The sequence below is a fragment of the Hibiscus syriacus genome, unplaced genomic scaffold, assembly GCF_006381635.1.
Source record: "Hibiscus syriacus cultivar Baekdansim isolate YM2019G1 unplaced genomic scaffold, ASM638163v2 tig00111522_pilon, whole genome shotgun sequence".
Classification (NCBI taxonomy): Eukaryota; Viridiplantae; Streptophyta; class Magnoliopsida; order Malvales; family Malvaceae; genus Hibiscus; species Hibiscus syriacus.
This window is the reverse complement of record NW_024063112.1, coordinates 198,896-343,074: the sequence shown is the minus strand read 5'-3', so window position 1 is coordinate 343,074 and position 144,179 is coordinate 198,896. Positions and strand designations below refer to the sequence as shown.

General features: G+C 36.2%; 4 protein-coding genes and 5 pseudogenes across 4 annotated transcripts; 3 read left to right on the top strand and 6 right to left on the bottom strand.

Annotated features, from left to right (window-relative positions):
- Positions 1 to 23,536: 23,536 nt before the first annotated feature.
- Positions 23,537 to 26,530, bottom strand: LOC120164439 (annotated as a pseudogene).
- A 6,138-nt stretch (positions 26,531 to 32,668) lies between these two features.
- LOC120164423 lies at positions 32,669 to 33,534 on the bottom strand (annotated as a pseudogene).
- Positions 33,535 to 43,886: 10,352 nt separating this feature from the next.
- Positions 43,887 to 44,715, bottom strand: LOC120164438 (agamous-like MADS-box protein AGL62). The gene is made up of 2 exons (XM_039174161.1): positions 44,375 to 44,715; positions 43,887 to 44,282 (listed from the first exon to the last, which is right to left on the bottom strand). The coding sequence occupies exons 1-2, from the start codon at positions 44,696 to 44,698 to the stop codon at positions 43,887 to 43,889; spliced, it is 720 nt and encodes a 239-aa protein (XP_039030092.1). The 5' UTR covers positions 44,699 to 44,715.
- A 1,068-nt stretch (positions 44,716 to 45,783) lies between these two features.
- LOC120164437 lies at positions 45,784 to 46,757 on the top strand (annotated as a pseudogene).
- Positions 46,758 to 47,414: 657 nt separating this feature from the next.
- Positions 47,415 to 48,175, bottom strand: LOC120164422. The gene has a single exon (XM_039174156.1). The coding sequence runs from the start codon at positions 48,135 to 48,137 to the stop codon at positions 47,475 to 47,477; it is 663 nt and encodes a 220-aa protein (XP_039030087.1). The 5' UTR covers positions 48,138 to 48,175; the 3' UTR covers positions 47,415 to 47,474.
- Positions 48,176 to 56,427: 8,252 nt separating this feature from the next.
- On the top strand, positions 56,428 to 62,803 carry LOC120164420 (annotated as a pseudogene).
- A 10,890-nt stretch (positions 62,804 to 73,693) lies between these two features.
- On the bottom strand, positions 73,694 to 75,445 carry LOC120164436. Its single transcript, XM_039174160.1, has 6 exons — positions 74,932 to 75,445; positions 74,573 to 74,805; positions 74,443 to 74,484; positions 74,071 to 74,246; positions 73,822 to 73,885; positions 73,694 to 73,735 (listed from the first exon to the last, which is right to left on the bottom strand). Exons 1-6 carry the CDS (start codon positions 75,443 to 75,445, stop codon positions 73,694 to 73,696), a joined length of 1,071 nt encoding a protein of 356 aa, XP_039030091.1.
- Positions 75,446 to 78,083: 2,638 nt separating this feature from the next.
- On the top strand, positions 78,084 to 83,884 carry LOC120164435 (annotated as a pseudogene).
- A 233-nt stretch (positions 83,885 to 84,117) lies between these two features.
- LOC120164418 lies at positions 84,118 to 86,917 on the bottom strand. Its single transcript, XM_039174155.1, has 2 exons — positions 86,886 to 86,917; positions 84,118 to 84,624 (listed from the first exon to the last, which is right to left on the bottom strand). The coding sequence occupies exons 1-2, from the start codon at positions 86,889 to 86,891 to the stop codon at positions 84,280 to 84,282; spliced, it is 351 nt and encodes a 116-aa protein (XP_039030086.1). The 5' UTR covers positions 86,892 to 86,917; the 3' UTR covers positions 84,118 to 84,279.
- Positions 86,918 to 144,179: the final 57,262 nt, after the last annotated feature.

The following is a 144,179-nucleotide window of genomic DNA, read 5'->3' as shown; positions in this document are numbered from 1 at the left end:
TATCTGCCTCAAAAACTAACTTAATGCTGCCTTATTCAGAAGCCCACCACTTATCAAATTTCTAGCAGGAAGGTACATACAGAACATTATTTAAAGCCAGAGTTTTACCAGAAGTCAGCTTGAGTAAAACCTTGCCTTTGCCTAGCACTTCAGAGCTGTTAGAGTTCCCCATGTACACACGTTCACCTTCGTTCCATCCTCGAACTCAGTGAAAAACTCATTCCTTGCGCAGAAATGCTTTGAAGCGCCAGTGTCAACAACCCATTCGAACTGTTTTCCACCAGATTAACTTCTGAGACCCCGCAGCAATGATCTCATCATCTTCTTCTACAACGTGCATCTGTGGCTTGTTGTCATTCTGGCAGTCTGAGCGGTGTTGGCATTGGTAAGCTTGTGGCCAGGTAAACCGCAGACATAACACTTGAAGCATCTTCTTCAGGTTTGGCCTTTCCTGACTTCTTGAAGTTGGGTAGCCTTTGAGGTTTCGTCTTCTTGTCTTGATTCCCACGTTCATTTTCTTAAATTTAGACTCAACCAAGTTAGCTCTAAAAGATAAATTACTCATAGAATTAGTAAGCTTATCTTTTAAAGGTTGGCTTCTTCAATCTTCATATGGCCCACAAGTTCTTCAAGCAAAATTCTCTCTTCTTATGCTTAAGAGAGCGGTAGTCGACCAGGACTTGGCAGCTTCTCAATGAGTACATTGGCTTGCAGCCTCACACATTTGCATCCCTTCAGCGATGATGTCAGCGACTAAGTTCTCATAGTCATGGACTTGATCCATTATTGGCTTGTCGTCTGTCATCTGGAATTTGAGCCATTCGCCACAACGTACTTCTTGATCCCCGCATCATCCGCACCATACTTCTTGTCGAGAGTGTCCCATTGCCTTGGCACTCCTTTCTCTAAGGAACATATCAAATAGTTTATTTGACATGTGGCTGAGTAGATGTCCTCGTACCGTCTTGTTATCCTTCTCGTATTTCTCGTAGGTAGCGAGAGCGGCGGCAGAAGTTGCTAAGGCATCATCATTGGGACCGCATCTGCATTACCGACAGCTGGGGTTGGCGGCATGGTGGTGGTGGCTTGAGCAACACGTAGTCAAGATCAAGTTGCTCGAAGAATATCAGAATTCTTTGGGACCACCTCTATAGTTCTTTCCATCAAGTGCATCGAGCTTGGAAAGATCGGGAATGAGTTTGCTCAAGGTGTCGACATGATTGCAGTTTATCGAATTCGTTTCTAAATTGTTGGATATATGAACTGCAAACTACACACCGTTAGCACTGACTGGAAAATAAACATAATTAAGAAGACAGATTCGTAAACCGTGTCGTGGTAAGAACCACTGCCTTAGAAACGAATTCGCCCGATGTGTGTAATCGCTTCAGTAGGCGGACCGTCCCCCGAGGTTAACACTGTAGCTCCGAATTCGTACACCCGAAACCGGAGTGGACTGCTGGTGGTATTGCACTTCTGATCGGAAAGCACTCAGAGAGAACTCAGAGAACTTTAGAAAACACTTTGTAAGTGAATTGTGAATGTATTTGAGAGTGAGTTGAGAAGCTGAATATAGCTCTCTATTTATAGGCTAGAAATAGGGTTAAATCGTCCATAAATTTCAGGATTAAACCTTATTTGTAACAGCTGAAACGTCTAGATGAACCTGACTCAGAAATAGTCCAGGTTCATTGTATCATTATTCAGCTGTTATAACTCCCGAAATTATATCATTCCCTGGAATTAAATCAAATAACTTCTGTAACTCCTGATATTAACAGCTTGTCTCCTCTGTACAAAGCTGTAAATCAGTCCAGGTACATCTTAACGTTTCTGATTTAATTTAGGAATAACTGTTTAATTTCTGATAAAAATAATTCAGCTGTTATTATTTGAAATTCAAACAGTCCTCAGCAGCCTATAAATATCAGTTGATATCTTTCACATTTTCCATTTGTTTCTTTCAAAGAGAAATTCCTCAAGAATTTTCTCTAAAAGATAGTATCCGGGCGGACGTGTCGAAGACACTATTCCACGACTCAACCACGACCACGACCACGACCTCGACCACGACCACGACCACGACCACGAGCCGAGCCGAGCCGTGCCGTGCGAGCCGAGACGGAAGACGGCGGCGGCGTGCGCGAGAGCCCCTCTTGTTCTCTATCACTCATTAAGGAAGTGGAATGTCAAGCCTTAAATACCATTCCCAATAGTGTTTCCAACACTATGTGGGATTTAGCATTACCAACATTCCCCCACTAATGCGAAAGAAATCTTCTGAAACTCGAAAACAAGCTTTCCAGAAGAGCAATATCGAGATTAGTTGCTTAAGCACTAGTGAACATATCTAGAACTAGTACATAGTGATGATGAGCAATCCTTCTCTTAGATAAGTGAAACTAGTCTGGAACTTTCTAAGATCAGGGTAAACTCATAACACACAACTAACCCCTTCATCCACCTGAGTCCTCGATGTGTAAGATATATATATACAAAAGTATATATTTGGCCATCTTACCTCAGGATTCTAGTAAGTATGCTAGAAAAATGGCCCAACATTTTTAATAGAAGGCGGCTAACCCTTCTCACTTACATAGGTTATTTCATCAAGTTTATCTCAACATAAACCACCCTTTAAAAAGGAATATGAAATAATTAAGAGCTTTTATAATAGCTCAACCTCACAAAGGGTATGGTGACTTTTTCAAGTTCATTATAAATGAACCACCCAAACTCTAGGCTAAGAAGTCATTAAGAATAAATATTCAACCTCATTTATCGGTAAATTCAATAAGTCCTTCTCACTAGAACCATCCAAATACTTGGATTTGAATTTATTAAGAGTTTAACAAACTCAACCTTTCTGTCGGTAAGTTCATCATTTCCTACCCACTACTCTGGGTTATGAACTTATTAAGAATATATATTCAGCCAAAATCGGTAAATTCATCAAGTCTTTCTCACTAAGACCACCCAAAGCCTGGGCTATGAATTTATTAAGAGCAATTAAGCTCATCCTGGGCATGCACATTATTCATCATAGGGATAGGCAGTAGGAATGTGCACTATGAGTCTTTCCATGGTTTCGTTTGACCACATGGAACTTAGATAACTAAGTTGGGTATCCACCATGAATTCCTCAACCAATGGGCTTTATACCCATCCCCCTCGACGAATCTAGGACCAGCTTCCGACTTAACCCTTTGGTAAGCAGGTCTGCTAGGTTCCTTTCCGACTTCACATACTCTAAAGAGAGCACTCCATTCTTTATAAGTGTCTAACTGATTCATGTCTTATGCGAATGTGTCTTTTCTTACCATTGTAAGCTTGGTTCTTAGCCACACATATCGCAGCTTGTGAATCACACAATAATGAAACCGGAGGAGTCGGTCTTCCCCACATTGGAATATCTGCTAACAAGCTTTGAGCCACTCGGCTTCTTGCCCAGCTAGATCAAGAGCTATAAACTCTGATTCCATGGTAGAACGAGCAATACAAGTCTGCTTTGATGATTTCCACGAGATTGCTGCTCCACCAAAGTAAAAACATACCCGCATAGAGCTTACCTCATCATTATCAGAAACCCAGTTGGCATCACAATATCCTTCTAGTATCGCAGGAAAGCCAACAAATTCAAGTTTCCAATCCAAAGTACCCTTAAGATATTTCAGTAAGCGTTTAAGAGCAATCCAGTGCTCACCACTCGGATTATGAGTATATCTACTCAGTCCTCACAGCATAAGCAATATCAGGCCGAGTATAGTTCATTAAGAACATTAAGCTCCCATTAATTTAGCATATTCAGTTTGGGAAACGCTACTTCCTTTATTTTAACTAGATGTATGCTAGGGTCATAAGGAGTTCGAACAGGGATGACATCAAAACTGTCAAATTTCTTTAGCACTTTCTCTATAATGTGCTTGACATAAAGAAATCCCTTCTCAGTTTGGTAACTTTGACTCCTAAGATTACATCTACTTCTCCCAAATCTGTCATCTCAAACTTAGTGGACAAGAAATTTTTAACTTTGTTAATGGACTCAATGTTAGAACTGAAAATCAACATGTCATCAACATAAAGACTTATGATAACACATTTAGTGTCAAACATCTTCGAATACACACAAGCATCCGAACCATTCACAACAAAACCAAAACTAAGAATAGTTTTATGAAATTTCTCATACCACTGTTTAGGAGCCTGCTTAAGTCCATAGAGTGACTTTTTGAGTCTACGGACTTTGCCTTCCATACCAGGTGCTTCAAAACCTAGTGCTGCTCCATGTAAATCTCCTCATCTAGATCTCCATTCAAGAAAGCAGTCTTAACATCCATTTGATGTACCTGCAACTTATGAATAGAGGCTAGTGCAAATAATGCACGAATCGTTGAGATTTTTGAACGGGAGATATGTATCAAAGTAGTCTAAACCAAACCTTTGAGTAAACCCTTTGACGACTAACCTTGCCTTGTATCGCTGAATCGAACCATCTGGCCTTAGTTTCTTCCGGAAGACCCATTTGTTGGAGATTGGTTTAAATCCCTTAGGCAAGTCAACTAATTCCCAAGTATGATTAGACATTATCGATTCTAGTTCATCATTAACAGCGCTTTTCCAAAAACTAGCATCGATAGATCTTATAGCTTCTTCAAAAGTTTTAGGATCCTCATCTAATAGAAAAATTTGAGCTATAGGATCTGAAATGGAGTCTAAATCATTTATCTCAGAAATAAAGAAGTAATAAAGTTGGTCCAAAAGAGGTTTCAACTCTTTGCCTTTTACTTCTTCTAGGCTCGAAATCAATTTGTTCAGAAAACCTACCAGGATTACTAGAAGAAGTGGATGGAATATATTCTATTTGTGTTTCAATATTCATTCTTGGTTCCTTTAAAGGAAAAGTATTTTCAAAGAAAATAGCATCCCTTGACTCACAAATAGAATAATCTTGTAAAAGCATGAATCTGTATGCAGCACTATTCGTAGCATACCCAATAAACACTGCATCAACAGTTTTAGGTCCGATGGTGGACTTCTTAAAGTCTGGCAAACCCACTTTAGCCAGACACCCCCACACTTTCAGGTATTGTAAATTAGGAGCGTATCCTTTCCACAATTCATATGGGGTAGAATCTAATTTCTTATGAGGAACTCGATTCAAGATATGAGTTGACGATAGAATGGCTTCCCCCCACATGTTATTAGATAACCCTAAACTTATTAGTAAAGAATTCATCATCTCTTTTAAAGTTCTATTTTTCCTTTCGGCTATACCATTCTGTTGAGGAAAATAGGGGGCTGAAGTTTCGTGAATTATGCCATTCTTTTCACAAATATCTTTTAAGAAATTAGATCCATATTCACCACCTCTATCAGATCTAACCCGTTTGATTCTCCTATCTAACTGATTTTCTACTTCTGCCTTATAAATAAGAAAGAAGTTTTCAGCTTCTTCTTTAGTTCTTAGGAGATAAACTTTTGTATATCTTGAATAATCATCTACAAAAGTTATGTAGTAGTGTTTTCCTCCTTTACTTTCAGTGTTTCTAAAATCTGCTAGATCAGTATGAATGAGTTCTAACAGTTCATTCTTTCTATTAGAAACAGTCTTAAAGTGAGGTCTAGTATGCTTAGCTTCTACACAAATCTCACATTTGTTAAAGCTAGTTGTGTCTAGTTTAGGCAGAACATTCAAATTCATTAATTTCTTTAAAGCATGAATATTCACATGTCCTAATCTAACATGCCACATATCAATGGATTCAACAATATAAGCAGAAGTGGTAGCTTTATTTTCATTAAATTGAGTTTCTATGACAAATAAACCATTGCTTAAAAACCCTTTCCCCACATAATCACCATTTCGGGAAAGTACAAGTTTATCTGCCTCAAAAACTAACTTAATGCCTGCCTTATTCAGAAGCCCACCACTTATCAAATTTCTACGCAAGGCAGGTACATACAGAACATTATTTAAAGCCAGAGTTTTATCAGAGGTCAGCTTGAGTAAAACTTTGCCTTTGCCTAGCACTTCAGAGCTGCTAGAGTTCCCCATGTACACATGTTCACCTTCGTTACCATCCTCGAATTCAGTGAAAAACTCCTTCCTTGCGCAGAAATGCTTTGAAGCGCCAGTGTCAACAACCCATTCCGAACTGTTTTCCACCAGATTGACTTCTGAGACCACCGCAGCAATGATCTCATCATCTTCTTCTACAACGTGCATCTGTGGCTTATTTTCATTCTGGCGGTCTGAGCGGTGTTGGCATTGGTAAGCTTTGTGGCCAGGTAAACCGCAGACATAACACTTGAGCGTCTTTCCTTCAGGTTTGGCCTTTCCTGACTTCTTGAAGTTGGTAGCCTTCTGGGTTTCGTCTTCTTGTCTTGATTCCCACGTTTCATAATTTTCTTAAATTTAGACTCAACCAAGTTAGCTCTAAAAGATAAATTACTCATAGAATTAGTAAGCTTATCTTTTAAACGGTTGGCTTCTTCAATCTTCATATGGCCCACGAGCTCTTCAAGCGAAATTTCTCTCTTCTTATGCTTAAGAGAGTTGCGGTAGTCGGACCAGGACTTGGGAAGCTTCTCAATGAGTACATTGGCTTGCAGTACTCATACATCCCTTCAGCGATGATGTCAGCGACTAAGTTCTCATAGTCATGGACTTGATCCATTATTGGCTTGTCGTCTGTCATCTGGAATTTGAGCCATTCGCCAACAACGTACTTCTTGATCCCCGCATCATCCGCACCATACTTCTTGTCGAGAGTGTCCCATATTGCCTTGGCACTCCTTTCTCTAAGGAACATATCAAATATTTTATTTGACATGTGGCTGAGCAGATGTCATCGTACCGTCTTGTTGTCCTTCTCGTATTTCTCGTAGGTAGCGAGAGCGGCGGCGGTAGTTGCTAAGACATCATCATTGAGGACCGCATCCGCATCATTACCGACAGCTGGGGTTGGCGGCATGGTAGGTAGTGGCTTGAGCAACACGTAGTCAAGATCAAGTTGCTCGAAGAATATCAGAATTCTTTGGGACCACCTTCTATAGTTCTTTCCATCAAGTGCATCGAGCTTGGAAAGATCGGGAATGAGTTTGCTCAAAGGTGTCGACATGATTGCAGTTTATCGAATTCGTTTCTAAATTATTGGAAATATGAACTGCAAAACTACACCGTTAGCACTGACTGGAAATATAAACAATAATTAAGAAGAACAGATTCGTAAACCGTGTCGTGGTAAGAACCACTGCCTTAGAAACGAATTCGCACCGATGTGTGTAATCGCTTCAGTAGGCAGACCGTCCCCCGAGGTTAACACGGTAGCTCTGAATTCCGTACACCCGAAACCGGAGTGGACTGCTGGTGGTATTGCACTTCTGATCGGAAAGCACTCAGAGAGAACTCAGAGAGAGAACTTTAGAAAACACTTTGTAAGTGAATTGTGAATGTATTTGAGAGTGAGTTGAGAAGCTGAATATAGCTCTCTATTTATAGGCTAGAAATAGGGTTAAAATCGTTCATAAAATTTTAGGATTAAACCTCTTATTTGTAACAGCTGAAACGTCTAGATGAACCTGACTCAGAAATAGTCCAGGTTCATTGTATCATTATTCAGCTGTTATAACTCCCGAAATTATATCATGTAACCCCTGGAATTAAATCAAATAACTTCTATAACTCCTGATATTAATAGCTTGTCTCCTCTGTACAAAGCTGTAAATCAGTCCAGGTACATCTTAACGTTTCTGATTTAATTTAGGAATAAACTGTTTAATTTCTGATAACAAATAATTCAGCTGTTATTATTTGAAGTTCAAACAGTCCTCAGCATCCTATAAATATCAGTTGATATCTTTCACATTTTCCATTTGTTTCTTTCAAAGAGAAATTCCTCAAGAATTTTCTCTAAAAAGATAGTATCCGCGCGGACGTGTCGAAGACACGTATTACCACGACCACGACCACGACCATGACCACGAACTCGACCACGACCACGACCTCGACCTCGACCTCGACCACGACCACGACCACGACCACGAGCCAAGCCGAGCCGTGCCGTGCCGAGCCGAGCCGAGACGAGACAGACGGACGACGGCGGTGGTGCGCGAGAGCCCCCCTTGTTCTCTATCACTCAACAAGGAAGTGGAATGTCAAGCCTTAAATACCATTCCCAATAGTGTTTCCAACACTATGTGGGATTGATCATTACCAACATTCCCCCACTAATGCGAAAGAAATCTTCTGAAACTCGAAAACAAGCTTTCCAGAAGAGCAATAGCGAGATTAGTTGCTTAAGCACTAGTGAATATATCTGGAACTAGTACATAGTGATGATGAGCAATCCTTCTCTTAGATAAGTGAAACTAGTCTGGAACTTTCTAAGATCAGGGTAAACTCATAACACACAACTAACCCCTTCATCCACCTGAGTCCTCGATGTGTAAGATATATATATACAAAAGTATATATTTGGCCCTCTTACCTCAGGATTCTAGTAAGTGTGCTAGAAAAATGGCCCAACATTTTTCATAGAAGGCGGCTAACCCTTCTCACTTACATAGGTTATTTCATCAAGTTTATCTCAACATAAACCACCCTTTAAAACGGAATATGAAATAATTAAGAGCTTTTATAATAGCTCAACCTCACAAAGGGTATGGTGACTTTTTTCAAGTTCATTATAAATGAACCACCCAAACTCTAGGCTAAGAAGTCATTAAGAATAAATATTCAACCTCATTTATCGGTAAATTCAATAAGTCCTTCTCACTAGAACCATCCAAATACTTGGATTTGAATTTATTAAGAGTTTAACAAACTCAACCTTTCTGTCGGTAAGTTCATCATTTCCTACCCACTTACTCTGGGTTATGAACTTATTAAGAATATATATTCAACCAAAATCGGTAAATTCATCAAGTCTTTCTCACTAAGACCACCCAAAGCCTGGGCTATGAATTTATTAAGAGCAATTAAGCTCATCCTGGGCATGCACATTATTCATCATAGGGATAGGCAATAGGAATGTGCACTATGAGTCTTTCCATGGTTTCGTTTGACCACATGGAACTTAGATAACTAAGTTGGGTATCCATCATGAATTCCTCAACCAATGGGCTTTAGACCCATCCCCCTCGACAAATCTAGGACCAGCTTCCGACTTAACCCTTTGGTAAGCGGGTCTTCTAGGTTCCTTTCCGACTTCACATACTCTAAAGAGAGCACTCCATTCTTTATTAAGTGTCTAACCGATTCATGTCTTATGCGAATGTGTCTTTTCTTACCATTGTAAGCTTGGTTCTTAGCCACACATATCGCAGCTTGTGAATCACACAATAATGAAACCGGAGGAGTCGGTCTTCCCACAACAGAATATCTGCTAACAAGCTTCTAAGCCACTCGGCTTCTTGCCCAGCTAGATCAAGAGCTATAAACTCTGATTCCATGGTAGAACGAGCAATACAAGTCTGCTTGGATGATTTCTACGAGATTGCTGCTCCACCCAAAGTAAAAACATACCCACTCGTAGAGCTTACCTCATTATTATCAGAAACCCAGTTGGTATCACAATATCCTTCTAGTACCGCAGGAAAGGCAACAAATTCAAGTTTCCAATCCAAAATACCCTTAAGATATTTCAGTAAGCGTTTAAGAGCAATCCAAAGCTCACCACTCGGATTATGAGTATATCTACTCAGTCTACTCAAAGCATAAGCAAGATCAGGCCGAGTATAGTTCATTAAGAACATTAAGCTCCCAATTAATTTAGCATATTCAGTTTGGGAAACGCTACTTCCTTTATTCTTAACTAGATGTATGCTAGGGTCATAAGGAGTTCGAACAGGGATGACATCAAAACTGTCAAATTTCTTTAGCACTTTCTCTATATAATGTGCTTGACATAAAGAAAATCCCTTCTTAGTTTTGGTAACTTTGACTCCTAAGATTACATCTACTTCTCCCAAATCTGTCATCTCAAACTTAGTGGACAAGAAATTTTTAACTTTGTTAATGGACTCAATGTTAGAACTGAAAATCAACATGTCATCAACATAAAGACTTATGATAACACATTCAGTGTCAAACATCTTCGAATACACACAAGCATCCGAACCATTCACAACAAAACCAAAACTAAGAATAGTTTTATGAAATTTCTCATACCACTGTTTAGGAGCCTGCTTAAGTCAAATAGAGTGACTTTTTGAGTCTATAGACTTTGTCTTCCATACCAGGTGCTTCAAAACCTAGTGGCTGCTCCATGTAAATCTCCTCATCTAGATCTCCATTCAAGAAAGCAGTCTTAACATCCATTTGATGTACCTGCAACTTATGAATAGAGGCTAGTGCAACTAATGCACGAATCGTTGAGATTTTTGTAACGGGAGAATATGTATCAAAGTAGTCTAAACCAAACCTTTGAGTAAACCCTTTGACGACTAACCTTGCCTTGTACCGCTGAATCGAACCATCTGGCCTTAGTTTCTTCCGGAAGACCCATTTTTTTGGAGATTGGTTTAAATCCCTTAGGCAAGTCAACTAATTCCCAAGTATGATTAGACATTATCGATTCTAGTTCATCATTAACAGCGCTTTTCCAAAAACTAGCATCAATAGATCTTATAGCTTCTTCAAAAGTTTTAGGATCCTCATCTAATAGAAAAATTTGAGATATAGGATCTGAAATGGAGTCTAAATCATTTATCTTAGAAATAAAGAAAGTAATAAAGTCTGGTCCAAAAGAGGTTTCAACTCTTTGCCTTTTACTTCTTCTAGGCTCAAAATCAATTTGTTCAGAAGACCTAACAGGATTACTAGAAGAAGTGGATGGAATATATTCTATTTGTGTTTCAATATTCATTCTTGGTTCCTTTAAAGGAAAAGTATTTTCAAAGAAAATAGCATCCCTTGACTCACAAATAGAATAATCTTGTAAAAGCATGAATTTGTATGCAGCTATATTCGTAGCATACCCAATAAACACTGCATCAACAGTTTTAGGTCCGATGGTGGACTTCTTAAAGTCTGGCAAACCCACTTTAGCTAGACACCCCCACACTTTCAGGTATTGTAAATTAGGAGCGTATCCTTTCCACAATTCATATGGGGTAGAATTTAATTTCTTATGAGGAACTCGATTCAAGATATTAGTTGACGATAGAATGGCTTCCTCCCATATGTTATTAGATAACCCTGAACTTATTAGTAAAGAATTCATCATCTCTTTTAAAGTTCTATTTTTCCTTTCGGTTATACCATTCTGTTGAGGAAAATAAGGGGCTGAAGTTTCGTGAATTATGCCATTCTTTTCACAAATATCTTTTAAGAAATTAGATCCATATTCACCACCTCTATCAGATCTAACCCGTTTGATTCTCCTATCTAACTGATTTTCTACTTCTGCCTTATAAATAAGAAAGAAGTTTTCAGCTTCATCTTTAGTTCTTAGGAGATAAACTTTTGTATATCTTGAATAATCATCTACAAAAGTTATGTAGTAGTGTTTTCCTCCTTTACTTTCAGTGTTTCTAAAATCTGCTAGATCAGTATGAATGAGTTCTAACAGTTCAGTCTTTCTATTAGAAACAGTCTTAAAGTGAGGTCTAGTATGCTTAGCTTCTACACAAATCTCATATTTGTTAAAGCTAGTTGTGTCTAGTTTAGGCAGAACATTCATATTCATTAATTTCTTTAAAGCATGAATATTCACATGTCCTAATCTAGCATGCCACATATCAATGGATTCAACAATATAAGCAGAAGTGGTAGCTTTATTTTCATTAAATTGAGTTTCTATGACAAATAAACCATTGCTTAAAAACTCTTTCCCCACATAATCACCATTTCGGGAAAGTACAAGTTTATCTGCCTCAAAAACTAACTTAATGCCTTCCTTATTCAGAAGCCCACCACTTATCAAATTTCTACGCAAGGAAGGTACATACAGAACATTATTTAAAGCCAGAGTTTTACCAGAGGTCAGCTTGAGTAAAACCTTGCCTTTGCCTAGCACTTCAGAGCTGCTAGAGTTCCCCATGTACACATGTTCACCTTCGTTCCCATCCTCGAATTCAGTGAAAAACTCATTCCTTGCGCAGAAATGCTTTGAAGCGCCAGTGTCAACAACCCATTCCGAACTGTTTTCCACCAGATTGACTTCTGAGACCACCGCAGCAATGATCTCATCATATTCTTCTACAACGTGCATCTGTGGCTTGTTGTCATTCTGGCGGTCTGAGCGGTGTTGGCATTGGTAAGCTTTGTGGCCAGGTAAACCGCAGACATAACACTTGAGCGTCTTTCCTTCAGGTTTGGCCTTTCCTGACTTCTTGAAGTTGGTAGCCTTCTGAGGTTTCGTCTTCTTGTCTTGATTCCCATGTTTCATAATTTTCTTAAATTTAGACTCAACCAAGTTAGCTCTAAAAGATAAATTACTCATAGAATTAGTAAGCTTATCTTTTAAACGGTTGTCTTCTTCAATCTTCATATGGCCCACGAGCTCTTCAAGCGAAATTTCTCTCTTCTTATGCTTAAGAGAGTTGCGGTAGTCGGACCATGACTTGGGAAGCTTCTCAATGAGTACATTGGCTTGCAGCACCTCACACATTTGCATCCCTTCAGCGATGATGTCAGCGACTAAGTTCTCATAGTCATGGACTTGATCCATTATTGGCTTGTCGTCTGTCATCTGGAATTTGAGCCATTCGCCAACAACGTACTTCTTGATCCCCGCATCATCCGCACCATACTTCTTGTCGAGAGTGTCCCATATTACCTTGGCACTCCTTTCTCTAAGGAACATATCAAATATTTTATTTGACATGTGGCTGAGCAGATGTCATCGTACCGTCTTGTTGTCCTTCTCGTATTTCTCGTAGGTAGCGAGAGCGGCGGCGGTAGTTGCTAAGGCATCATCATTGAGGACCGCATCCGCATCATTACCGACAGCTGGGGTTGGCGGCATGGTAGGTGGTGGCTTGAGCAACACGTAGTCAAGATCAAGTTGCTCGAAGAATATCAGAATTCTTTGGTACCACCTTCTATAGTTCTTTCCATCAAGTGCATCGAGCTTGGAAAGATCGGGAATGAGTTTGCTCAAAGGTGTCGACATGATTGCAGTTTATTGAATTCGTTTCTAAATTGTTGGAAATATGAACTGCAAAACTACACCGTTAGCACTGACTGGAAATATAAACAATAATTAAGAAGAACAGATTCGTAAACCGTGTCGTGGTAAGAACCATTGCCTTAGAAACGAATTCGCCCCGATGTGTGTAATCGCTTCAGTAGGCGGACCGTCCCCCGAGGTTAACACGGTAGCTCTGAATTCCGTACACCCGAAACCGGAGTGGACTGCTGGTGGCATTGCACTTCTGATCGGAAAGCACTCAGAGAGAACTCAGAGAGAGAACTTTAGAAAACACTTTGTAAGTGAATTGTGAATGTATTTGAGAGTGAGTTGAGAAGCTGAATATAGCTCTCTATTTATAGGCTAGAAATAGGGTTAAAATCTTTCATAAAATTTCAGGATTAAACCTCTTATTTGTAACAGCTGAAACGTCTAGATGAACCTGACTCAGAAATAGTCCAGGTTCATTGTATCATTATTCAGCTGTTATAACTCCCGAAATTATATCATGTAACCCCTGGAATTAAATCAAATAACTTCTGTAACTCCTGATATTAACAGCTTGTCTCATCTGTACAAAGCTGTAAATCAGTCAAGGTACATCTTAACGTTTCTGATTTAATTTAGGAATAAACTGTTTAATTTCTGATAACAAATAATTCAGCTGTTATTATTTGAAATTCAAACAGTCCTCAGCAGCCTATAAATATCAGTTGATATCTTTCACATTTTCCATTTGTTTCTTTCAAAGAGAAATTCCTCAAGAATTTTCTCTAAAAAGATAGTATCCGCGCGGACGTGTCGAAGACACCTATTACCACGACCACGACCATGACCACGAACTCGACCACGACCACGACCTCGACCTCGACCTCGACCACGACCTCGACCTCGACCACGACCACGACCACGAGCCAAGCCGAGCCGAGCCGTGCCGTGCCGAGCCGAGCCGAGACGAGACGGACGGACGACGGCGGTGGTGCGCGAGAGCCCCCCTTGTTCTCTATCACTCAACAAGGAAGTGGAATGTCAAGCCTTAAATACCATTCCCAATAGTGTTTCCAACACTATGTGTGATTGAGCATTACCAACATTCCCCCACTAATGCGAAAGAAATCTTCTGAAACTCGAAAACAAGCTTTCCAGAAGAGCAATAGCGAGATTAGTTGCTTAAGCACTAGTGAATATATCTGGAACTAGTACATAGTGATGATGAGCAATCCTTCTCTTAGATAAGTGAAACTAGTCTGGAACTTTCTAAGATCAGGGTAAACTTATAACACACAACTAACCCCTTCATCCACCTGAGTCCTCGATGTGTAAGATATATATACACAAAAGTATATATTTGGCCCTCTTACCTCAGGATTCTAGTAAGTGTGCTAGAAAAATGGCCCAACATTTTTCATAGAAGGCGCCTAACCCTTCTCACTTACATAGGTTATTTCATCAAGTTTATCTCAACATAAACCACCCTTTAAAACGGAATATGAAATAATTAAGAGCTTTTATAATAGCTCAACCTCACAAAGGGTATGGTGACTTTTTTCAAGTTCATTATAAATGAACCACCCAAACTCTAGGCTAAGAAGTCATTAAGAATAAATATTCAACCTCATTTATCGGTAAATTCAATAAGTCCTTCTCACTAGAACCATCCAAATACTTGGATTTGAATTTATTAAGAGTTTAACAAACTCAACCTTTCTGTCGGTAAGTTCATCATTTCCTACCCACTTACTCTTGGTTATGAACTTATTAAGAATATATATTCAGCCAAAATCGGTAAATTCATCAAGTCTTTCTCACTAAGACCACCCAAAGCCTGGGCTATGAATTTATTAAGAGCAATTAAGCTCATCCTGGGCATGCACATTATTCATCATAGGGATAGGCAATAGGAATGTGCACTATGAGTCTTTCCATGGTTTCGTTTGACCACATGGAACTTAGATAACTAAGTTGGGTATCCATCATGAATTCCTCAACCAATGGGCTTTAGACCCATCCCCCTCGACGAATCTAGGACCAGCTTCCGACTTAACCCTTTGGTAAGCGGGTCTGCTAGGTTCCTTTCCTACTTCACATACTCTAAAGAGAGCACTCCATTCTTTATTAAGTGTCTAATTGATTCATGTCTTATGCGAATGTGTCTTTTATTACCATTGTAAGCTTGGTTCTTAGCCACACATATCGCAGCTTGTGAATCACACAATAATGAAACCGGAGGAGTCGGTCTTCCCACAACGGAATATTTGCTAACAAGCTTCTAAGCCACTCGGCTTCTTGCCCAGCTAGATCAAGAGCTATAAACTCTGATTCCATGGTAGAACGAGCAATACAAGTCTGCTTTGATGATTTCCACGAGATTGATGCTCCACCCAAAGTAAAAACATACCCGCTCGTAGAGCTTACCTCATTATTATCAGAAACCCAGTTGGCATCACAATATCCTTCTAGTACCGCAGGAAAGGCAACAAATTCAAGTTTCCAATCCAAAGTACCCTTAAGATATTTCAGTAAGCGTTTAAGAGCAATCCAGTGCTCACCACTCGAATTATGAGTATATCTACACTGTCTACTCACAGCATAAGCAATATCAGGTCGAGTATAGTTCATTAAGAACATTAAGCTCCCAATTAATTTAGCATATTCAGTTTGGGAAACGCTACTTCCTTTATTCTTAACTAGATGTATTCTAGGGTCATAAGGAGTTCGAACAGGGATGACATCAAAACTGTCAAATTTCTTTAGCACTTTCTCTATATAATGTGCTTGACATAAAGAAAATCCCTTCTCAGTTTTGGTAACTTTGACTCCTAAGATTACATCTACTTCTCCCAAATCTGTCATCTCAAACTTAGTGGACAAGAAATTTTTAACTTTGTTAATGGACTCAATGTTAGAACTGAAAATCAACATGTCATCAACATAAAGACTTATGATAACACATTCAGTGTCAAACATCTTCGAATACACACAAGCATCCGAACCATTCACAACAAAACCAAAACTAAGAATAGTTTTATGAAATTTCTCATACCACTGTTTAGGAGCCTGCTTAAGTCCATAGAGTGACTTTTTGAGTCTACAGACTTTGTCTTCCATACCAGGTGCTTCAAAACCTAGTGGTTGCTCCATGTAAATCTCCTTATCTAGATCTCCATTCAAGAAAGCAGTCTTAACATCCATTTGATGTACCTGCAACTTATGAATAGAGGCTAGTGCATATAATGCACGAATCGTTGAGATTTTTGTAACGGGAGAATATGTATCAAAGTAGTCTAAACCAAACCTTTGAGTAAACCCTTTGACGACTAACCTTGCCTTGTACCGCTGAATCGAACCATCTGGCCTTAGTTTCTTCTGGAAGACCCATTTGTTGGAGATTGGTTTAAATCCCTTAGGCAAGTCAACTAATTCCCAAGTATGATTAGACATTATCGATTCTAGTTCATCATTAACAGCGCTTTTCCAAAAACTAGCATCGATAGATCTTATAGCTTCTTCAAAAGTTTTAGGATCCTCATCTAATAGAAAAGTTTGAGCTATAGGATATGAAATGGAGTCTAAATCATTTATCTCAGAAATAAAGAAAGTAATAAAGTCTGGTCCAAAAGAGGTTTCAACTCTTTGCCTTTTACTTCTTCTAGGCTCGAAATCAATTTGTTCAGAAGACCTAGCAGGATTACTAGAAGAAGTGGATGGAATATATTCTATTTGTGTTTCAATATTCATTCTCGGTTCCTTTAAAGGAAAAGTATTTTCAAAGAAAATAGCATCCCTTGACTCACAAATAGAATAATCTTCTAAAAGCATGAATCTGTATACAGCACTATTCGTAGCATACCCAATAAACACTGCATCAACAGTTTTAGGTCCGATGGTGGACTTCTTAAAGTCTGGCAAACCCACTTTAGCCAGACACCCCCATACTTTCAGGTATTGTAAATTAGGAGCGTATCCTTTCCACAATTCATATGGGGTAGAATCTAATTTCTTATGAGGAACTCGATTCAAGATATGAGTTGACGATAGAATGGCTTCCCCCCCCACATGTTATTAGATAACCCTGAACTTATTAGTAAAGAATTCATCATCTCTTTTAAAGTTCTATTTTTCCTTTCGGCTATACCATTCTGTTGAGGAAAATAGGGGGCTGAAGTTTCGTGAATTATGCCATTCTTTTCACAAATATCTTTTAAGAAATTAGATCCATATTCACCACCTCTATCAGATCTAACCCGTTTGATTCTCCTATCTAACTGATTTTCTACTTCTGCCTTATAAATAAGAAAGAAGTTTTCAGCTTCATCTTTAGTTCTTAGGAGATAAACTTTTGTATATCTTGAATAATCATCTACAAAAGTTATGTAGTAGTGTTTTCCTCCTTTACTTTCAGTGTTTCTAAAATCTGCTAGATCAGTATGAATGAGTTCTAACAGTTCAGTCTTTCTATTAGAAACAGTCTTAAAGTGAGGTCTAGTATGCTTAGCTTCTACACAAATCTCACATTTGTTAAAGCTAGTTGTGTCTAGTTTAGGCAGAACATTCATATTCATTAATTTCTTTAAAGCATGAATATTCACATGTCCTAATCTAGCATGCCACATATCAATGGATTCAACAATATAAGCAGAAGTGGTAGCTTTATTTTCATTAAATTGAGTTTCTATGACAAATAAACCATTGCTTAAAAACTCTTTCCCCACATAATCACCATTTCGGGAAAGTACAAGTTTATCTGCCTCAAAAACTAACTTAATGCCTGCCTTATTCAGAAGCCCACCACTTATCAAATTTCTACGCAATGCAGGTACATACAGAACATTATTTAAAGCCAGAGTTTTACCAGAGGTCAGCTTGAGTAAAACCTTGCCTTTGCCTAGCACTTCAGAGCTGCTAGAGTTCCCCATGTACACATGTTCACCTTCGTTACCATCCTCGAATTCAGTGAAAAAATCCTTCCTTGCGCAGAAATGCTTTGAAGCGCCAGTGTCAACAACCCATTCCGAACTGTTTTCCACCAGATTGACTTCTGAGACCACCGCAGCAATGATCTCATCATCTTCTTCAACAACGTGCATCTGTGGCTTGTTGTCATTCTGGCGGTCTGAGCGGTGTTGGCATTGGTAAGCTTTGTGGCCAGGTAAACCGCAGACATAACACTTGAGCGTCTTTTCTTCAGGTTTGGGCTTTCCTGACTTCTTGAAGTTGGTAGCCTTCTGAGGTTTCGTCTTCTTGTCTTGATTCCCACGTTTCATAATTTTCTTAAATTTAGACTCAACCAAGTTAGCTCTAAAAGATAAATTACTCATAGAATTAGTAAGCTTATCTTTTAAACGGTTGGCTTCTTCAATCTTCGTATGGCCCACGAGCTCTTCAAGCGAAATTTCTCTCTTCTTATGCTTAAGAGAGTTGCGGTAGTCGGACCAGGACTTGGGAAGCTTCTCAATGAGTACATTGGCTTGCAGCACCTCACACATTTGCATCCCTTCAGCGATGATGTCAGCGACTAAGTTCTCATAGTCATGGACTTGATCCATTATTGGCTTGTCGTCTGTCATCTGGAATTTGAGCCATTTGCCAACAACGTACTTCTTGATCCCCGCATCATCCGCACCATACTTCATGTAGAGAGTGTCCCATATTGCCTTGGCACTCCTTTCTCTAAGGAACATATCAAATATTTTATTTGACATGTGGCTGAGCAGATGTCCTCGTACCGTCTTGTTGTCCTTCTCGTATTTCTCGTAGGTAGCGAGAGCGGCGACGGTAGTTGCTAAGGCATCATCATTGAGGACCGCATCCGCATCATTACCGACAGCTGGGGTTGGCGGCATGGTAGGTGGTGGCTTGAGCAACACGTAGTCAAGATCAAGTTGCTCGAAGAATATCAGAATTCTTTGGGACCACCTTCTATAGTTCTTTCCATCAAGTGCATCGAGCTTGGAAAGATCGGGAATGAGTTTGCTCAAAGGTGTCGACATGATTGCAGTTTATCGAATTCGTTTCTAAATTGTTAGAAATATGAACTGCAAAACTACACCGTTAGCACTGACTGGAAATATAAACAGTAATTAAGAAGAACAGATTCGTAAACCATGTCGTGGTAAGAACCACTGCCTTAGAAACGAATTCGCCCCGATGTGTGTAATCGCTTCAGTAGGCAGACCGTCCCCCGAGGTTAACACGGTAGCTCCGAATTCCGTACACCCAAAACCGGAGTGGATTGCTGGTGGTATTGCACTTCTGATCGGAAAGCACTCAGAGAGAACTCACAGAGAGAACTTTAGAAAACACTTTGTAAGTGAATTGTGAATGTATTTGAGAGTGAGTTGAGAAGCTGAATATAACTCTCTATTTATAGGCTAGAAATAGGGTTAAAATTGTCCACAAAATTTCAGGATTAAACCTCTTATTTGTAACAGATGAAACGTCTAGATGAACCTGACTCAGAAATAGTCCAGGTTCATTGTATCATTATTCAGCTGTTATAACTCCCGAAATTATATCATGTAACCCCTGGAATTAAATCAAATAACTTTTGTACAAAGCTGTAAATCAGTCCAGGTACATCTTAACGTTTCTGATTTAATTTAGAAATAAACTGTTTAATTTCTGATAAAAAATAATTCAGCTGTTATTATTTGAAATTCAAACAGTCCTCAGCAGCCTATAAATATCAGTTGATATCTTTCACATTTTCCATTTGTTTCTTTCAAAGAGAAATTCCTCAAGAATTTTCTCTAAAAAGATAGTATCCGCGCGGACGTGTCGAAGACACGTATTACCACGACCACGACCACGACCACGACCACGACCACGACCACGACCTCGACCACGACCACGACCACGACCACGACCTCGACCTCGACCTCGACCTCGACCACGACCACGACCTCGACCTCGACCTCGACCACGACCACGACCTCGACCTCGACCTCGACCTCGATCTCGACCTCGACCTCGACCACGATCTCGACCTCGACCTCGACCACGAGCTCGACCTCGACCTCGACCTCGACCTCGACCTCGACCACGACCACGACCACGAGCCGAGCCGAGCCGAGCCGTGCCGTGCCGAGCCGAGACGAGACAGACGGACGGCGGCGGCGGTGCACGAGAGCCCCCTTGTTCTCTATCACTCAACAAGGAAGTGGAATGTCAAGCCTTAAATACCATTCCCAATAGTGTTTCCAGCACTATATGGGATTGAGCATTACCAACACATTCAACATTCCCATAGAGCTAAGATTGTTCACAGCTTTAGCATGGCTCTGGGAAAGTGAGCCCCCAGCAGATGGATAAGAATTGCCAAACATTGATATTACCTAAGGAGATCCTGTATCCAGAAAGGGTTATTCACGGGAACAACTACAGCCAAACTAGTAAGTCCACAATTATAGCTAAACATGTATCCAATATCAGCCAAGAATAAGAATCAAGTTAACTTTTAACAATTGGAAGTTAGAAATGAAGAGCAATGTAAGAAATAAACCAAAACAACTCTTCAAAATATATAAAAAAAAGATCGAGGAAGCGCAACACTAGTGAACCTATCTTCTTTGTGTTGAGGGCACATATAGCGGGCAACACACATAAACAGTGATATTTTTTAAGAAGACAACGACATGAAAGGGTCATTGTTCACAGTAACATACCTTGAGGAAGCACCCCACTCATCATCCTATTCTGACCTTGCATGTTTAGATTCCTAGATCCACTATTGGCACCTAAATTCAGATGAGAAGCAAGACTAGATACGGATAATCCTCCAACAGAGTTTATGCTCCTTCCAATGTTGCCCCCACCAACCATGTTCCCCAAAGAACTTGTTATCCTAGGACCTGCATTTCCCAAAATTGGGGATACTCCCAATCCTGGAACAGCATTGTGGTTACCAATTGCAGCAGAAGTTGGGAGAATCCCAGGGATAGAATCACCAACTGCATTTGTGTTACTACTAAATCCAGGGTTTCCTACAACACTAATACCTCCTCTATTGGTAACTCCAGAATATCAATGCGAAGAAAATAAATAAGAAAAAGTAAAGTAAAAACCTGAGAGAAGAAGAGATGGGAGCGAAGCATAGCGATGGCGAAAGTTCAGTTTGGTTAGAAAGTGCACGAAATGCGAGGCTTAACGTCTCTGAATCTGAGGCCAATAAAGGCTCTATTTCCTCTCCCAATAGACATGGAATTGGAACCGAGAAATTTTTTGACAGTGACGAAGGAGATCATGCGTAAGGAAAAAATGCATGAGTTTTGAAAAGAATGAGTTTTATCAAGTGAAACAAAATGATTTAAATCAGCTACAACATAATATTTAAGGTCAATTCCCAAAGACATTCATCAACAACTAAATAAAAAAAAGTATATAATTGATACAAGTATCTATCATCATAATCAAAAAATAAATTTGAGGTTGAAAAAAATAAAACCAAACGACATCATTTGGTTTAATTTAAAAAAAAAACAGAATTGGTGAATCGGTTGAACCGGCTGGTTCACACCGATTTTGCCGGTTCTTGACCGGTTCGTTGCAAAACTGGTTTTATGGGGTGACCGGACCGGATAGTCAACTGATTTCCGGTTCAACCGGTCAAACTGACTGGTCTGATCCGATTTTAATAACACTGGTTAATACACTGTAGATTTGAAAACCGGTCAATTATCAATTACTAAAATTCATAATTGGACTTAGTTGACTTAATATGCATTTTAATCATTTATAAATTATATATTTATGGATTATTATGTGATACAGGTGAAAAGAATTATTTTACCTATTATTTATAATATATATAAAACATAACAAGTCAATTAATTGCTTTAACCAATTAAAATGACATATTAAATATGTTTGATTAGGTCATTTTAAGTTATAAAAATCATTTGATTTAGTTATTATTACATTTGAATGTTTAAATTAATTATATATATAAATTTGAATGGAAACCATTAAGTTAACTATGTGTTTACCTTTTTTTTATTAACTCAACCATATGATAATAAAAACTCAATCATCATTGCAGTTATTGGTGCTCGAACATATGACGTTTAGGAATAATAACGATTCCTTTAACTACTGAGATAAATTAGTTCGTGACTACGTGTTTACTCTTAATTGATTCACCCAAATTTAACTCTATATTTGAATCGAAGTGGGAAAGAAAACGCTAATAAAAGTAAGATAATATCACTGAAGTTGGTTAAAGTGACAAATAATTTGATATTGTTTAGACAAGTCTCAAGTTCGAAGTCTTGTGTATGCAGATAGCACGAAGAGACTCTTTCACTAAAATTATATGTGCAACGTAAGTCAATCCAAATTAATCATAATAAAATCTTGGGATTGGGAGTTAAAAAAAACAAGAGAAATGACTAGTTTTTCTTCTTTGGGTAAAGATCTAAATTCATGAAAAAACAAAAGAAAATGAGCGTCCCCCGCTCTTCTCTCAAACCTTAATTTTCATTTAACCAGTCTAGGGAGAAAACTATGAAAAGAAACAGAAATAAAGTTTTATAACCTAAAATATCTATTTTTCTTCCGTAGGTACTTTTATCGGAAAGGTAAAAAATTGATTAAATGCAATCATTTTTTTTCTTCTACCAAACAAAAAATATTAAAATTATTTCCTTTATTACTTTTAAATATCCTAGGTAAATACTATTAATCATTTACTTTCGTTAACCTTCCTCTTTTCTTTTTTCTTCTTATTCTTTAAATTCAAACTGGATAAAAATTAAATAAACTCTTTTAAAGAATTGATTGAATTTAAATTCTAAAATTTTGATTAAAATATTACATTTGCCAAATAGAAGAGTAAATAAATATGCTTTGTTAAATGCCTTAATAAGCCGTGTTATGCCGACATATTTTTTTTCATTCGGTTAAGCATATTTTTAAATGACTTTTTAGGAATATAAGATCTCATTGATTTTAATCGGGTCGGGTTCGGGTATGATAAACGGAGATGAAAAAAATTGAATTTTTTAAACGGGGACGGGGACAAGTTTGGTAATCCCTACCCCGATTACCCGAATACCCAGCCCGATAATTATCTATTTGAATTGTTTTGTTTTTATATTTTGGATGCATTTGGTGGTGTTTGGCGTTTCAAGTAAGTTTAGATCCGATAATGACATTATTTTTTAAATAATTCGTGTCATCGTGTGAAATTTAAACTGTAATGGAGATTCCCGCAGTGAAAAATAATCATATAAGATAAACTGTTATTTAAATGGGTAATTTTCACCGCGGTTATCCAGATGAGGATCCCGGTTTAAATCCCCACAATTTTTTTAAGCGGGGATGAATACGAATTTTTTAAACTGGGACGGGAGACCAATCCCCGGCCCGAAACCGCCCCGTTGCCATCCCTATGAATGTAGCATTTACCACTCAAAAGCCATGCCTACCATAATGCTGCTGCTCAATATACTACACTCGGCAACTCTGTCAACTAGTAGAAACTCTGGGAAATTGCATGCTGTTTCTGTTCAGGAATTATGCAAACCTCGGAATGGAGTTTCATAACCAACGAAAACACTGCCGGTGACACCATTAAAATCGTCACTAAAACTTTAAAACAAATGTCATATACAATATTATATCTAAAGTGAGTGAGTTCATGTATTTACTTGCTGAAAAATGAGTGCAACATTTTTCCTCATCTTTGAACTCCCCTCTCATTATGCCCATGGCAAGTTCATTTTCAACATTCTATTGAATCACTCTTCTCACAGGTCTAGCACCGTAGTTAGGATCGTAACCAAGACTACCAAGAAGCTGAACAGCAGCATCCGTGACCCGAAGTTGGATTTTCCTATCTGATATCCTCTTTTGCACACGCTCCAGATGTAAAACAAGCACAGAAAATGGAGTCTCGAACTATAAGAGAAACAATGTAAGCTTGGCAACATGATTAGTGCTTAAAAATCCAATGTTATTCTAACTCCGGTGTTACTCGAACTTCAATATCTGTAGACTGCAGTTCTCTAGTTATGTATTGATGTCCTTGTCACATCTATAATGTACGTGATACGGTTGAGACTTCGGAATCATCAATTATGATAACATCCACATCATGTAAACTCACATGCAAGAAATTATGCAAAAGGTAGTCATCAAATAAACTTACCTGTAACCTCACAATGCTGCTTATTTCTTTGTGATCCAAAGGCTGGAACACTATATACTCATCAACATGATTCATGAACTCAGGTCGAAAAACCGCTCTTGCAGCCTCCATCTCCTTCTGTTTGATGGTTTCATAAGCTAGATCTTTAGGCTTCTCTTCATCCGAGTTTAGAATGTACTGTGAACCCACATTTGAAGTCATAATGATAACCGTGATGGTAAAGCTCACGGTCCGACCCTGTGAATCCGTGACTCTCCCGTCATCCAAAATTTGAAGGAAAACATTAAATACATCACCATGAGCTTTCTCTATCTCACCAAAAAGGATTACATATGGCCTACGGCGAACAGTCTCTGTCAGCTGTCCTTCATCATACCCCACTTAACCAGGTGGAGCACCTATAAGCCTTGAAACTGCATGTTTTTCCATATACTTGTTCATATCGATCCGGACAAGTGCTTCCTCAATATTAAACAAGTAGGACGCGAGGGCCTTTGCAAGTTCGGTTTTCCCTACTCCAGTTGGACCCATAAACATAAAATTGGCAATTGGACGGCGGGGGTCTGAAAGACTAGCTCGAGATTGCTGAATGGCCTCAGATACAGATCGAACCGCAGGATCTTGACCGACGACACATTTATGCAACACTTTTTCCAAATGTAATAGTTTCTCCCTCTCCGATTCTTGAAGCTTGGAAACTTGTATGCTTGTCCATTTACTAACTACTTCAGCAATATCATTTCCTATAACTTCTTTCAGCATTGATTTTCCAGATTTCATATACTCATCTAATTCCTTTTCTGTATCAGAAAGTTGACGCTGCAAAGAGTTCAAACTCCCATATTTCAGCTCAGCTGCACGATTCAGATCATACTCCCGCTAAGCCTGCTGGATCTCCACATTTACCCTGTCAATCTACATAATTAAAAAAGTTGGCGAATAAATCCTTTTCTCTTCAAATGTAGTCTACACTCTACACTCCACACTCCCGCAGATGAGAACTTCAAAATATGTATGAAAGAGGAAAAAAGCTTTCAGAGTAATTTCTAGAGAAATACGAGCATATTTATTCCTTTATTGATTGAATGCGTGTCATGACAGACTTCTCATGTTCCCATTGCTCAGTCAACGCAGCCTGTTTATCCTTTAAGAGGGACAACTCAGACTCAAGTTGACTCAGTTTATCTCTCGAAGCTTTGTCAGTATCATTTGTGAGAGACAGCCTCTCCATCTCCAGTTTCAATACCGGACGATTAATCTCTTCAAGGGCTGTGGGTTTTGAAGTGATTTCCATTTTCAATTTAGCAGCTGCTTCATCTACTAAGTCAATAGCTACGATATGAAAACAAATATTAGTAAAATTAATTTCGGGAAACAAAAGATGTAGTGTCGATATTGAAAAAACAGCTGCAAAAAAGTTGCCTGATTCAGGCGAAACTGTGTCGGTGTGAACTATGGGGGAGAGGATGCTGGTTAGAACGTACAAGAATACTCTCGTAATCTGGCTGGTAATGGAATGTTGTCGAAACTATTCACTGTGGTTTTCTGCCTGCTGCTAAGTGCAATTAATTGATTATCTATAGTTTAGTATTCTATTAACAAATTGAGGGGTTAAGCATAATAATGAATATAGGAGACTCATTCTAAAACTTAAACATGCATGTAATGCAGTCTAAGATATTTTTCTTTTAATTTATTTCTTCATCAGACCAGACAAGTCGTAAAATCAAATAAAATGTAAATCATATTTTTTAAAAGAAATTTAAGGCATGCTTTGATTTTGATTGGAATGTCCCCTACAAGAAGAAGTAAAACTCATTTGGAATAAAAACTACACAACAGTTTTAGCCTCTCTTAATTTGAAACGAACAAAACCCCTCCCCAGCTACAAAACACTTGCAAACTTGCAATTGTGTTAATAAGCGTAGGACAATAACTTGTTAATTGACATATTTTGCCTAAAGACTATGCATTTGATTGTTGATTTGTATAAAATGAACTCGAAAGAATATTAAATAATACGATTTATAATTTAACTGACCAAGTTCATCTTATCAAAAAACTAAAAATATATACTTTATTTTTTTATTTAATATTTTCGTGGGTAAATATTTCGTGGAAGAGCCATATTTGTACGAGAGAGTGATTATGATTATCTTAAATTTTAATAATATATACAGTGGGTATATTTGTCACGGAAATCAAGATTCACGTTGCATCCATTATGCTTATTTTTGCACGAAATCATTCGCACAAATGATATAATTAATCAAAGATATCCTAAACTATTGTCCAAATTTTAAACTCGTCTTAAATTTTAATATATTCTCATTACAGTCTTAAATAAATTGAGATGTGATGTGGAGAGTATTTAAAATAAATATATTAGATGGTCAAACATAAACGTGTTTAAAGAAATATATATTTTAAAAAATTAGTCAGATAATTTTTTCCTTTTAATATTCTATATTCAATAATCACATATTCCTTTTAGAAATTGTTTTACATATTTCATATATTAGGTTTTAATCAATATTTAACATCTAAGCCGATAGCTAAGCTAATTAAAGAAACTAGTTGATTCAATATTGATATTTTAGGATTTAATAAGAACATTTTAAAGTTTGTAGACCAATTTAAAATATGTGTAATAATAAAATTATTCCTAGAGAAATTAACCCCACATTAAAATAATAGTTCTGGACCGAAAGGTAAAATATTTGCGGCCAGAAGAACAGTGAGTAGTGGGTGTGAGGGGAGGTTGGTCTTGGATCTAGCAGAGGGCAGCGAGGAGAACTGTGAAAGAATTTCCCTTTCCCATCTTTGTGTCGACATACTTGACATCTTTATCCTTTACTCCCATAGTTCCTTTTTCTTTTCTCCAGGTATTTATTTGCTCTATCATCATCATCTTCCTTTTAACTCGTTTCTCCAGTTTTTGTTTGGATCATGCAAGCACCTTCCTTGTCAGCATCATTTGCATCTTTAGATTCTTTGTTTTACCTGCTAGTTTTGGCGAAACGAGTCTCTAAATTTGGCGATTTTTCATTCAAGTTTGCTGCATGCTGCTGCTTCACTGTGCTATTTTTGCTTCTTAGTCACTATGGCGGGTTTCCTTCCATTTGAGCAAAGTTACAACTATTTGTAATGCTTGTTCTGTGTATCTATCGTATATAGGTAGCTAGTAGGTAGCTTAGAAAACAACCATTTTCCAGTATCTAAGAAAAGAATATAATGTGACAGATTTCCGAAAGGTGATGAAATGTGCCTGTTCTTTTGATTTGTTCTCATGTTATGTTACTTCTTGAAGGGCATGCTTCCATTCTTAAGAAAATCATATTGAAATCTGAAACAGGACATGAGATCTTGTTTGTTTGCCCTCGCTTGTTTACGCTCTTATTTTCACAAGCAGTTCAAGACCAAGTACACTTTTCCTACAAGGAATTTAAGGTTGCCTTGTATTGGTTTCAACTAGCTATGTTACTGTGGCCTCAAAGTTTATAATTTCTTCATCATTCAGGCGTTTAGGTTTTGAAAGTTTAGACACATAATGTACGTTGCATTGCTGTTGAATTGGTATGATCTCGGTCACTTGAGCACTCAAGGAAATTACTTTTTTCCTATTTTACTTTTTAAAAACAAAGTTAACTTTTATTTACAACTATTCTGTAGTATGCAATTTGTTTTTATTGAATGGTTAATTCGCCCTTTTAATCATTTTCAGTCACGTGCTATCTATATAACAAGAGAAAGGAAATCAGTGTTTGGGATCCTTGGATTTCCATCATGTTCAAGAAGATGTCTAGTCGAAACCAAAGATCAAGGGTATCAGGATAAAAACACTTCCTGCAGATTTTGTCTGCTACTTGGGTCTGTTTTGTTGGAAGTAAAAGTCAAAAAGGGTGGCAAAATTGGTGGCACCGAATTCCACAAAAAAATTGCACCAATTTTGTCAAAAAAGACAAGCTTCAATTGTTGAAAATAAAAGGGTAAAATCTCACAATTAATTCCTGGATTTTAGGATATTTACAAGATTAAGTCTTAAACTTCAACTATAAATACCCTAGCTCATTTAGCTTTAAAATTATCCCAAATCATTTCTTTCTCCCAATACTAGAGAATTATCTTGTGAGTTGTGAGTGTTTTGTAAACACCTGTAAATTTTCTCTCTTTAGCAAAAGATATGCAGCAATCCGGAGACGTGGGCAAAATTGGATGAACTCTGTCATCAATTTTGTGTATTATTTTTTCGCTTTTATTTCGCATTCTCACTAATCTGGTTATAGAAAAATTACTCGTTTACTCATTTAATTCCCAACAACTGGTATCATGAGCTTTTGGTTGTGAATTTTGTCAATTTTTTGTGAGGTTACTATTTACGTGAATAGTGAATTTCATGAATAGTAAAATTTGGCCGACGATACGAATTTGTCGACGGAGGTGTTCTAATACACGGTGGTTTGCGAAAATTGTCAGAAACAATCCAAAGGAAGCCAGATTCGAGTGGGAGCAATGGTTTGAGAAACGAAGTTGATGAGCTCAAGAGGGAACTGCTCATATGCAAGGAGAAATGAGTGAATGGGATGCGCTCAAGACCTTCTTAGAAGGACTTAGACCAGGGGCGATGCTCGGGGGAGAGTAAAGTGATGTCCAGAGACTTTTGGAGGCCATTGCTGTAGCCGAAAAGCTGACTGAGCTTGCAGATGACAAGTCAAGTAGCGATGTGTCGTCCAGACCCATGCCCAGAGATAGTGGCAACAGTGGTGGAGACCGAGAAAGGGTGCAGCAGGGAGATGGTAGAGAAAGCTCTTTGAATGGCCAATATGAGCCATCGACTGTTCGTAGCCAAGGAAAGCCATCGGGAAAAAATGGCAAGGCTAAGTCCGGTGTAAAGAAGAAGGGGAGCAAGGAAAAATTGAAGTGCTACTTCTGTGATGGTCCTCATTTGATCAGAGGATGTCATGAGAAGCGTCATCTTACAGCCATCATGAATAAGATAGAAGAAGGAGAAGTAGCAGAAGTTGGCGCAGGCACAAGTGTTAAAGCTACCAAGCCAGGGAAAAGACATAGTCCGATTAATGGGATCAATGCGGCCAAGCAAGGAACAAGACGAGACAAGGCTGTTGATGTCGAGGCAGTCGAACTCAGAGGAACACCCGATATGATTGCGAATGTCCAAGCAATCAAGACAAGGAAAAGACTTGGTGAGGCAACGTGTTCCAAAGTAGCCGAGTCAAGAGGCAAGGATAGTGCGACTACAAGTTCTTATGTAGTCAGCCCAGGATCGAAACATGACGAGACTGCGGGTGTCAAAGCAGTCGAGCACAAGAAGGGACCCAGTACGATAGCAAGAGATAAAGTCGTCAAGTCGAAGGTGCAGAGTGAGCAAGTCCGCTCACAGTATGCCAGGATGGAAGCATGGTCCAAGTTGAGGTGTCTCAGGCATAAAGGGACACTCAAGGAGTATGTGAGCCGATTCAGAAGACTAATGCTCAAAGTCCCAAGTTTGACTAAAGAAAATAGGTTCTTCACCTTCATGTTCGGATTAAAGCCGTGGGCAAAGAAAGTATTGGACCGAAGGGAAGTCAAAGAGTTGTCTAAAGCCTTGACAACCGCTGAGTCCATCAAAGAATTTGGAGTCAAGAAGAACAAGACTTACAAAGAAAAACCGAAAGTCGAGGGTAGCGACAAGAGATTCCGTGATGAAGGCAAGTCAGAGGATGAGGAATATTGTTCCTCGAGTGGCAGAGAAAATCCACTCAATGATGAACCAGATGGTGAGTCTGGGGAAGATGTGTGCAGTCTTGGCACAAGTTCGAGTGTCAAAGATTCTAAGACAAGGGTAAGAGTTGAGCAAACGAGGGGCGCAAACTTAAGATGCCAGAAGTGTTGCAAAATTACCCGAGGGGAGTCGAGTCATCCAAGGTGATGGATGAGCCCAAGATCGAGTTGTCCAGAGAAGAGGACGAACCCAAGATTGAAGAGGCGTTGAGAGTTGGCTCAATAAGGTTCATTTCTGCCAAGGCGAGTAGAATTCAAGTGCAAGAAGACTTGTCCGCGTCCAAGGCGTTTGCCAAGCATGTTAGCGTAAAGAACATGGCCTCATAGACCATTATAAGAGAAGGGTCGAAGCAAGGGCTTGCCAAGGATGTTCAAGTGGGGAACAATCTTTCAAAGACTAGTAGACAAGAGTCGAAGGGAGCCAAGACGTTGAGGGACAAGGCAACCACGGAGAAACTGCCCAATAACAAGTGGGTTTACAGGGCAGTGACTACGGACAAACTGAAGTTGTGTTCAGCTTCAGTTGGCATACTACAGTAACGAGAGCATAAATACTGCTGCATTGATCGAGGTGTGAAGACAGATTAAAATCAGTCTTTAAGTGGGATATTATTGGAAGTAAAAGTAAAAAAGGGTGGCAAAATTGGTGGCACCAAATTCCACCGAAAAGTTACACCAATTTTGTCAAAAAAGACAAGCCTCAAGTGTTGAAAATTAAAGGGTAAAATCTCATAATTAATCCCTGGACTTTAGGGTATTTACAAGATTAAGTCCTTAAGCTTCAACTACAAATACCCTAGCTCATTTAACTTCAAAATTATCCCAAATCATTTCTTTCTCCCAATACTAGAGAGCTTTCTTGTGAGTTGTGAGTGTTTTGTAAACACCTGCAAATTTTATCTCTTTAGTAAAAGATCTGCAACAGTCCGGAGACGTAGACAAAATTGGCTGAACTCCGTTATCAATTTCGGGTATTATTTTTCCGTTTTTATTTCGCATTCTCACTAATCTGGTTATAGGGAAATTACTCGTTTCCTCGTTTAATTCCCAACATGTTTCTGGTTAATCTACCAAGTCAAGCACTCCCATGATAAAAGAAAAGAATTTGACGAGAAAGATGATAATGTCTTTGTGAACAAACAAACTGATGATTTTATCATAAAATTTGGGAGGAAAGACCTTCCTCGTGTGTAGGAAGTATCTAAGAACTACAAGCATGAGGAAGAGGAAGAATAAAGTGGGATGGAAGAAAAAAACTAAGCATGATGAAGAACAGGAAGAAACACCTAAGAGGCTTGAAGACATGGAGTATGAAGGAGCAAGCAAACATGAAGAAGAGCAGGATGAAACAAGCAAACACGAAGAGGAGGAGCAGGAAGAAGTAAGCAAACACAAAGAAGAAGATGAGGAGCTAGAAGAAGTCCGGGGAGAGGAAGACATCAAGCACGACGATGAAGAGTAATAAACAGAAGTTACGGATGAAGAAGTGGAAGATGAAGGAAAAGGTAGATTCGACCACAACAGAATCCTCGAATTCATCAACTAATGCAAAGTCTGACATTTCAGAGAATAGGCCCAGGATAAATGCAATAGCTGAAGGGCACAGTTCTGAGTCTTCCACAAGTAAGGAGAAAACTGATTCAACTCAGTATGAGAAACAAGGTGGTGACAATGAATCCAGGGGAACAAGTGAAAGCTCAGACACTTACACCTCTAATGAGATTGTGGATGGAGGTCACAATGACCGCATCGATTCTTCTCACAGTACGCTTTCCCAAGAAGAAAAAGATGCTACTGTGGATCTGAGTATATTGCCAGATATTACAACAGAAGGGATCAACAATGAAGATATTGTTGCTGAATGAAAATCTGATTGAATGACTGTTCAATTATTGTGAAGTGCTTTAAAGTTGCCATGTTTTCACGCTATTTTGATACATACACTGATTTTAGAGGACTTCTACTATTTTTAGAGAATATGGTTTCAACTTTTAAGTAAAAAATGTAGACTATATTTGATGTTGTCGGTGGATGCAATTTGTGTAATTTATGCCAAGTTCCTCTAATAGGTCAATATATATCTGAAACTTGTATTTCCTGTTACTGATATGGCTTACTGCATGATCAAAACTAGCCTAGTCTGTGATAGCAAATCAAATCACTTTGATAAAAGTGTCATTGGCTTTCATTTAAAGGAACAATTTCAAATGTTTTATCCAATGAAAGCTTGTTTAGTTATCTTCATATGATATTCTTATCTAATGAATGTGAAAACTCCACTTACAATGAAGTTGATGAACATTTGATTGCATTGCTTATAGTTGCAGGCAACAAAATATTCCAATGACACCTATAACACTTGTAAATAAATTTACTTTCATTTGATACTTCCACGTGTCCAACATAGGATGCTTGGACAAAGTAAAACATATATATAAAATAAAAGATAGAAGTACCAAAAATTAATAAATTTCACTATACCACAAAGGGAGAATAATATGATGCATGGTCACTTCGCATATACAAAACTAAAAAAATCCGCTCAAAGAATGTTGTTAGTTATCTGCCAAAAGAACCAACCTAAATACGACAAAACCCCGCTATATTAAACGACAAACTCTTGAGTTTGCTGCCTCAGCTATTTCCTTAGCTTTCGAGAGAAAGATAGACAGGAGTCCACGCTTAGATTCATAGCTGCTGCCAACGCCACAAAAGATGTTGCATCCTCCGTACATGTCATATGATGTACCCCTACTTCCACTTCCATTCTACTGCAATTCCCCATGCCGTCAACCGTCGATGGCATCACGAATCCCCCGCTCGAAACGAATTCTGTGGGGGAGATGGCTACCCGAACCTGAAGTCTGACCTTGATCCGGATCCCACTCTTGAGTTGGAAAGTGACATTGAAGTTCTCAATCCGAAGTCACCGCTGCTTTGTGGGGTTATTGATGGGGTTGCTACGTTGGTTATCTTGTCCATGATGAATTTCCCTCTGTGTTTGGTGCTGATGGTGGAAGTGGCAACTGTGTTGGTTGCGTTTGTGGTGTTGATATCGTCGTGGAAGAGATCAAACCGGTATCTCAGAGCGTCGTTGAAACTAGACTCACGCCAGGCTTCGGGCCGACCCCAGAGTTTCCATGTTCCACAACCTGGACGGAGAATTAGCCATGCGCCTGGGTTGGATCGGGTGACCCTGTCCGAGCCAGGAGATGGCACGAAGGGTGTCACCATTGATGTCATTGCCACGGGAGAGCCAGAGAGGTTGTGGATTATAATCGACCATCCTTTTCGTTCTTTGGAGGATTGCTCTTTATCAGATTTCAAAGGAATTAGCCAATTCCTCCAAGTTTTTTATTCAGACAAAGATGATCTACAGTTGCACAAAAACACAACGCAAAGTCAAAACTAGTACTTGTTTTTTCTCCGAAATTTACAAATAAGCGAACCAAGACTAACCTTGATCCCAAGTTCTAGTCGCCGGAGTTTATGAAACCGAACTTGCAAATGAAGACAGGTTGTTTAAGACTATCTTGAACCTGGAAAACATGAGGACTACACTCAGGTTCCCCACCGAACAGGAACACAAATCTCGGGTCTGGTTTGGTTCTGACAGTTAAACACAACTGTGGAGATGATCCATTTCTTGTTGCTTCTATTAAGGTCTATAGCAATCCATCCATTGTGAACCATACAAGGTCTTGATTAAGCTTCACGTAGATCCATTGGCACTGTGACCTTCCCCAGTAACTTATTATAAGCCAATCCACAAGTGCTCCCATTAGGACCATAATAAACCTCGATAGAAACTTTGCACGACGAACCCCTCACGATTCTATCGATCTGAGACTTGCCAAGACTAAAACAAGCATCCATCTATTTCTGAGAAGAAGAGTTGTCATTGTCTTCTTGTGATACGATAAACGGGATCGAAGGCACTTTGTGAGGGAAGTTGTTGATTTTAATCTTGCAAAAATATGTAGAAGAGTGGATTATTGAGAGTGAGGTGTTTGTTGACGGTGGAAATTTAAAAGCCAAATTTCCAACCAGGATCCTTACAAAAGGGCAGGGATCTATTTTTGGAGTTTGGGTCATCATCTTCTTCTTCTTCTTCTAAGCAAAAAAGAAAGTTGAAGAGAATGAGAACGCAGGCTGAAGTATTAGCTGGGTTGCTGCAGAGATGGAAGAGACAAGTACGTAGAGGCAGTTGAGGGGTCAAACCACTGAGATTCAGCTTGTATATACATTTCAGTGAACGGCTAAGCTTGACATATATAGCCCATTAAAACCTTAAAATTTAACTAATTAATAATAGCCCATTAAAACTGAAAGAAAACAAGTCAAAATAGGATTAAAGAGTGTTCAGATTCAAGACTAATAGTGATTATACAGAAAATATGTATTGCATTTACAATGTATCAGCTGGCAATTTATACAATCTTGTACTGTTGAGCTGGCTTATAACTGCACAACAGTTATAATAGCCTAAATTAATTTATAACAACACATTAACAACCTACTAACCACTCTAACCGTCTCATGCATATAGTCACACTCTCATTCATACATACATATACTCACAGGTAAATATTCTAACATTCTCCCCGCTTCTTCAACTCCTTCCTTCATTGACACGATAGAACATGCACTTGATCTCTGAATACTTCAAACGCTCCCTTTGTCAATGGCTTCATGAACCTGTCTGCCACCTGATGACACGCTGGAACGTAGTTCACCTGAAGTTGTTTAACTGTAACTTTCTCACGAATGAAATGCACATCCATGTCTACATGTTTTGACAGCGCATGATATACTGGATTTGTACTTAAGGCAACATCACTTGTATTATCACACCAAATAACAGGAGTATTTCTACTGTCTACTCCTAGCTCACCCAATAATGAACTCACCCATGTAACTTCAGCAACAACCTCAGTAATACTTTGATACTCAGTCTCCATTGTAGATCTGGAGACAGTTTTCTATTTCCTCGAACACCAAACTATAGGACATGCACCAAGAAACACCACATGTCCAGACACAGACCTCCTGTTATCAAGGCGGCCACCCCAATCAGCATCAACAAATGCCACTACTTCAAGTGACTTGCTGCCAGTATCAGAAAATATAAGGCTAGTTCACCGTTCAAGCTAGGTATCGAAGTATCCTCTTCACTGCAGCCAGATACAATTCACGTGGAGCATATATACTGAGCTTCATTGTTTACACTAAACGCCACATCTGGTCGCGTGTGACAGACATATAACAAAGCACCAACAATGCTTCGATATTCTCGTGCATTTGTAAACAATTCTCCAGCTTCCTGAGTCAACTTTGGAGATCCTACCATCGGGGTAGCTGTAGGTGTGGCATGCAGCAAATTTGTCCTCTCTAAGTGTTCAATTATGTATTTCTTCTGAGACAACACCAAACATTCCTTACTGCGTTTGACTTCAATACCCAAGAAGTAGGAAAACTCCCCTAGATCCTTCAAGGAAAATTCCTGGTTCAAAGTTTGCACTACACCATCAATGACACGAGATGAACTGCCTGTAAGGATAATATCATCCACGTAAACAAGCACGTATGTACAAAAACCTTAATTATTTTTAACAAAAAACGACACATCAGCTCGAGATTCACTAAGGCCCAACCGAATCAAACTGGCTTTTAGCTTTTCATGCCAGTTTCTTGGCGCTTATCTAAGGCCATACAATGCTTTATTAAGTTTGCATACAAGCAAACTACCATCATCAACATACACTTCGAATCCGTGTGGCTGCTGCATGAACACATCCTCAGTCAAATCACCATTTAAAAACACATTGTTCACATCAATTTATCTCAAAGGCCAGTTCTTTGCAACTGCAATTGAAAGCACTTCATTCAATGTCTGAAACTTAACAACAAGACTGTAAGTTTCTTTAAAATCACAACCAGGAACTTGTGAATATCCTTTAGCAACAAGACAAGTTTTGTGTCTTTCAATAGATCCATCAGGCTTCTTTTTAACTCTAAACAGCCACCTGCAGCCAACAACTTCACGCCATGCATGCAGTTTAACAAGTAACCAGGTATTATTCCTTTACAGTGTAACAACTTCAGCTTGAACAGCTTCTTTCCAGCTGAAAATTTTGATTGCTTCATAAATGTCACCTGGAACTTCATTAGCAGCTACAGTCATATAAGTTTTTGGCTTGAATATGCCGCACTTACTTCTTGTTAACATTGTATGTATGTTCACTTGAGCATCACTCATATTTCCCGTATCAGCAGTATTATTCCATTGATTTAAGCCTTGATCATTACCCTGAGTGATGATAGCATGATCTTGTTCATCATCACCAGTATCTTGATCAGCATGCGAAACTTCACCTGGTGCTTGATGCTCAATGTCTGGCACACCACCTGCATCTTCTATCATTCTGGAACTAGAATTGACACCAGGTGAATTACCATGTGAACTACTGGAACTGCCACTACTGCTGACCATTGAATTATGACCAGCATCTTCAACTCCTCTTTCACTAAGCAAGTTACTTATGTCAGTCACAACTTGTAGTGAACTGGGACAACTCCTTATGTTAGATGTGGCAGTCACGTGATCACTCTTTCCTGCAAATAGAAACTGCATTTCATCGAACATCACATGTCTTGTTGTGTAGACTCTGTCATCTTCAGCTAGGCATTGAAAACCTTTGTGTTGCATGCTATAGCCTAAGAACGTGCAAGGCTTTGACATGAAATCCAACTTGTGCTTCAAATAGGGTCTCAAATGAGGAAAACAAAGACATCCAAATACTTTCAACTGCCCATAATCAGGTTTTTTATGAAAGAGTTTCTCAAATGGTGAAACTCATTGGAATACTCTTGTAGGAAGCTTGCTTATCAAGTGTACTGCAGCAACCACTGCATATGCCCAAAACTTAACAGGCATTGATGCTTGGGCAAGTAGAACTAGAGCAAGTTCTATCACGTGTCGATGCTTACGTTCGAGCACTCTATTTTGCTCTGAGGTATGTGGACATGTAAGCATGTGTGTGATGCCTTTCCTCAAAAAATGATTCGACAGCCTGCGATACTCCCCTCCCCAATCACTTTGAACAGCCTTTATAGGCAAATCAAACTGAATCGTGACCATCTGCTGAAACATCTCAAATGCATTAACTGCTTGAGTCTTATCTGTTAACAAATACAACAATAAATGTCTTGTGCACGCATCAACAAATGTTACATAGTACTTGTAGCCATTCGAGACAACATGTGAAGGTCCCCAAAGATCTGTAAATACTAATTGAAAAGGAGTTTCATACACAGTTGTGCAGAAAATGGCAACTTGTGGCTTTTTCTTAGGTGATAGGCAACACATGTTTTATTAATACTTGAAGGCAATATTACATTCAATTCCTTACAAACTTTTACTAGGCTATCATGCGAGGGGTGTCCCAAACGCTGATGCCACAAATCATACACAGTTGTAGACAACTGTGTTGCATAAGCTATAGTCTTAGAACTATCTTGAATCGATGAATCAACTGCAAAAGAGTATAAACCACCATCTTCATTCCCTCGAAGCAACACTGCACCAGTCCTCTTATCACGAACACAACACTCATGTGCATGGAATTCAAAGAAAATGTTGTTATCCCTAGCAAGCTTTGACTTCGAGAGTAAATTTTTGGTTATTCTTGGTACATACAGTAAATCAGTTAGTAACAATACGCGATAGGGTATATACAAAGGAGATTACCCAACATATTTAACATATAATGCAACACCATCACCAACAGTTAATTTACCTGGATTGTTGAAATCCATAAGTTGAGAGATATTCATGCCATCAGAAGTGACATGGTGAGTGGCTCCCGAGTCCACAATCCACTGCTCACGAGCTGCTTGTAATTTATGAAAACTAGACTTTTGACTAGCACCACAATCACATCCAACATTCTTGCTATTATTATTGGCAGCATAATAAGCAATACTTGACTCATTATTAGAGTAAGAATTACTATTAGTTGTAACTCCAGGAAAGTCTTCATCAAAACGGTGCCATCATCGATAAACCAAATGGCCATTTTTCACACAATTGGCATTACAATCGAGCTCTACCCCGTCCTCGACCAGCTGATCGACCACACGAATACGCCTGGCGAGATGCAACAAAACACTCATATTGATCTACAACTTTACTTGATATTTTTCCTTGAGCAACATGAGCAATCATAGGAAGTGACTCAAGTGGATCACAAAACCCAGCTAGTTGAGTCTCAACGTCCAACAACATGGTGTAAATAGCATCAAGTGATACCAATTTCGCATGGTAGTTATGACGGCCACAAAAGGTTGATATCGCGAGGCAATCCCTTCAAGATACTAGCAACTTGTACTGCCTGAGATACAACACTTCCATACGATGCTAGAGCATCACAAACCTCTTTAACTCTGGTAAGGTACACTCTCATTGATTCATCTCCCTTTTTGAGTGACTGGAGCTTGTAATGCAAGCTAATGACAACAGTTGTGGATCGGTTTGAGAAGAACTGAAGCACCGTGCTCCAGACTGCTGAGCAGTTTCAGCACCCATAAATTGAGACATCAACTGTTGACTGATTGTTGACAACAACTAGGATGCTAGAGTACTATCCTGCGCAATGAACTCTTCATACAGTTCATTCGATACATCTTCACCAGCTTCATTGAGTACTGTTTGTGATGGAACAGACATCGAGCTTGTGAGTAGCCTTTCCAATCTGTGGCTACGAACAGTGAGCAATACTTGCTGCTTCTATAGCAGAAAATTTACTTAATCAAGAATGACATTAACCTTTTTATTAGAGAATGTCTTTGTATTCCTCGACACATTCTCCATTGAAGAAGACAACCAATCAATATTCATGATGAATCCTTTTTCTTTTTTCTTGTTAAGTAGCGAGATCATGAGAAGATTGTCCGGATCGTGTAGTGAAAGATACCATGTTGAGATTCAAGAATAATGGTGATTATACATAAAACGTGTATTGCATTTACAATGTATCAACTGACAATTTATATAATCTTGTACTGCTGAGCTGGCTTATAACTGCACAATAGATATAACAGCCTAAACCAATTTTTAACAACACCTTAACAACCTGCTAACCACTCTAACTGTCTCATGCATATACTCACACTCTCATGCATACATATATACACTCACAGGTTAATATTCTAATAAATAGCATCCATATATAGGATTAAAAACTTCTCCCCATACAAGAAAGACTTTCAGGGATTGATTGATATACAGATACACAAACAGGTGTATGAGCTGCATGCACACCTACATTCAATGAACAATATGCCATGCCCCAAAACTAGCCAAATCCTTTGTCGTTTTGTACTAAGTTTAACATAATTGAACAGAGAGGATGACCAATAAAGAGTTGGAGAGTAGGGGCAGGGGCAGTGGCAGTTCTAAAGTGAAATAGTTCACAGAATCACAACACAGCTTGGATACATTGGATGATGAATCCAACACAACACATCCGTCAGACAGCCCCATTCCATACAATATACATATTATTTATTTTAAATATGTTTATAATGATAAATTATTTTATGGACCTTTATCACCACATCATCAATGGTCCCAACCAATTAAAAATATACACATCAATCTTTTTTCCCATGTCATTCACACACATAGATTCTATTTTCCAAATAAATTGTCATTAACGCACATCAAAATTAAACCTAAATTTAAGCAATGTTTTTGGGTCTTCATTAATATATATATATAAAAGTTTATTATCTCTCTTCATCTAATTTTTCTTTTCTTTTAAAATTTAGCTTTTTGTCTCTATTCATTCAAGTTCTTTTTCATGACTTTCTAAATAGAAGCATCTAAAGTTTTCATTTATTAAATCATGATGGTCACAAAAAAAACTCAAGTTTAAAAACTTTGAAGCATTTAATGAGGCTAGGACTGATTTTTGGCATGACGTTTGGCTTGATGAAACGGGGCCTTTGGTTACTCACTGTATACTTAATAAAGACCAGCATCCGATCCCGGTGGAATCCATGACTACACCGTCCGGAGCATGGGACTGGAGAGATTGAGTGAGTGCGTTCCAGGACGTATTTGCGAGAGAATAGCCGCGGTTTTGCGAGATGCTTGTGGTAGTTGGGTTTTTGGTTTCAGCCAAAGCCTCGGTAAATGCTCGATTTTGATGGTGGAACTTTGGGTGATACATGATATTTTCTCCTATGCCTGGAACCTAGGTTTCAAGAAGGTAGAGGTTGAATTGGACTGTCTAATGGCAGTGGAGGCAACCACTTATAAATCAAGCATTGGTTGCAGAATTACGATAGTCGAGCTGATTATAAAACTATTGAGAAAGGATTGGGAACGAAAATCAGCCATATTAGTCGGGACGGTAATAAATTGGCCGATAAACTTGCTTGCCTAGCCAGGGGAAAGACGATAGGAGTAGTGATCCACCAAGCTCCTCCGACAAGGATTGTTGAGTTAGTTACACAAGACCAAGCTTTCATGAATTAGTTACTGTATATGCTTTGTATTAAAAAAAACTTTGTTACATCTTTAGGCCAACAAAAGTAGTTAACAACCTGCTTCGAATGCATCCATAAAAATCAGGTCAAGTGTGGGATTGTATTTAAATGTTAATGACTCTATCAACATTTTAGTGCATCTGCCTCAATTCAAACTAGATTAACATTATGACGTAGTGGAAAGAGTCCATGAAATAATTTATCATATGCCTTAATCCAAACTAGATTAACATTATGACGTAGTGGAAAGAGTCCATGAAATAATTTATCATTTATAATATATAATTTAAATCAATCCAATCAAATGCAACTATAACATTAACTTACAATTTAAATCAATCCAATCATATGCAACTTTAACAGTAACTTACAATTTAAATTTAAAAGGTCAAGTAATATAATGAGCTTACTAATGTTAAGATTTTGGGCTTATGTATTATTAATAACAAACTTTATAGTTTTTGGCCCAATAAGATAGACGGGTAAATTATTTAGGAAAATAGGGCAAATAGAAGTTTATTTTAGGATTATAGTGTTTATGAAACCTATCACGTCGAGGTGACGAGTTCGTTGAAGTGACGAGTTTTAATAAAATATATTTTTTTATTAAATTTTATCACATCAAGATAAAAAGTTTGAATTAAAAAAATATTTTTTATTAGAACTCGTCACTTCGACATGACAAATTCTTTGTTATTGTAAAAAAATACCATAAATCTCAAAATAAAAAATTTGTAAACCGTATTGGACCAGTTTTGCCAACTTTACATTTGGGATAGCGGAGCCTCAAACCACATACATTTGGGTAGCATTTCTTCGGATATATAAGGCCTCGGCCTCGTTTTATCGAGTTTGCAACTTTGTTCACACGAAACCAGCCAAAATTAAAAGCCCATTATCAAAATATCTATCGTAAAAGCACTCTCATTCACTTGGACCGTCCTTGTGTGTTTATAAATAAATAAATAAATATATATATATATATATATATATATATAATTGGGTTTTTATTAAAAATATTTCTCATTTAATTATTAGTTTATAATTTGAGACCTATTCAGTATTATTTATGGAATTTTTACCCATTTCGATCACGTAAGACGAAAGTAATTTCTATATAAAAAAAACGCATTCCACCTTTATTGATGATGAGGATGTCGTACACGTTTTTTTTGGAACAACAACAAAACTATATTCTCATATGTAATGAGATAAGGGGAATGTAGGGTAGTAGGCTGCCCCTAACGCCAGGTTGAGAACAGATTCCGTGGGAGACCTCCGGCAATTAGAAACTTAAAAATAAATATAAAATGCAATGCATGTATAAATAAATAAATAAATAAATACATAGTTGAACAGTCTTCATATGCACGTCTGTAATGAGAAGTAATCCCTGCAAATAAATCCCTGCGTAAAAATCTTTGAATATAGACAGAAAAGTTAGACCCGACTAAATTTAAAAAAGAGGTAACCTGAAGAGAATGATACACAGAAGTCAACGATAGCAAGTTACGGGAAAGAATAAAGTCAAATGGGTAAGGAAACACTACTCCGCTACCCTAGTTCTAAGCCTTCATAAATTCCAATGACAGTAACGTATATAAAGTAGAAGTCATGGAAATTACTACAAAGGCATTAAAAAAGAAGACAGAGATGTTACACCCTATATTTGTGACCCGCACTACTCGGCTACCCTGGTCTTAACTCTCCATATTTTCCTATCAGAGGTCATGTCCTCGGTAAGGGCTAAATCATTCAAATCAAATCTCAAGCAGTCTTCCCACTTCCGCCTTGGTCGTCCTCTCCTTCTGGCACTGTCGACTGTAATCGACTCTACCCTCCTGACCGCATCCGACGGTAGTCGCCTAAGGACATGCCCAAACCACCGTAGTCTTCCCTCTCTCAATTTTTCGGATACAGGCACCACCCCCAAGGACATCCTAATAGCAGAGTTTGGTGTCATGTCCCACAGAGTCTTATCACATGTCCATCGAAACATTCTCATTTCTGCAGCCTCCATCCTCCTTACATGATCCTTCTTGATTGCCCAACATTCTGATCCATACAGCAGCGCTGGTCTTATTGCTATTCTATAAAATTTTTCCTTAAGCTTTAGAGGCACCTTCTTGTCACACAAAACTCCAGTAGCTGCCCTCCACTTTAGCCATCCCGCCTTTATACGGTGTGTAACATCATAATCTATACCCCATCTTTATGTATCATAGACCCTAGGTACTTGAAACAATCATTTGAGAGGAGAACGTGTCCTTCTATGCATACTTCTAACTCACACACATAAAAAAAATATTTTTTTTCCTTATTTTTTAATAAACAATTGAAGTTCGGTTTAGAAAATGAAATAATATCCATAGAGCTGTTTCCGATGCATGTTATTTTTTCATGTTAATTATTGTCCAAATCTATCTTTGTTGTACTACTTAAATTCCCTTGGTATGATTAATCCATGATTTTGTAGGTTATCAAAATCTTTAATCTTTAAGTAGAATTACAATGCAACTAAATGTATGCGTTTGATCTTCCAAAAGAGCATCGCTTTAAAGGATTAGTTCCCCTAAACTTGAAAACTCCAAAATCTTATTACATTGATTCGTGATTGATGAACCTCAGCCACATGGTGAAATTAGTAGCATTTAAGGCAAGTTCATCATTATGGATATCCACAAAATCTACGGACAGTTTAGACAACGTTGTTGTCTCAAAATGATGCCCTGTCACCAAACGGTAAAGATTCACTTTGCTTGCAATATCATTTCATACCATCTTTGGATAAATTTTGTGGTTCAACATCATCAGATGAAAACAAAGAAACATACAAGAGAGGTTCAAAACGCTTTCTGCTATCTTTCCGGGAGCTATTTATGTTCAGATTTTATCTTTGTTTAAATCGAACTCATTTAGTGGTACTATGATTTAGCTCTAGTATATATATATTTTTTTATAGAGATTTAGCTCTAGTATTTTGATTATCAATTCATTTGCTTTTTGTATATTATAGTAATTTATTCTAATCATAGTTATGCAGTAAGATTCGAACTCAAGGTATGACATGTAGAAGATAATTATAAACCCAGAATTTGAAAGGAAAAAAAAAAAACGAAGATGGGAGTTTAAAAAATATTGGATTAAGTTCATAACCAAATTAAATACAGACATGATGAACCAATATGAAGGCCAAAAATACATACATAAAACCAAACACACTGTAACTGATTTCTTTTTTTATTCCAAAAGAAAGTAACTTAAATTACTTAGAAGAATGAATGTCCAAATCCAGGAGGACAAGGATTGTATCCTTCGGGATTGAGGTTGAAAGTGAATCCTGGAGGTATCATATTGGGAGGAGGAGGATTGTATCCCTGAGGCATCATGTTCACGTCCATTTCAATGTTATCGGGAAACACCCCGGCGGCGGCGCTCGAACTCCCCATGAACAACTGCTGGGAGTTGGTAGTCTGAATCAGAAGCTTTTCCACTTGCTTTGCAACGTTCTTTTTCAACTCTTCCAACGCCGATTTCAGCTGCTGGAGTTGCGGCAGGCTAAGTTCCTCGACCGGCGCCTCCCACCAGTACTGCCCTTGGCGCGCCCTTCGCATGTGGTTGAGCTCCTCGCCGCGCCTTTTCTCGACTTCGATTTGGCTAGTCAACTGAAACAGAAAAAAAACGACTATTAATCAAATCAACAATCAAACAAAACAAAACAAATAAAATAAAAGTAGTATCGGGTTTATAATCAAACCTCAGTGAGTTGCATGTTGAGTTCACGAGCATGAGCATTTCGATGAGCCTCCATGATATGCAAAGTGCCAGAATTATCCTGAGCTTGAGGGTTGCCGTTGATGTACCGGCCGATAACGTTGCCGATCTCGGGGTGACCAAAGGAGAAAACTTTGTTCCCCGGTGAGAAGACGATGATACCAATCTCAACACCACACAGAGTACAAAGTTCACTGGCCTTTTTGAAAAGACCCGAACGCCGTTTCGAGAAGGTCACTTGGAGATTGCTATTGTTCTTCATCTTCACCATCTCCACCTTCTGACGGCCTAAGCTTTTCTTCCCCATAATCTCCAGAAATTTTCACAGTGAAGGGAATTGCAATTGATGGAGAAGGAGAAGGTTAGTATTTATATGGGGAACAAGATAGGATATTTACACTTTGAGCTGTCCATATTTACTATGTTTTATGTACAATTATTGCTGTCCTTTGCTTTAATTAAATTATATACTATATTTTCTATTTACAAATATGGGAATTAAGTCACCCAAAATTAAAAAAATATATATAATGTAACTCTCCATCGCTGCGTTTAATCACTTTCCCATTTCATCATAATAAAAATCATGTATACAACTCAGAAATTTTCTTGGTCTTAATGTCTTGTGACAAAATATTGTTGTCATGTGTCAATGAGCAGTAGGTAGGCTAGTTGGTAATACGTAATTTAGTTCAAGTAATCCACGTATGTTGAGTCGAATAGTAAAAAGAACTAATATTCCTTAAATAAAATTTCGAAAATATACACCAGTATGATTTATATTTTTATATCGAAAGGCAAACAAAACAGAATCTATTTGAGGATCAGCAACAGCAGCCCGAGGCAAACTCTCTAAGATTTTGGAAGAGCCCTTTGATAAATATGCTGTTGATGAAGTTATGGAGATGAGATTGCAAGTGATTAACATGCAAAATTGGTTTGAGGATGATTCTTGTTGGATCTTAAATGGAATAAGCCCAACAGAGTAGAAGGAAAGATACATTTTCATGAAAGTGCATGGGAATGGGATAACATGCACATAGAGAATTGTTAGACTGATGCATGTAAAGGTGGTTAGTCTGTTAGGTTGATTAGCTAAGTCAGTTAGTTTGTTAGGTGGTTAATGGTTAGCTAAACCATTGTTATAAAAGCAGTGTACTAGCTAATATGAATCAATGCAATTCTTTACTGTGTATATTTTCTGTTATACACACTTCTCAACATGGTATCAATCGCCATAAGTCCTGGAGAAATCGTTTATGCTGTAAGAAGTTTCGGTGTTCATGGTTGCTGCTGATTCACAGTCGCTGCATGGGGTTCGTCCTCCTCTTCATCCGTTACCGCCGGCTTCTGTTTCCATCGCCGCTTAAAATGGAAGGCCGTTGGCGTACGATGACTAAACCGTTTCATGCTGTCAGACAAACGAAGGGGATTCATATAGTGGAAGATACCGCTGCATCACACCAGGGAAATACTGAAAAAGCAAGAATCAGTGAATGGGTTGCTCATGAAAATGCCATATTTGATGTATGATGGATGAAGGATGATAGTTACATTTTAACAACTTCAGGGGATCGAACTAAAAAGGTATGGGATGCTCAGGAAAAGAAATGCAATGGAGTCTTAATGTTGCACACAGGAAGTGTAAAATGTTTGAGTTCTCATTCTACTAATTCTGATCTAGTTGTTTTTGGTTTGAGAGATGGGTCCTTTGCCATTTGGGATCTAAGATGCAAGATCAACTCCCGAATTAGAAGTGATGAAGTTTGCCTTGCACCAACTATTCTGGTCAAAGGAGCTCATCCTTCATCTCAAGCAAGGCGGGGTAGACGTGGCAAGCCTGCTGTTGTAACCATTACTTCAGTTCTTTATCTCAAAGATGACATTTCCATTGCAATGTCTAGAGCTGCAGACAGCGTTGTGAAGTTCTGGGATACAAGGAATCTGAAATCCCATGTCACTCAGGCATGTCCCCAACCAGAGGCTGCATCTAAAAAGGGTATATCTAGCTTGTCCCAGGACTCAAAAGGAGTGTTTCTAACAGCATCATGCATGGACAACATGATATACTTGTATAATATAGTTCAGCTTGATAAGGGCCTAGTGCAAACTTTCTCTGGATGCCAAATAGAGTTTTTTTTATTTATGTGAAGTCAGCAATCAGTCCAGACGCAGACTACATACTAAGTGGTTCCAGCAAAGGAAATGCTCATATTTGGAAGGTGAACAAGCCTCAAGCGGAGCCTATCATCTTGAAGAATCACCATGGTGAACTTACTGCAGTAGATTGGTTCCCATCTAAGATGGGGAATATGGCAAAGCTCGATTATCTCATATCAAGAACGTTTCAATTTAGATGTTACTAGGCGTGTTTTTTTTTCTCGTGATATCTAGCTGTTACTATTCTAAAACATGGGCTTTGTTAGCTCAAACAGGAGTTTGTATGGATTCTACAAAGAATTCTAGGTGGACAACTTTAACTCTTGATTAGAAAAAAAAGTATGTCAAGGAACCTTGTAAAAGAGGGTGAAGAAGGAAGAAATGAAGGTGAATAAGAAGAACGAAAGGAAGCATTAGCACTTTCGATTCAAAGTGAACGGAAGGAAGCATCGACACTTTCGATTCAAGAAGAACGAAAGGAAGCATCGACACTTTCGATTCAAGTGAACGGAAGGAAGCATCCGCACTTTCGATTCAATTGTTCATCTTTTCATCAAGAAGGAAAAGTAGAGGGAATGTTAGGTTGCTGTCAAAAGGAGAAAAAGAAGAGCAGGGGGAATGTTAGACTGATGCATGTAAAGGTGGTTAGTCTGTTAGGTTGATTAGCTAAGTCAGTTAGTTTGTTAGGTGATTAATGGTTAGCTAAACCATTGTTATAAAAGCAGTGTACTAGCTAATATGAATCAATGCAATTCTTTATTGTGTATATTCTCTGTTATACACACTTCTCAACAAGAATTGATTCACAACAGATAATTGGTGCATCAGCAAAATCTAAACATTCTTCTCCCTACTTTGTTTTGTTTCTTCTCTTTACAAGCACCTACATTGAATTAAACTGACCAGACAAGAACACAGACAGTTCAAGCTCTTGACATCAAATTTCCAATAACCCCAGCAGTGAGAGCAGTGGGATCCCCAAGCACAGCAGATATCACAAATTGCAGAGCCAAAACAGCCATCTCACAACATTTCTTTACCTTCCCTTTACTCCTTTTATGAGACGTTTGAAGTGTATTTTTCAAGCTTGGAATTCTTGTCTCCAGTTTCCTAACACATGCAACATGCAAGTTATACTTTTTGCAATCTGACCTGTAACTCCAGCTCCTCCCTTTACGTCCACACCTATGGCATACTGCTATCACTTTCCTGTGCAGATACAGATTCACTTCTCCGTCGTCTAACACCATCGGTAGCTTTGCACAACACGGATGAAAATCAAACCCGCATGATTTGCAATGGTAAATGAAACCGTTTATATCCTTTTCACAGGCATTACAGTAACGAGGGGTGTCACCGGGCGACCTGTAGAAGAACTGAAAGGAACATTTGGTGTAGAAAGGGTGGTAGATCGAAAGAGAAGGTATTGCACAGTGCATGTGGAGATCGAAGTCACAGAAGGAACATCGGTAATGCGAGCCTATGCCGACTTCCTTGCAGCCATCGCACTTGAATGGAACTTCAGTATACTCGAATTTTAGTATGTGTTGGGGGTGGCTGAAATGGGAAATCTCATTGTATTTCATGGCCTTTTTCTTTCCTTTTTTTCTTCTTCTTCTGGTGTGGCCTCTAAAGAAACAATCTGGATGGTGATTTATAATGGTTAGAAAGTTTGCATTTGTTCTTTGTTTTGTGATAAAAGAGATAAATTCAACTGAGATTCTCTGGTAACTATGGTTAGGCTACTAATTAGGGTCATGCAGTTTATGGCTTGCAATTGAAGCCAAGTGAGGAATTATGCTTGGAACTGGTGGCAATGGACCAATGGTGGTAAGTGCTTGTACATAGGAAACCCTGATGTTTAGATAGGAAAGTCCAGACATAAGGCATTTATGTTCATGCCCCATATAAGAATATGAATATATATATATATCAGCAACATTATCAAAGTCTAAGGATCCAAAGAAAAGACAAGAATCTTAGCATCTTTAAAAGATGATTTCAAGACATAAGAAACATTATCAAAGGAAGTGATGTAACATGGTTGAATTGAAGAAACTTAAGAAGGAATGTTTCCATCCTAAGTGGTAAGCTATACATGTAGATGGAATGGGAGATGTAATGCTAAAAGGAATAAAAGCATAGCCATGAGTCTTGAGACATAGTTGAGGAAGATGATTTTGAGGATAATATATTCTTTATTCAATTATTAAGGATGACATATGAGAACAAATTCTCAGTTTTTCAAGGTCAACATATATGCAAATTTCTTTCGGATTAAGTGATTCTATATGCTCCTTAGCTTATAGAAAAAGAATTTATATATTTCCATCTGTATTACTGTATACTCAACATGAGTGCCATAAGTTGTATGATTGGCATCTTGCCTCCATGTTGATGTGGCATTCGATTACATGGAATTTATTCTATACTATGCCATCTTTCCTGCTCAAAAATCAATGTCAATAGTACAGAATATACAAGAAAAAGGAATATAAGCATCAGATATTTATAGAAACCATACAAGAAAACGTCATTATAGTATTGGCATTCTCTTTGGTGAAGTCATCGTCTAAATCCCCAGCCATCTCATTCTCTGCACTTGCAATAATGGAGGAAGTGGCTTTCTTCTTCTTTTATCCACACCAAACGTCATTATAGTATCTGCATTCTCTTTCGTGAAGTCATCGTCTACATCCCCAGCCATCTCATTCTCTGTACTTGCAATAATGGAGGAAGTGGCTTTCTTCTTCTTTTATCCACACCACAGTGTTTCTTAACATTACATCCCTCCTTTCTCTTGCTTGCCATATGTTCATGGCTGCTGAAGATTGTGTCAGAAGTATGGATTACAAACATAACTGCTCTTAAGAATTCCTTGTAGCATCTACAAACTCAGATCTCAACTAAGAAAGACACATCTACAAAAAACTGTCAAACTTGTAAGGTCAAAAGGTTACTTATCCATTGTCTTGTTTAAGGACTCGATTGGATGGGAGGAAAAAGATAGGAACATAATCATCTTTTTAAAAAGTTGAGACTTTTCTTTTTATGAGTATTTCTTATCATTTTCCTTTTCGTTTATAACAATTAACAAATGGATAATATCTTTTACAAAGAGAGTGATAGTATTAAGAAAATTATGTAAAATAATATATAATTTAAATGATGAATAATTTTTTAACATTATATACTAAAAAGATGATTTTTTTCATAATTAAAGTTTTTTAAAGATATTATGTGACATTTGAAACACAAATACTCCTATAATGTTAACTAAGAATTTATAGAAAAATGTTTTTAAATCAACTTTCAATCGAGTTAAATGTCACCTCAAAAGTTTTACATATTTATACAAATTTTAATTTTAATCTTTATATGGATTTCATCATTAAAATTTAAAAGTTTGAATTTTTCACTGAAATTTTGTTATATATTTTATTATCATTGGACTAATAAATCTTTAATGGTTAGTGACATTGTAACACACTAAATCCGATTGAGCTTAAAGTGCAATACTGGGCCGTTAAGGTAACCCTTGAATTTCAAAACATGTTCATTTTTTTTTCAAACGTATTAAATGGTATCATAATAAAACATAAATAACTGTTATAAAAATATTTTATAAAAATCAGAACTTCGTGACTCATAATTTAAAACAAAATAACACATCTTGAAGTTTACTACTCAAATACATAAGTAAGGTCCTATGAATACACATGCCCACTAAAGCTACAGTACAATACTCTGTTGGAGATGTTGGAAACCCTACTGCGGCAGTGCTCCACGAACTGATCAAGCTACAAACCTGCCAACGGAAACATCTGAAGGCTAAGCTTACAAAGCCCAACAATATAATCACTAATCTAGAGCAACATAAGAGTTTAATAAACATAAGCATGCTGGAGACATGATACTAAGCAGTACATGCATGCATGACCTAGATCATGTGCTCCTTACTTAAGACTTTATTGCTCTATCACTGAAGTAGGAGTCTCATGCTTCCCTTAATCCTCTACTAAGGGCCTCGCCATGAGTACACCTGTAAAGGGTCTCTAACCCTAACCACTGAACAATGTTACACATTATCTAAATGTGACACTGATACTCATGTGTATTATCTGAATGCAAACCTGACATGCTATGCATTATCTAAATGCAAATTTAACATATTGTGCATTACCTGAATGCAAATTTGACTAGTATCTAGTCTCACATAGCTCTCAAACACTAGTTACTAAGGAAACCTTGGTGTCACATGGCATCGACTTAATTACCACAAAAATACTGAATGATCTTTTGGTCCTCACATAGCCATCATGTAGATCACTGAGGGGAACTCGGTGTCATGTAGCATTAATACAATTCCCACACAAACTGAAGCACTGGCTTGATCTCACAAGCCTTCAAGCCAAGCTTTAACATACCTGACATACTAATCTGATGGGACTATACATGCATGATTGACACAAGCAGACATGGGATAGGTATGGTGGTGTGGTCGGAGGAATTTACGTGCATCTCAAAGTAATACCCCAACCTATCTTGAATACGAAATAACTTAGAGGTAAGAACCAGAATATACGTGCATCGAAAGCTTACCCAACAGAATTGACTGACATAACTAACCATGCATATCTAAGGCACATAGGCCATATAGTACTAACAGCGCTAACACACTCCTCACAAGTGTTCAGGTCTCGCACCCTAGTTAGCCCCTGAAGTACCTCGTGCACTGGCAATTCCCCACTAGGGAAACTAAGGTAATCCTGGGTATACCTTATTATAGATGGACTCACTAAAGTGAAGTCAACGTCACACTAGTTGTTATCTCGCTTATTCTCTCATCTAGAACTTTATGTGAAGGCTTACTTATTATCTAAGGAATTGGATAGCCCAATATCTGGCTCGGGTCCATTTCTAAGTAGCGATACTTTAATTGATCTTATCACACTTCCCTTCAGAACTTCTTAAACTGAAAATGACAACTTACTTTTCCTGGGTTCATAAACATTTTCGAAGCTCATACTTTTTGCGACCACTGAATCTGACATAATCATCGTACAACTTATTGGATGTCTTCTGAACGATCCTCGGTCCTGACTATTCATATTCATCCTTGTTTGAAGATTCTTTGGCCTATTACACTTAATATGGTTACACTTGATATAACCTGCTCCTACGGGTGTTTCTAGGTATTCTTGATCATTTATATCCCTCACATGCTAATTCTTGCTATTACGAATCGTCTTTAGCTCTTACGGACCTTAAACGGGTCAAATCTGACCATTTAAAGCGAGTAGTATCGATACTCTACTTGTAGTATCGATATCCTAGGGTCAAGTATCGATAACCTATGAGTATCAGTACCAAAAATGCATTTTATCGCGGAATTAGGCCTTAGTATCGATATTGCCACCCTGAGTATCGATACTGCAGGGGTAATATCGATACCCTTCTTGGCAGTATCGATACTCTAGCCCAAAATCCCTAATATTTACCCTAATTTAACCAGTATCGATTTTGTTCATCCCAGTATCGATACTCACCCAGAAATGGTTATTTTAGGCTCGAGAATCACTCAAAAATCATCTTAAATAATTTGGGTTGGTTTATAATCTTATTATGAAGCTTTAGTAAGTTGTTTAGGGACTTAAGGTAGCATAAAAACGTCTTTTTAACTTCTAAAATGTAATTTTATCTTGATATCAAATATAAACCTTAAAATGATTAAATACTCAAATCTTAGAAAATACTTGAAATTTATGAAAGCTTAATACTCCAAAGGATTAGAAATACACTACCTTGATTTTAGAAATCTGAAATAAATCTCCTTTAGCTAGTAAGCACTTTCCTTTTTGAACTTGGATGATTTTCTCCCTTTTTCCTTTATTTACAACATTGCAAGGATTTCCTTAACGTAAGTATGTTATAGGTATCAAGAGGGATAAATTTGAAACTTAGTAAAGTTGAGAAAATGAATCTTACCACCACTTGAGGTTATGGAGACTTGAAGAGGGAAGAAAAAGAGCAAGGAAGAAGATGAAGAGCAGAATGGGACACTCGCGTTCAAAATGAAATAAAACCTCAAATCTTATCTTCAAATTCTAATAATGGTTTAATTACACTTATAGTCCATGGTTTTTTATCTCATGTTTAAAAATCACCTTTTTGTGGCTAATTGGGCCCAAATACAACCCAATTAAACCCAACAACTTAAATCATGAAATCTACGGCGTCCACTTACCTCTCGGATAAACCGAAACTACTAGCCCAAAATTTGAGGTGTTACAAACATATTCTATTATTTTCTCTTTTTTTAAGAAAAATAATCAATCCCTATTATCATCATTATTGATCAAGCATCATATGTTAACGGTCTTCATTTATAATAAGATCCGTATAAAAACAATCATATTTTATTTTTTTCTTATCAAATTGTTTTTTTCCATAAAATTCACTCAAAATCAATCATTTGAGTAGATTTTATGAAAACTCAATCTAATAAGAAAAAAGTATAGGAGTATTTTTTTTTATTAATTTCCTGAGTTTTAAAGAAGTTTTGAAAAAAATCTAAACCAATAAATAGGATAAAAGGATAAAAATAATTTATCAATATCTAAGGCAATCGTAAAAGATATCAGGGAATAAATGTTTGTAGTAATAATGTATCATTCAAATGTTAATAATGTAACACCCATAACCCGTATAATTATACCTATACAGATTATAGATGTCACCCGAATTTTCTAAAACTATTTCCACTTCAATAGTGATTTAAAATATATTTCTTTTAAAATGGTAAATGATATTATAAACATATCATATCATATGAATTATGTTTCATTATAACAAATTTAAAACCAAAGTATTTTTATGAACAGTAAATAGTGAACAATACCCGTGAATAATGAACAGTGTATCGATGCACTGCTACAGACGTGAACAGTATACCGATGCACAAAAACATCGACTTAAAATTGTGTATCGATGCACTGCTACAGTGCATCAATGCACCGCTACAGTACTGCTACAGTAATTTATGAAAAATACATATAAAACTCATAAAAATTTAACCTTTCATCACTATAAAATTTACCATTTTGTTTCCAAATTTATTCAACAAAACAAATTGAATATTATTAATTACATGCCACTATCTAAATCAAATTCCATCATAGGATGTGTTACTGATATTGAAATATACTCTCGATGCTTGATGTCACTTTGAACTCTTTATTTCACTACTTGCTTTTTACCTACGCATGAAAATCATCACACGCTAAGTATAAACTTAGTGAGGCAATTTAAAACAATAATCAGTGCAATACAATTCATGCATGATTTTCAATGTCAAAATCAAAATGTCATTTTATCATGTTACTAGCATATCCAATATTTTTCCATGATCAAATTAAGATAAAATCTCTTACCATTTATCCCATAATCTCGTAAGCTTATTTTACCAAAATACTTACCATTTAATCCCATAAGCTCGTAAGCTTATTTTACCAATATACTTGCCATTATTCCATAAGCTCGTAAGCTTATTTTCCAGTTTATCATTTATTAACCAATAAACCATAAATCATAGCCCATATTATAACTGTTTGAGGAACCCGGTATAGGAGTCAAATATTGCACCGAAGTGTTGAGGTCGAGCTTTGCTCACCTAATAATGCACCGTAGTGCTGAGGTCAGGATTTACCCACCTAGTACACCGTAGTGTTTGTATTATGTTTTCACTAGACACTAAGGCATGCACTACGTGCCTTCTCTTGACACTCTAGTGCTACCTAATATGCAACTCCTAGACTCTATGGCATGCCATTAATACCAATGAACCTCAATAACATACTTGGGCATATAGTCATTTTTATTTGATCCATCCATGGCAAAGTATATCAATACCATTTAACATTGGGCAGTTCATACCCGCAATATCATTCATGATAAAAATCATATATGTTCATGATAACATCATATGCCAAAATCAATGATCAATACATTTTAAATTCAACCTTTGACATATTTAGAATATGTCAAAATATATGATAAATGACATAATATCATGTTGTTATAAGCAAGGTTGACTTATCACAAGTCTTCCTGATGATGTATAAAACATCCATGTATAATTTCATGCATGTATTGCACTCACTTTGACACTTTATCACAAATTCATAATGATACATATGTTAGTATTGCACTAACATAAACGTATCCCAAAATAACTCCATAATATACTTGAACTCATTTTCTATCAAAATACTCAATACTTAATAATTCCTTTTAACATTGGAACCAAGTTTTCCAATTTACTCAAAATGGTCCTTCACCATTTTACCACTTAAATTCTTAATACCAATAATTCCAGCATTGAAATATATTCCCATTCAAATGCTTTTACAAAAGCATAATTACATTTAAGTACACCAACTATACAATTGTTGTACTTAAATCACTAATCTTTTCAAACTTCCAAAATAATCATAGTTCACATTTAACACTCATTTCAATTCCAAAACAGCATTTTCCAGCAAAGTACATCAATTATAACACTTACACAACAACCCATCAAGTTTCCATATTCAGACAACTCGTACTACCTTTAAAGAATCAATATTCTGTATTGATATACATACTGTAATTTAATTTTGTTTCTTCCGTTGAAAACTATACTCGAATACGAATCCATCCACATAAATAAATCCTTATAATTCATTCTATACAATTTATGGTGAATTTTCAAAGTTGACCAACAGAATCAGTTCTGCAGGCTGTCCGATTTTTCTGACCTTTCATTGGTTAAAAATTCATATCTTTTTATATACACCTTGAAATTCATCCCCGTTTGTTTTAAACAAAACTAGATCAATATATGAACACATATATATATAAAATAACCTCGAAATTATTTTTATATAAATTTTGGTGAATTTTCGAACCTACTGCCAGATGAAAAATCCAAACTGTTTTCTTTAACTTCATTCTTAGGTTCTTCATCAATTCTTACAACCAATTTTTTAAAATCTCTTAACTCTTCAAAACCCATAAAATACAAGAACCCCTTCATCAACTCAAGATGAACTTGAACACTTACAATATTATCATGCAATACTGGTACTAAATGATAGCATTTTTCGCATATAACAATTTTCTATTTTTCAGCATACTCAAAATCCTAAGGAAATTGCTTGAAAATTGAATTGAAGCTTTCTCTTACCGTAGGAGAAACCCACGCAGCTTTGGAGAAGAACATGAGCATGTGAAATGAAATGTTAGATACATTTCATCTTAATTTACCTTTAATCTAACTTTAAATGAATAAAATATTCATTTAGTTGAGATAAGACCAAATCACCCTTAATGAATCTTCTTATTTACCATAAAACCATTACAACTCATCCTTATCATATTTCAATGTCAAAGCTGAATTATTTTGACTATTATATCTGAAATTTCCCCTGAATTTTGAAATCTTGCGTTTTAGTCACTAAATTCCACTGTTTCGGTTGAATCTGAAAAATTACACATTTACAAACCAAATTTCTCTAATCCAAAATATTAAAATAATATTTCCAACCATTTTATAACATCCTTCAAATTTTTGTAAAATTCCAATTCAATCTGAATTACCGATTCCTTATCGGACTTTAACCCTTTCGAATTTTTCTTTACTAAAATTCAAATTCCAAAAATATGAATTCTATAAACTCCACTCTCAAGAGTAAACCATATATTTGTGGAATAAAATTTCTTTTTAGGAAATGATCACTTAATTCCCTAAACTTTTCCTAATTTTCCACTTTGACCATCAAACTTTCAAAATTTGCATTTTGGTCATTATCTAAATTTTTGGGTATTAAAATTAATATATTAGTATCATCAATGAAAGCAGAGAGAATTGGATACTTAGATGACCTCTTTGTGCTTCCCTGCATTAGAAATGATGCTTATGGGCCCTATTCCTTGCGGCGACCTCGATCTTCCTCTTGAATGTGCTCACTTTACTCCACTTTCATATTGTTTGTTATAGTAAGCTTGGACTAATATTAGTACTCGAGTACGTCATTTCTTGATCTTTCAGCTTACGAGTCGTCTTCCAGTCATCTCACTCTTCTCCAACAGCGGTCTCCGGTTGTTAAGGTATTGCTTCAGTTATAGTTAGAATGATTCGATTTATTTTTCAGTTCCAAGTAAGTGCTGCTGTCATTACCTTTTGAGATGGTTGACATTGAATACTCATCATAGATTTAAGGCTGTTTTACTAATTAAAACTGAACTAGAAGGATAAGAGGCATTGAATTTATTTATAAACTACTTGTTGTTATTTTTTATATGGTCACTATTAGAAAGAGGTTATGTTAACTAAATGATTAGTCATTTCGATACAGGGAACCCAACTAATAAAAACTTTTTAATTTATATAGTTAAGTGCCATGATTGGTGTCTTATGCTAATGTATTTTTCTTATTTCAATTACCTTCTTGAAGAACTGAATTACTTCATTTTTTTTTGATAAATCAAAATTTTATTATCCAAGAGCAATGTAAAGTTACAACCAATCAAACAAAAGAACAAAAGATTGGTTAGTGTATACTCCAAGCATTACAAAGGTGTAAGTTAGTGCAATCTAGTATGTTAATAGTTTTTCCACTAAGCCTTATACTAACAGTTTCAATGATTTCCTTGAGCAAATTGTCAACAGTTCGGGATCATCCTTGAAATAGTCTGCGGTTACGTTCTAGCCACAAAAAATAGATGTAAGCATTCCATGAAATTTTCAAGATAGTGGTGATTAGATATTTCCCTTTCCACATAGAGCTAGCCCGAGAGACCATTTCTTCCCAAGTCAGTACAGTGTAGTTCATACTATTCAAATGGAGTACAGATTTCCAGAGGTCAACATCTAAGGGGCATTGAGAAAACAAGTGGTCCCTGCTTTCATAAGAGGTTATGCAGTTTACACATATTCCAACAGTGATTAATCCCATGCGTTGTAAGCGATCACTAGTGGGTAACCTGTTCAAGATGGCCATCCAAGTAATCAAGCTATGCTTTGGTAAGTGCATAGGATACCATACGAGTCGGTGCCAGTGCACTTTCTGCCCTTGCATCCTAATTTTTCCCCAGATTTCCTTTTCATGCGGAATACGAAAAGAATAAAGAGGGTATGTAGTGTTTCTCATTTTGAGAATTCTTCTAATATTCCAGCTGATATTAGATCCAGCCTCAAACTTCCATAAGTTATGATCCTTGAAAACGTAGTTATTTAGCCATGCAACCTAGAGCGAGCCGTCTCCTTCAAGGATCTTTCTATTTAGGCTCATAATGCATGCTTTGTTCCAAGTGGATATATTTTTCAGTCCTAAGCCTTCTTCTGATTTTAAAAGACATATTTGGTCCCAACTAACTCTTGCTGCAGCTGCCGATTTATCTACTCCTTTCCAAAAGAACCTTGAGCATAATTGATCAACTGATTTTAATATAGGAGCTGGAAGGAATAGTTGTCTTCACCAGAAATTACTGAAACTAAATAAAATAGATCTGATTAGCTCGAGTCTGCCAGCATAACTTAAATTTCTAGTAGACCAATGGTGTAACCTTTGCCTAATTTTGTCAAGCAGTGGTTCACAGACCTTCAGAGAAAGTTTTCGAGTAACAAAAGGTATTCCTAGGTACCTTACAGGCAGACAACCTGTTTTAAATCCAGAGATAAATTTTAGATTCTCTATATCCTTAGAAGAGATACCCGCAGAGAAGATCTCACATTTGGAGGAGTTTAAATGAAGACCAGAGACTTGATAAAATTGATGAAGAACACTCAAGACACCAACCACTGAGTCTATATTTTCTTTTCAGAAAATCAGTAAATCATCTGCAAATGAGAGATGAGTTAACCCAATCTTCTTGCATTTTGGGTGAAAAGCAAAGATTTCTTTGGCAACAACAATATTAAGCATTTTAGAAAGGACTTTCATTGCAAGAACGAAAAGATAAGGGGAAAGAGGATCCCCTTGTCTTAAACCTCTGGCCCCTTTGAAATAACCTATTAAGGTGCCATTAAAAGCAATAGAGTACTTAGCTTGAGAAAAACATATTTCAATCCAAGCAATAAATTTTTGAGGAAGATAGAGTGCTTTAAGGATTGCTTATAAGAATCTCCAATGCAAAGAGTCGAAAGCCTTATGAAGATCAATCTTCATTGAGCATCTTGGAGAGATGGATTTCCTACCATATCATTTTACCATATTCTGAGCAAGGAGAGCATTTTCAATGATATCATGACCTAAGATAAAAGCAGTCTGGCTTAAAGAGATAATCCAAGGCAGAAATTTTGTCAACCTATTAACAATGATTTTAGAAATAATCTTGTAGATGACTGAAAAATAGGAGATTGGCCTGAAGTCTTTAACAGTGCAAGGATTAGGGACTTTGGGAACAAGAGCGATAATTGTGGAGTTGAAGGCTGGATGAATATAGCTATTGCAGAAATAATAATTGACAACATTGGAGACATCATCGCCCACTATTGACCAGTATTTCTTGAAGAAGAAATGAGAGAATCCATCCGGTCCTGGGGCTTTTTCATTGTCTTGTCTGAATAAGGTTTTTGAATTTCTTCAGCTGAAACCTCCTTAACTTGAGAGGGAGAAGCTTCAAGAGGAAAAGAAAAATTAAGGAGGTCTTGAAGAATGGAAGGGTTCATATCCTTGACCAAAGGATCAAGTAACTTATAGTAAAAAGTAGTCACTTCATTTGCCACCGCATCAAAGTTTCAAGCCTAGTACCTCTATCATCAAGAAGGACTCTTATAGTATCTCTCTTGTTTTTAAAGACTACTATAGAATGAAAATTTTTGGAGTTTTTGTCTCCATCTTTTATCCATTGAACTTTTGCCTTTTGCTTGAGGAACAAAGATTCTGCTTCTTCAAGGGTCTTCAACTGTTCTTGAATTTCAAGTTCATTCACAAAGGTATCCTTACCCTTGAATGTGAGAAGTTATTGAATTTCCAGCTTAATTCTATTTATTTTCACACGATCCGAAAGATTGTTGAAGTTGTCTTTGTTGAATTTCTTTAAGCAAACTTTGAGTCTTCTAAGTTTAGAGAATAAAATCATCATGGGATTGCCTTGAGCATATTGGAACCAAGAATTTCTAACAATAGTAAGAAAATTAGGATGAGAAGAGCCCATAAATTAAAAAATTTGAAAGGTTTGGGTCTTGTTGCAATGGACTCTTTTGAAAGCCATATGATGGCCATACTGTTGTTAGAAACACCTGGAGCTAGGAATTCCACAAAGGAATGATGAAAGAAAGAGCCCCAACTAGGATTTATCAGAATCCTATCAAGTTTTCTGGCAAGAAAAAGGTCTTGTTGCTTGTTTCTCCAAGTGAACTTAGGCCCAAAATAAGGGTGATCAAGGAGGTTAAGCTTATGGGTAAACTCTTGAAAATCACTCATATCAGGAGAAGTGTAAGGGCCTAACAGCTCGTGATCAGAGCTTTCTTGAGAATGCAGAAAAATATTAAAGTCTTCTCCTAAGACCCAAGGAGAATGATCAATAATAGTACTAACATCCTTTAACGTATGCCATATCTGTCTTCGGGTTATTCCTTCATTACTACCATATATTGTTGTGATGAAGACTGGATTACCAAAAGCAGTACCTTTAGCAGTGATACATTGGTCTGAAACTTGAATTATTGAAAGATCAATTCCCTTCCTCCATAGCATCCAAATTCTGCCATTAATGGCATGTTCATAATTTGTGCAAACATTCCAATTAAAGAGTTTAGATTTAAGTATAGCCTCTGATTTTTCCAGTTTAACTCTGGTCTCCAAAAGATAAAGAACATCCACTTTATTTTGTAAGGCTTTAAAGATTATTTTTTTGTTTTAGAGTACTATTAAATCCTCTAATGTTCCAGAAACTAACTATCATTGATATGGTGTTCCCAAGAAACCCCTTTGACTTTCTACAGAGTGAGACTTAGCTTTGTCAAGCTGATCTTTCTTTTAAGCTCCTTAACCAAAACAGTTACTCCCTTTGATGCAGCTCTAGGCTTCCTAGGTGGAACTTCTATAGAAGGAGAATCCTCTACAGAATTGAGCACTTCAAATCTGTTACTTGAACTAGAAAAGGAACCCTTTTCAATTTCCTTTCTAGGCCTTCCTCTACCTCTTTTAGAAGTTTCTGGTTGAGAAGTTTTTTCACTAATAGGTTCAAAAATAGCCTGGGCAGAAAATTGAGCATTTACAGTAGGAATATTGGTAATAGTAGCTTCCACAGTCTGACTAATAGGTTTATCAGCAGATAAATTAGAATTATGAGTTACAGCAGTCTGAAGGGTTGAAAGTTCATTACCAGCAGCTAAAACCTTTTCATCCTCTTGGTGCACAGGCTGTGATACTTCAACAACAGTAGGAACTGTGATCTCTAAGGGGTTACCTCTTTCTGAATAATAACATCAGTTCCAGTAGTAACATTATTAGTTGGTTCCTGTAAAGCTTCTACACCACCAATGTGGATTGCTGCCGAATTAAAGTACTATTTTATTTCTGATTGTCTTGACTGAGGGATCTACCATGCCAGTTGAAATTCATCTGTGACCTAGCTGTATCTTTTTACCATTGTTCAAATTTGTCTTCCAATTAATTTTTTCTCCATTTTCAAGCTATACAAAACTTGGACGTATATGGAATGATTTGATCTTTGAATGGTCATTCTAAACAGGGGCGAATGGTTGAATTTGTCAAAAACTTGGCAAATTTTGCTGCTGCAAGTGGAAAGAAGCATTTTATTCTGCTTTCTAGCTTGGATTTTGGAAAGTGGCAGAAAATTGACATGTCAAGGTATTTCATCCTGAAATTTTCGGTGGTCAGTTCATGTTACCATATGTTGGGGACAACAAGTTATTCTTTGGAAATGTAGAACCTTGATTTACTTCTCTTCCGGGATATAACCTTGGCAAGTGGCAATGTGGTCTCAGTGGTTTGCAGATACATTACCTATCCAGCATCAATCCTGATGGAAGAGACGATCGTTGTGAGCAACTTGGATGGAAAAGGCTGCAAGAATACAATCCTGCTCAAAGATGTCGGAAGTATCTTAGGACCTTAGCTGAGGGAAATACTGTGTTGGAAAGCAATTTACCTTTCGAATATGAGTTGGAAGACGAAGATTATTACCCAAGTTTGCCTTTTGCGGCACTCTTTTCTTGTCTGAAGGTATACTTATCCTTTTTAAGTTCATAATTGTTTTGCACTATGATAAGGGGAGACTGCCTTTTGCAGCAATATTTTTGTACTTTTATTTTAAATTTCTTTCTTTCAAGTACAAGACATGGGTTTGTTTTCTGTATATATAAAGAACCTTGAATTTATGTGGCTTACTTTGTTATTTTCTACACAGGCCAAAGGTTTGAAGGTTACATGCTTACTATGCTATTGTTCAGAAGGGGATAATATACAGGATGCTTTTCAATTGGCTGAGGCAGCATGCAGACTTTTGGGGCTAAATCCTAGTACTTTTCCTGGTAAGGTTCCTTTATACTTAAGAATCAATATTGCCTGTAACAGCTACTCTATTATGTTTTTTCAGACCAATGACCTCTTTCATGAATATTTGCACTTAGTTTTAAAGATTTAAATATGGTTGCCTTGAAGATTTCAACTTTAGAAATAAAACATCACTATATCAAAGTTTCCTTGCAACCATATGCAGTTGCTAATGAACACACATCCTAACACTATTTTCCTAATCATTTGGGATGTGTTTAATAATGGAGCACTATGTTATTCCATTGCTTTAATTGCATCAATTTTCTTCAAATAATGTTTTTCCCCTTAATTCTTTTGGTGTTTGCTTCATATCTAATCTCCAGATTTGTTTCATCATAAAGACTAATTTTATGTACAGTTAAAGAACTTTTAACCATATTATTTGTTGACATCCTTTCTTGGTCCGTTAAATATTTCTTTAAGAATTTCAAGTACACACAAGTTTTGTTTTTCTTCCAGGTAACGAGGGTGGTGGCTGGGTTATCCCTTTCTCATGGTAGACTGTTTATGGACCACCGCCAGATGTATTTCTTTTAGGCTTAGATCTTATTGCATTTTACTTGAAAGTTCACAAGCTAAATCTGTAACCCTTTGTTGAAACTTGAATGCTATAGAAGCAGCATGTATTGCCCACTAATGGTAGCAGGCGACGAGAAATGCTAAAGTAGTTACATTGGTTGTAAAATGTTTCCTAAAAAAATTTGGTCAATTCTGAGCTTGGAGATGGAAACCTTTTTTTTCTTGTCGATGAAGTAAGACCTGGGTTTGAACAGGTTAGTAGAATTACCTTTTTGTGCCCCTACGTCCCTCACGTCAAGTGCAGTGAAATCAAGGTATAAAAATGAATGAGAGATGGATTTGTCTCGATTTTGGTGTAGCGGGCCTCAACGGAAGGCCTGCCTGATTATATTGTTGAAGAATGAGTACAACTTTAACTGCACCACAGAAGCTGTCAATTTTTCATGCACAAATATTGGTAAACGACATTGTTATGTCATTGGTGCTCCACTGCATATTGCCTAATATGCAGTGGAGACGTGAGATAATATTCATTTAAAAATTGACATGAAACCTGCATGAGTTCTACAAGGAACATGTATGATAAAAGTTCACGAAGATAGTAGGGTTTTATTATTGAAGGTGATATTTTGATTGCTAGTAACCTCTTTGGTCGAGAGCTGGACCAATAGAAAACATCTTTTACATGTCACTACAATCTCTTGGGGCAATATTATTAATTTTTGAGAAAATAACCTCAGTGACCAAAAATGTCTTATAATATACGATTTTAACCAACTTTTTTTGTATTTGCCAAAATGACCAACTAAATCGCAATGCGATCGATAATTCGCAACGCGATCTCCGGTATCGCAAATTAGTTTCCAGGTTCGCAACGCGATTCTGACTATCGCATTGCGATTTTCTAAATTCGAGTTGAGATTTTCCTAATTCGCAATACTAATACGTAAATCGCAATACGAATACGTAAATCGCAATGCGAATACGTAAATCGCAATGCGAATACGTAAATCGCAACGCGAATCTGACTATCGCAATGCGATTTACATAGCGCCATTCTTATCGCAACGCGTATTTTTTTTTTCAAATTCCAAACACGAATATATTAATATATCAGAACACTGAACCGTCCACAGTATATCCCGTAATCGTAACTCATAACCTAAAACCCTAAATCATAACTCAGTCTCATCTCCATCTCTCACTCTCTAAGGCGACATCCGTCCCCATCTCCGACGAAATCAGTCCCCATCTTCGACGATATCAGTCTCTATCTCCGGCGAAATCATTCACGGTCAGAAATGGAAAATCAACCAAATCAACCACCGAGGGTTAGTTTTTTTAATTATTTTTATTTTGAAATTTTTGCATTATTATTAGGTTTTTCATATTGAAATTGATGATAAGTTTACTGGTGTTTTCAATAATAGATTAACCATTTCACTTAGATTGCTTATTAAATTCATTCGATTGCTTTCAATACTGCTAAACTGTTTAGTCTTTAACCTTGTGAAGTTAGTATTTGTCTTTGTTTTGTCTTTTGGTTGAAGTAATGCAATCCATTCAAGTTTATTTCAATTTTAGTATTTGAAACCGAGAATGACTATCGCAATGCGATTCTGTCGTTGCAATTTTCATTTCGCGTTGCGATAGTCAAATTCGCGTTGTGATTCTTGCTTTGCGATAGTCAAATTCGCGTTGCGATAGTCATTTTCGTGTTGCGATTTTAAGTTTCAGAAACTATTCTTCTTCTGCAAATTGAAACTTGAATGAATTGCATTACTTCAACCAAAAAACAAAGACAAATACTAAATTCACAGTGTTGTAAATTTAAGTTAAAAGAATAAACTACTACTCTTTATGTTTATTGTTCTTGTTATATCTTCACAGTGTAGTTTTTGGTATATCTAACTTGGTATGTTTATTGTTTTTGCAGAACTTTTATTCGGCTCAATTGACCTTAAGAAATAAAGTAAGCCTGGCCAAAACAATTGAATCGAAGCTTTCACCTGCATAAAGAAAAATATTTGAGGATACTTGCTTCGGGCCATGGCTGAAAGTACAACATCCGGGTGGAGATGCTATGTTGACCCATCTGTTTCTTCAAACCATGACTAGTGATCTACCAGAGACTATACAATGTCGTGATGAAGAGATATGGTTTGATTTTCCACCGGCGTATACATGTTTTGGGCGGGAGGAGTTTTGCTTAATCATCGGTCTACGCTTCAGACACGATGATGTAGATGGGTACACTAGACATATTGCCCGCCTATCATGGTTTTCCCAGGTTTTTCCTGAGCTCTCAATGGAGAAGCCGAATTTACACGTGGAAGACTTGACGAGATTATTGAATAAGAAAGATGGTTTTACTCGGATGGATGACGTCGATGTTGTCCAAGTATGCCTTCTAATACTTTTGTAAGCCGGCTTTTTAGGCAGAGAGGCCCGAAAACCTATTCCTAATGATCTAATTAAATTGTTAGAGGACCTAAATGCATGGAACCTGTTTCCGTGGGGTTCGTATCTATGGAAAGCTACATGGAATAAGTTGTCGTCTGCCTTTGATGATCGAAAAAGTTTGCGTGGCGATGGTTCTAAATACACTTTGTCAGGCTTTATTTGGGCCTTTAAGGTAATAATTTTTATATAATGTTTCCAAAATTATAATTAATTCTTTAATAATTACTAATGTTTGTTATTATATTGTTTGTAGATTTGGATATTTGAGGCCTTTCCCGCCATGCAGACATATGCATTAAAAACTTCTAATGATATTCCTAGGGCTATTTCCTGGAAGAGGAAACGGTCCTTGCAGCAATGGGAAGATTTACTACCGTATACTACAATAAATAATATAAGTTAACACAAATACTACCATATGTTTATAAACAAGTTATTACTAGTACACGTTTAACTTTGTTTGAGCTTTTATATTGTTAGGAGGCCAACACTCCATTACAGAGGCTGACACCCATGGATGATGAGCAGCCACCACTTCGAGAGCCATCACCTCACCCAGAGCCATCACCTGATCGACTCGAATATACACCTCCACAATGAGAGTCATCACCTATTTTGTCACATCATCGAGCCTCTTCTCCACCATCACCTCATGATAGGCGACCGGCAAAGAAGCCACGACGTTTATCTCCCTGTTCTCCACCTCCACGGGATGAGCTAGGACGTAATGAGGTTAATTCCTTGCGTGAGGAGGTCGATACTTTACGCGATGACAATGGTGCATGGCGTGTTGAGGTGTCTTCTTTACGTGGTGAGGTAGCAGCTCTACGTGAGATTGTACCATCGTTGTAGAACGAGGTTCATACTCTACGCAACGAGGTAAGTTTAATATTTTTCATATTTAACTTGATGATAGATTTACTCGTAATTTCACTTAGATTGCTTAGTAAATTCATTCGGTTGCTGCCAATACTGTTTAACTGTTTATTCTTTAACCCTGTGAAGTTAGTATTTGTTTTTGGTTGTCTTTTGGTTGAAGTAATGCAATCCATTCAAGTTTTAATTTGCAGAAGAAGAATAGTTTACAATCGCAATGTGAAAATGACTATCGCAACACGAAAATGACTATCGCAACGCTAAAATGACTATCGCAATGCGAAATGAAAATCGCAACAACAAAATCGTAACGCGAAAATGACTATCGCAATACGAATTTGACTATCGCAACGAAAGAATCGCAATGCGAAATGAAAATCGCATTGCGATTCTCTCGTTGCGATAGTCAAATTCGCATTGCGATAGGTAAATTTGCATTGCGATAGTCATTTTCGCGTTGCGATAGTCATTTTCGCGTTGCGATTTTAAGTTTCAGATTCTATTCTTCTTCTGCAAATTGAAACTTGAATGAATTGCATTACTTCAACCAAAAGACAAATACTAACTTCACAGTGTTGAAAATTTAAGTTTCAAGAATAAACTACTACTCTTTATGTTGTCATTGAACCTGCACTAAACCTATATGTTGTCATTTTAAATGTTTATATAATTGCTTACTTCTGGAATGTTATCTGATGCATTTTGTGAAAAATGATATAATAATGACTTGGGTGAATACCGTGCAAGTTTGAAATATATTTGTCTTTGTTTTCACTGTTTAATATCATGTCTGTTTATTTACTGATTTATGTATTAATTTATTTTTAGCGGCCCGCTATGGTGGATGCTCTACGTCGGGTTTTTCTTGCAAGACGGAGTTCACGCATCAGACGGCGTGCACGTGCCATTACGTCTCCGTTCACCCCAATAGTGCGAAGAATCTGTAAGAAAAAGCCCAACTCACATGTCATCGTTCAAGAGGCCTCCCCTATCGTTCAATAGGCCCCTATCATCCCTCAAGAGTCCCCTCCCACCGTTCAAGAGGCCACTGTCATCGTTGAAGAGGTCCCTCCCAACATTCTAGAGCCCGATTCACACGGCGTAATATATCAAATTATTGAGAAGCCCCCTCACGTGCCGGACATGATGGATGACTGTTGGCTTTCGTATAAGTTATCGGCCAGTACCATTCCGGCAGATGAAGTGGAGAGGAAACAACTACCGGAAACAATTCTGGATAATACCCTTTGGGCTAAGACCGCAATTGATTTTTATCTACATGAGCGGAGCCAAGGGTGTTACGCTGACATATACAAACTCAACGATGATATGTATTTGTTGATTGAACGGTCTTGGTGGGGTGTATTATTAAGGGTTGAAGACAACGGCTATTTCGATGAGGGGGTAAGTCTTATATTTCAGTTTGATTAATTTTTTTTTAAATTTATGTAATTCACTAATATATGTCTTTTTTTGTAAAACAACATATTGATGCATGGGTGACACGTCTTCTAATTTATAAGTTTTGGTTCGTGGATTAAAACAGATGCAAAATCTTCATACCTGAAAACAAAAACTTCCATGGGCACATTTGTAGGACATTTGGTGCCAGGCCTGACACTGACCCTTATTGGCCTGTGGCACACCATCAACAATATTAGAGCCTATTGTCTCAAGGGCTCTACCAAATTTACAGTGAGGTTCTGGTATCCTCTCCATGGCCATGTTTCTAGATTCAAACATTTGGAGCTGATTTTTATATTGGCATTTTCCATGTTAGCAATTTTTATGCAAATATTGGACTTACCTTTTATTCGCTTTCCTTTCGAACTCGATGGCCTTGAGCACGCAAGCATATTTGTCCAGGTTTCACTCTTTCCGTGGAGTTAACTCAGTCCACTGAGATTCTCTCAGCTTTTTCGAGAATTATTGTGGCATCTGTTTTCAGTCAGGAGCTTTTCTTCCTCCATTTTCACTCTGCCGATCATATTGAACTTGAAGGCCATTATCACTGGCTCTTGCAGCTCATAGTGCTCATCTCCCTACTGGCAGCTAGCAATAATGTTTCTACCAACTAGTTTGCCCGCGGTTCTTGTTCTATCAGTTTATGTTGTATTCCAGGGTTGTTGGTTCATGAACATGGGATTTATGCTATGGAGTCCTCAGTTTGTTCCTCGAGGATGCATAATGCAGTTGGCTGAAAGCAGCGGTGACAACATGCACGGTGCGGTGACATGTTTCTCACATGAAGCAGTTATAAGGGCCAGAGCATTGGCCAACTTGTAATATCATGAGAGGAGAGTGGTAGTAAGTCGAGTAGGCCTTTAATTTTAAGAGGTGTTCATCCTAAAATTTCAGAGGCGGTTGTTCTGTCAGAAGGGGATTGTGATGTTTCAAGGGGGAGGAGCCTTAACAGGAGAAATAAAAGATCCTTCATTAGGGATGCTTTAGATCATGCTAGTGTTTCTATACTATCCTCATAAGTTTTTCCAGTGCTGATAGAGGAAGCTATTGCTACTTGGGAAATAAGCAGGATTTTGGGCATATCTTTCAAGGAAGGGAAGGAGGCTTTTCTACAAAAAATTATGTATTTGGAGAAAGGATTGAGTCGGGCTAGCTGAGTTCGTGGATGAATTCTGGGATTGTTTTGGTATTATTAAATTAGAATATGATGATAAAGCTTATTTTCTTGTCTTGGAATGTCAGGGGCTGAGCAAAAAAAGAAAAACAAAGAGCTATACAAAAATTAGCTTCAAAGAAAAAATCAACGTTTCTTTTTCTTCTAGAAACAAAATTTGAGATTTTACCAAGTTCTTTTTTAAGGAGAAGTGGGTTGAATAAGCTATAAGGGTTCGTTGTGTTACCAGCAGTAGGTTCTTCAGGAGGCATTTTAAGTTGTTGGGATGATAGTTGTTTTGAGCTAGAAGATCAATATATCTATAGGAGATTTATTGTTGTTCTTGGGAAGTTCAAATCCAACCAATTTAGGTGTGGATTCATAACTGTTTATGGACCGTCTGTGGAAGAAGAAAATGTTGTTTTCTTTAAAGAACTGGGAATGTTTTTAAATGGGTGTAGTCTGCCTTTATGTGTGGGAGGAGATTTCAATGCCTACTTAATAGAGGAGGAAAATGAAGGTAGAACACAAAAATAGAAATTCCATGGAAATTTTCACTCTCTTTATTCAGCAAACGGGGCTAATTGATTTACCTTTAATTGGGGGAAATTTTAGTTGGAATAGCAATCGGGATTTTCCTACAGTGGTTAGGTTGGACAAGTTTCTGGTGAATGTTAATTTCTTTTCTACGTTTTCTGATATCACCCAATCGCTACTGCCAAAGTCAATTTCTGATCATAATGCTATTATTATGGAGAGTGGGGAAGATAATTGGGGTAAGAGGCCTTTTAGGCTGTTTAGCTACTTAATGTCTGAGGATGGCTTTGAGGAGAAGGTTGTAGAGTCTATCAAGGAGTTCAAGAAGGTCAAGAAAAGAGCAGGAATTTTTTAGCATTCTTAGGAATACAAAGGTTGATATTAAGACTTGGTCTGGGAGTAGGAATCAGTTTCCTCGTGAACATATTTCTATTATTGAAGACAAGATTCATCAGATAGAAAATAGTATTTAGCTAAATCAATTTTCAAATGATGCCAATACAGCAGAGTTGAGGTTATTGAGGAATGAACTTTGTAGACTCTACAGAATTGAAGAGCAAATTTGGTTCCAAAATTCAAGAGAGAAGTGGGTTAAAGATGGTGACCGGAATTCTAAATTTTTTGACACTTGTGATTCCATTCGGAGGAGGATGAACACTCTAAATGCTATTAATGTTGAAGGTGAAATTAATTATCAGGGATCCTGTTCTGATTAAGGCTACTGTCATAGAGCATTTTTTCAAAGCTTTTAACTGCCGTACTACTTTGGAAGTGGAGGATATTAAGTTAAACTTCTCAAGAATTTCAGTGGAGCAGAGTCTTATGTTAGAAAAGGAGCTTACAAAAGATGAAATATGGGAAACCTTGAATTCATTTGATAGTAACAAAGCTCCGGGACCGGATAGGCTGAATATGGGTTTTTTAAAAAAATTTAGTCTTCTTTGAAAGGTGATATTCTGAATTTTTTTCATAATTTTTCCTTAGGAAAAGATTGGGAGCATGACATTAATCATTCTTTCATAACTCACATTTCAAAGGGCTCTAATATTGGGGGTTTAGATGATTTCAGACCTATTAGTCTAGTAGGTGAGATGTATAAATTCTTTCCAAGTGTCTTGTGAGAAGGTTGAGATGTTGCATTGATGATATTATAAGTGATTCACAATTTGCTTTCATTACGGGTAGACAAATTTTGGACTGCTCTTTTATTGCTAATGAAGGAATTGACTTGTGGAGGAAGAAAGGTTTGAAGGGTTACGTGTTGAAGGTGGACTTCAAGAAGGCCTACGATATGGTATATTGGGATATTCTCTTTAAAATTATGGCTAAAATGGGGTTCGGATCAAAATGGTGTTGTTGGATTCGGAAATGTGCTACAACTACTTTGGTCTCAGTGTTAGTTAATGGGGTTCCTACTGATGAATTTCCAACTGCTAGAGGTCTTAGACAGTGATGCTCCTTGTCCCCCTTGCTGTTCAATTTCGTTGGTGAGCTACTTCATTTACTACTTCTTAAAACAGTATCTTCCGGTCTGTTCAACGGCTTAGTTGTTGGCAAAGATGAGACCTCTATTAATTTGTCTCATCTACAATTCACATATGATCTGATCATCTTTTGTACTGCATCGAAGACACAAGTTCTGAATGTTAAGAGGGTTCTACGGGTTTTCGAATTAATATCAGGCCTGAAATTGAATCTCACTAAGAGTATATGGTATCAATATTAGTGAGGAAGATGTAATGTAGTGGGCTAATACTATTTGTTGTGCAGTGGGTCATTTCCCTTCGGAATATTTGGGATTACCACTAAGTGCTAAGAGGAATTCTATAACGCTGTGGGATTCGGTAGTGCAGAAGTTCTACAAGTAGTTAGCTGGTTGGAAGGCGAGGACTCTGTCAATAGCAGGGAGATTAGTCTTATTGAAGGTTGTTTTATGCTCATTACCCACTTATTACATGTCCCTGTTTAAAATCCCTTCTTCCGTGATTGTTAAACTTAATTCCATCATGGCCAGATTTTTATGGGGTGGAGGTCAAAAAAATTCATTGGGTAAACCGGTCGACAGTGTTCTTTGCAAAAAGTGCTGGTGGTCTTGGTGTTTTAGATCTTAATTATTTGAATAGAGCTCTCCTAGGGAAGTGGTCTTGGAGGTTTGCGAATGAAAGGGAGACAGTGTGGAAAAAGGTAATATGCAGTAAGTATAATATGGACCCTAGGTTGCTAATTTTTAAGGAAAAACTTCCTGCACATACTTCTTGGATTTGGAAATCGGTAGTCTAAAATCATTTCAAAGAGGATCAGTTTGGAGCTAAATGTCGAAGTCTGTTTGAAGTTCGTGTGGGCAATGGAGACAAAATCAGTTTTTGGTTTGATAACTGGGTAATTGATTCCCCCCTTAAAGTGGTTTTCCCGAGATTGTTTGTTTTATCCTTAAACAAAAATGGGAAGCTCAATGAGTTTGGAGAGTTTCGGTCTACAGTTTGGTCTTGGCATGTTCAAATGAGAAGGAATTTGAGTGACTGGGAAATAGTTCAGTACTGTGATTTAATGGCTTTAATTCATAATATAACTTTGTCCCATGAGTTGACAGATGGGCTGGTTTGGAGAGGGAATGGGGATGGGATATATTTTGTTAATTCTAGTGTTAAGTCTTGCTGTCCTGTTTCGACAGTAGATTCCTTTTGGATGAGATACATTTGGAGAGGCTTGGTGCCTCATAGAGTGGAGGTCTTTATGTGGCAGGTGGTGTATCAAAGATTGCTAGTCAGACAAGAGCTACAAAGGAGAGGAATTTCAGCTATTTTAGATGTGACTTGTCTATTATGTAAAAAGGAGGTTGAATCTTCATCACATCTATTTTTTACTTGCTTTATGGCATGGACCCTATGGAATAAATTTTTGAAATTTTGGGGAGTATATTCGATTTTGTAGGCCAATGCTCAAAATTTTATGTTAGCTTGGGAACATATGGTTCCTAACTCTAAAATTTGGTCCTTTATTCCGGGTGTGGTGCTATGGACTATCTGGAAATTTAGGAATGACACTGTGTTTGATGGGGGAACGTTAGACCATATTGATTTGTTTTTTTATGACAAGATGTAGGTTGACTACTTGGTTCTTAGCTAATTTCAAGGAGGTCTCTATTGTAAAGGACTCTCTCATTACTGATCCATCTCTTGGGGATTGTTGCTCTAATTCAAGGTGTTCTATCATTGAAATTCTGTCTTGGTCTCCTCCTCCAAAGGGCTTTATTAAATTAAATGTGGATGCAGCAGTGAATGGAGATTGGAGGAAAAGTGGTGTTGGGGGAATTTTTAGAGTTGAGGATGGCTCGGTGATGGGTTCTTTCCAAGAGGCTGCTGGTCCAAGTCCTCCTTTGTTAATTGAGCTTATGGCAGTAAAGAGGGGCTTAACTTTCTTTGATTCGATTCATCAGCGGTTTAAGGAATGATTAATTATGGAAACAGATAGTAAACTAGCAGTGGAGTGGGTCAAGAATTATGATCGCTGTCCCTGTGTCTACTTAAACTTAGTGAAAGATATTGTTACTAAGTTAAGGGACTTGAATGGTATTATTAGATGGGTTGCTAGGTCAGCCAATGTTAACGCTGATAGTTTAGCTAAGGCTGGTATTGGCTAGTTTACTGTTGGGATTAGCTAATTTAGTCTTTGGGTTGGTTATTGTAAAGGAAGTGGTTATGTTTGTTTTTAAACATTATGTATATTTTGGTTATTAATGAATCCTAAGGCACTCTTTTCCTCCTTCCGTTGATTAAGGAGCACCTTGTGCTTCATTAATCATGAAGGGGTTTTTTAGCGAGGCCTACTTTCCTATAAAAAAACTTGCAATTCAGTTGGATACTCTCTGGAATTATGATATTCACAGGATTCATCTGCCTAAATTTTGCTGGAAAATGCACCCGAGACCACAATCAACAAAATACAAGCAACTTCAAATTAGAGGCAGCAATGTTTATATAACTATGGATAGCTTCAAGCAAGCTGATCCCTAGGTGTTTAGCTTTGTTTGATAAACATGTAAGTGTATGATGGACAGCAGTGGTTGATATTGAACATAAACACTTCTGAATAAATGTAATGTGTTGTAGATGTATTATAAATACGATATCCCTCACAGTAGCCACATAAAACACCAATTAAACAAAACATATAAAACATGAAATTTCCATTCCAGAAGCCATATAAAACATGTTGCTAACTTGCAGTGTTTAGACAAAGCAATCAGTTGCAGTTAGAAATGATAAGGAACTAGAGAAATTTGTCAAAACCATGATGGTGTTAGGTGCTATTACATTGGAACCACTTTCTCAATGTCATCAGCCTCAACAAAACATTTACATCCACCAAAACATTGCCACTTCAATCATCATTACTATACCATCCCCATTGCTAAAGTATACAAAAAAATCCAAAATGAAGGCCAGTTTACAGATTAACTAATTCAAATCTGGTCCAGTACGAACAGTTAGCATATTATACAATTTTCATAAGACCGTTACAGTTCACCACAAAAGAAGAGAACCAAATGTGATTCCAAGCATCATTTCCTTTGCAAGTTTCTCCATTTATCTTTGAGGTCAACCTGATAAATAACAAAGAACATATATTATAAATTATCCATCAAAATGAATATGTTGACACATCATATAAAGCAGGTGATATACTTACAGCAGTTCTCTCTCTACATATTTCTTGATAGGTTTCCAATATGCGTGTCCACTGGTATCCATACCTGCATTATGAAAATAATCTTAGTGGGAAAGCAATGGTTATAAACTACCAGAACTATCTCTTCTCATACTGGTTAAACAAGTAGTAACAATTACTAAAGCAAAAACCTAGAGCAAATTTAATATGCTAACAGGATTATACACCGAAAATTAAATGCAGAACCTCAGTTATATGTTAACCACTTACTTTCGTACACCCTCTGCCAAAGCATTTTCTTCCTCGTAGGTCCATTTATTTACTTTTCTCCGTCTCATCCACCTTTTAGGTTCGTCTACGTTTAGGAGAGAGATGTGTTCTGTCCTGGGGCTTGGTAAAGTGCATCTATTTGTCCCTTGGGAAGAGTCATCAACTGAATCCTCCAACTACAACAACAATCATAACATAAGACAGATGAAAAACCAAAACATTATATGATTAAATGAACAAATAGGGATTTAACTTAAAGAATGCAAGACAAAATATCAAATGACCATAAAAGTTCATACCAAGATTTCCCAAAGCAATGCCAAGTCCGACAGAGCATAAATAGTAATAACAGTTAAGGATATATATATATACAGAAAAAGAAAACAGCAGGAGATTACGATTAGGATTTAAAGCCTGCAATGCAATGAAAGCAAAAGTTAAAACAATGGAACATGCAATGTAATGCCAGTAATGATAATAATACAAGTATGCGCACACAGACCTCAGTGCGAGCAGTGGCATTCCTGTCCTTGGTGCTTGGCACTTTCTTGGGCCTAGCCCTGCTAAAATCTTCATTCCCCTCCTTAGTTTGAGAGGGTTCTCCCGTATGATTAGCAAATGGAATAAGAGCATTTCCATCTATACTGTCATGGTCTTTTTTGATGGCCTCATTAGGTGCCCCCTGTTCGTTATTTCCATGGCCTTGAGAGCCTTCAGAATGCAATCTTTTAGGTTCTGCCACATATGATATAACATCTTAGAACAAAATATTATACTGCAAATTAAACATATAAATGACATAGCATAATAAAAAATATTAAGACTTTGGAATAAAATCAAAAGATTCCCCTGGCAATCGACTGAAGGCCTCCTCTAAATAAACTCGAACTAGGCGCCGCACTTCATCAGCAGTTTCAATGCGTAATAGCCTCTTAGCGGTCTCTCGATCCCACAGTGCCGCTTCGATATCCTTCCTCCATCTAGCTAAATCAGTTGAAATAAGGCAGGAGGCACCAGACAGCTCCAAATCCCCAATTTCCTTTACCCAAATCCTCCGTACGGCGTCAAAATAGTCATCCCACGACAAGTGTAACCACATCAGCGTACGATGTACAGCAAGGGCGCAAAAAGCTTTCCGCATGGCGTCAGAGGCATGTACGCCCCGTCCGCGGTCGAGTTCATCGACGAGGATCATGGATTCAAGAACCCCATCGTGAAAATAGTAATCCATCCTTTTTTGAATTGATCGGAGAATCAAGGCTTTAGTATGGAGACAAAATTGATCATAGTCATTGTAGTTGCCACCATTGTTTTCGTTTGGCTGAGTGTAGAATTGCTTAAGAATGCGTAGAGCAGAAGTCGAAATATCCTCCATTTTTCCAAAACTTTCCCCTACTAGTATTGCTTGAGAATGGATAGAGCACTTTTATATTGTTAGCAACATCTTAACAATGGATATTATTAATTGTTGTCATTAAAGCCTTCGTATTATCGCTTAAACGATAATCGTTAATAACATCATAGTTTTGAATTTAATAATATTATTATAAGTAATTTTAATCTAATTATAATTTATTTTCACTATTTAATTGGGATTAAAAATTGATTGCTTCTCTAATATAATTATATTTTTAACATTTTATTAACATTAAATTAATGAATGTATAATATGAATGAAAGTCTTCAATCCTATAGTTTGTCTTAATTAAATAAATGTAAATTTTAAAATATTTATGATAAAAACATAATTTTTCTTAATGTTTTTAAAATTTAAAATTTATATTATATTTCTTCAAAAACATTAATTTATATTATATATAAATTGAACTTTTAAAATATTTTAAATTTCTAACCATAAATCATAAACCTTCTATCCTACCTAATAAATCGTAAACTCTAATCTTAAATCATAAACTTTAAACCCTAACATAATTGTCGAAGTCCCTTAGTCTGAACTTAAGCCATATACACCAAACTTTGCTATGAGTCGAAGGACATAAGCCTGAACTAGGGAACTATGAGCCCTACATATTAAACCCTGTAACCTAAATACTAACTCTAAACTCTAAACCTTGGACCTACATCCTAAATGCACAATAAGTGCTAAAACTTAGTCTCTAAATCATAAACCTTAAACCCTAACACTCAATCCTAAACGTTATATTGGACATATGACCCTTAGTCTAAATCTTATACCCTAAATCTTACTTTGGGTCATAAGTCTTAAGTCTGAATCAAGAAACTCTGAACCTCACTCACTAATTCCTAACTCTAAACCTCAAATCTTATAACCTAAAATATAAAGTTTGAGATTTAAGGTTTAGAGTTTAAAAATTAATCGCTTGATAACTTTGTTTGGGGTTGAAAGCTCATAGCTCAAGTTTGGGAACCAGAACCTTGAAAAAGCCAACCTTGGGCTAGAACAAAAAACCATGGATCCTACCCAGTGAACTTTAATTCTAAATCTTAAAACATTAAATCCTAAACTTTAAATTTAATCCTAAACCCTACCTTGAGATGAATGCTTCCTTAAACTTTAATAATGGTATTAAGGTTATTATTATAACTACTTAATATGCAAAGTACATATAATAATTTTAATGATTTAAAATACTTTCCTAATCAGTTAAGAATATACTTTCCTAATCAGTTAAGAAAATATTTTCTGACTTATTGTATAAAATAATATAACCCAATTACATATAATAATTTTAATGATTTAATCAATAAAATATAAAAATTAAGGTTACTATTATAACTACATAATATGCAAAGTACTATAGTTGTAAATAATCCTATAATAATATGAAAATATTAAAAATATTAAAATTAAGAGAATAAAATACATATTTTAAGAAAACAAATAAAAAATGAAGCATTATAATTAATTAAAATAAAAAACGTGGGATTATTTAAATATGGAAAAAATTTGTGGACAAAACTTAGTGAACATGTAAATACATTTTAAAATGAAACATCCATAATTATAGTGTTCCACCTTTCTAATTTTTTATTATTACTTTGTTATTTAATTATTAAATATTTTATTTTATTTAAAACACTAGTATATATTATTAGGATACATATGTGACTAAAATAAAAAGTAATAGATAAATACTAGATTTAAAATATTTAAACATAAAAGGTAATAATAAAAATAAAATAAAGTTGCAATTAAATAATAACCAAAATAATAATATAGGATTAAATTTTAAAAATATAAATTATTGGTCAATATTCAAAATATTATAAAATATATATATTAAAAGTGTAAATAATCCTAAAATATTATTTAAATATATGTAAATATACGGGTAATGACTAAAATAAAAATAAATAAAATGTGAAGACAAAATTAAAAGATATAGAAACCTGATTTTGGTTACTATAATGGAAAATTACAGAATATAGGGACCACAGACAAGGTTAAACCAATCCCGAAATTACACAGACATTCCCTCCCCAAAACGATGTAGTTTTGATTTGGGTATAAATAGGCCAAAATAGGCCTAAAATCCTTAATTCTTCTCATTTGTTCATTTTGTTTCTCTCTCCTTAGAGAGAGAAGCTCTCCCTTCTCTCTAAATTCCCTCACCAGAGGGAGCTCTAGTCACCGACCATCGGCCGGTCACTATTCTAGCCACCGTCGATCACTATTCACCGGTGCCTATTACTTTTCTAGTCACTATTCACGATTGGAAAAAATCAAAATAGCTCAAAATATAGATCAAAACACCCTAAAGCCGAAACCACCCTCCTTTTTTCCTAAAAACTTTTCAATCGGCCTAGATCTGAGATTTTACCTTCGGTTAACGACGGTTTCCGACGACGTTTGAGCTCCTCGGTAAGTCTCCTCTCCTTTCTTCTCCTTTCGGTTTATTTGTTTTTGTTGCTCGTTGGTGTTGCTTGCTCTCTTCCCGTTCTTGCTGTTGTTGTTCTTTTTTTTTGCAGGGAAATCGAGGCTTTTTATAGGCCTCAAAATACTGTTCGTTCGGTGAATCACTGGATCTACGATGTTGACTCACCATATAGCTGATGAAGTGTGCGACTATCCTCGCTTCTTCTGGATCCTTCTGTTGGAGGCGGCAGCGCCGTGGCAACGTCGGAGTGGACCATCTGGAGGCGGCGCCGGAATAGTCCCACCAACCCTAGGATTCTTTCTCGATTGGATTTGGAACGTTAGATCTCTCCAAATCCAACGGTTGTGATCTGTGACGGCTGGAGATGTGTGAAGAAACCCTAATTGGGTTTGGGTCATCTGGGCTTTCTTTGATTATGGGCCTGGCACGGGTCTTAGGCCTTCGGATCTTGGGCCTTCGGGTCTTCATTTGTAACTGGGCTCCGATTTTGTAATATTTGTAATAATAATAATAATAATAATAATTGTAGTATAATAATGATAATAATAATAATAATAATATATTCTCGGAAGAAAATGATTGTGGACACAGTGGAGACGTGAGATAATATTCATTCAAAAATTGACATGAAACCTGCATGAGTTCTACAAGGAACATCAATGATAAAAGTTCACGAAGATAGTAGGTTTTTATTATTGAAGGTGATATTTTGATTGCTAGTAACCTCTTTGGTCGAGAGCTGGACCAATAGAAAACATCTTTTTCATGTCACTACAATCTCCTGGGGCAATATTATTAATTTTTTTTGTCATTACTTCACTAATTAGTTACTGAAGTTCCGTAAAGAAATGCATTTATTTGGCTGAGTGGAACATCTTTTTGCCTTATTATATTGGAGGCATCCCGTTTTCCACTAGTAAAGTTCTTGTCCTCATAAACCTTGAAAGGCCATTCCTTTTGTACCAGAAAATGAAAGATTTGGTTTCTTTGGTGGTTTTACAGACACCAAAGATGAATTCCACGCTGTCTGTTCTTCTGACTTTGATGTATATTCCTTGGTTGATCCGGACCATGATCTTCCAGCGCGCTACCCTCAATGTCTTATGTCAATTTTGGACATCTTGAAGTGAAATCAAGGGGTGTCTTCTTCGCTTTTCTACTTTAGTAATATGCTATATACAGTTAAACACTTCCTTATCGGATGCATCATCTTTCTCTTCTAATTTTGAAAGGTTTCACTGAAGTTGGCCGTCTTTTCTTGGCTTTATTTGGTTTGTGGAAACACATGCATGGAGCACCAAATCATTGAATAAGTCACTACCATATGAACTTTTAACACGACGTATCTACGATCATTTCTGGTATATAAATTTTGGTTGGTGGATTAAAACAGATGCAAAATCTTCATACCTGAAAACAAAAACTTCCAAGGGCACATTTGTAGGACATTTGGTGCCAGGCCCGGCATTTACCCTTCTTGGCCTGTGGCACGCCATCAACAATATTAGAGCCTATTGTCTCAAGGGCTCTACCAAATTTACAGTAAGGTTCTGGTATCCTCTCCATGGCCATGTTTCTAGATTCAAACATTTGGAGCTGATTTTTATATTGGCCTTTTCCCTGTTAGCAATTTTCATGCAAATATTAGACTTACCTTTTATTCGCTTTCCTTTCGAACTCGATGGCCTTGAGTACGCAAGCATATTTGTCCATCTTGCTATATTTGTCTTGCATTCTTTAAGTTAAATCCCTTGGGAAGAGTCATCAACTGAATCCTCCAACTACAACAACAATCATAACATAAGACAGATGAAAAACCAAAAAAAACATTATATGATTAAATGAACAAATAGGGATTTAACTTAAAGAATGCAAGACAAACTATCAAATGACCATAAAAGATCATCCCAAGATTTCACAAAACAATGCCAAGTCAGACAGAGCATAAATAGTAATAACAGTTAAGGATTTATATAGAAAAAGAAAACATAGCAGGAGATTACGATTATGATTTAAAGCATGCAATGCAATGAAAAGTAATAGTTAAAACAATGGAACATGCAATGTAATGCCAGTAATGATAATAATATAAATATGCGCACACAGACCTCAGTGCGAGCAGTGGCATTCCTGTCCTTGGTGCTTGGCACTTTCTTGAGCCTAGCCCTGCTAAAATCTTCATTCCCCTCCTTAGTTTGAGAGGGTTCTCCCGTATGATTAGCAAATGGAATAAGAGCATTTCCATCTATATTGTCATGGTCTTTTTTGATGGCCTCATTAGGTGCCCCCTGTTCGTTATTTCCATGGCCTTGAGAGCCTTCAGAATGAAATCTTTTAGGTTCTGCCACATATGATATAACATCTTAGAACAAAATATTATACTGCAAATTAAACATATAAATGACATAGCATAATAAAAAATATTAAGACTTTGGAATAAAATCAAAAGAAGAAAGGGAAGAGGAACCTACCGTTCCCTTCAGTAGGAGCAGAAGCAGGAGCATAGGCAACACCATCAGCAGTGGTATCCCCTGGCAATTGACTGAAGGCCTCCTCTAAATAAACTCGAACTAGGCGCCGCGCTTCATCAGCAGTTTCAATGCGTAACAGCCTCTTAGCGGTCTCTCGATCCCACAGTTCCGCTTCGGTATCCTTCCTCCATCTAGCTAAATCAGTCGAAAGAAGGCAGGAGGCACCAGACACCTCCAAATCCCCAATTTCCTTTACCCAAATCCTCCGTACGTCGTCAAAATAGTCGTCCCACGAGAAGTGTAACCACCGCAGCGTACGATGTACAGCAAGGGCGCAAAAAGCTTCCCGCATGGCGTCAGAGGCATGAACGCCCCGTCCACGGTCGAGCTCATCGACGAGGATCATGGATTCAAGAACCCCATCGTGAAAATAGTAATCCGTCATCCTTTTTTGAATTGATCGGAGAATCAAGGCTTTAGTATGAGACAAAATTGATCATAGTGGTTGTAGTTGCCGCCATTGTTTCAGTTTGGCTGAGTGTAGAATTGCTTAATAATGCGTAGAGCAGAAGGCGAAATATCCTCCATTTTTTCAAAACTTTCCCCAACTAGTATTGCTTCAGAATGGATAGAGCTCTTTTATATTGTTAGCAACATCTTTACAATGGATATTATTAATTGTTGTCGTTAAAGCCTTCATTTTATAGCTTTAATGATAATCGTTAATAAGATCATAGTTTTGATTTTAATAATATTTTTATAAGTAATTCTAATCTAATTATAATTTTTTTCACTATTTAATTGGGATTAAAAATTGATTGCTTCTCTATTATAATTATATTATAGTTTTAACATTTTATTAACATTAAATTAATGAATGTATAAGTCAATCCTATACTTTGTCTTAATTAAATAAATGTAAATTTTAAACTATTTATGATAAAAACATAATTTTTCTTAATGTTTTTAAAATTTTAAATTTATATTATATTTCTTAAAAAAATAAATTTATATTATATATAAATTGATCTTTTAAAATATTTTAAACCTCTAACCATAAATCATAAACCTTCTATCCTACCTAAAAAATAGTAAACTCTAATCTTAAATCATAAACTTTAAACCCTAACATAATTGTCGAAGTCCCTTAGTCTGAACTTAAGCCATATACACCAAACTTTGCTATGAGTCGAAGGACATAAGCCTGAACTAGGGAACTATGAGCCCTACATACTAAACCCTGTAATCTAAATACTAACTCTAAACTCTAAACCTTGGACATTCATCCTAAATGCACAATAAGTGCTAGAATTTAGTCTCTAAATCATAAACCTTAAACCCTAACACTCAATCCTAAACATTATATTGGACATATGACCCTTAGTCTAAACCTTTTACCCTAAATCTTACCTTGGGTCATAAGTCTTAAGTATGAACCAAGAAACTCTGAACCTCACTCACTAATTCCTAACTCTAAACCTCAAATCTTATAGCCTAAAATATAAAGTTTGAGATTAGCTCAAGTTTGGGAACCAGAACCTTGAAAAACCAGTCTTGGGCTAGAACAAAAAACCATGGATCCTACCCATTGAACTTTAATTCTAAATCTTAAAACTTTAAATCCTAAACTTTAAATTTGATCTTAAACCCTACCTTGAGATGAATGCTTTTGGTGAAAACCTTGAACTTTACTTTGCACTTGAACCAAGAAGTCCTAGACGCTTGATAAACATGCCTAGGGACGAAGGCCTCCACCCGAATTTGAGAATCAAACCCCTGAAAAACCAAAACCGCCCAAACAATAAAACTCTGGACCTACGCACTAAACCATACATATTAGGAGCTAATTTTTGTCATGTCCTTTTTCCTGCTAGGCTGCTAGCAATTTTCATGCAAATATTGGACTTGCCTTTTATTCGCTTTCCTATCGAGCTCGACGGCTTCGAGCACGCAATCATATTAATCCATCATGTTATATTCACTAGTGTAGTCAAGTTATGATGAGGGGTGTGAAATGACACCAATTTTTTTTAAATTTATTTATAAATTTAATATAAAAATGGTTTTAACAAAATAAATTAATATATCTAAAAAAATTAGTACCTTAACCTTAGTGACCGAAAATGCCTTATAATATACGATTTTAACCAACTTTTTTTGGATTTTCCAAAATAACCAATAAATTCGCAACCCAGGTTCCAAATTCGCAACGCGAAAGTCAAATTCGTAACGCGATAATCAAATTCGCAACGCGATAGTCAAATTTGCAATGCGAACTCCAATTTTTCAACTCAGTTTCCAGATTCGCAACACGATTATCAAATTCGCAATGCGATAGTCGAAAATCACAACGCTTGTTCTCTTTCACTCAACAAGGAAGTGGGAAATCCAAGCCTTAAATACCCATTCCCAATAGTGTTTCCAATACTATGTGGGATTGAGTATTACCAACACTTGTTTCCAATGCTAAGTTGAAACATTTAACATTTGGAAGTTGGAACACATTTAACCAAGTGAACATCCTTTCGGTGGCCAAGATAATTAAGTGATATTTGTAATCGAGTTGGGAAAACTTGGTTTGTTTTGCAATATTTAAGTACATTGCCTTCTCAAGCATTGATTAAATGTGTTCCAACTTAATTATCTTGGCCACCGAAAGAATGTTCACTTGGTTAAATGTGTTCCAACTTCCAAATGTTAAATGTTAAATGTTTCAACTTAGCATTGGAAATAAGTGTTGGTAATACTCAATCCCACATAGTATTGGAAACACTATTGAGAATGGGTATTTAAGGCTTGGATTTCCCACTTCCTTGTTGAGTGAAAGAGAACAAGGGGGACTCTCGCGCACCGCCGCCGTCCGTCCCGTCCCGTCTCGTGGTCGTGGTCGTGGTCGTGGTTTGCAGGTTTCACTCTTTCTGCGGAGTTAACTCAATCAACAGAGATTCTATCAGCTTCTTCAGGAATTGTTGTGGCATCTGTCTCTAGTCAGGAGCTTTTCTTCCTCCATTTTCACTATGTCGATCATGTTGGACTTGAAGGCCATTATCACTGGTTCTTGCAGCTCATATTGCTCATCTCCCTACTGGCAGCTACATCAATAATGTTTCTACCAACTAGCTTGCCCGCGGTTCTTGTTCTATCGGTTTTGTTGTATTCCAGGGTTATTGGTTCATGAACATGGGATTTATACTATGGAGTCCTCATTTTGTTCCCTGAGGATGCATAATGCAGTCTGCCGAAAGCGGCGGTGACAACGTGTGTTTATCAAATGAAGCAGATATAAGGGCCAGAGCATTAAGCAACTTGCAATCCAGTTGGATACTCTCTTGAGTCTGGAATTATGATATTCACAGGATTCATCTGCCTAAAATTTACTGGAAAACCACCCTGAGGACACAATCAACCGAATACGAGAAACTTCAAATAAGAGGGAGCGATGTTCCTATAACAATGGATAGCTTAAAGCAAACTGATCCCTAAGAATTAACTTTGATAAACATGTAAGTGTAACATGGACAACAATGGCTGATATTGAACTTAAACACTCATGGATAAGTATATAATGTTGTAGACGGTTTATAAATAAGTCGTATTAGACATCAGTTAAACAAGACATAAAACATTACATTTCTATTATATAAGCCATAGAAACATGTTGCTAACTTGATGTGCTTAGACAAAACAGATAGTTGCAATTAGAAATGACAAGGAACTAAAGAAATTTGTCTATTAATATATTTTATTCGATATAGAGTTTTAAAACAGCAACCCAAAGTGCTAATTTAGTTGGAATTGAAAAACAATTACGTTTTCACATAGCAATCAAAGTGCAAATTCGGTAGAGACATTGATAAAGCAAATCTTGAATTTCTCACTCATGACTCGGCTTCTTCCAAAGACGCTTCGATTCGAAGGAGAACGAATCCCACTGCAAATCCGACGAGAACAAGTCCATTCATGATCGATGTAATCCTGAATATCTCACCAATTGCATTGCAAGTTGAAGAGAGTACACCACCACCACCTCTACCTTTCCCACTTGATGGAGCTTTGAGTGAGCTGATAAAGTTTGCAAAAGATTGTTGAATGCACACTGGTTGGCCAAGTGAGACTACTTTGGTATGAGCTTTCAATCCACCGAAAGAGTTCAACCCTGTTATGAAATTCACATGAACACTACCAGTCTTTCTCCTGGGGTGGCCAATGGTGGTGGCAGCAGCCAACTGTTGAATATTTGGCATGCACCGAAAGTAGCATGCAAATGTTGGAAAAAAAATTAATTAAGCTTCAACTATAAATACCCTAGCTCATTTAGCTTCAAAACCATCTCAAAGCATTCTAGCTTTCTTCCAATACTAGAGAGAATTTAGAGAGTTTCTTGAGAGTTGTTTTCTCCTTTTTATCAAGAGAGAATTATCATTGTTTTCTCCTTGGTCGATCGAGAGAATTTGTAATTCATATTTTCTCATAGTGAAATTCTTCTACCGTTGCCCGTGGTTTTTACCCTATATTATTTAGGAGTTTTTCACGTAAATTTTGAGTCTCTTTTATCTTCATTTTTATTTTCTCAAATTATCAGTTGTGATTTTTCTTTATTGGATAGTCGTCTTCCGCAACAATCGGTGTCCGAGCCAGATTAGAGTGTGTAATATCTGTTTATTATCTTTGTGGTTACCACTAAAAGGTGGATCCTACAACATAAGAAAGTAAGAAGGTATTACCCATTCTTTGAAGGTTCTAGAGAACTATTCACGATAGTGAAATAGTGGGAGCTATCCGTAAAAGAAGCTATGGCAACGAAAATTGATATTGAAAAATTCAATGGGAGAAATTTCTTATTGTGGAAATTGAAGATGAAGGCTATCCTAAGGAAAGACGGTTATCTAGCAGCTATCAGTGAAAGGCCAGTGGATTTCACAGATGACAACAAATTGATTGAGATAGATGTGAATGCTATGGAAAACTTTCATCTAGCATTAGCAGATGAAGTATTGTCAAGCATCGAGGAGAAGAAGACAGCGAATGAGATATGGGATCATCTCACCAAATTGTACGAGGCCACATCGTTGCACAATAAAATTTTCCTTAAGAGGAAATTGTATACTCTCCGTATGCCAGAATCTACTTCAGTGACGGAGCACTTAAACACACCGAACACATTATTTTCTCAGCTTACATCTTTAAGATGTATAATAGGAGAACAAGAACGTGTTGAACTTCTACTTCAAAGTCTACCTGATTCGTATGATCAACTCATCATCAACTTGACAAACAGTAATGTCACCAGTCTAGTCTTTGATGACGTTGCAGCTGCTGTTCTACAAGAAGAAAATCGGTGCAAAAACAAGGAAGACATACAAGCAAATCTGCAACAAGCAGAAGCGTTGACAACGATAAGAGGGAGATCAACGGAACGTGGCCAAAGCAACAGTCACAAACATGGTAGATCAAAGTCAAGAAGCAAGAAGAATTTAAAGTGCTACAACTGTGGAAAGAAGGGTCACTTGAAGAAGGATTGTTGGAGTCTAAATAAAAACTCCAATCTACAAGGAAAAACCGCAAATACTTCAGATGATGGAGATGCTCTATGCTGTGAAGCGTCAACCACCGTTGAAGGTAGAAAGAGATATGCAAATATATGGGTCATTGATTTGGGAGCAACATATCACATGACCTCAAGAAGATAATGGTTACATCATTATTAACCTGTCTTAGGAGGATCTGTGTATAGTTGCAATGATCATGCCTTAGAGATAGTTGGCGTGGGAACCATCAAATTGAAGATGTATGATGGAACGATTAAAGTTGTTCGAGATGTGCGGCACGTGAAAGGCCTGAAGAAAAATTTATTATCCTACGGATTATTGGATAATAATGCAAGCAAGATTGAAACACGGAAAGGAATCATGAAGGTGTTCCGTGGAGCGCTTGTGGTGCTGAAAGATGAAAAGATAGCAGCAAACTTGTACATGTTGAAGGAAGAGACTGTGCTAGAAGTAGAAGCCTTTGTTTCCTCATGTAGTTCAGATTCTACAATGTTATGGCATCAGAAACTTGGATACATGTCAGAACAAGGAATGAAAGTCCTTGTGGAGCAAAAGCTACTTCCAGGCTTAACAAAGGTATCACTGCCTTTGTGTGAGCATTGCATAACAAGTAAGCAGCACCGGTTGAAATTCAACACATCAAATTCTAGAGGCAAAAGTGTTCTAGAATTGGTTCACTCTGACGTATGGCAAGCACCAGTTATATCCCTAGGCGGAGCAAAATACTTTGTCTCATTTATTGATGACTACTCAAGGAGATATTGGGTGTACCCTATTAAGAAGAAGTCAGATGTGTTTTCAACTTTCAAAAACTTCAAAGCGCGGGTGGCCAATGGTATGAGCTATCAATCCACCGAAAGAGTTCAACCCTGTTATGAAATTCACATGAACACTACCAGTCTTTCTCCTGGGGTGGCCAATGGTGGTGGCAACACCAACATGGGTGAAGAGTATGTAGCTGAGGTTGTTGCCATTGCTAGACAGTAAAATGAAAGTTGAAAGACAACAGGAATTGGGTTTGGTTATTGTATGGAGAAGAGATGATGGAAAAGGTGAAGTATTTGGATGAATAGTTGGGAAGAAGATTAGATTAGGGGAGGATTTTGCAGCTCTGGCCACAAGATATTTGAGGCCAATTTCTGTTTACATTAGCCCATTTAATATTGATATATCCTTTTAAATGAACATTTCCTGCTATTGAGCCTTTCAACATGTAACAGCCCAAACTAGAAAAAGCCCTCAAACAATCTCTCCATGGCCCTACTTTCCCTTTTTCTACAGGTAAATATACATTTTTGTTATCTAATTTAACTTCTAAATTTAATTTGATATTTCAATTCATTAAATTAAACGTATTAACTTAATTTTAAGATTCAGTTAGGAACCTATTTTTTATTTAATAAAGTATTTGAACTTTGTTTTTTATTCAAATTGGTAGGGACAAAATCTAGTCACTGTGGATGTGAATGAAAAAATAGATATATAATTAGAAATGTTGTCAAGTTGGAAGAGTACAAATTGCATTATACCTTTAAAAAATTAACAAAAGTCCAAACAATGTTTCGAAGGCCGAGGGGAGTATTGGACGCTAAGCAACATCGGAACCGACTCGCAAGCTGCTCGCGCTTTACTGCAATATGATACTAGAGAATGTTACGGCGCGAGACGGACAAACGTCAACCTAACTCACACCATTTGTCGCAAGCAGAAGACGACGCGAGATATTTCCCCTCGTGCCGCCATTTTTGCTGACCCTCGTAGTCAAATTCATTAAAAGTGTTTTCTTTAATATCTTCTTCAATTTAACAAAAAGTATGCCGATCGAACACAAAAACGGTTTTTTACGTTATTTTTTATCATCTTATCCACAGTACTGACTGAGATATCGGGCAGTTCAGATAATATAGAATGAAATTTCCCAACAAAATAACGTAGCGCGTCTGTTTATGTTTTACGAGGTAGCGATAACAGCAGAGCAATAGCATGAAACCTTGCGAACTAAACCGATCGATCTTGTTTTTCATACGACCAGGATTCGCACTATAAATAGCAATGCTCCTGGTTGTTTCTTCATCTTCATCTTCATCATTCAATACCCAGGCCAAAACAAGAAATCTTCAACTTCTCTACGTCAAATGGCGCTTTTGTGGAAGGTGGTCGACGAAAATGATTCACGACAACTCACGGTTACGGGAAAATTCAGTTCCGAACCATTCCCCAATGCCGAGGCTAGCGGTGTGGCCGTGGTAGATGAATGTAACTCTCCATGGACGTTCAAATACAGGGTTAAGGGAAACAAACGGATCCTGTCGGGTCCCCATTGGGTACAATTCTTCGGATGCAATAACGTTCAAGTTGGTGACCAGGTCGTCATTTACCACAACGACGGGTGGGGGCCTCAAGCAGACTACAAGATCCAAGTCATCAGACGGCCATCTTATTAAACAAATTATGGATCAACTGCATCTGTTATTTCATGTTTGTGTATCGTCTCTGTTACTTCGTGTTCTACTTTCATATTTGAAATATATACTCTTCAGTATGTTGTTATTTGTGTCTTGTAATCAGTCATGAATTATTTATTATCGTTCTTGTTATTTTAAGATGAATACAGCATGTTTCCCCCCTTAAATAGTATTTGATCTAGTTTTTTATACATGTAAATAAGATACATATATAATATACGATTATGATTATAACGTAATGTAATGCTTGTATCATAATAATATATATATGCATGAAGAGTACGTTAAAAACATTCGATTTTGAAGATAGTGGCCTCTGCTCGGATTTAATATTATTGTTTCCTTCTTTGATGGAGCAACAAAATCCGATTATTCACCCTTAGAAATCACATTTCGCTTATTGCAATCAAAATATAATTGGATCGCAGAAAAGAAAGAGAGAATCAAAATCCTTCTTGCAAGTGCAACATCGACTGAATCAAGGTTGAGGTTTCATTACAACGGCGGCGTTTCAAGTCTTGTGAATCCGTTAAAAAACTATTTAATAAATATGTGATCCATGACTTTTGATCATCTTTTTTTATCCACTTGGACTTTTTAGGGAAACAAAGTAAAAAAAAAAATTAAAAAAAATCCCTTTTGTAAAACTTAAAACCAAATATAGAGAAAATTTTGAAATTTGGATCGTTTTTGAGAAATCAAATACTGAATATATCTATTTTTCTAATAAATATAACAAATTTTTCAACAAACAACCTAAAAATCATTACGAAATGAAACGTTAGTCACAAAAAGAAAATGTTTAAAACTTTGAAAATTTTATAATTTAGATACTTATTTTCTATTAAAATTTATACCATAAATGTTATTTAATGATATAAACAAAAGTTAGTTTTACGAGTCATATAACACTAAACTCTTTTTTTATTCATGAAAAATATATAGTTATTGTATTTTTTAAGCTAAGGTGATTCTAAAATAATTTTTATTCTTAACCATTTGATAATAAACACTCGATCATTCCTAATGTAATTATTAGTGCTCAAATTCAAAACTTTCAAAACTAACAATCATTCCTTTAATTACTAAGATAATTTGATTCAAACTATGATTGTTGCATTTGTGAATTCTTTCATTATAAACACGTGTACTATTGACTCTATAAAAGTGAGCGGTATTTATTTATTTTTTACGCCTAAAGATTTTAATTTTAATTTAAGATTTATTATTAAAAAATTAAGAAAGTATTTTTTAATAACATTCAATTAATTAATTTTTAAATATATTTTACAAGTAAGTGCTAACTTTGACGTGGCTGGAGAGGTAGTATGGCAAACATTGGAAATCAACGTGTAGTAGCAAATAAGAATGATTAGAGATGCACATAGTCGGATATAAATTTGATCCGGATCGGATAAAAATCGATTCAGTTTTTTTACTAAGTCAAAAAATCGGTTTATAAAAAAATTGGTTCGGATCATAACCGGTTTGGAGGGCCGGATGATGTAACCGGTGTAACCGGTTTCGGTTTGAAAAAAACCGATTTTTTAAAAAAACCGGTTTTTAATCCGGTAAAAAATTCGGTCATCCAATTTTTTAAACTCCAGACCGGATTTTTAAACCCCAGACCGGATTTTTTTCCGGATAAAAAACTGATTTTTTATCCGGTTTTTTTCAAACCGGTTTTTAATCCGGTAAAAAATCCGGTCGTCTAATTTTTTCTCAAACCGGTTATACTATCCGGTTTTAAAATATCCGATCCGGTTTAAAAAAAACTGGTTTTTTCCAAATCCGGTTTCGGATATTTTTTTCACAAAATTGGATATTCGAATTTTTTACGCATCTCTAAGAATGATCACGTGGTACACATAGCAGATTTCATGGCTGCAATTTTACTAAATACAACACCTGGACTATACACATCCACTGCATCAATGGGACACATACTAGGCTATGTCGTTTCCGCTTAGTGCTCCTGTAATAACTCTATACCAGAACCTTACTGTAAATTTGGTAGAGCCCTTAAACACTCCTGAATAAATGTAATGTGTTATAGATATATTATAAATACGATACCCTCACAGTAGCCACATAAAACACCAGTTACATAACATATAAAGCATGACATTTCCATTGTAGAAACCTAGAAAAACATGTGGCTAATTTGCTGTGTTTTGACAAAGCAATTAGTTGCAGTTAGCAATGACAAGGAATTAAAGAAATTTGTCAAAAACCCATGATGGTGTTAGGTGCTTTTACATTGGAACCACTATCTCAATGTCATCACTCTCAACAAAACCAAACCATTCTTAAGTGGGAATTTTACAACTAAAGGTAAATGCTATGTCGGCTAAAAAGTATACAAAAAGAAAGAAAAAAACCCCAAAAGGATCCAAGCATCACTTTCTTTGCAAGTTTCTCCATTTATCTTTGAGATCAACCTGATATATAACGAAAACATATATTATAAATTATCCATCAAAATGAAAAAGTTGACACGTCATATAAAGCATGTGAAATACTTACCGCAGTTCTATCTCTAGATATTTCCTGATAGGTTTCCAATATGCGTGTCCACCGGTATCCATACCTGCATTATGAATAGTGGGAAAGCAATGGTTATAAAACTACCAGAACTATCTCATCTCATATTGGCTAAACAAAGTAACTACTACTAAAGCAGAACCCTAGAGAAAATTTAATATGATAACAGGATTATACACCGAAAATTAAGTGCAGAACCTCAGATATATGTTAACCACTTACTTTCGTACACCCTCTGCCAAAGCATTTTCTTCCTCATTGGTCCATTTATTTATTTTTCTCCTTCTCATCCACCTTTTAGGTTCGTCTATGTTTAGGAGAGAGACGTGCTCTGTTCTGGGGATTGGTAAAGTGCATCTATTTGTCCCTTGGGAAGAGTCATCAACTGAATTCTCCAACTACAACAACAATCAAAACATAAGACAGATGAAAAAAATAAAACATTATATGAATAAATGAACAAATAGGGATTTAACTTAAAGAATGCAAGACAAAATATCAAATGACCATAAAAGTTCATACCAAGATTTCCCAAAGCAATGCCAAGTCCGACAGAGCATAAATAGTAATAACAGTTAAGGATATATATATATACAGAAAAAGAAAACAGCAGGAGATTACGATTATGATTTAAAGCATGCAATGCAATGAAAAGCAATAGGTATAACAATGAAACATGCAATGTAATGGCAGTAATGATAATAATACAAAATATGTGCACACACACCTCGGTGCGAGCAGTGTCATTCCTGTCCTTTAATTCAGTCCTTGGCACATTCTTGAGCCTACTAAAATCTTCATTCCCCTCCTTAGTTTGAGAGGGTACTTCAGTATGATTAGCAAATGGAATAATAACATTTCCATCTATCCTGTCATGGTTAGAGTAAACTATAGAATATGTCGCTTCGTTTAGATATTATAAACTTCTCTCCATTGAAATAAAAAAAATAATATTTGGTCACTTTCTTTTCGTTTTAACATGACACGATAAATATATAAAAATAAAATTATATAATTTCTATATAAATAATACGTGGATTAAGTTTTGGTAACTTTCCTTTCATACTTGCACATTTTTACTAACTAAAAAAATGGTCACTTGTGCTATCGTTTTATTAAATTTTGGTCACTTGGACGTTGAGTGTCGTTAGTTTGATAACATGGCCCGTTAGTAAAATGGTTTAATTTTCATTTTAACTCCTACACTTTAGAGAAAATATTGATTATGAGTCTTTTTATAAATTCAAATTAGTTTTGGGATAAAACTCTAAAGATAAAATGAAGTTGGGTGATCTTAGCTATACAAACTAAAGTTCAATTTCCAAAGATTGAGATTGTAGAATGTCAAGTGCAACATGGAACAAGAAAACAAATCAATGGATCCAAATAACTTTGATAACCTGATATCACTCTTTGTGGCAATTTTCCCTCAAGAAATCACATTCAGTGGATCATAATCAATGGATCAAAATAACTCAACAACTAGGTCATTGAATTCATTCATTGAACTCAATCCAAGATCGACGATCTTCAACGTCGAATCTTTGTTTTTGCTCAAGAACAATCAATTTTCCGATTTTGTATCCATGTGAATCACCATAACCCCTATGGCTTGCGTGATCTGTCGCACCAACGCCACCTCGCCGACCTCCGAGTACCTTAATTCCGTGACGACCCGATCAAACAACACACCATTGGAGCAAAGCTCCAATTCTAAGTGAAAGTTAGTTTAATATTCAACGTCGTGGAGGTCGATCACATTCGGATGCGACGAAACATTCTCGATGATCTTTCACATCGCGAGGATTTTGTTGGTCAACAACAACACGTCAGAGATGGAAACATGGTATTGTGTCATCAATAACGTCGCTATTAAAGAAGCTCTATTTTTGTTGGCTCGAGACAGTGGCATTGTCGTGGTTGTGAATCTTTCAGAGTTTTAATGGCAAATTCTCTGTATTTTTACAATCTTCATTATTTCTTTTTATACATTTTCTTACAACTGATAACCCATCTAATTTGACTTCAAATAATTATTACTAATAATTAGAAACAAGAAGGCTATTGCAATGGAACATAGATGTCTGAAGAAGAAGCAGAGAAAAGATGAGCAATATTGGGGTTTGCGGAGAAAAAATATTTAAAAAATGGGTAAATTGAAATATTGTCCCTAAACTAATTTGAATTTATGAAAATACCCATAATAAGTATTTTGTCTAGAGTTTGGGAGTTAAAATAAAAATTAAACTATTTTACTAACGGTTCATGTCATCAAACTAACGACTTTCAACGTTTATATGACCAAAACTTAATAAACAATAACGTAAGTGAACAAAACTTATGTTTTTTAAATTTTGTGAGCAAAAGTGTACAAATATAAAGGAAAGTGACTAAAACTTCATCCACATGTTATCGAGTTTGTTTCAGATTTGTTTCAGATTTGTTTCATCATAAAGACTAATTTTATGTACAGTTAAAGAACTTTTAACCACGTCCATATTATTTGTTGACATCCTTTCTTGGTCCGTTAAATATTTCTTTAAGAATTTCAAGTACACACAAGTTTTTTTTCTTCCAGGTAACGGGGGTGGTGGCTGGGTTATCCCTTTCTCATGGTAGACTGTTTATGGACCTCCGCCTGATATGTCTTTCTTTTAGGCTTAGATCTTATTACATTTTACTTGAAATTTCACAAGCTAAATCTGTAACCCTTTGTTGAAACTTGAATACTAGAGAAGCAGCATGTATTGCCCACTGATGGTAGTAGGCGATGAGAAATGCTCAAGTAGTTACATTGGTTGTAAAATGTTTCCTGAAAAATTTTTGGTCAATTATGTGTTGAAAGTCTAAGTTGGTTGGTAGCCGGCTGCTTTGAACAAAATTAGGAAGCCAACTTTTGTTGAAAAAATTAAAAGGGATAATTAAAATTAGTCCTTCACTTTAGGGTATTTACAAGATTAGTCCTTAAGCTTTAACTATAAATACCCTATCTCATTTAGCTTCTAAATCATCCCAAAGCATTCTAGCTTTCTTCCAATACTAGAGAGAATTTAGAGAGTTTCTTGAGAGTTGTTTTCTCCTTTTTTATCAAGAGAGAATTATCATTGTTTTCTCCTTGGTAGATCGAGAAAAGTTGTAATTCCTATTTTCTCATAGTGAAATTCTTCTATCGTTGCCCGTGGTTTTTACCCTATATTATTTAGGGATTTTCCACATAAATTTTGTGTCTCTTTTATCTTCAATTTTTATTTTGTCAAATTACCAGTTGCGTTTTTGCTCTATCCGATAGCCGTCTTCCACAACAATTGATATCAGAGCCAAATTAGAGTGTGTAATATCTGCTTATTGTCTTTGTGGTTGCCACCAAAAGGTGGATCCTCTAACATAAGAAAGTAAGAAGTTATTACCCATTCTTTGAAGGTTTTAGAGAACTATTCACGATAGTGAAATAGTGGGAGCTATCCGTAAAAGAAGCTATGACAACGAAATTTGATATTAAAAATTTAATGGGAGAAATTTCTCATTGTGGAAATTGAAGATGAAGGTCATCCTGAGGAAAGAGGGTTGTCTAGCAGCTATCAGTGAAAGGCCGATGGATTTCATAGATGACAACAAATGGAACGAGATGGAAAGGAAACCTATGGCAAACTTTCATCTAGCATTAGCAGATGAAGTATTGTCAAGCATCGAGGAGAAAAAGACAGCTAAGGAGATATGGGATCATCTCACCAAATTGTACGAGGCCACATCGTTGCACAATAAAATTTTCCTTAAGAGGAAATTGTATACTCTCCGGATTTCAGAATCTACTTCAGTGACGGAGCACTTAAACACATTGAACACGTTATTTTCTCAGCTTACATCCTTATGATGTATAATAAGAGAACAAGAACGTGCTGAACTTCTACTTCAAAGTCTACCGGATTCGTATGATCAACTCATCATCAACTTGACAAACAATAATGTCACCAGTCTAGTCTTCGATGACGTTGCAGCTGTTGTTTTACAAGAAGAAAATCGGTGCAAGAACAAGGAAGACAGACAAGTAAATCTACAACACGCAAAAGCGTTGACAACGACAAGAGGGAGATCAACAGAACGTGGCCAAAGCAGCAGTCACAAACATGGTAGATCGAAGTCCAGAAGCAAAAAGAATTTAAAGTGCTATCACTGTAGAAAAAAGGGTCACTTGAAGAAGGATTGTTGGAGTTTCAATAAAAACTCCAATCCACAAGGCAATACCGCAAACACTTCAGATGATGGAGATGATCTATGCTGTGAAGCGTCAACCACCATGGAAGGCAGAAAAAGATTTACAGATATATGGCTCATTGATTCAGGAGCAACATATCACATGACCTCAAGAAGAGAATGGTTCCAGCATTATGAACCTGTCTTAGGAGGATCTGTGTATAGTTACAATGATCATGCCTTAGATATCGTTGGTATGGGAACCATTAAATTAAAGATGTATGATGGAACAATTAAAGTTGTTCAAGATGTGCGGCACGTGAAAGGCTTGAAGAAAAATTTATTATCCTACGGATTGTTGGATAATAATGCTAGCAAGATTGAAACACGGAAAGGAATCATGAAGGTTTTCCGTGGAGCGCTTGTGGTGCTGAAAGGCGAGAAGATAGCAACAAACTTGTACATGCTGAAGGGAGAGACTTTGCTAGAAGCAGAAGCCTCTGTTGCCTCGTGTATTTCAGATTCTGCAATGCTATGGCATCAGAAACTTGGACACATATCAGAACAAGGAATGAAAGTCCTTGTGGAGCAAAAGCTACTTCCAGGCTTAACAAAGGTATCACTGCCTTTGTGTGAGCATTGTATAACAAGTAAGCAACACCGGTTGAAATTCAACAAGTCAAATTCTAGAGGCAAAAGTGTTCTGGAATTGGTTCATTCTGACGTATGGCAAACACCAGTTACATCCCTAGGCGGAGCAAAATACTTTGTCTCTTTTATTGATGACTACTCCAGGAGATGTTGGGTGTACCCTATTAAAAAGAAGTCAGACGTGTTTTCAACTTTCAAAAAATCAAAGCGTGGGTGGAACTTGATTCTTGGAATAAGATTAAGTGTTTCAGAACAGATAATGGAGGAGAATACACAAGCGAAGAATTTGATGACTTTTGCAGGAAAGAAGGCATCAAAAGACAGTTCACAGTGGCGAACACTCCTCAACAAAATGGAGTAGCAGAGCGGATGAATAGAACATTGTTAGAAAGAACAAGAGCAATTTTGAGGGATGCAGGCCTAGAAAAATCATTCTGGGCAGAAGCAGTCAATATCGCCTGTTATTTGGTGAATCGAGATCCATCAACTGCATTAGAGCTGAAGACACCAATGGAGATGTGGACTGGTAAACCAGCTGATTATTCAAACCTCCATGTATTTGAAAATATTGTGTACATGATGTACAACTCCCAAGAAATCTCAAAGCTAGATCCAAAATCCAGGAAATACAAATTATTGGGGTATGATGATGGTGTAAAGGGGTATCGCTTGTGGGATTCCACTGCCTGCAAAGTGATCATCAGCATGGATGTTATCTTTGTAGAAGATAAGCTACAAAGAAAAGAAAATGATGATAGCGCTAAAAAGTCAGAAACTACACAGATACATGTGGAAAAAGATGTTGAACAAGGAGATTCTTCTGAAGCAGAACCAACACATGATGAATAAGAACCAGAGAGTTCTGAAGCTCCAACAACTCGTCAATTAGATCGTGTGAGAAGATGTCTCAATTGGAACTCAGATTATGTTATAGAAGGTAATATTGCATACTATCTTTTAACAGAGGACGCTGAGCCATCAACATACCAGGAGGTAATAAACAGCTCAGATGTTTCACTGTGGATGATGGCGATGCAAGAAGAAATTGAAGCCCTTCATAAAAATAATACATGGGACATTGTGCCACTACCACAAGGAAGGAAGCCAATTGGTAACAAATGGGTTTTCAAAATCAAGTGAAATGGTTATGATCAAGTGGAGAGGTATCGTGCAAGACTGGTGGTCAAAGGATATGCTCAAAAAGAATGTATTGATTTCAATGAAATCTTTTCTCATGTGGTTCGACTAACAACAGTTCGAGTAGTTTTGACAATGTATGCTACATTGAACTTACATCTAGAACAACTAGATGTTAAAATAGCTTTTCTTCATGGAAATCTTGAAGAAGAGATTTACATGGTCCAACCTGAAGGTTTTAAAGAAAAAGAAAAGAAGAACTTAGTTTGCAGGTTGAACAAATCTCTGTACGGTCTAAAGCAGGCGCTGAGGTGTTGGTATAATAGATTTGATTCATTAATTATGTGCCTTGGATATAACAGACTTAATGCAGATCTTTGTGCTTATTTCAAGAGGTCTAGTGATAACGATTTTGTTATATTACTATTGTATGTGGATGACATGTTGGTTGCAGGACCCAACAAAGATCATATTGATGAATTGAAGGCACAACTGGCTAGGGAATTTGAAATGAAGGACTTGGGATCAGCAAACAAGATTCTAGGGATGCAAATTCACCGAGACAGAAGTAATAGGAAGATTTGGCTTTCACAAAAGAATTACTTGAAGAAGATCTTGTCAAGATTCAACATACAAGATTGTAAGCCAATTTCTACCCCTCTTCCTATTAACTTCAAATCATCCTCCAGTATGAGTCCTAGCAGTGAAGAAGAGAGGATGGAGATGTCTCGAGTACCGTATGCATCGGTAGTGGGAAGTTTAATGTTCGCTATGATATGCACAAGACCAGACATTGCACAAGCAGTGGGAGTGGTTACTCGGTACATGGCGAATCCAGGAAAAGAGCATTGGAATACAAAAAAGAGGATCCTGAGATACATAAAAGGGACCTCAAATATTGCATTATGTTACGGAGGATCAAACTTACTAATTAATGGGTATGTAGATTCTGACTATGCAGGAGATTTGGATAAAAGCAAATCTACTACAGGATATGTGTTCAAAGTTGCTGGTGGAGCTGTAAGATGGGTTTCAAAATTGCAGTCAGTTGTGGCTACATCCACAACAGAGGCAGAATATGTAGCAGCTACACAAGCTAGTAAATAAGCAATTTGGTTGAAGATGCTATTGGAGGAGCTTGGGCACAATCAAGAGTATGTCTCTTTGTTTTGTGATAGTCAAATCGCCTTGTATCTAGCAAGGAATCCAGTATTTCATTCAAGGATAAAGCACATACGAGTTCAATACCATTTCATTCGTGAGAAGGTGAAAGAAGGGACAGTAGATATGTAGAAGATCCAAACCAAAGACAACATAGCAGATTTCATGACGAAGGCGATCAACGCTGATAAATTTACTTGGTGTCGATCCTCTTGTGGCCTGTAAGAAACGTAAGCAACATGATGGTACAAGGTAGAAAGAATTGTGTGAAAATATGATTGTTTCAATACAATCTTTAAGTGGGAGATTGTTGAAAGTCTAAGTTGGTTGACAGCCGGCTGCTTTGAACAAAATTAGGCAGCCAACTTTTGTTGAAAAAATTAAAAAGGATAATTAAAATTATTCTTTCACTTTAGGGTATTTACAAGATTAGTCCTTAAACTTCAACTATAAATACCTTATCCCATTTAGCTTCTAAATCATCCCAAAGCATTCTAGCTTTCTTTCAATACTAGAGAGAATTTAGAGAGTTTCTTGAGAGTTGTTTTCTCCTTTTTTATCAAGAGAGAATTATCATTGTTTTCTCCTTGGTAGATCGAGAGAAGTTGTAATTCCTATTTTCTCATAGTGAAATTCTTCTATCGTTGCCCGTGGTTTTTACCCTATATTATTTAGGGGTTTTCTACGTAAATTTTGTGTCTCTTTTATCTTCAATTTTTATTTTCTCAAATTATCAGTTGCGTTTTTGCTATATCTGATAGCCGTCTTCCGCAACATTATGTACGTTTAATTGAACTTGGAGATGGAAACCTTTCTTGTTCTTGTCGATGAAGTAAGACCTGGGTTTGAACAGGTTGGTAGAATTACCTTTTTATTCCCCTATGTGACCAAAACTTAATAAACAATAATGTAAGTGAACAAAACTTATATTTTTTAAATTGAGTAAATAACCTCAGTGACCGAAAATTCCTTATAATATACGATTTTGACCAACTTTTTTTCGAAATGACCAACAAAATCGCAATGCGATCTCTAAATCGCAACGCGATCTCCATTATCGAAAATAAGTTTCCAGATTCGCAACGCGATTTTGACCATCGCATTTCGATTTTCAAAATTCGCGTTGCGATTTTAGAAAATCTTTTAGAAAATCGCAATGCAAATATGTAAATCGCAACGCGATTTTGACTATCGCAACGCAATTCTGACTATCGCAACGCGATTCTAACTATCGCGTTGTGATAATATAAAATCGCAATGCGATTTTCAAAGCGCCATTAGTATCACAACGCGTATTTTATTTTCAAATTCTAAACACGAATATTAATATATCCCGTAATTACAACTCTTAACCTAAAACCCTAAATCACAACTCAGTCTCATCTCCATCTCTCACTCTCTACAACGACATCCGTCCCCATCTCCGACGAAATCCGTCCCCATTTCCGGCGAAATCCGTCCCTATCTCCAGCGAAATCCGTCTATCTCCATCTCTCAGAGCCACCATCACAATCATTCACAATCAGAAATGGAAAATCAACCAAATAAACCACCGAGGGTTAGTTTTTTTAATTATTTTTATTTTGAAATTTTTGCATTATTATTAGGTTTTTCATATTGAAATTAATGATAAGTTTACTGGTAATTTCAATAATAAATTAACCATTTCACTTAGATTGCTTATTAAATTCATTCGATTGCTGCCAATACTACTACTGTTTAGTTTTTAACCCTGTGATGTTAGTATTTGTCTTTGTTTTGTCTTTTGGTTGAAGTAATGCAATTCATTCAAGTTTCAATTTTAGATAATGACTATTTGAAGCCGAGAATCGTAACGCGAAATGAAAATCGCAACGACAAAATCGCAACATGAATTTAGTTTCTCGTTGCGATTTTCTCGTTGCGATGTTCATTTCGCGTTGCGATTATCTCGTTGCGATAGTCAAATTCGCATTGCGATAGTCATTTTCGTGTTGCGATTTTCATTTTCATGTTGCGATTTTAAGTTTCAGAAACTATTCTTCCTCTGCAAATTGAAACTTGAATGAATTGCATTACTTCAACAAAAAAACAAAGACAAATACGAAATTCACAGTGTTGCAAAATTAAGTTTGAAGAATAAACTACTACGCTTTATGTTTATTATTGTTTTTGGTATATCTTCACAGTGTAGTTTTTGGTATATCTAACTTGGTATATTTATTGTTTTTGAAGAACTTTTTTTCGGCTCAATTGACCTTAAGGAATAAAATAAGCCTAGTCACTACAATTGCGTCGAAGCTTTCACCTGTACAAAGACAATTGTTTGAGGATACTTGCTTTGGGCCATGGCTGAAAGTACAACATATGGGTGGAGATGCTATGTTGACCCATTTGTGGCTTCAGACCATGACACGTGATCTACCCGAGAGTATAGAACGTGGTAATGAAGAGATATTGTTTCATTTTCCACCGGCGTATACGTGTTTTGGGCGGGAGAAGTTTTGCTTAATCACTGGTCTACGCTTCGGACACGATGATGTAGGTCGATTCACTAGTCATATTACCCGCCCATCATGGTTATCCCGGGTTTTTCCTGAGCTGTCAATGGAGAAGCCGAATTTACACGTCGACGACTTGACGAGATTATTTAATAAGAAATATGGTTTTACTCGGATGGATGACGTCGATGTTGTCCGAGTATGCCTTTTAGTACTTTTGCATGCCGACTTTTTAGGCAGAGAGGCCAGACAACCTATTCCTAAGGACCTAATATTATTGGTAGAGGACCTAAATGCATGGAACCTATTTCCGTGGGGTTCGTATCTATGGAAAGCTACCTGGAATAAGTTGTCGTCTGCCTTTGATGACCGTAAAAGTTTGCGTGGCATTGGTTCCAAATACACTTTGTCAGGTTTTATTTGGGCCTTTAAGGTAAGAATTTATATATAATGTTTCTAAAATTATAATTAATTATTTTAACAATTACTAATGTTTGTGCATTATATTATTTGTAGATTTGGATATTTGAGGCTTTTCCCGACATGCAGACATATGCATTCAAAACTTCAAATGATATTCCTAGGGCTATTTCTTGGAAGAGGAAACGACGGTTGTTGATTTGGGAAGAGTTACTACGGTATACGACAATAAATGATGTGAGTTAACACAAATACTACCATATATAAACAAGTTATTACTAGTTCACGTTTAACTTTATTTGAGCTTTTATATTGTTAGAAGGCCAACACTCCATTACAGAGGCTGACACCCACGGAGGCTGAGCTTGCCACTAATTGGTGGCAAGCTAGTAAGCGTTTTTTTGATGGCACGGATGATGAGCAACCTCCACTTCGAGAGCCATCACCTCACCCAGAGCCATCACCTGATCGACCACACTATACACCTCTACAACGAGAGCCATCATCTATTCCGTCACATCATCGAGCCTCTTCTCCGCCATCACCTCATGATAGGCGACCGACAAAGATGCCACGACATTTATCTCCCTGTTCTCCACATCCACCTCAACGGGATGAGTTCGGGGAGTTACGTGATGAGGTCAATGCCTTGCGTGAGGATGTCAGTACTTTACGCGATGACAATGGTGCATGGCGTGATGAGGTATCTACTTTACGTGGTGAGATAGCAGCTCTACGTGAGATGGTAGTATCGTTGCAGAATGAGGTTCATACTCTACGCAACGAGGTAAGTTTAATATTTTTCATATTTAACTTGAATTACTCGTAATTTCACTTAGATTAACTATTTCACTTGGATTGCTTAGTAAATCCATTCGGTTGCTGGGAATACTGCTAAACAGTTCTAAAATAACTTAGTATTTGTCTTTGTTTTGTCTTTTGGTTGAAGTAATGCAATCGATTCAAGTTTTAATTTGCAGAAGAAGAATAGTCGCAACACGAAACTTAAAATCGCAATGCGAAAATGACTATCGCAATGCGGAAATGACTATCGCAATGGGATAATCACAATGCGAAAATAAAAACCGCAACGTGAAAATCACAATGCGAAAATGAAAATCGCAACACGAATTTAGTTTCGCGTTGCGATTTTTATTTTCGAATTGCGATTATCCCGTTGCGATAGTCAAATTCGCGTTGTGATAGTCATTTCCGCGTTGCGATAGTCATTTTCGCGTTGCGATTTTAAGTTTCGTGTTGCGATTTTAAGTTTCAGAAACTATTCTTCTTCTGTAAATTGAAACTTGAATGGATTGCATTACTTCAACCAAAAGACAAAGACTAAATTCACAGTTTTGCAAATTTAAGTTTGAAGAATAAACTACTACGCTTTATGTTGTCCTTGAACATGCACTAAACCTATATGTTGTCCTTTTAAATGTTTATATAAGTGCTTACTTCCGGAATGTTATCTGATGCATTTTGTGAACTATGATAGAATAATGACTTGGGTGAATACCGTGTAAGTTTGAAACATATTTGTCTTTGTTTTCACTATTTAATATCATTTCTGTTTATTTACTGATTTTATGTATTAATTTATTTTTAGCGGCCCGATAAGGTGGATGCTTTATGTCGGGTTTTTCTTGTACGACGGGGTTCACGCATCAAACAACGTGCACATGCCATTAAGTCTCCGTTCACCCCAATAGTGCAAAGACTCTGTAAGAAGAAGCCCGACTCACCTGTCATCGTTCAAGAGGCCTATACTATCGTTCAAGAGGCCCCTATCATCCCTCAAGAGTCCCCTCCCACCGTTCAAGAGGCCCCTGTCATCGTTGAAGAGGTCCCTCCCAACATTCTAGAGACCGATTCACACGGCATAATATATCGAATTATTGAGAAACCCCTTCACGTGCCATACATGATTGATGACTGTTGGCTTTCGTATGAGTTACCGGCCAGTACCATTTCGGTAGATGAAGTGGAGAGGAAACAACTACCGGAAACAATTCTGGATAATACCCTTTGGGCTAAGACCGCAGTTGATTTTTATCTACATGAACGGAGCCAGGGGTGTTACGCTGACATATACAAACTCAACGATGATATGCATTTGTTGATTGATCGGTCTTGGTGGGGTGTGTTATTAGGGGTTGAAGACAAAGGCTATTTCAATGGGGGGTAAGTCTTATATTTTTCTTCTTATATTTCATTTTGATTATTTTTTTTAAATTTATGTAATTCACTAATATATGCCTTTTTTTGTAAAGCAACATATTGATGCATAGGTGTCACGTCTTCTAATAATAAGGAAAATCAGGAAAAATAAAAAAATACGCGATATACAATTATGCCGACGTCTTTTCACGTAGTTCACTTGAAGAATCAACGACAGGAATCATATGTGTTGGCTAATGGACAAGCTAAACTTTATACTACCTGGTGAGAGGTCGATAAGGTTAGTATTTATTTTTTAAATATTTTAAAGGTGTTTATAAATAAGTGCGCAATTGAATTATTACTTATGATTGCAGGTGTTTATCTCTGTTTTGGAACGTACTCATTGGCTTCTCGTCGAGCTTCAGCTCCCATCCCTGAAGACAATAGTATATGACAGCATGATAAATTACATATCATTGTCTGATTTGAGAGATATTATTAAGGGATGGAGCTCTCATTTGGCTAAATTCTTGGATGCGATTAATTATTAGACTTATTCTGGAAACAAGAAGCCAAAGAAGTTCAATATTACAGTTATCAGAGACGAGACCGCGCGACAACAAACGCAGGAATCCAGAGGGGATTGTGGTCCTCTCGTATGCATGTGCTTGGAGTGTTTGACGACAGGAAGTACACAGTTTCTACCTTCCACCGATAGAGATAGAGGTGCAGTAGGCTTGTGGCTTCGGCATTTTATGGCTAGAACGATATATGCGAGACGCTGCCTACCTGCATCCGCGTTATGAAAGTGTCCATAAACAATTGGTAAGTCAAATGCAAGTGTTGTTAAGTACCTAGAATTCAATATAATTTGTTGTTTGTTGGTTTTAGATGTGTAGAAAGTGTTGTTTGAGCAAATGTTTGGTTTCTGCAGGTTAATCTTGAAGTGAGCTGCGTGAAATTGATGTATGGGTGCATAAACAACTGTCTGGGGTACACTTTTTTTTATTGTAATTAATTGATTCTTAAAAGTTTGACTTGTTTAATTGATGAGAAAAATAAGAATTATTATTATTTTTTTGGCTTGTTTAATTGATTAAAAGTTGATTTGTTTAATTGATGTGTAAATAATTCTTATTTGTGCTTGTTTAATTGATTAAAATATAAAAGTTGATTTGTTGATTTCAATCTGCATCATATTCGCGTTGCGATAGTCTAATACACTTTGCGATTTTCTCGTTGCGATAGTCAAATTCCTGTTGCGATAATCAAATTCGCATTGCGATAGTCAAATTCCCGTTGCGATAGTCAAATTCGCGTTGCGCTTTTCAAATTCGTGTTGAGATAGTCAAATTCGCGTTGCGATTTTTGCATTGCGATAGTCAAATTCACGTTGCGATAGTCATATTCGCGTTGCGATAGTCAAATTCGCATTGCGATTTTTGCATTGCGATAGTCAAATTCACGTTGCGATAGTCATATTCGCGTTGCGATAGTCAAATTCGCATTGCTATAGTCAAATTCGCGTTGCGATATTCAAATTCATGTTGCGATATTCAAATGAATGTGTAATAAGTGATAACAACTGAACAAATCATAACAATGTTCAAACTCAAGTTACTAATACATGCCTAACTGAAAATGTTAAAAGTTTACACATAAAATACACATAATACAACGTTTGCATTTAAAAATCACCTAAGTTAATAGTCCCAAAAGGTGAAGCCGATTGTGATTGGGATTTTGATTTTGATTGCGATTTTGATTGCCTTTTGCTTGACACCATATGAGCTTTGGATTTTGATGAGGATCCATATTTTGGTAGAGGAAAATATGATTGTGATGGCACTGGTGATCCACATGTCAACCTTGTATGACCACTTTCCTTGCACCGACTACATGCCGATCTCTTCTTTTCTTCACCCTTAGACGGTATACAATCGTGACTTTATATTCCTGTAAATTTAAATAAATAATACTTAGTAAAATATATGATAAGTTACGAATTTAAAGAAATAATACATGCATGGTTTCTTTTCTTGTAGTACCACTGTTGAATAGAGGCTTGAAAAAACTCCATTAACATAGTAATGGGTAATTTCTGGGAATGAAGACTTAGAGCGTTGATTGATTCTGCACTATTAGAAGTCATGAAACCATATCTTGCTCCAAGTTGATGTACTCTTGACCATCTTTCAAACCCGACATCTTCTAGTGTTTGAGCACACCGAGGCAAAACACGTCTTAAACAATTTATATGCTTATTAAAATCCACTTCCCGATAAGCTTTTACAGCATTCGAGTATGTCCATTTGTGATTTTTTATACCAGCAGACCTTGATTTTAGATTTCTATACAAATAAACACCACAAAGTCCATGAAAAACATCTAGGAAACACCTTCTAACAGCGTTGTCAATTGAGTTTGCCCTATCGAATATGATTGTCAGATTGCTAATAGGACCTATACAATCCCTAAGATGCCCCATAAATCATGTCCATGAATTAGAGGTTTCAGATTTACCAACCCCATAAGCTATTGGCAATATCCCATTGTTAGCATCCATGACTACTGCTAATAAGTTTACTCCAAGGTATCGACCTTTCAAATGTGCTCCGTCAAATATAATAACTGAGCGCATGCAAGTAATAAACGAACGAATCTACAAAATAATATACACAAGAAATATAATCATTTAAATGTGAAATGCATGCAACTAACAAAAATGAGTCAACAAAATTATAATGATTTACTAACCGCAGCACCAATGGCGATAAACATCAACTCAAAGCATCCATCTCTATCTGTTTTGATATGAGTTACCGACCCATGATTTTTTAGCTTTAAATTGTGACAATAAGCTGGCAGTTGGGCAAACGATGCTTCTGGCAACCCCCTCAACAATTCCAAGGCATAACATTTGGCTCTCCAAGCTTGAGAATATGAGATACTAATCTTGAACCGAGCATTCATGTCAGTCACAATTTCATGTCCCCGATATACCCTGCCATTCAAAAACATTAACTCAGCCAGAAAACCACCCAACACCTTTTTGTTTGAATGTCTATGGTGAGGAAAAACTTGGGTTCTTGAACATGTATGTTTATCAATAAAAGTCCTAACTTGAAATATTTTGCAATCTTTTATCCTCTTTGCAGTCATATGCCACGTATAGTTTTTGTCAATCATAGACCTTGTTTCGAAACGATCTTTGCTTGATTTGTTAACTTTTAGTTGATAGACATCTTCCACACATTTCGTATACTAAGCTATCTTCAAGTCTTCATTTGTATCAAAACAATCATCTTTCTTGATACGAATAATTTTTGTGTAACAATCAACTGCTATCTTTACCAACTCTTCTTCTGGTATCTGAAGTAATTCTGGCATATTCCAGTTATACTCCCGTGACATTTTCTTCGGGGACTTTTCTTCGGGGATTTCTTCTTCTTGTTTTTCTTCTTCAGTGTTATATGAATTACAGAATGGATGTTCAACATGTTCCATTCACAGTCGTAACTTCCTCCTCATTATCATCAGCAACATCTTCCTCGGTAGCGGCTGTTTCATCATCAAAATTTGGGTATTGACCAATATCAAAATCATTACACGCAGGGTCTGTTTCTTCTTCTGAAACATCATCAAAATCCAAGTATTGACCAAGATCAAAGTCCGGGTATTGACCAAGATCAAATTTCGAATACTGACTAGTACTCACAATTTTTTCTGTTGGCTCATCATTGTCTAACTGGTCAATACGAAAACCAGAATTTGGTGCTGACAGTTGATTCGGATTTGGATTAGGGAAATGTTGTGGGTTTTGAGATTGTGTTTGGTATTGGAAATGTGGTGAAACAAAATTTGCTTGCTGATGAAAATTATGGTGGAACCATTAAATTTTGAGCACCATAAACTGGGGTTGAAAAACTTAGTTGATTACTACCCGCTACTGACCCAACTTCCCTACTTCTAGGTTCAACAACATACAATGTAACATCATCTTGCAAAACACTAATGTAAGCAATGAATCGTTCAACATCTTCATTGTCGGTTAACAAATAAACTTTACCTTTTCTCTGATAAGATAACCTAAATCCACTTAGAGGCTCTAAATTCAATTTATTTGCAACACGTAACATTAGAGTTTTATAAGTTAACTTTTTTAATGACAGTTTTAGTTGAAGATTCATGGGTAAAGGCATATATTGTAAAACACCATGAACATTCTCCCATGACCCTCCAAAACACAAATATATCCAAACATGATCAACATTAGATGATTTCATTTATTGTAAATTAATTTACTAAACAAACGAGCTGCGAAACTAAAACATGTTGCTGGATGGGTAAGGATGTCGTTGGATATAGGAACGGATGTCGCCGGAGAGAGTGATAGATGGAGATGGAATGAGTTACGATTTAGGGATTTATGTTATAAGTTGATGCTGCTGCGTAGTAGTTATATACCCAAAACATTTGTGTTGTGAAACTAAAACCTATTGCGAATTTGAAATTCAGTGATGCGATAGTCAGAATCGCGTTACGATAGGCAGAATCGCATTGCGATAGTCAGAATCATGTTGCGATTTACATATTCACATTGCGATTTTCTAAAATCGCAACACGAATTTCAAAAATCGCAATGCAATGGTCAAAATCGCGTTGTGAATCTGGAAACTGATTTGCGATAATAGAGATCGCGTTGCGATTTAGAGATCGCATTGCGATTTTGTTGGTCATTTTGGCAAATCGAAAAAAAGTTGGTTAAAATCGTATATTATAAGGAATTTTCGGTCACTGAGGTTATTTTCTCTTTTAAATTTTGTGAGCAAATGTGTACAAATATAAAAGAAATTGACTAAAACTTCATCCACATATTATCTACGTGAAAATGACGTAATTTTAATTTTATATATTGATTGTGCTACATCAGCAAACCGTTAAAGATTTAACGGTTATTAACTTTCAGTTATCACATCTTAATTAAAATAAAACGAAAATAACTAAATACTATGTATTTTAAATTTGGCGAGGAAAAGTTTATAAAACTCTGAAAAATATGTAGATAATTTTGTTTAATAAGTTAAGAAATGGTGGGTCGGCGGTCGCCGAAACTTCTTTTGGTTTTACTTTGTTGAATATATATATACTAATAATAACAGTTCTACTTTCTTTTGGTTGACTTTATTTTAAAGATGAATGTATCAATGTATTTCCATAAGCAGGTAATAGCCGCAAGCTACATCATTTCTTTTGGTTAACTTTGTTTAATATATATTATAATAATTTTCTAATCTATCAAGGTTGTTATTTATTAATTTTTTATGACAAAAAGATTTTAATTTTTATTATTAAAAAATATATTTTAAAAACGTTTAATTGATTAATTTTTAAATAAATTTCATACAAAATAATTATTTAAATATTTAATTTAGTTCTGATTAAAGTTTAGAAAATTATATCATAAAATAATTTTATTGGACCAAAGGAAATATAATATAATAGTCTTACTACTTTAAGTAAGTACCAAGCTTGACCTGGTTGGCATGGAGATCAACGTGTAGAAATAAGAAGGATCACGTGCTACTTGACTATACACATCCACTGCATCAATGGAACAGGGAGTAGGCTATGCTTTTCCTCTAATAACTCTATACTCAAACTAATGATTAATTTTTAAATCGATTCATATAATTTTTTTATTTAAGTAAAAAATGTATTTGCATACATATTATCTTTTAACTAAAAATTTTAAATAACTTAGACATTATATTTTATAATAAAAAAATAATTTGTTCAATTTACCTACAACGATTTGTTTAAGTGATAATTACTTTTTATAGACACTAATATAATACAAAACACAAAAATATAAATAAGTTTTGCTCACTTGAGTAAATTTTTATTAGAAAGTGATGAAGACTCAAGAATCAACGGAGGAACATTACAACAACTCAAACTGATAACACCTAACCATGAAAAAGGAATATTAAATATATCAATCGTATACATAACTGTTTTTAAATATAATTAACTACGTTAATAATATGTTAAATGTAAAATATAAATAGAGTACATTTGAAAAGGGTTGATGAACTTTTATTTTGATATCTTTCAATTCCGTAATGAATGATAATTTAGTAAAATTTATTCTTAAGTAATTTTATATTACACTGATTATATTATAATGAAATAAATCAAACAAGATATAACATTGCAATTTACAAAGAACGTATCAAATTAATCTTATTCTTAAAAATAACTTTAACCAAACACTCCTTATATAAAAACACAACAAAAAAATAATTTCACATGAACCTATGTTTCTTTGGTCTATATAAACCATGCATGGAAGGGCCACCATCACGAACAAAGAGCTTCGTAACTTAACAACAATCAACTTACAAATATCTTTGTAAGGGCTACTAACATGGTAGAAATATTCGCAATCACTCTTAGAAGTGACCATGAATCAAGGCTGATGTTTAACTATCACAGCGGCACACTCCCCGGTGTTCTAATCGACATGGTGGATCAATTGTTGAAGTGAAGATGGAGGTCGGTTCATTATTGACGGCTCTGGATGGAATAATTCTTTAATTCATACAATATCAATGGTGTTCACTAATGCCAATTAGCTGCAAAAATATAATCTCTAGGCAATTGTTTGGTTATGGTGTGCCAGTGCTACTATACTAGGAATGTTAAGAATCTATATCACATTTTCTTCGAGCAAATATTTATTTTTTAACTTCTTGTACTTTTGGAACCCTACTACGTTTTATTAGAGTTTTTGAATATTTTAAAATTATATATATCGTCTCTTTTTTTCGTAAAGTTTTTGTATAAATATTTTAATACTTTAAATGGTAGAATTTTGAATTTCAATGACACAATAAAAAATCTAATATATTATCAACGGATCCTATAAAATTGTTTTGTTTAAAATCTCATATATTCAAAAGTCCATATCTATTTTCCTCGTTCTTAATATTCGACGGGATAAAAAATTCTACAAGCACTCTACCAAAATTTGTATACTAAAAAAATATGAATTTCCTACTTTCGAAATTTGATTATAAGTGTCGATAACATTTGTAAACACTAATTTTTTCATTTCGTTTTATTATTTTTATTATTAAAATTATTATTATTATTAATATTATATATATTATTATTAATAATATTATTAAATATTATTATTTAAAATAAAAAATAATTACAAATACCCAAGACCCAAAACACAGAGCCCGTTTACATGCTCAAACCCAACTAGAACCGGCCCAAAAGGCGACCCAAACCCTTCTAGGGTTTGTATCATTTCCAGCAGCCATCAACATCATCAGCCGTTGGATATGGCAAGATCCAACGGCCCAAAAGGGTTCCAGATTGAAAACCCTAGGGTTTCTAACCCTAGCAGCCAGCCGTTTCCAGATGCTTCCAGCCGCCTCTGATGATTTCAGGTGGTCCAACAGCTGCTGCCGACACTCCAGAACGTCACGAAGCCACCCACGTCGAGCCCTATGGTGAGTCACCACCATAGCTATGGTGACTCACCGGGCCTTTCATCCTTTGGACCGGTCTGAAGCCATCACCGGTGGTGGCTATAAAAGCCACCGTCCCCTGCAAGAAAAAAAAACGGGAGAAGAGATACACAGAGACGAGCAACATAGACGAGCAACAAAGACGAGCCACGAACCCACAACCAGTAGTAAACCAAAACAGAAACGAAGAGAAGAAGAGGAACTTACCCTTGAAGCCTCGCTCATTGCCTGAAATACCGAGCGTCACCGGAGTCTCATTTTTCGATGGTAAAAAAAATTAGATCTACGTCGATCTAAAGAGATTTAGGGAAAAAGGAGACTAGAACCGTCATTAGGGCGTTCAGATCTATCTTCTGGGGGTTTTGTAAATTTTCGGCCACCATTGACGGTGGCCGGCGGCGGTGATCGGCACCGGAGTACGGTGGCCTATGGTTGCCGGTTTCCCTCCGGCGAGGGAACCTAGAGAGAAGCCAGAGAAATGCTTCTCTCTGTTTTAGAGAGAAGCTGAGAAAGAAGCAAATGAGGAAGCCTGGCCCTTCGGGCCAGGCGTTTAGGGTATTTAAAACCCTCCCCAAACGACGTCATTTTGGAGATGGTATCTGTGTAATTTAAGAAAGGGTAAACCCTTTCCGTAACCCTTATAGTTCTGTAACTTTGCAATTTAGTCACTGAAATTGACTTTTAATCATTTTAATTTAGCGTTTAAATTTTATTTTATTATATTTTAACCATTAACTGTATTTATAAATCTTTAGGATAAATAATAAATTTAGTCCCTTAGGTTTTAATAATTATTATTTTAGTCATTAAATTAATTAATGCGTAAAATAGCATGTTTAGCCACTGCAATATTAAATAATTAATTACGAATTAGAGTATTTAATTTCAATATGTTATAATTTAGTCACTAATTTTAATACTTTTATTTAATTACAAGTTTATTACTTTTTATATTTAGTTTTAATTTAATTTTAATTATTGTTTAAATATATTTTAATTTTATATAATATTTTAATTAGTATTATTATTTTATTTTTAATATATTATTTGATTAATTTATAAATTAATAATGTTTATTGTTTTTAATATCGAAGAAAATGACAGTCTTGATATAACTGGATGTCCTATTCTGGTATTTTAAATAATTAAATATTATAATTTAATTTTTTCTTAAATTATTTTACTTTTAAATTTTTACATTTTTAGTTATTTATTTTTCAATGTCAAAGAAAAGAACTGTCTTAAGGTACACAGAAGTTCTTTTCTGATATTTCTAAATAAGTAAATATCTTATTTATATATTAAAATATTTGAAATAATAGAATTATGAATTAAATATATATTTGAATTTTAAATTTGTATTATTAGAGACAATTTATAATTAAAAAAGTACCAATTTTGGGCGTTGTAGGGGGTGCTAATCCTTCCCTAAACGTAACCGACCACGAATCCCTTTTATTTCTAAAAGAATAAATTTTTGGTTAAAACGCAGATCAGTTTATCTTTTAACTGATGTTTTCTTAAAAACTCTTTTAAAAGATAATTTTTTAGGTATTCGACCTACCTGACCCAAAAGGCCGATGGCGACTCCCAAATTATTTTCAAAACCATTTATTCACATCACTTTTCCCGTCAAGTAAAAAATTCGTGCCCGGATAAAAACCGGTTACGACAGCTTGGCGACTCCGCTGGGGACCCGTCAAACTTTTAAATTGTCTCTATTAATTATAAATTAAAAATTCATATATTTAATTTATAATTCTTTCTTTTCAAATTTTTTTATATACTTATTATTTTTATAGTTTTTATATATTTTCTTATTAATATTTCATTTTATTTGCAAGTATTTTTTTATTATTTATTTTTCTGTTAGAGGTTTGAACATTTCTCCTCACACACAACACTTGCATTGCATAACATAAAGCTCTATAATTGAGTTTGTCCCTTTTAAGTGGGAGTGAAAGCGACGTTTTCGTGAGAATTTATTCTCCGTGTCAGACCTAGCAAGTAACTTTCGGGGTTCATATGCTCTATGTCTTCGTGAGAATTTATTCTCTGTGTCAGGTATAGAGAAATGTGTCCCCTCGAATTGAACTCGATCCGTTTAAGTCTGTAATGGACTAGGATTGAGGGTTGACAGCCCAAGGGGGCATCAACAAGGACAATTCGAGTACCTTTACTCCTAGAACTGAAACTCTGCATATAATAAACCCTAGAAATTCACCTAATCTAAGACAGTACTGAACCTTTGTTCATAGGTGTACACAAAGGAGAAATAAGCTCTAGCTTTTAATTTATTATTATTTTTTCTCCCTGAATAAATGCATGCGAACTAGAAATCATGCGGTTAGGTTAATTTTTCCAAACAAAGCATGGAACTAGAAAGCATGAGGTTAGGATTTATTATATACCATGATAAATAAATTTTTTCTTTCAATTAGTTGGTATTAACCATTTTATTTTTTCTTATTTTCCCATGTATGTTATTTTTGCTCTAATTTGTTTAAATTATTTTCTTTTGTTTGCATTGCATGATCATGACCAAAAGGTGTTAACTGAAAAGATTGTTCATCAAATTAGAAAGAAATCATAAATGGACAAAAAGTTCTATGATCAAACAAAATATGATGCGGCCAAGAAAAGACATCCTGAGGGAACTCTGAAGATAGAGAAGAGCTATGCACCCAAAGATTGTATGCCCATTGAAGAGCAAAAGGAGATACGAGAAATAAGAGAGCAGATGTCCAAAATGATGGATAGAATATCTGTTTTGGCCAAAAGAGAAGAGATTCCTGCACAGAAAGAGAGAAAGCTTAATGAAGATAATCCTGCAATTTCATATATGCAAGGGACTTCGGATCTTAACCAATTTGAGAAATTACAGACAGTCATCATTCGTATTCACAAATCGTCTGGAGATACCAAAGAAATGGTGACGACTGTACAAGCTCCCAGAGAAGAGAAGAAATCATGTAATCAGAAATCATCAAAGTTCGGTCTGCTCCCGATGTCTAAAACTCAGGTTCAATCCAAGACAAAAGGTGGTTTCATCTTGATACTATCCCCATATCATATAAAGAGTTGTATGAAAAGCTACTTGAAGCACGAGAAGTGGATCCATATTATATAAAACCGTTCTAACCTCCGTATCCAAATTGGTATGATATCAACGTTCATTGTGAATATCATGCCAGAGCTCAAGGACATACCATCGAGAATTGTCTTGCCTTCAAACGTCGAGTCCAAAGTCTTTTGGATCATGGAACCTTACAATTATGGTAGATGATCGACCTAGTTTGATAACCAAAGGTCCTGCTAGATTAATACCAAAAGTATTCAAAGGTAAGAGTATCAGTAGGGGCGTCCAGAGAAGAAGATTTGTTGAGGTTTGAAGCTCAAGTACATAATTTAAAGATTGAAAATGATAAATTGAGCACCAAAATGAAAACCATACATGAAGATTTCCAGAAGGTCAGTCAAGCCTTTCAAAATACTGGCATAGGGAACACCCCAGAAGAGTGGATAGCAGGGGTCACCAAACTGGAAAAAAAAGTTGCAACATACATGAAGATCCTGTCCAAAAACTTTTTGAACACAAATGTTCTCTCACAAGGGAAAATGAGCAACTCCGAGAATTGACATAGGAGAGGAAAGAACACCAGAACGTCATGGAAGAAGCTGCAGCCCAGACAAGCAATATGGTCCATAAGCTGATAAACTAACTTGGTTTTAGAGAAGAAAATGGAAAAGTTATTCCCTATATGTAAAGTTTTGTTGAAGTTAGGACTAAAAGTTGTCCCCTACATGTAAAAGTTTTGTTCGATGTACTGAAGCTTTTGTGTTCAATGAAATCTGTTCTAAGATGATCACTCTTGAGTAACACCTTTTCATAATGCATTTACAATCTTATTCTTACTTTTTACATCTTTGCATTTCCATTTTGCATTCATACTTTTATGTTTGCCTTTGAATTGCACAGTTTGCATTTTTATTTTTGGAATTTATGCATTTTCGCATTTACATTACATTTTTTTACTGTTATATACATTAAATATAAAAACATGTAAGTAATTAATGAAAGGTTTTGTAACAATAAAACCAAGGTCATTCATTCATTTTACTTTACCAACATCATGAAAACAATAGAGAAATCTTATGAGGGACTACAAGACCAGTGGCCAGAACAATTGACAGGGTTACCTCGGGATACAAGGAAAGAAGCGTCAGATTCAGTACCAGATGGATCAGATTAAATTATTCAGGGAATGGAATCTGATAAAGAAGAGATAACTGCTAAAGAGAAACCATGCTGTCAGATTAAAGAGTCGAAAATGGTAAAACCCTTTGGGGCATCCCAATTGAACCCAAAGAATAGCCTTGTTCATTATTCGCAATATGAGGAAATATTCAAGAAGATGGATGAATCAATCAAAAATATGAAATGTGTTGATACTTCCCACAAAGAATTAGAAGCAAGAGAGCTTAGCTTGGTTCCAGATTTGATTATTCCCCATGAATTCAAAATGCCTGATTTTGAGAAATATGATGGCACAAGTTGTCCCCTAATCCACCTAAGAATGTTTTGCAGAAAAATGGGAGGATATTTAAATTCTGATGACCTGTTAATTCACTCTTTCCATGATAGCCTTGTTAACCCAGCAGTAGTCTGGTACAATCAGTTGACCCAAGAACATATCAAGAAATGGGTTGATTTAGTTGATGCATTTTTGGAACAATATCGATATGTTAAAGGCTTAGCTCCAACACGTATGGATCTTCGAAGAGTAAAAAGGAAAACCAATGAAAGATTTCAAGAATATGCCTTAAGATGGAGAGGAGTGGTAGCACAAGTTCAACCTCCCATGTTAGAAGAAGAGATATCACGTATGTTTCGTGATTCCCTTCCAACGCCTTTCTTCGAGTTAATGCAGGCAAATCCGACAACTGAATTCGAGAATCTTGTGACAAGTGGAGATTTAATTGAAAATGTAATCAATGAAGAAAACTCAAAAGTCACATCCAGGAGCCTGACGGATCAAAAAGCAAAAGCTGATCATGTGAATGAATGTTGCATCCAGAGTCCTCGCAATTGCAAAAGAAAAAGAGCAAGTAACTGTTCGGATCGACCAAAGAAAGTAATGCGATCAAGACAAACTTTGGAAGTATTCCAAACTTCCATTTCAGACTTGTATCCTCATTTGGTTAAAGGTCAATACATCACACCAAGACCAACTAAAGTGACATCAAACCCTTCTGCTCATAGCTATGATCAAGATAGTGTTTGTAATTTCCACTTGGGGGTAAAAGGGCATTCTACAGGCAATTGTAGGCCACTGTTGAAAGAAATAGAGATGCTTGTTGACAAAAGAGTCCTGCCACAAGAAATGATCAAAAAAATGGGGGGCAAATAAAGACAATAACCCTGGTCCAAGTATACACCCAACATTAGAGGAGGCATGATGTATAAACAAGTGGAAGTGTTATCTACCACTGTAGTACTTTCTATTTTCAGCATCTTGTTTGAACTTGTTTTTGTTCCTTTCTCCGCTTTTTGTGCAATAAATAAATGTGTGTTGCTTATTAAGGTTATGAGCAAGGAATCAAATTTTAATCTTGAGATTATTGAGTATCAAGTAGATTAAATGTTCTTTTAATTTTTCAAGAGTTATAGATCTATTGGCAAGTGGTAAAATTATATCTTTAATATCCCATCCAATGCCAATTACTAAAACCAAATCCTGACACTACAAAGATTCTGAAGAAATGTCTCCACCTGTTTTTACACCTACTCCAGATGTTTACCTTTTCGGGTATAGTTGATTGATGATACTACATTCCACCATATACATGACTTCAAAAGTCACACATTTGTCTTTTCGAACACAAAACCATCATAAACCAAAAGACCTCAAAAGAACCAAACTTTCAACTATTCGTGAATTTTACTGCAAGAAGAGACGAGATGAGGCATCAGGGACCAACTCATTGATGATAATTTCGAGTGATTAGGGCATACTCGAAGAAGAAGAGGAAAGTGATTGATTGAAATAAATATATCATGCATTAATTACATTTTTTTTCATGTAAATAAAGTTAATCTTGAATATTCACCCCCCCTGTGGATACCTCTTTTTACAAAGGTTTCTGTGTATGAGATGATGAACGGCATTGTTTCATTTATCCTATATATATATATATATATATATATATATATATATCCTTGGTTGTCCCCATTTGAGCCTGAATAATGTTTCTTCTAATTCAACCATAACCAAGGATCACCCTTTACATTGGGGGGCAAGAGTGCTTGAAGATCAATCCAATCAAGAATAATGGAAAACCTCCAAAATGCAAAAGGAAAAGGAGGTGCTCAAAGCAATTTAAGTATTATACTTATCCAACAAAGAAAGAAGAAAAAAAGAGAAGAAGAAAAAGGAAAATTGAATCAAGATGGGTGACTTATTGAGCCTCAAATTACAAGGTTGATCAAGTACGAACAAGAAGAGCAAGAAATGCTGAAGATATGAGAAATTGGAAATGAATCCAAAATTTGGCAGTCTAGAGGGATCCAAATGATGGAAAAATCCCCAACAAAGCAGATCCAAGTTAAGCAAGGCAAGATTGATGGCATCAGAATGAATTTATCCTTGGTTTGATTACCCTTAAACACTTATTTGGGCCTTTTTATCCCTTTCTTTCGTAACCATAAGCCATGGCCTACGTTACGTACCTGAAAAGTCCATTCTAATCATACATGGATTTCTAAGTAAAAGATGATATCTTTAGAATTCATTCCGCCTTCCAAGATTGATTTTTATTTGCAAAAATTGTTTTTTTAAAATCTTTAATGCATGATATGAAAAATGATAAAGGGGGGGTTCAAGATGTAAATTTTTAAATAACATCTTGAAACCAAAGGAGGATTCGAGTTGAAAACCTAAAAAAGGCGGCTCGAATAATGAATGGTGCAACAATGACATAAGAGACGATCTTAAGCTCTTAATAAAGCACCGCACATCCCAAAGACGTTCTTGAGAATAGGGAAACAAGAAGCATCTCTACAAGATGGGCATAACAACCATTTCTTCAAGTTAGTGTAAGCCAAAACGACATACTGAACCAACTTGAAAGAACCTACTTTACCAAAATCCACCCACACCTCAAATCAGTCAATAATTTTGACACTTGCCATAGGAATATGATTTTTGAATGATTTAAAAGTGTAGTTGATTTATTTGATATTTATTAAACTCATTGTTTATGATCTGATACTATTTTGAACCTAAGAAGGGAAATACTTTGTAAAAGTCTTTCATTCTTCAATAAACAAAGGAGGAAAAAACATTTTCAAACAGGACAGTCTCAAATGAGGAAGGTCCTTGAAGCAATTGTTGCTTATTCTACCTCTGTTGTAGAAAAAGAATGAACGAGGCCAGAATAATGAAGCACTTCACATTTTTGAAAGCAAGTGGTCTGAGAAGTCAGAAAGACTGGAGAATTGAACTTGTGACACTCCCCTATGACATTATTAGCAGCTCATCAAGAAAGATTATCGTTTATCTCATGCTGAGGGCAATAAGCATCACCAGACAGATTATTTTCCCCAACCATCAATTCATGTTCTCTAGAAGATTACATCATAAAGCCATGAACAAGTCACTACCTGCACTCTGGTGTTGGCTCAAGTCTTGATACATCATTGCTACTTTTTCTATGACGATCATTTTCTTTGTCAAGATGATATCCATTATGTCCTTCAGAAGATTGCTGAATTTGAATTTGAGGACTTAGGGCATAGAACAAGACATTGGAACAGAATCTACCCTTATAGGCCTTTTATATAAGTAAGGTTGTTACGCTGGATGCCACCGACAACAAGGTCGAATTCGACAAATCTACTCATAAATTGCTCCAACCGATCATCATTCAGTTCTTGCACATCTGTTTTCAAAAATATGCCAAGACAGTAGAAGACAGCCTCTGCATCACTGATCCCAGAAGAAAAAAGACAGGACATGGATACCACCGGGGAACATGTCTCTAGCAGATCCTCCTCCTCATGTATGGTTTTTAGGGAAACCTAGAAGTATTTCCACCTCATCAGGTTCAAGTGGAACCATTTTATTCCTTCTAATCCATACCAGATTCCATTTTCAAGCACTCATCAAGAACATACTTCTGGACATTCGAAGGTGTTTCATTGTCATAAGCTTCAAGAGCCTTACAGATCCTTTCTGTCAATTTGGCACTTCCTGTACATGTTTATAAAAAGTTCAACTTTGTTCTTGGATCCCAGGAAGACCATCATTTCTTTGTCAATGGAAAAGCATCAGTACATGGAGGAAGCAGAATAAGAGAAAATCTGTTCTCAATTGGCAGAATTATGAATATAGCCCTTTTCAGTGTAATAGCATGAAAATGCTTCGAATCTACAAATTCTGGCTCTACATCGAATAAGTACTGTGATATTCCAGTCCAAACATTAACTGGAACAAGTGCCATGTGCTCATAGTAGAAATAAGAAGACCCAATAGTATCTTCTGGAAGTGTTCTTTGAGTTATCTGATCTGGTTTGGTATGAAACCACAGAACCAATCATTGAATTTGGAAGATGAATGTGCTCATAGCATCTTTTGGAAGTGTTCTTTGAGTTATCTGATCTGGTTTGGTATGAAACCACAGAATCAATCATTGAATTTGGAAGATGAATGTGCTCATAGCATCTTCTGGAAGTGTTCTTTGAATTATCTGATCTGATTTGGTATGAACTCCAAAATCAATCATTGGATTTGAAAGATGAATTTGCTCATGGTAGAAATAAGGAGGCTCAATAGCATCTTCTGGAAGTGTTCTTTGAATTATCTGATCTGATTTGGTATGAACTCCAAAATCAATCATTGGATTTGAAAGATGAATTTGCTCATGGTAGAAATAAGGTGGCTCAATATCATCTTTTGGAAGTGTTCTTTGAGTTATCTGATCTGATTTGGTATGAACTCCAAAATCAATCATTGGATTTGAAAGATGAATTTGCTCATGGTAGAAATAAGGAGGCTCAATATCATCTTTTGGAAGTGTTCTTTGAGTTATCTGATCTGATTTGGTATGAACTCCAAAATCAATCATTGGATTTGAAAGATGAATTTGCTCATGGTAGAAATAAGGAGGCTCAATAGCATCTTTTGGAAGTGTTCTTTGAGTTATCTGATCTGATTTGGTATGAACTCCAAAATCAATCATTGGATTTGAAAGATGAATTTGCTCATGGTAGAAATAAGGAGGCTCAATAGCATCTTCTAGAAGTGTTCTTTGAGTTATCTGATCTGATTTGGTATGAACTCCAAAATCAATCCTTGGATTTGAAAGATGAATTTGCTCATGGTAGAAATAAGGAGGCTCAATAGCATCTTTTGGAAGTGTTCTTTGAGTTATCTGATCTGGTTTGGTATGAAACCACAGAACCAATCATTGAATTTGGAAGATGAATGTGCTCATAGCATCTTTTGGAAGTGTTCTTTGAGTTATCTGATCTGATTTGGTATGAACTCCAAAACCAATCATTGGATTTGAAAGATGAATTTGCTCATGGTAGAAATAAGGAGGCTCAATAGCATCTTCTAGAAGTGTTCTTTGAGTTATCTGATCTGATTTGGTAGGAGCCCCAGAACCGATCATTGGAATTGAAAGATGAACTGCATGATCATCTTCATTAAGAAGCTTCTTTTCAAGCTTCCTCTGTTTCTTCCTTTTCCACAAATCATAGCCCAAGTTTCGCCTTTGCTTGTAATTGGGATCATTGCATAATGGCTTCCTATCTTCTACCATAAGAAGTGCGTCAGTAACCTTAGCCATTTGATCAGCACATATAAATCTGTCAATTCTGCAATTGATGAATCTGAACCACATCTCTCCATGGTTATTGAAGCTTCAGCCTCTGAGAATCCCATTTTTGTCAAGTATAACAGTTTACTCTCCTCATCAGAATCAGAATTCATGATTTCCTCGATATCAGAAGAACTATCAATATATGTGAAATCATCCTGAAAGATCGCTTCATAATCAGATGAGTTGTTATCAGAATCAACATGTTGCATGGGTGCGGATTTTTGATGAGCTTGTACCATTGTATATGTAGTCTTGCCATTGCATCAGATTACTGTTTGCATAAATTGGTTTCTCTCCCACAGAAAAGTATATTTCAGAGATGGCCTTCACTGAAAGATGATAAGCCACTGTGTCAGCCTGGAACGGATTACCAAGCTATTTTTACTACTCTGTCCGACTAAATCCTTCCAGATACAGAAAATGGTCACCTCATTCAGAAGACACATATCTCAGACGTTTCTGTCAGAATGATTGAGTACTTCTTAAGTTTGTGACAATATCAAGAGAATTTCTCCAGTTACTTGACAATATTATTGTTTAGTGACACCAGAATGAGTGTATTCAGGATAAACATATTTGGAGCACGAATAAAGCCACAAGTATCCACCACAGTGTATTGTCAAAATTGAACCTTGTAGGGATCATGATATTCAAGTCAAACAGACGTCGAGAGTAAACCAGAAATAGAAAATTAAGGTATCTAGAAAGCCCAATTTAGACAGATCTAGAGGGACATATTGAAGGCCAATTTAAACCAGAAATAGAATATTGGGGCATTTTGAAGGTTCACAGTAATATGAATATTTGGGCATTCTTGGAGGCTCATCTCAACAAGAAGTAATGTTGAGCACACTTTTAACATCTGTATCAGCAAATATTGGGGCATTTTAAAGCTCACTTCAGACAGATCCATGTGGGGTATTTTGAAGACTCAGATTAACAAGAAGCAAATATTGGGGCATGCTGAAAACCCTTTTCAAACAGAATCAGAAATGTTGAAATATTCTGAATATTTATCAGCAAAATGCTGGGGCATGCTGAAAACCCATTTCAATCAGAATCAGAACTGTTGATGCATTTTGAACACTTGTATTAGCCAATGTTGGGGCATGCTGAAGGCCCACAATATCCTGTGTAAAGATCATTGACTTGAACAAATATTTACAATGAGACAGAAAGATATGAAGAATGAAAATGGTGAAACAGTGACAGTCGAGCTGACTATACATAATTGCTTCGTTCATCAGGCAATTATATTATGATCATGATGTTGAATAAATGTTTACTCAGCAAGTATGTTTTCAAATACCTAATCTTCTTAACCGTATGTCACATGACAGTGTGTTCTTTGATAAACTACATTACGGTTGCATGAATAAAGATGGTCCCTTTGTAGACCATTCAATCCAAGGATCAGTTCCTCGAGACCACGAAATCTGTCTGAAGTGAGCTTTAAAATGCCCCAATATTTGCTGATACAGATGTTAAAAGTGTGCTCAACATTACTTCTTATTGAGATGAGCCTCCAAGAATGCCCAAATATTCATATTACTGTGAGCCTTCAAAATGCCCCAATATTCTATTTCTGGTTTAAATTGGCCTTCAATATGTCCCTCTAGATCTGTCTAAATTGGGCTTTCTAGATACCTTAATTTTCTATTTCTGGTTTACTCTCGACGTCTGTTTGACTTGAATATCATGATCCCTACAAGGTTCAATTTTGACAATACACTGTGGTGGATACTTGTGGCTTTATTCGTGCTCCAAATATGTTTATCCTGAATACACTCATTCTGGTGTCACTAAACAATAATATTGTCAAGTAACTGGAGAAATTCTCTTGATATTGTCACAAACTTAAGAAGTACTCAATCATTCTGACAGAAACGTCTGAGATATGTGTCTTCTGAATGAGGTGACCATTTTCTGTATCTGGAAGGATTTAGTCGGACAGAGTAGTAAAAATAGCTTGGTAATCCATTCCAGGCTGACACAGTGGCTTATCATCTTTCAGTGAAGGCCATCTCTGAAATATACTTTTCTGTGGGAGAGAAACCAATTTATGCAAACAGTAATCTGATGCAATGGCAAGACTACATATACAATGGTACAAGCTCATCAAAAATCCGCACCCATGCAACATGTTGATTCTGATAACAACTCATCTGATTATGAAGCAATCTTTCAGGATGATTTCACATATATTGATAGTTCTTCTGATATAGAGGAAATCATGAATTCTGATTCTGATGAGGAGAGTAAACTGTTATACTTGACAAAAATGGGATTCTCAGAGGCTGAAGCTTCAATAACCATGGAGAGATGTGGTTCAGATTCATCAATTGCAGAATTGACAGATTTTATATGTGCTGATCAAATGGCTAAGGTTACTGACGCACTTCTTATGGTAGAAGATAGGAAGCCATTATGCAATGATCCCAATTACAAGCAAAGGCGAAACTTGGGCTATGATTTGTGGAAAAGGAAGAAACAAAGGAAGCTTGAAAAGAAGCTTCTTAATGAAGATGATCATGCAGTTCATCTTTCAATTCCAATGATCGGTTCTGGGGCTCCTACCAAATCAGATCAGATAACTCAAAGAACACTTCTAGAAGATGCTATTGAGCCTCCTTATTTCTACCATGAGCAAATTCATCTTTCAAATCCAATGATTGGTTTTGGAGTTCATACCAAATCAGATCAGATAACTCAAAGAACACTTCCAAAAGATGCTATGAGCACATTCATCTTCCAAATTCAATGATTGGTTCTGTGGTTTCATATCAAACCAGATCAGATAACTCAAAGAACACTTCCAAAAGATGCTATTGAGCCTCCTTATTTCTACCATGAGCAAATTCATCTTTCAAATCCAAGGATTGATTTTGGAGTTCATACCAAATCAGATCAGATAACTCAAAGAACACTTCTAGAAGATGCTATTGAGCCTCCTTATTTCTACCATGAGCAAATTCATCTTTCAAATCCAATGATTGATTTTGGAGTTCATACCAAATCAGATCAGATAACTCAAAGAACACTTCCAAAAGATGCTATTGAGCCTCCTTATTTCTACCATGAGCAAATTCATCTTTCAAATCCAATGATTGATTTTGGAGTTCATACCAAATCAGATCAGATAACTCAAAGAACACTTCCAAAAGATGATATTGAGCCTCCTTATTTCTACCATGAGCAAATTCATCTTTCAAATCCAATGATTGATTTTGGAGTTCATACCAAATCAGATCAGATAACTCAAAGAACACTTCCAAAAGATGATATTGAGCCACCTTATTTCTACCATGAGCAAATTCATCTTTCAAATCCAATGATTGATTTTGGAGTTCATACCAAATCAGATCAGATAATTCAAAGAACACTTCTAGAAGATGCTATTGAGCCTCCTTATTTCTACCATGAGCAAATTCATCTTTCAAATCCAATGATTGATTTTGGAGTTCATACCAAATCAGATCAGATAATTCAAAGAACACTTCCAGAAGATGCTATGAGCACATTCATCTTCCAAATTCAATGATTGATTCTGTGGTTTCATACCAAACCAGATCAGATAACTCAAAGAACACTTCCAAAAGATGCTATGAGCACATTCATCTTCCAAATTCAATGATTGGTTCTGTGGTTTCATACCAAACCAGATCAGATAACTCAAAGAACACTTCCAGAAGATACTATTGGGTCTTCTTATTTCTACTATGAGCACATGGCACTTGTTCCAGTTAATGTTTGGACTGGAATATCACAGTACTTATTCGATGTAGAGCCAGAATTTGTAGATTCGAAGCATTTTCATGCTATTACACTGAAAAGGGCTATATTCATAATTCTGCCAATTGAGAACAGATTTTCTCTTATTCTGCTTCCTCCATGTACTGATGCTTTTCCATTGACAAAGAAATGATGGTCTTCCTGGGATCCAAGAACAAAGTTGAACTTTTTATAAACATGTACAGGAAGTGCCAAATTGACAGAAAGGATCTGTAAGGCTCTTGAAGCTTATGACAATGAAACACCTTCGAATGTCCAGAAGTATGTTCTTGATGAGTGCTTGAAAATGGAATCTGGTATGGATTAGAAGGAATAAAATGGTTCCACTTGAACCTGATGAGGTGGAAATACTTCTAGGTTTCCCTAAAAACCATACATGAGGAGGAGGATCTGCTAGAGACATGTTCCCCGGTGGTATCCATGTCCTGTCTTTTTTCTTCTGGGATCAGTGATGCAGAGGCTGTCTTCTACTGTCTTGGCATATTTTTGAAAACAGATGTGCAAGAACTGAATGATGATCGGTTGGAGTAATTTATGAGTAGATTTGTCGAATTCGACCTTGTTGTCGGTGGCATCCAGCGTAACAACCTTACTTATATAAAAGGCCTATAAGGGTAGATTCTGTTCCAATGTCTTGTTCTGTGCCCTAAGTCCTCAAATTCAAATTCAGCAATCTTCTTAAGGACATAATGGATATCATCTTGACAAAGAAAATGATCGTCATAGAAAAAGTAGCAATGATGTATCAAGACTTGAGCCAACACCAGAGTGCAGGTAGTGACTTGTTCATGGCTTTATGATGTAATCTTCTAGAGAACATGAATTGATGGTTGGGGAAAATAATCTATCTGGTGATGCTTATTGCCCTCAGCATGAGATAAACGATAATCTTTCTTGATGAGCTGCTAATAATGTCATAGGGGAGTGTCACAAGTTCAATTCTCCAGTCTTTCTGACTTCTCAGACCACTTGCTTTCAAAAATGTGAAGTGCTTCATTATTCTGGCCTCGTTCATTCTTTTTCTACAACAGAGGTAGAATAAGCAACAATTGCTTCAAGGACCTTCCTCATTTGAGACTGTCCTGTTTGAAAATGTTTTTTCCTCCTTTGTTTATTGAAGAATGAAAGACTTTTACAAAGTATTGCCCTTCTTAGGTTCAAAATAGTATCAGATCATAAACAATGAGTTTAATAAATATCAAATAAATCAACTACACTTTTAAATCATTCAAAAATCATATTCCTATGGCAAGTGTCAAAATTATTGACTGATTTGAGGTGTGGGTGGATTTTGGTAAAGTAGGTTCTTTCAAGTTGGTTCAGTATGTCGTTTTGGCTTACACTAACTTGAAGAAATGGTTGTTATGCCCATCTTGTAGAGATGCTTCTTGTTTCCCTATTCTCAAGAACGTCTTTGGGATGTGCGGTGCTTTATTAAGAGCTTAAGATCGTCTCTTATGTCATTGTTGCACCATTCATTATTCGAGCCGCCTTTTTTAGGTTTTCAACTCGAATCCTCCTTTGGTTTCAAGATGTTATTTAAAAATTTACATCTTGAACCCCCCCTTTATCATTTTTCATATCATGCATTAAAGATTTTAAAAAAACAATTTTTGCAAATAAAAATCAATCTTGGAAGGCGGAATGAATTCTAAAGATATCATCTTTTACTTAGAAATCCATGTATGATTAGAATGGACTTTTCAGGTACGTAACGTAGGCCATGGCTTATGGTTACGAAAGAAAGGGATAAAAAGGCCCAAATAAGTGTTTAAGGGTAATCAAACCAAGGATAAATTCATTCTGATGCCATCAATCTTGCCTTGCTTAACTTGGATCTGCTTTGTTGGGGATTTTTCCATCATTTGGATCCCTCTAGACTGCCAAATTTTGGATTCATTTCCAATTTCTCATATCTTCAGCATTTCTTGCTCTTCTTGTTCGTACTTGATCAACCTTGTAATTTGAGGCTCAATAAGTCACCCATCTTGATTCAATTTTCCTTTTTCTTCTTCTCTTTTTTTCTTCTTTCTTTGTTGGATAAGTATAATACTTAAATTGCTTTGAGCACCTCCTTTTCCTTTTGCATTTTGGAGGTTTTCCATTATTCTTGATTGGATTGATCTTCAAGCACTCTTGCCCCCCAATGTAAAGGGTGATCCTTGGTTATGGTTGAATTAGAAGAAACATTATTCAGGCTCAAATGGGGACAACCAAGGATATATATATATATATATATATATATATTAAAGGATAAATGAAACAATGCCGTTCATCATCTCATACACAGAAACCTTTGTAAAAAGAGGTATCCACAGGGGGGTGAATATTCAAGATTAACTTTATTTACATGAAAAAAATGTAATTAATGCATGATATATTTATTTCAATCAATCACTTTCCTCTTCTTCTTCGAGTATGCCCTAATCACTCGAAATTATCATCAATGAGTTGGTCCCTGATGCCTCATCTCGTCTCTTCTTGCAGTAAAATTCACGAATAGTTGAAAGTTTGGTTCTTTTGAGGTCTTTTGGTTTATGATGGTTTTGTGTTCGAAAAGACAAATGTGTGACTTTTGAAGTCATGTATATGGTGGAATGTAGTATCATCAATCAACTATACCCGAAAAGGTAAACATCTGGAGTAGGTGTAAAAAACAGGTGGAGACATTTCTTCAGAATCTTTGTAGTGTCAGGATTTGGTTTTAGTAATTGGCATTGGATGGGATATTAAAGATATAATTTTACCACTTGCCAATAGATCTATAACTCTTGAAAAATTAAAAGAACATTTAATCTACTTGATACTCAATAATCTCAAGATTAAAATTTGATTCCTTGCTCATAACCTTAATAAGCAACACACATTTATTTATTGCACAAAAAGCGGAGAAAGGAACAAAAACAAGTTCAAACAAGATGCTGAAAATAGAAAGTACTACAGTGGTAGATAACACTTCCACTTGTTTATACATCATGCCTCCTCTAATGTTGGGTGTATACTTGGACCAGGGTTATTGTCTTTATTTGCCCCCCATTTTTTTGATCATTTCTTGTGGCAGGACTCTTTTGTCAACAAGCATCTCTATTTCTTTCAACAGTGGCCTACAATTGCCTGTAGAATGCCCTTTTACCCCCAAGTGGAAATTACAAACACTATCTTGATCATAGCTATGAGCAGAAGGGTTTGATGTCACTTTAGTTGGTCTTGGTGTGATGTATTGACCTTTAACCAAATGAGGATACAAGTCTGAAATGGAAGTTTGGAATACTTCCAAAGTTTGTCTTGATCGCATTACTTTCTTTGGTCGATCCGAACAGTTACTTGCTCTTTTTCTTTTGCAATTGCGAGGACTCTGGATGCAACATTCATTCACATGATCAGCTTTTGCTTTTTGATCCGTCAGGCTCCTGGATGTGACTTTTGAGTTTTCTTCATTGATTACATTTTCAATTAAATCTCCACTTGTCACAAGATTCTCGAATTCAGTTGTCGGATTTGCCTGCATTAACTCGAAGAAAGGCGTTGGAAGGGAATCACGAAACATACGTGATATCTCTTCTTCTAACATGGGAGGTTGAACTTGTGCTACCACTCCTCTCCATCTTAAGGCATATTCTTGAAATCTTTCATTGGTTTTCCTTTTTACTCTTCGAAGATCCATACGTGTTGGAGCTAAGCCTTTAACATACCGATATTGTTCCAAAAATGCATCAACTAAATCAACCCATTTCTTGATATGTTCTTGGGTCAACTGATTATACCAGACTACTGCTGGGTTAACAAGGCTATCATGGAAAGAGTGAATTAACAGGTCATCAGAATTTAAATATCCTCCAATTTTTCTGCAAAACATTCTTAGGTGGATTAGGGGACAACTTGTGCCATCATATTTCTCAAAATCAGGCATTTTGAATTCATGGGGAATAATCAAATCTGGAACCAAGCTAAGCTCTCTTGCTTCTAATTCTTTGTGGGAAGTATCAACACATTTCATATTTTTGATTGATTCATCCATCTTCTTGAATATTTCCTCATATTGCGAATAATGAACAAGGCTATTCTTTGGGTTCAATTGGGATGCCCCAAAGGGTTTTACCATTTTCGACTCTTCAATCTGACAGCATGGTTTCTCTTTAGCAGTTATCTCTTCTTTATCAGATTCCATTCCCTGAATAATTTAATCTGATCCATCTGGTACTGAATCTGACGCTTCTTTCCTTGTATCCCGAGGTAACCCTGTCAATTGTTCTGGCCACTGGTCTTGTAGTCCCTCATAAGATTTCTCTATTGTTTTCATGATGTTGGTAAAGTAAAATGAATGAATGACCTTGGTTTTACTGTTACAAAACCTTTCATTAATTACTTACATGTTTTTATATTTAATGTATATAACAGTAAAAAAATGTAATGTAAATGCGAAAATGCATAAATTCCAAAAATAAAAATGCAAACTGTGCAATTCAAAGGCAAACATAAAAGTATGAATGCAAAATGGAAATGCAAAGATGTAAAAAGTAAGAATAAGATTGTAAATGCATTTATGAAAAGGTGTTACTCAAGAGTGATCATCTTAGAACAGATTTCATTGAACACAAAAGCTTCAGTACATCGAACAAAACTTTTACATGTAGGGGACAACTTTTAGTCCTAACTTCAACAAAACTTTACATATAGGGAATAACTTTTCCATTTTCTTCTCTAAAACCAAGTTAGTTTATCAGCTTATGGACCATATTGCTTGTCTGGGCTGCAGCTTCTTCCATGACGTTCTGGTGTTCTTTCCTCTCCTATGTCAATTCTCGGAGTTGCTCATTTTCCCTTGTGAGAGAACATTTGTGTTCAAAAAGTTTTTGGACAGGATCTTCATGTATGTTGCAACTTTTTTTTCAGTTTGGTGACCCCTGCTATCCACTCTTCTGGGGTGTTCCCTATGCCAGTATTTTGAAAGGCTTGACTGACCTTCTGGAAATCTTCATGTATGGTTTTCATTTTGGTGCTCAATTTATCATTTTCAATCTTTAAATTATGTACTTGAGCTTCAAACCTCAACAAATCTTCTTCTCTCTGGACGCCCCTACTGATACTCTTACCTTTGAATACTTTTGGTATTAATCTAGCAGGACCTTTGGTTATCAAACTAGGTCGATCATCTACCATAAATTGTAAGGTTCCATGATCCAAAAGACTTTGGACTCGACGTTTGAAGGCAAGACAATTCTCGATGGTATGTCCTTGAGCTCTGGCATGATATTCACAATGAACGTTGATATCATACCAATTTGGATACGGAGGTTAGAACGGTTTTATATAATATGGATCCACTTCTCGTGCTTCAAGTAGCTTTTCATACAACTCTTTATATGATATGGGGATAGTATCAAGATGAAAACCACCTTTTGTCTTGGATTGAACCTGAGTTTTAGACATCGGGAGCAGACCGAACTTTGATGATTTCTGATTACATGATTTCTTCTCTTCTCTGGGAGCTTGTACAGTCGTCACCATTTCTTTGGTATCTCCAGACGATTTGTGAATACGAATGATGATTGTCTGTAATTTCTCAAATTGGTTAAGATCCGAAGTCCCTTGCATATATGAAATTGCAGGATTATCTTCATTAAGCTTTCTCTATTTCTGTGCAGGAATCTCTTCTCTTTTGGCCAAAACAGATATTCTATCCATCATTTTGGACATCTGCTCTCTTATTTCTCGTATCTCCTTTTGCTCTTCAATGGGCATACAATCTTTGGGTGCATAGCTCTTCTCTATCTTCAGAGTTCCCTCAGGATGTCTTTTCTTGGCCGCATCATATTTTGTTTGATCATAGAACTTTTTGTCCATTTATGATTTCTTTCTAATTTGATGAACAATCTTTTCAGTTAACACCTTTTGGTCATGATCATGCAATGCAAACAAAAGAAAATAATTTAAACAAATTAGAGCAAAAATAACATACATGGGAAAATAAGAAAAAATAAAATGGTTAATACCAACTAATTGAAAGAAAAAATTTATTTATCATGGTATATAATAAATCCTAACCTCATGCTTTCTAGTTCCATGCATTGTTTGGAAAAATTAACCTAACCGCATGATTTCTAGTTCGCATGCATTTATTCAGGGAGAAAAAATAATAATAAATTAAAAGCTAGAGCTTATTTCTCCTTTGTGTACACCTATGAACAAAGGTTCAGTACTGTCTTAGATTAGGTGAATTTCTAGGGTTTATTATATGCAGAGTTTCAGTTCTAGGAGTAAAGGTACTCGAATTGTCCTTGTTGATGCCCCCTTGGGCTGTCAACCCTCAATCCTAGTCCATTACAGACTTAAACGGATCGAGTTCAATTCGAGGGGACACATTTCTCTATACCTGACACAGAGAATAAATTCTCACGAAGACATAGAGCATATAAACCCCGAAAGTTACTTGCTAGGTCTGACACGGAGAATAAATTCTCACGAAAACGTCGCTTTCACTCCCACTTAAAAGGGACAAACTCAATTATAGAGCTTTATGTTATGCAATGCAAGTGTTGTGTGTGAGGAGAAATGTTCAAACCTCTAACAGAAAAATAAATAATAAAATAAAATACTTGCAAATAAAATGAAATATTAATAAGAAAATATATAAAAACTATAAAAATAATAAGTATATAAAAAAATTTGAAAAGAAAGAATTATAAATTAAATATATGAATTTTTAATTTATAATTAATAGAGACAATTTAAAAGTTTGACGGGTCCCCAGCGGAGTCGCCAAGCTGTCGTAACCGGTTTTTGTCCGGGCACGAATTTTTTACTTGACGGGAAAAGTGATGTGAATAAATGGTTTTGAAAATAATTTGGGAGTCGACATCGGCCTTTTGGGTCAGGTAGGTCGAATACCTAAAAAATTATCTTTTAAAAGAGTTTTTAAGAAAACATCAGTTAAAAGATAAACTGATCTGCGTTTTAACCAAAAATTTATTCTTTTTAGAAATAAAAAGGGATTCGTGGTCGGTTACGTTTAGGGAATGATTAGCACCCCCTACAACGCCCAAAATTGGTACTTTTTTAATTATAAATTGTCTCTAATAATACAAATTTAAAATTCAAATATATATTTAATTCATAATTCTATTATTTCAAATATTTTAATATATAAATAAGATATTTACTTATTTAGAAATATCAGAAAAGAACTTCTGTGTACCTTAAGACAGTTCTTTTCTTTGACATTGAAAAATAAATAACTAAAAATGTAAAAATTTAAAAGTAAAATAATTTAAGAAAAAATTAAATTATAATATTTAATTATTTAAAATACCAGAATAGGACATCCAGTTATATCAAGACTGTCATTTTCTTCGATATTAAAAACAAATAAACATTATTAATTTATAAAATTAATCAAATAATATATATTAAAATAAAATAATAATACTAATTAAAATATTATATAAAATTAAAATATATTTAAACAATAATTAAAATTAAATTAAAACTAAATATAAAAAGTAATAAACTTGTAATTAAATAAAAGTATTAAAATTAGTGACTAAATTATAACATATTGAAATTAAATACTCTAATTCGTAATTAATTATTTAATATTGCAGTGGCTAAACATGCTATTTTATGCATTAATTAATTTAATGACTAAAATAATAATTATTAAAACCTAAGGGACTAAATTTATTATTTATCCTAAAGATTTATAAATACAGTTAATGGTTAAAATATAATAAAATAAAATTTAAACACTAAATTAAAATGATTAAAAGTCAATTTCAGTGACTAAATTGCAAAGTTACAGAACTATAAGGGTTGCGGAAAGGGTTTACCCTTTCTTAAATTACACAGATACCCTCTCCAAAATGACGTCGTTTGGGGAGGGTTTTAAATACCCTAAACGCCTGGCCCGAAGGGCCAGGCTTCCTCATTTGCTTCTTTCTCAGCTTCTCTCTAAAACAGAGAGAAGCATTTCTCTGGCTTCTCTCTAGGTTCCCTCGCCGGAGGGAAACCGGCAACCATAGGCCACCGTACTCCGGTGCCGATCACCGCCGCCGGCCACCGTCAATGGTGGCCGAAAATTTACAAAACCCCCAGAAGATAGATCTGAACGCCCTAATGACGGTTCTAGTCTCCTTTTTCCCTAAATCTCTTTAGATCGACGTAGATCTAATTTTTTTTACCTTCGAAAAATGAGACTCCGGTGACGCTCGGTATTTCCGGCAATGAGCGAGGCTTCAAGGGTAAGTTCCTCTTCTTCTCTTCGTTTCTGTTTTGGTTTACTACTGGTTGTGGGTTCGTGGCTCGTCTTTGTTGCTCGTCTATGTTGCTCGTCTCTGTGTATCTCTTCTCCCGTTTTTTTTTTCTTGCAGGGGACGGTGGCTTTTATAGCCACCACCGGTGATGGCTTCAGACCGGTCCAAAGGATGAAAGGCCCGGTGAGTCACCATAGCTATGGTGGTGACTCACCATAGGGCTCGACGTGGGTGGCTTCGTGACGTTCTGGAGTGTCGGCAGCAGCTGTTGGACCACCTGAAATCATCAGAGGCGGCTGGAAGCATCTGGAAACGGCTGGCTGCTAGGGTTAGAAACCCTAGGGTTTTCAATCTGGAACCCTTTTGGGCCGTTGGATCTTGCCATATCCAACGGCTGATGATGTTGATGGCTGCTGGAAATGATACAAACCCTAGAAGGGTTTGGGTCGCCTTTTGGGCCGGTTCTAGTTGGGTTTGAGCTTGTAAACGGGCTCTGTGTTTTGGGTCTTGGGTATTTGTAATTATTTTTTATTTTAAATAATAATATTTAATAATATTATAATAATATATATATATAATAATAATAATAATTTTAATAATAAAATAATAAAACGAAATGAAAAAATTAGTGTTTACAAATGTTATCGACACTTATAATCAAATTTCGAAAGTAGGAAATTCATATTTTTTTAGTATACAAATTTTGGTAGAGTGCTTGTAGAATTTTTTATCCCGTCGAATATTAAGAACGAGGAAAATAGATATGGACTTTTGAATATATGAGATTTTAAACAAAACAATTTTATAGGATCCGTTGATAATATATTAGATTTTTTTATTGTGTCATTGAAATTCAAAATTCTACCATTTAAAGTATTAAAATATTTATACAAAAACTTTACGAAAAAAAGAGACGATATATATAATTTTTAAAATATTCAAAAACTCTAATAAAACGTAGTAGGGTTCCAAAAGTACAAGAAGTTAAAAAATAAATATTTGCTCGAAGAAAATGTGATATAGATTCTTAACATTCCTAGTATAGTAGCACTGGCACACCATAACCAAACAATTGCCTAGAGATTATATTTTTGCAGCTAATTGGCATTAGTGAACACCATTGATATTGTATGAATTAAAGAAATTATTCCATCCAGAGCCGTCAATAATGAACCGACCTCCATCTTCACTTCAACAATTGATCCACCATGTCGATTAGAACACCGGGGAGTGTGCCGCTGTGATAGTTAAACATCAGCCTTGATTCATGGTCACTTCTAAGAGTGATTGCGAATATTTCTACCATGTTAGTAGCCCTTACAAAGATATTTGTAAGTTGATTGTTGTTAAGTTACGAAGCTCTTTGTTCGTGATGGTGGCCCTTCCATGCATGGTTTATATAGACCAAAGAAACATAGGTTCATGTGAAATTATTTTTTTGTTGTGTTTTTATATAAGGAGTGTTTGGTTAAAGTTATTTTTAAGAATAAGATTAATTTGATACGTTCTTTGTAAATTGCAATGTTATATCTTGTTTGATTTATTTCATTATAATATAATCAGTGTAATATAAAATTACTTAAGAATAAATTTTACTAAATTATCATTCATTACGGAATTGAAAGATATCAAAATAAAAGTTCATCAACCCTTTTCAAATGTACTCTATTTATATTTTACATTTAACATATTATTAACGTAGTTAATTATATTTAAAAAACAGTTATGTATACGATTGATATATTTTAATATTCCTTTTTCATGGTTAGGTGTTATCAGTTTGAGTTGTTGTAATGTTCCTCCGTTGATTCTTGAGTCTTCATCACTTTCTAATAAAAAATTTACTCAAGTGAGCAAAACTTATTTATATTTTTGTGTTTTGTATTATATTAGTGTCTATAAAAAGTAATTATCACTTAAACAAATCGTTGTAGGTAAATTGAACAAATTAGTTTTTTATTATAAAAATATAATGTCTAAGTTATTTAAAATTTTTAGTTAAAAGATAATATGTATGCAAATACATTTTTTACTTAAATAAAAAAATTATATGAATCGATTTAAAAATTAATCATTAGTTTGAGTATAGAGTTATTAGAGGAAAAGCATAGCCTACTCCCTGTTCCATTGATGCAGTGGATGTGTATAGTCAAGTAGCACGTGATCCTTCTTATTTCTACACGTTGATCTCCATGCCAACCAGGTCAAGCTTGGTACTTACTTAAAGTAGTAAGACTATTATATTATATTTCCTTTGGTCCAATAAAATTATTTTATGATATAATTTTCTAAACTTTAATCAGAACTAAATTAAATATTTAAATAATTATATTTTGTATGAAATTTATTTAAAAATTAATCAATTAAACGTTTTTAAAATATATTTTTTAATAATAAAAATTAAAATCTTTTTGTCATAAAAAATTAATAAATAACAACCTTGATAGATTAGAAAATTATTATAATATATATTAAACAAAGTTAACCAAAAGAAATGATGTAGCTTGCGGCTATTACCTGCTTATGGAAATACATTGATACATTCATCTTTAAAATAAAGTCAACCAAAAGAAAGTAGAACTGTTATTATTAGTATAATATATATTCAACAAAGTAAAACCAAAAGAAGTTTCGGCGACCGCCGACCCACCATTTCTTAACTTATTAAACAAAAGGATTATCTACATATTTTTTCAGAGTTTTATAAACTTTTCCTCGCCAAATTTAAAATACATAGTATTTAGTTATTTTCGTTTTATTTTAATTAAGATGTGATAACTGAAAGTTAATAACCGTTAAATCTTTAACGGTTTGCTGATGTAGCACAATCAATATATAAAATTAAAATTACGTCATTTTCACGTAGATAATATGTGGATGAAGTTTTAGTCAATTTCTTTTATATTTGTACACATTTGCTCACAAAATTTAAAAGAGAAAATAACCTCAGTGACCGAAAATTCCTTATAATATACGATTTTAACCAACTTTTTTTCGATTTGCCAAAATGACCAACAAAATCGCAATGCGATCTCTAAATCGCAACGCGATCTCTATTATCGCAAATCAGTTTCCAGATTCACAACGCGATTTTGACCATCGCATTGCGATTTTTGAAATTCGTGTTGCGATTTTAGAAAATCGCAATGTGAATATGTAAATCGCAACATGATTCTGACTATCGCAATGCGATTCTGCCTATCGTAACGCGATTCTGACTATCGCATCACTGAATTTCAAATTCGCAACAGGTTTTAGTTTCGCAACACAAATGTTTTGGGTATATAACTACTACGCAGCAACATCAACTTATAACCTAAATCCCTAAATCGTAACTCATTCCATCTCCATCTATCACTCTCTCCGGCGACATCCGTTCCTATATCCAACGACATCCTTCCCCATCCAGCAACATGTTTTAGTTTCGCAGCTCGTTTGTTTAGTAAATTAATTTACAATAATGAAATCATCTAATGTTGATCATGTTTGGATATATTTGTGTTTTGGAGGGTCATGGGAGAATGTTCATGGTGTTTTACAATATATGCCTTTACCCATGAATCTTCAACTAAAACTGTCATTAAAAAAGTTAACTTATAAAACTCTAATGTTACGTGTTGCAAATAAATTGAATTTAGAGCCTCTAAGTGGATTTAGGTTATCTTATCAGAGAAAAGGTAAAGTTTATTTGTTAACCGACAATGAAGATGTTGAACGATTCATTGCTTACATTAGTGTTTTGCAAGATGATGTTACATTGTATGTTGTTGAACCTAGAAGTAGGGAAGTTGGGTCAGTAGCGGGTAGTAATCAACTAAGTTTTTCAACCCCAGTTTATGGTGCTCAAAATTTAATGGTTCCACCATAATTTCATCAGCAAGCAAATTTTGTTTCACCACATTTCCAATACCAAACACAATCTCAAAACCCACAACATTTCCCTAATCCAAATCCGAATCAACTGTCAGCACCAAATTCTGGTTTTCGTATTGACCAGTTAGACAATGATGAGCCAACAGAAAAAATTGTGAGTACTAGTCAGTATTCGAAATTTGATCTTGGTCAATACCCGGACTTTGATCTTGGTCAATACTTGGATTTTGATGATGTTTCAGAAGAAGAAACAGACCCTGCGTGTAATGATTTTGATATTGGTCAATACCCAAATTTTGATGATGAAACAGCCGCTACCGAGGAAGATGTTGCTGATGATAATGAGGAGGAAGTTACGACTGTGAATGGAACATGTTGAACATCCATTCTGTAATTCATATAACACTGAAGAAGAAAAACAAGAAGAAGAAATCCCCGAAGAAAAGTCCCCGAAGAAAATGTCACGGGAGTATAACTGGAATATGCCAGAATTACTTCAGATACCAGAAGAAGAGTTGGTAAAGATAGCAGTTGATTGTTACACAAAAATTATTCGTATCAAGAAAGATGATTGTTTTGATACAAATGAAGACTTGAAGATAGCTTAGTATACGAAATGTGTGGAAGATGTCTATCAACTAAAAGTTAACAAATCAAGCAAAGATCGTTTCGAAACAAGGTCTATGATTGACAAAAACTATACGTGGCATATGACTGCAAAGAGGATAAAAGATTGCAAAATATTTCAAGTTATGACTTTTATTGATAAACATACATGTTCAAGAACCCAAGTTTTTCCTCACCATAGACATTCAAACAAAAAGGTGTTGGGTGGTTTTCTGGCTGAGTTAATGTTTTTGAATGGCAGGGTATATCGGGGACATGAAATTATGACTGACATGAATGCTCGGTTCAAGATTAGTATCTCATATTCTCAAGCTTGGAGAGCCAAATGTTATGCCTTGGACTTTTCTTCCGGTATCTGAAGTAATTCTGGCATATTCCAGTTATACTCCCGTGGCATTTTCTTCGGGGACTTTTCTTTGGTGATTTCTTCTTCTTCTTTTTCTTCTTCAGTGTTATATGAATTACAGAATGGATGTTCAACATGTTCATTTACAGTCGTAACTTCCTCCTCATTATCATCAACAACATCTTCCTCGGCAATGGTTGTTTCATCATCAAAATTCGGGTATTGACCAATATCAAAATCATTACAGGGTCTGTTTCTTCTTCTGAAAAATCATCAAAAATCCGAGTATTGACCAAGATCAAAGTCCGGGTATTGACCAAGATCAAATTTCGAATACTGACTAGTACTCACAATTTTTTCTGTTGGCTCATCATCGTCTAACTGGTCAATACGAAAACCGGAATTTGGGGTTGAAAGTTGATTGGGATTTGGATTAGGGAAAGGTTGTGGGTTTTGAGATTGTGTTTGGTATTGGAAATGTGGTGAAACAAAATTTGCTTGCTGATGAAATTATGGTGGAACCATTAAATTTTGAGCACCATAAACTGGGGTTGAAAAACTTAGTTGATTACTACCCGCTACTGACCCAACTTCACTACTTCTAGGTTCAACAACATACAATATAACATCATCACTTGAAACACTAATGTAAGCAATAAATCGTTCAACATCTTCATTGTCGGTTAACAAATAAACTTTATCATTTCTCTGATAAGATAGCCTAAATCCACTTTGGGGCTCTAAATTCAATTTATTTGCAACACGTAACATTAGAGTTTCATAAGTTAACTTTTTTAATGATAGTTTTAGTTGAAGATTCATGGGTAAAGGCATATATTGTAAAACACCATGAACATTCTCCCATGACCCTCCAAAACACAAATCTATCCAAACATGATCAAAATTAGATGATTTCATTATTGTAAATTAATTTACTAAACAAACGAGCTGCGAAACTAAAACATGTTGCCGGATGGGGAAGGATGTCGTTGGATATAGGAACGGATGTCGCCGGAGAGAGTGATAGATGGAGATGGAATGAGTTACGATTTAGGGATTTAGGTTATGAGTTGTTGCGGCTGCGTAATTATATACCCAAAACATTTGTGTTGCGAATTCAAAAATCGAGTTGCGAATTTGAAATTCAGTATTGCGATATTCAGAATCTCTTTGCGATTTACAGATTCGTATTTCGATTTACGTATTCGCATTGCGATTTACGTAATCGCATTGCGATTTACGTAATCGCATTGTGATTTACGAATCGCAATGCGATTACGTAATCGCATTGCGATTTTCCAAATTCACATTGCGATTTACGTATTCACATTGCGAATTAGGAAAATCGCAACGCGAATTTGGGAAATCTCAATGCGATAGTCATAATCGCGTTGCGAATTTGGAAACTGATTTGCGATACTGGAGATCGCGTTGCGAATTATCGATCGCATTGCGATTTAGTTGGTCATTTTGGCAAATCCAAAAAAAGTTGGTTAAAATCATATATTATAAGGCATTTTTGGTCACTGATGTTATTTTCTCTTCTAAATATTAAGCGAGTAAGTGCAACATAGTCATATCTAAAATATTGTTAATTATTTATAATTAATAAATAAAAGAAAATTAAATGGATAACATAAAACATAAAAGAAAATAGGTCATCGATTAATTATGATTTTATTACTAAAACATAAAATTTTTGCATTTTTGATGAACGTAAAAAATTAGTGGCTTTCAAAATTTTGACATGATCATAGAAATGAAATACGGGAGATCAAAAATAATCTGGTTGTAATGTGAAGATCACGTGTTATCAAGTTCATTAGTTAAAACGAAAGGATAGAGGTTTGTTCTTACATTTAAATTGCTAAGTACACACTATTTGATTAGGCGTTTTTCCCGAAAAATCATCGGTGACCGGTATATTTATCGATATAACACCGGTCAGATTATATTTCTCAATCTAACACCCGTAGGTATATGCTGATTTGGCGCCACGTGGGGTATAGCGCCCCCTATACCACGTTATACGCTGACATGGCTTACACGTAGGTATAGCGCACCCCCTGTACCATATTATACGCTGACATGGCTTACATGTGTGTATAGCGCGCCCCCTGATCCGCACTATACGCCACATAGGAATATAGTGCCGCCCCTGCTAAGCGCTATACCTTGGTATATAATTATATTTAGCGCGGACCAGGGTCCGCGCTATACCTTTTATCTGAATAATTACATATAGCGCGGTGCAGGTACCGCGCCTTATATGGTTATAAATACCCTTCACTCCCAGTTAAGTTTCTCATATCTCCTCACATCTCTCCTCTCAACTTATAAATTAATACAATAATTCTGTCAACGAGTAATAATTCTGGTAATTTTCTCATATTTGATTTAGAAGTTCGTGCGATTTTTCGTTATAAATTTTTTTATTATACTTATTGTTTATTATGATTATTTGAAAAATATTATACTAATTATTTTTAATTAATTTTTGTGTTTGTAAAATTGAAAAGCAAGAGCATACGTCAAAAATAGTTTTGCGGTGCAGGTAATAATATAAAATTATATTATTTAAATTATTTACGTTGATGTGTAAAAAATTTATTATGTTATATTTTCGTTCATATATAATTTATTTAATCAGTTTTGTTTCAGTTATTTTTTTTGCAGATATAATATTGTCGCACTTTTAAACTCAAAGAATGGTGCAACTTTCAGTTATTGTTTATTATGATGGTGAAATCCGAGAAGATGAAACCAGCGTTGTTTTCGTATCAAATGAGTGTGTTAAAATATCATTCAAGAGAAACATAACTCTTGAGGAGCTGATAACGAAGATTTCGAGGAAGATTCATGTTGGAAGTAGTAGAAGAATGACGTCGTTGCAGTACAGATTTCCAACATCATTGTTTCTATTAACTTATACAGCGTTCGAACTTTCGAACAATGATGATGTTCAAATGATGGTTGAAGCTCAAAGTAATTATTCAGACGCCGCTATTGAGATGTATGCACATTTTGTTCAAGTGCGTGCTGTTTGGGGTCAATCATTAAGCTCCCACTATGGGCTGGCTGAACAAGTTGATCAAGTTGACAGCCCGACTATAGTAATGTGTAATGATTTTAATTCCATAATGGGGAGACATTCATCCGCAACTCCTTACGATATGTATCGAGGTGGGTCCACGAACAATCCGTATGGCAACTCCGCGTCCAGTTCAAGGGGAAGGCATTCATCTGCAAATTTCTTTGACCATATGGAGATGCCATCGACGCAACCATCTATGCAGATTCTATTTGACACGATGGCTTCAAGCTCCAGGGGGAGGCATTCGACTGCGAGCTTTTTCGATCTCAATGTCGATATGCCTTCCAGTTCAAGGGGAAGGCGTGCAAGTAGTAGGTTCTTCGACCTAAATGTGGAGAGCATAGAGGAACCATCATCTCCACTAGAAGAACCGCTTTGTGAGCCTGGTGCGGATGGTGTTGAGATTGGACTATTCATTCACCCAGAATCACCGCAATTCAACTCTGATGATGATGAAGTTCCAGGAAATGTGGCACAAACTGACCCTCCTGCACACATGTATGAAGCTGATTATGGTGCAATATACGGGCCAGAATTTTCGGATATGCCTCATTTCGGTGACTATGGAGATTACTCATCAATAAATAATGGTGAGTTATATTTAGGCATGGAGCTTTCAAGCAAAGAAGAAGCGGTGATGGCTATAAAAAATTACAATATCTGTAATTCTGTTCAGTCCAGAGTCAATCGATTGACGACCGAAAAATATGTATGCTATTGTGCCCGACGCGAAAACGGATGCAATTGGATGGTTCGCATATCGAAAATGAAGAGGAAAAACAACATATGTGAACTAACAGTATACAACGGTCATCACACATGTTGTGCTGGAGGGGTCAACCAAGATCATCCCAACTTGGACTCTGAAATGATATGCCAAGCCATCATGCTCATGGTAAAAGAAAACTCTCATATAGCTGTTGTTGTGTTGATTTCAGCTATACAATCGCAGTATGGGTACACTGTCTCCTATAAAAAAGCTTGGTTAGCAAAACTTGGCTGAGGAAATATACGAACTACTTTTTGATCAGGTTACAAACTACTTCCTTGAACGTTTGAATCAATGCTTCAAGATTTGCGGGCGAAGAACGAGGAAGGATACGATTACATCAGCCTCATCGATAAAGAAATATGGACGAACGCATATGATGGTGGATATCGATATGGACATATGACGACCAACTTGGCTGAGGCAATCAATTCAACCTTAAAGGATGCACGTCACTTACCTGTAGCAGCTTTGGTAAAAACTACATATTTTCATTTGGGGGCATTTTTTGCGAAGCTCGGGGGACAAGCTCAAACCTGGATACAAGGCAGTTATGTCTATCACCCTAGATTAGTTGCAGATCTAAAGAAAAAAATTGCTTCATCAAATGGAATGTCTGTAACAAGCTTCTCTAGAAGGCATGAAATGTTTTGTGTCACAGAGTTATCGCGACCTCTTCAAGAGATTGAAGTTGTGTCGTTAAGAGTAAATCTAAGGGACAGAACGTGCGACTGTGGGTTTTTTCAAGCTCTGAAGTATCCATGCTCTCATGTGATAGCAGCTTGCTCGCATACACGTCAATATTATAACCATTTTTTGGATCCCGTATACCTACTATCTGAAGTTTTTAAGGTATACGAATTTGAGTTTCCCCCATAGGTAATGACAAAGACCCTGATGAGGTTCAAGATTGGCTTCCGATTGTACCAAATCCGAGTTTATTGAGGGAGCGTGGTCGTCCAAAATCCAATCGAATTCATTGCGATATGGATATTCGAGAAAAATCTAGACAAGACAGAATATGTGGGCATTGTAGAAACCCAGGACACACTAGAAAAACATATCCACTTTTGTTTTCATCAAGTAACAATTGATGAGGAAATGATGTATTTTTTATCAAATAATAATTCTTGTACTTTAATTTGCATTTACTTCAAGTTAATGTCATTCGATAATCGCTGATGAAGATTAAAAAAATGAACACAATCATTAAATTTTATCAAACTAATAACAATTTGGTATTTGAATATAATTTTAAATACAACAAACTTACAATAAGAATTAAATGGTAAATGATAACCCAATTACAATAACTGATATTAAATGGTAATAAACAAAATTAACTGAAATACATTAAAAACAAGTCCAACAAATTTAACAAAATAAAGTAAGTATTAAATGAGAAATAATAAAAAATTACAATTTAACAAAATAAAGTAAATACAAATATAATAAAAAAATCTATCGATGTCTGCGTCGCGAATGTGTTCCGCAGGGCGGTGGCTGTCGGTTTCGAGGAGGATTTCTTCGTATCACTGGTTCTGACTCCTTGCTGTCATCATCGTCGTCTTTTGTCGTCGTCGTCCTGAGCAGGTACATTAGGTTGATGAGGAGCTGATGACGATGAAGCATCTCCATAGAATAAGGACCCTGGAGGTGTATGACTGACTATCACACCAGCCTGCGAAAACTGGGAAAACTCATAAAACCCAGACATCGCTGATTGTGAAAATTGTACAGGAAGTGTCTGTGTTGCGGCCATGGGTGATGAGGTTGAACCCGCCAGATATCCATTATATGAACCCCAAGTCGGATCTACAAACATAGACCTATAATAGCCTCCAGGAGGGGTCATCTGTGACGATGGTGGCGGCGGGGTCATAAAACCAGGTGAAGGCGGCGGCAGCAACATCTGGTAATGGAAAGGCACTGGCATCATAAATGGATGCGGTGGCTGCTGTGAAGGTCCTGCTGGTGCAGCTGAGGATGAACCGGAAACACCTGCTCTCCGTCTACGAGTCGGGGGACGATGATGCTGTGTCGGTTAACGTCTCTGTTGACGTCATGGAAAGGTCTGCCTTCGTGCATCCTCGGGAAGCAGAAATGGTTTCCCGTTACTGTTGAACCACTCGTAATAACCGTCAAAAACCATCAAGAGGTCAAGTAAAATGGGCTCTCTATGGGGAAGGCACCGATGTCGATCCTCCCACAACACGACCCAATCATGACGCCTCACCTACCAATCTGTATTTGTCTTGCCGCGTCTATCTAAGCTATGCAACTCATCCATATTGCGAGGTGCTTTCAGAATTGGTTGAAAACAACCAAACTGCCGGAGCACGCGATCAGTAGAGTGCCACTCGACGGTCACATAATAGATCAGAGGGACCATTGCCATCCAAACATCTGATGGGCCCCTCAACTCAGGTGGGATCACCGCCCTCACATCATCAGTACAATATGGCACCCATTCAAACTAAATCAAATATTATATATTTTTTATCAAAATAATAATCTAATTATATAACTATAATCTAAAATCGATTTTTAAACATTAAAATTTATACCTGTGTGCTAGCCTACTGATCGATGAGCACCCTAATTTTTTCTAAATCATCAGGTAGCTCCTGATGATTTTTTCTATCAGTATACCACCTATTCAAGGAATAAAAATATTATACGTTGTATACAATTATTAATATACAAAATCAATTTTATAATTACCTCAGAAGTAGTGGAAATACGAATGGGTTCTTCACAACGGGACATAAAAAGGGCAATCGATACCATGCCCAAGACTGCAGCAGCAGGAGACATCCGCTGATAGCATTACGCCTG

Excerpts from the sequence above, each read along its gene's own strand:
- LOC120164438 (XM_039174161.1), bottom strand. The coding sequence starts at position 44,698 with ATGGGGAAGAAAAGCTTAGGCCGTCAGAAGGTGGAGATGGTGAAGATG. Across the intron at positions 44,283-44,374 it reads TCAACATGCAACTCACTGAG|TTGACTAGCCAAATCGAAGT; the intron begins GTTTGATTATAA and ends TTTCTGTTTCAG.
- LOC120164436 (XM_039174160.1), bottom strand. The coding sequence starts at position 75,445 with ATGGAGGATATTTCGACTTCTGCTCTACGCATTCTTAAGCAATTCTAC. Across the intron at positions 74,247-74,442 it reads TCCTGCTGTTTTCTTTTTCT|TTGGAGGATTCAGTTGATGA; the intron begins GTATATATATAT and ends TTGTTGTTGTAG. Across the intron at positions 73,736-73,821 it reads TATGTAGAGAGAGAACTGCT|GTTGACCTCAAAGATAAATG; the intron begins GTAAGTATATCA and ends GTTATTTATCAG.
- LOC120164422 (XM_039174156.1), bottom strand. The coding sequence starts at position 48,137 with ATGAAATACAATGAGATTTCCCATTTCAGCCACCCCCAACACATACTA.